Source organism: Lycium ferocissimum, chromosome 4, assembly GCF_029784015.1.
Source record: "Lycium ferocissimum isolate CSIRO_LF1 chromosome 4, AGI_CSIRO_Lferr_CH_V1, whole genome shotgun sequence".
Lineage (NCBI taxonomy): Eukaryota > Viridiplantae > Streptophyta > Magnoliopsida > Solanales > Solanaceae > Lycium > Lycium ferocissimum.
The window spans coordinates 44,230,664-44,372,891 of NC_081345.1; the positions used below are offsets into that span (position 1 = coordinate 44,230,664).

The following is a 142,228-nucleotide window of genomic DNA, read 5'->3' on the forward strand; positions in this document are numbered from 1 at the left end:
TGACTAGCTAATCCTTATTTTTTGTTTGATCTCATTAATACTACTCTTTTTTTCCGCCACATTAATCTCTCTCGACATTTATTGTGTAAGGATAAAGGTGGAACTTAATAGTTAGTTATGTTTAAATTTTTTAAGATAACAGCTAGTTTGAATTATTTATTTTAACTAAAAACGATAAGTAAAATGGAACGGATGGAATATCACTTAAATAAGATGAAACCATAAATAGTGATGTGTAAATATTAAACTCAATTGCTAATTGTACAGAAGAAAGACGGGAAAAGGGAAATGGAGTGAACAAAAATATGTAAAAATTACTCCCTCTGTCCCATTTTAAGTGGTTATTTTAATTGAGCACAAATTTTAAGGAATAAAATAAGATTTTTAAATTTTGTGGTCATAAATTTAAGATGTATGTAATGTACTAAAATGTCCTTTGAATCTTGTGATTTTAAATTTGTCATGTAGAATATTTGAATTGTCAACTTACTCCCTCTGTCCCATATTAATTTTCCAGTTTCACTTTTCGAGAAAGTTGACTAATTTTCGGAGTTAAAATTGGATTAGATCAACTCAATCTTTTAAAATTGTAATTTAGATATTCAAAAATTACACGAAAAATACTACAAGTTGTAATTCATTCATATTAATATGGTGAAAACATATATCTCAAAATGTTGATCAAAGTTTATACTCCCTCCGTTCCATAATAAGCGAAAAAAATAAGTTGTCGTCACTTAAAAAAAAAAGGCTATTTCTTAAAAACAATTATCAAAAAATATAAGTTAAAGGTATAAGTTACTTTTTTTTTTAAGTTAATCTCAATTAACATAAATGTTGATAAGTTTTTTTTCAATTCTACCCTTAAACTTAAAAACTCGACATATAAAAGTATTTCTTTTTATCTAAAACGATAAGTTAAATTTAAATGATGATTGAAAAAGTACATAATAAACGATATTGTTGGATTTCCAATGTCAAAAGTTTTCTATTACTTGTGCGTACTTTCTCTCGCAGGAAAAAATAATTTATTTTTATTATATAGAAGTAATTTGGTAAACTTCATATTGCATTATTGGATTCTTAATATGCGTGTTTTTAGCTAAGGTAACACTTATTACGAGACATGTGGAGTATAATTTAACTTTTAAAAATGAAAAGTGGACAAGTAATACTAATGGACGGAGTATACTAGATATAAAACGAAACATTCTTTTTAAACTATTAGAAAGGAAAATAAGACACTTAATCGGGAAAGAATATGTACTATACACTTCTCATTTTTTATTTTTTTAAAATTTTACTAAAAAATACTTCTAGATAAATTGAACAGAGTAAAACATTGTTAGCTTTCAGACGCCTCCTCAAAGAAGAAACATTTAATTTTCCACGAAAGAAAATTTCTCTGGTCAACTCACGCGCCTTTCCTTTCCTCACCCTTTACACAATTAATTGTATTTACTATTTTAGCTTCTTTTAGCTTGATCTGATAAAAACCCAACTACAATAATATTTTCTTTGATGACCAATTCATTGGAATTTAGTATTCTTGTTTTTGTTTTTTAGAAGCTAAGCTGCTTTCTTGAATTGACTACTTCTTGATTCTGTAAGTTGGTTTTTGTGTTAAAGCTTAGTTCTTTAGTTGGTTTTTGTGTTAAAGCTGAGTTCTTTTTTCTATTTATGGGTTTGATGTCACTGTTTTGAGTTCTTGAATGAAAATCTGAGGTGGGTCAGTGAGATTTTTGTTGGGAAGTTTGTGATTTAGATATTTGCAAGGTGTTCTTCAAAAGAACTGAATTGGGTTGGTGGTAAATGCAGTAAAGACTTGACCTTTTGTGGATTTTTCAGCTCTTTTGGTCTATTGATTTTGTCAGGTGTTTGATGCTACTGTTTCTTGAGTTCTTTGCTTGAAAATCTGAGGTGGGTCAGTGAGATTTTTGTTGATAAGTTTATGATTTGGATATTATAGAGGTGTTCTTCAGAAAAAGTTGAATTGGGTTGGTGGTAAATGTAGTAAAGACTTGACCTTTTGTGGAATTTTCAGCTCTTTTGGTTTATTGGGTTCTACAGGTGCTTGATGCCACTGTTTCTTGAATTTTTTGCTTGAAAATTTGAAGTGAGTCAATTTAGATTCTGGTTAAAGATTTCGTGATTTAGATACCCGAAAGGTGTTCTTCGCAAAAGCTGAACTGAGTTGGTGTTAAATACAGCAAAGCTTTGATTCTTTGTGGGATTTTCAGGAGGGTTGAGTACTCTTTGCTCTAGCGAGTCAGTAAGATTTCTTGTTGAAGTTTAGTGATTTTAGTATCTGAAAGGTGTTCTTCGTAAAAACTGAATTGGGTTGGTGATAAATACACCAAAGACTTGATCTTTTGTGGAATTGTCTGAAGGGGGTGAACACACTTTTGGTTAACTGGTGTTCTTGGGAGGTTTGTGGTATGTTGAGTTATTCATGATAAGCATTGTCTGCTACGTTGATGCTGATTCAAGAAGAAATGGGCGTGAGAGGAGTAGCCCGATTATTTGTTTTCATCGTTGTGCTTTTTACTATAGTGGCAGCAAATCCTGAAAGCAAATACTCAGAGGAAAATTTACTGGCCAATCAAATCAGTTCTGTGGGAATCAACCAGGAATTGGTACTCCTAACTTTCTTCTTTAGCTAACTTACTTTTACACATTGCTTGAATATCATTTGTTTTTGAAGTTCCTAAATGTTCTTTTTACCGTTTACTTAATTTGTACGTAGAAAAATTAGCATCTTGATCCTGCCACTTTTAAGAAATATGTAGCAGTAGTTCGTCATAATGAGCATATGTTCCATTTCCATGTTCAATGAAGCATTTGACATGCCATTTGGTGAAACAGCGTGAACAATCTATGCATGATTTGCAAAAACACTTAGGTGATTTCTCCCCATCTATCTAAGCCTTGATGGACAGAGTTACCGGAACCTATACTCCGTGTGGGTGGAGGGGGGGGGATGGGTGTGTGTTTCAGGTATCCTGTGTCTTGGCCCAGACACCAAAATTATCAAAAAAGGAAACAATCTATGCATGACTTCATTTAAATGGGATCTTGATTGTTTGTTCTCTGGACCAGTCAGCTCTTCTTACTTGGTAAATGACAAGGTTCTGTCTTTTTTTGTTATCTGTCTTCCATCCTTGTTGCATTTTTCTACTTCTATAGAGAGTTAGAGACAAGAAAATTGGTAACAATCCATGCATGTGCATTCCTTGCTTTTCCTTTTTTCCCCTCTTGACATAAAGAGTAACTGAATTTTGCTTTATGTTGTTTTTGTAACCTTTGTACCTTCTTGCTACCCTATTAATAGAACATTTGCCTTATAAAAAAAGAGTTCATAAATTTTGCTTTATGTTGTTTTTATAACCTTTTAGTACCTTCTTGCAACCCTATTAATAGAACTTTTACCTTATACAAAAAAAGAGTTCATGAATTTTGCATTGACGGGGTGCATTCGGTGTGCTATTTACCGACTAAAAATCCAAAGAGGAGCACCTAGCAGAGAGTGACTCGAATTCAAATATTCGTCTCCGCCCTACCTTCCTTATGACCTATAATTGAAGAAGAGAATTCCCAAATAAGACTTTAAAGAGGAAAACCAAAATGAAATGTACTATACTATACCCTCATGGCTTGCTAAAGCTCTGACTTCACATTACATTATAGTTCTCATCACTATGGCATTGTCAATCCCGACAATTCTTCTCATCTTGCAACCTATGTAGTTAAATGCTTGCTTAAGCCCTAAAGCTAGGTGAAGCTTTGGTAGGGTACTTCGCCTCGTTTAGATGGAGGTTTAGTGTAGGTATTAAAGTAGTAAGGCATGTGTCTCATTGCCCATTGATTCTATCTTTGATAGGCGCACTAGACAACAATACGTTTTGACAAGGTGACATATTAATCATTAACAAAACACCATTAATGATTTTCTCTTTTCCAATTAGGTGTATAAGAAATTAGAAATTTGATCGCGCAAGTCGGCTCTGGTGCTACCAGTATTTTAAAAAATAGAAATGAGTGTAAGAAAAATAGTCTCTAAAATTTTAAACCCGCGTTTTTACATGTATATCAAAATTTTAAAATGGCATTTGAAGGTCTGCGTACACTCTGCCCTCCCCAGACCCCACTTTGTGGGATTTCACTGGGTATGTTGTTGTTGTTGTTGGCATTTGAAGTAGATTGATTCTAAAATGGTATTCACAATTATTAAAAAAACATTTTACAATTATTCTATCTTGCATGACATACATACATACATACATACATACAATATAAATAATATATTTGTGTGTGTGTCATGAGCACCTTTATTCGCCAAACTTCATGCTCAGCTCTGACTGTAATCTTTGTTGCAGGCCGAAGAGTTATGGTTGAACTGTAGGCTAGAGTTGATACATTCTAATGAAGCTGTTGAAGATCTTGAGTTTAGTGGGAGCCATGGAATCCTTTCTAACAGGAGATCGTTAACTAAAACTAAAGAGAAACAAGTCAATATGGAAGCCCTTATGGGTTGTTTAGTGAAGAAAAATCTCCTGTTTCTTATTTCTGGAGAGGAGAAGCATTCACCGACATGGTATACCAGGTGCACGGACTTCCTCTTTTCCTGGTACGGCACACCTAGACGGCGCGAATTACTTCAGGTTGGAGATGCTGCTGCTTCTGCCCCTGCTCCTGCTCCAGCAACTTCTATTTCTGAAACTCCTAATTCTGCGCCACCTGCTCGTCCTCCTACAAAACCATTTTTTCCTCGAGACTACAATGATTCAAGCAAAAGCTCTGCTCCTACTAGTGATCAGTCTTCTACTAGTCAAAAATCTACTTCGGATGGTGAATCAAATAAGAGAAAAAGCAACACTAAGACAGTTTTGGTTGCAGTTCTTGTGACTGCTGCAGTTACATTTATTGTTGTTGCACTCTTTTTTATATGTTATTGCAAGATTTGTGGGGTTGGATACAGAAAGGGGAAAAATGACGAGAGGCCTCTTCTTAGCCTAAGCATAAGCGACTATTCTGTTGGTACATTCTCTATTCCTTGTTACTCTTGTATATATATAATACTCCGTCCGTCCCAATTTATGTGAACGTGCTTGACTGGGCTTGGAGTTTAAGAAATAAAGGAAGACTTTTGAAACTTGTGGTCTAATATAAGCCATTGATATTTGTGTGGCTATAAATCATCTCATTGAGGGTAAAATCGGAAGTTTAAAGTTAAAATAGTAAATATAGAAAATGCCATTCTTTTTGGGACTAACTTAAAGGAAAGAATGTCGCATAAATTGGGACGGAGGAAGTCTATTGATTTTGGCTTTTGGTATACTGATGTTTCTGTGACTTCAATCTTTCAGCTTCATTACACGGTACTGCTGGCAATCATTCAGTCAGCGGTGATTCCCACGATAAAATGGGTAAAAATTACTACATGGAGCCGAACGTTCTTAATGGTTCTAAAAGTGAGATCCCTTTGGGAACTGTTACTGGCATTGCTGTGGCTGCAGCAGGGAATTCTGCACAAGTACCTCCTGGAAGGATGGGAATGCATGGCCAACCTCCGCTTAAGCCTCCCCCTGGTAGGGTGAATCCTTTTGAAGATCCTGCTAGTCCAGCCAAGGCAGCCAATCTTGGCCCGCCATCTGGCGGTCCACGTCCTCCTGCACCGGGTCCTCCACCTGGTAGGGTGAATCCTTTTGAAGATCCTGCTAGTCCAGCCCCTCCACCACCACCAGGGCCTCCTCCTGGTAGGGTGAATCCTTTTGAAGATCCTGTTAGTCCAGCCCCTCCACCACCACCTCCGCCTTCATCAGGCGGTCCACGTCCTCCTGCACCAGGGCCTCCGCCTCCACCGCCCATACCAATTCGTGCAAAGGCTGGTCCTCGTCCGCCACCGCCTCCGGGCCCCGGTGTTACTCCGCCTCGTCCTCCTCCTACAGGGTTGAAGCCGCCTCGACCTTCGCCTCTTGGATCAAATGCATCCGCTAGTGCGTCAACTGAGGGATCAGGCACTGATGGTTCTAAAACGAAGCTAAAGCCTTTCTTCTGGGATAAGGTTCTAGCAAACCCTGACCATTCAATGGTTTGGCATCAAATCAAATCAGGATCTTTCCAGTAAGTGTACTTTTTCTTGCTTGATGTTGCTCTACGGAGAAAATGACTATAATGGTCTCTTATGTTTGTGGGTAGGTTCATAACAGTCTCTTAAGTATGTACTTAACAGTTTTGGTCCTTTAAGTTTGTCAAAGCCTTATACTTTGTCTCAGTCAAATATTTCCGAACTCTGTCTAATAGATTTGACGGAGAATATTGAAAAAAAAAAGAAAAGAGGATATTAGCGGGAACTCACATACAGAGGTACAATTTTTATAGTTTTTGCTATTTTTGATTTATTTCTAGAGTCGGGCAACTTTTTGAGGTGTAATTTATGCTATTTTTGATATCTTTTTAGTGTCTAGTTTGGGTTCCAATGAGACTTTCTTGGTGTTTATGGTTAACTCCTTTTTTCCCCCAATTTTCGTCAAATCTAACAAACATAAATTGTTAAGTATTTGATGAAGACTAAAAGTGTTAACTTTTGGCAAACTTAAAGGACCAAAACGGTTATGTGCATACTTAATGGACTATCTTGAACCTACCCTCAAACATTAGGGACCATTTTTGTCATTTTCTCTTGCTCTATGATTTTTTTGATTGAGTAAGGTGTTTAATGGACGGGTGAATATTGTTCGACAGATTTGATGAAGATATGATAGAGAGTCTCTTTGGATATGCTCATGCTGATAAAGACAAGAATGGTCAAAAGAAGGATTCTGCGTTTCAAGATGCTTCCAAACAATATATTCAAATTATTGATCAAAAGAAGGCACAGAATTTATCTATTCTTCTTAAAGCCTTAAACGTGACAACTGAAGAAGTTTGTGATGCCCTTAAAGAAGGTGATTTCCCGTTCCTTTCCTTCTCTCCTTTAATATATCAAGATTAAGAAACACTAAAACTGATGCTCTTTGTAACCCTATCATGTGTAATCAAATGAACTGTAGAAATTTTCTAAGTTTAGTACTTAAATAAGCTGTTTAGTCGAAGGAAAGCATTTTAAGATGTTTTCTGCTAATTTTCTTTTGATTTTCACTGTTCACCTTGTTATTCTCTTACTTAAAGAATCGTGTTCAAGTACTCTTAATCGTCTATCCCCCTCTGAAAATAAAGAAAATTCTGTGGAAGTCCTATAAAAAATTTATATTATTATTATAATGATTCTCTAGTGATTCCGAGCAGAGACAAAAATACTAGGTGATTTCTTTCCATTTGTCTAAGCCTTAGTGGGCAGAATCACTCGGTAATAATGCTTGTTGGAGGTGGCAAGTCGTGGTAGAATAGTTGAGATGTGCACAAGGTGGACCACCGTTATAAAAAATAAAAATAAAATAAAAAAAAAAAAGAATAAAAGAAGATCCTTGATTTTACTTGCACTCTTCATTCTTCTCAAAAAGATTTTTTCTTTTTCGATTATATTGTTGGTTGTCAAAATGTTCGAGAAAAAAGTAATTGATGCTTACCCGTTACATGAGTTTGCTTTTATGTTTTACCCCGTTTGTCACAATAGAGATGATAGTTACCACCATAGAGATTAGGAGAAGAAAGTTTAAATGGATCATCATAGTAGAGATAGATGTAAAAGTATCCAAAATGTGAAAAGTGAGATGGTTACTTTATATTATGAGTTTATATGGTATTGAATTCTTGGAAACGGAAAAGTTTTTCGTTTTACAGGCAGGGGTGACGTCAATTCAATGTAGGTGATAAAAGAAAGAATTTAGGTAATATGGAAAGAGAGGAGTATGTAGTATCCATTGATATTGGTCACTTAAGATCTTGCCTTACCAAAAAAAGATTGATATTTTGCTTGGGTGCCATTTCTTGGAAATAGAAATATTGGTTGTTGCACATTTGCGTCTACGAAAGCAAAGACTAATGTTTTATACTGACCCAGGAAATGAGCTTCCTCCTGAACTTCTTCAAACTTTGCTTAAGATGGCACCAACTACCGACGAAGAATTGAAGTTGAGGCTCTACAATGGGGATCTCTCTAGGCTTGGGCCCGCGGACCGGTTCCTGAAATTCTTGGTTGATATTCCATTCGCCTTCAAGAGGCTAGAATCCTTGCTTTTTATGTGCAGTCTTCAGGAGGAGACATCAACGGTTAAAGAATCATTTGTTACCTTGGAGGTGAGATAGAATATTCCTAACTTAATACTCCCTATGTCCCAATTTATGTGTCATACTTTCCTTTTTAATTTGTTCCAAGAAGGATGGTATACTTCCTTAATTAAAAATAATTTGACTTAAATTTTTCATTTTACCATTAATGAGATAATTTATAGCCACACAAATGTCTATGGTTTATTTCAGACAACAAGTTTCAAAAGTCTTCCTTTATTTCTTAAACTCCGCGCCCAATCAAACACTCATATACTTGGAATTTGGTTGAGTGGCGCTTGAAATTTTAATCTAGGTCAACTTGTCAAATGAACCAATGAGTTGTATGGATGTCATTTATTCCAATATGTTGCTACGTGCAGTTCTTCAGCTATGATTAACAATGTGTCATCTACTTTGTGACATATATTGCAATTTCCTCCTATAACAAAGATCCTGACCAACAACCTAGTGAGTTCTAACGGGTAGATTTTGGAAGCAGATAGATAGCACAAGACTTACTTCCCTACAACTGGTCTATAATATGGTTTCATAGAGGGCATTGAAGAAAGTCATTGCATGCAAATACCACCATGTGTGTACATGTTATTCGCAATATGAGATGCTAAAATTAATGCTCCCTCCATCCCAGTTTATGTATGGTGTTTGAGTGTGCATGGAGTTTAAGAATGTACGGAGTTTGCGAGCTATTGCACAGGAGCTGGGTTTACCCTGTGTGCACCCGAAGGGTAGCGGCTGCGGGTTCCCATGTCATAAAAAAAAAAATGTAATTTAAGAATGTAAGGAAGACTTTTGAAACTTATGGTTTAAAACAACCCCTTGGATATTTGTATGGCTATGAATCACCTAAGGCTAAAATAGGAAGTTTAAAGTTAATTTGTTACTAAATATAGAAAGGTATCACTTTTCTTGGGCCTGACCAAAAAGGAAAGAGTGTCATAAATTGGGACAGAGGGAGTATATCTTTGCGACATCTCTCTTGCACCTTACATTTATAACCTCAAAATTCCTATATTTTCTATGGTTATACTCACATTGACGTTTGGTGCATCTTCTTTTATGCTTCAGGCTGCTTGCACGGAACTTCGGAAAAGCAGGCTGTTTCACAAGCTCCTTGAAGCTGTTTTGAAAACCGGAAACCGTATGAATGATGGGACATTTCGTGGCGGTGCTCAAGCGTTTAAACTCGACACGCTTCTGAAACTATCTGATGTAAAAGGTATAGATGGGAAAACTACGTTGTTGCATTTTGTTGTTCAGGAGATAATCCGTTCAGAAGGTATACGAGCTGCCCGTACGAGGGATCGAGGGAGCGTGTCTAGCGTCAAGTCTGATGATCTACCCGAGGATCAGTCTCAGGACGCGGAGGAGTATTATCGAAGTACCGGTCTACAGGTTGTTTCGGGTTTGAGTAGTGAACTCGAAAATGTGAAAAAAGCTGCAAATTTGGATGCGGACGGCTTAACGAGCACGGTTTCCAAGCTTGTTCGTGCACTAAAAAAATCACAGGATTTCTTAAATTCGGAAATGAAGAACGTAAATGATGAAAACAGGTTTCACCAGACCCTAAAGAGTTTTGTGCAGAATGCTGAGGTTGACATCATGTGGTTATTCGAGGAAGAAAAAAGAATTATGGCTTTAGTTAAAAGCACGGGTGATTATTTCCACGGAAATGCAGGGAAAGATGAAGGTTTACGATTGTTTGTCATCGTTCGAGATTTTCTGATAATTTTGGATAAGGTATGCATAGAGGTAAAAAATGCTCAGAAAAAGCTAAACAGCACGCCAAAGAAGGAGAATTTGGCAAGTAAAACTTCAGAGTCCACCAATACACCGTCTGCCGATCTCCGGCAAAAGCTTTTTCCAGCTATCATGGATAGGAGAATTGATGATTCTAGTTCAGATGATGATGCTCCTTAAGGTAAAGCTTCACTTGAGGGACCTGGCTTTGTGTTTTTCCCTAATTGCTTCTTCAATTTTGCCAGATTGTAGTCGTTATTTTATCACTTTTTAGTTCATGATACATCATTAATCTACAAATTACTATTGAGTAGATATAAAGTGAGAGTTTAAAGGTGATGTATTTACTACGCTACTCATAAAATAGGGTAGTTTCTTCCTAAGTTGCAACTTCTTAAAAACTTGGAATCTTAAAAGCAACATAAGTAATCAAACTATAATATGATAATTGGGAAATTGAATTGGTGAAAATGTCATAATCATAGCATGCAAAGTCTAAATGCATCCAAGGTGTGGCCGAGTGATCAATGAAATGTGTGTTAAACTTCGGAGACCGGAGTTGTCTTGGTGGGAGATAGCAGGTACATTGAGTAGTTGAGGTGTGCACAAGCTTATCCGAACACCATTGTTTTTAAAAAGAAATAAGCATGCAAGGTCAGAATGATGCATTTTTAATATCACTCTAGGAGTCAAAATCAATGGATTTGCCTATGACTTTCAATTTTAGCATACGAGTGATTAGGTATTCTTCAGAACATGAAATAAAACAAAGTGCATATGTTGTATGTGAAACTTATATGTTAAGTCAATGTTATATGCCTGTTAAATTTGATCTCTTTATAGTTGGCGCAGGGATCCGATGGAACCAAGGAAGCTGGTCTATATTGGCTCTATTTCAGCACATTTTCCTTTCCAGAATCTCCACTTGTACTTAAAAAGTAGTTAGGAAAATAAAAAGTAGTTAGGAAAATTCTCATTCATTTTTTTATCCAGTTTAGCTGATGATTCTTTCTTTATGTAATTGAACAGAGTAGCTTTGTTGATTAATATCTATGGTGTTCCCAAAAAGAAATGGTACTAGCTTTGTTACTCATCATAATTAGTGTCTAATGTTCTTCACTTTATTTTATTTTTTGGTAAGCAAACATTTTATTGATACCAAAGTGAATAGTTTCAAATCTAAACAGGTGCTGACCACCTATTTCTCTACAGAAAAACCTATCACTAGTCGACTATACAAGATTTTCTTGAAAAACCGAAGCACAATAATCAACTGGTTTCTGTAAAGCACGCCAGTATCCTATGCATCAAGGATAATGATTCAGGTTGTCTAGTGTTACTTTCCAATGCTTCAAGTCCCTGCCTCTGATGTGTATGTGCATAGCAATCTCTCTGCAGACTGATGCAATTCCTTTCCCTCCAAATAGTGGACACTGTCATGGCAAAAATGCAACTGATGATAGCACCTCTGCCTGATATCCTCTTAGCCCAACTACAAACCATTGAAGTTCAGCAAGCCAGCACCCAATAGATCTTTGAATTCCCATCCAACATAGAAGCCTATTCCATAGTCCCCTTGTAACAGGACACTCAAACAGAAGGTGGTCTAGAGTTTCAACTGCCAAATCACAGAACACATAGTCCATGGGAACTCTAATGCCAAATTTAAGTAATCTATCAACTTTAGCCCATCTCCTCCAAGCTGCTAACCATAGGATGAAAGTGTGTCTTGGATGAACATTTAGCTGCAGGGCAATACTTCCCCAGGAAACTTTCTGATATTGTGGCATAAGGTAAGTGTACATGTTCCTGACAAAGAACTTCCCACACTTAACCACTGATTGTAGCCTAGGGGTGGTTTGATACATGGGATAAGGATAATAATCTCAAGATAAAATTTGAAATTAACTTTATTCCATACTTGGTTTAGGGTATTAGCTATCCCATATAGAAACGAGATAACTAATCCCATGAGATATCCCGCCTCATGTACCAAATGACCCCTTAATCCCACCATTTTAGTAATAGTACTTAAGCCAGACATTAAAGAAATAAATCAGCAACGATTAAACAGAGTATAGCATGCTTGAAAACCAAAAAGATAAATCAATATGAAATAAGGTATTTCCCATGAACATAAATGCCAATCACTATCAAGGAGAAACTGAATCCAACACGAGTGGAAAATTAAAAAATAATAGACATTGGTCTTTCATTCATTGCTTCAGCATTTGTATACACAAATCAAACATAACCCCTAATTACTAAACTACTTTGAAAACACTAGGAAAACCTTAACTCTATTAAAGAACAATACAGTTACTACACTACGAAACCATTTCTAAGGCTTTTTTAATCTTCATCAGCAGAGGGCTTTGAGGAACCACCAGCTTTCTTTGGAAGCAAAAGGTTGTGAATGTTGGGCATCACACCTCCATTAGCAATTGTAACATCTCCGAGCAGTTTGCTCAGTTCTTCATCGTTCCTCACTGCCAATTGAATATGCCTCGGCACAATCCTAGTCTTCTTGTTGTCCCTTGCTGCATTTCCAGCCAATTCAAGAACCTGCAACAAACACCCAAAATTAGAAACACAGAAAAGATCATTGTGTTATCAAATTATACATCGAAAACATGAACATCATTGGGTTTGTTTTGTCAATAGGCTCACGCCTCAACTTTAATTCATTTATGGACTAGAACCAGTGGCGGAGCCACGTAAAGCCGAGAGTGTTCATCCAAACCCCATTGTGTTATCAAATTAAAAAAACATGAACATCATTGTTTTTACAAAGTTAAAATTATTTTTATGTATATACCAAGATAAAAGTAGACAAGCAGATATTCAAACATTTCTAAAAAATGCTTCTACTTATATTTAACTATTTTTATATTTAAAAATAATTAATATTGTAATTAAAAATCCTAACTCCGCCACTGATTAAAACCAAGATAAAAGCCTAGACAAGCAGATCTTATTCAAACATTTCTAAAAAAATGCTTCTACTTAGTTATTATAGACTATATTTTAAAAAAAAAAAAAATAATATTGTAATTAATCTAATATTAGATAATCTGAACTCAAAAACATAAAATTAGACAATTAGAACACGAAGCACTTCAATTTTTTGTAATGTTATTAATCCTAACAAAATTGTATCTTATAATACATTTTATCTTCATAGTACCTATATATATATATATAAATTTTATTTAAAATTAATAAGATTTTAATACCGATAATAACAAAACAAAATTAGATCTCAAATTCCAAAATGTTAGCTAAAATCTAACTAATAAAAAGCAACTCCAAACCCTAATTTACAAAAAAATTAAACAACAAATGACAAAATTAACCTCAACTGCAAGGTACTCCATAACAGCATCAAGGTACTCCAAAATGTTAGGTAAGATGTAAAATGAAAGAATTAAATAGCAGAAATGACGAAATTAACCTCAGCAGCAAGGTACTCCAGAACAGCAGCAAGGTACACCGGAGCACCAGCACCAACACGTTCAGCATATTTACCGGCTTTAAGGAAACGAGCAATACGACCAACTGGAAATTGAAGACCCGCTTTACTACTACGAGATGTAGCCTTTTTTGCAGCACCTGACCCTAGGGTTTTTCCTCTACCAGCCATTAGAATTGGACAATTAGTGTAAAAGAAAGGGGGCAAATTTTTGGTTAAATTTGAAATTCTATATTGAAAGCAAAAATTGAGTTAAAGGTTGATGGGTTTTTGAAGTTTATATAAGGATGAGGGGTTTTGAATTGGACCAATTGGAGTAGATCACGCGGATCGTGATTGTGAACCGTTGGATGAGATGATGATCCTACGAGTTAGATGTCACGGCATTTTTAGATGAATTGACTGATATATCCTTAGTGATTTACTCTATTTGCGACATTGCCATTGCTGTATATATTATTAAGTAGGTGTTGGCGATAGAAACCAAAAACTTTTTCATTTTTTTGGGAATTTTGGAGTTGGAGTTGTGTTTGGCCATAGTGTAAATAGTATTTATTTTGTTGAAATGTATTTATTTTGGTTGTCAAAAATAAGTTTTTCTTGTATTTGAAATTTTCATGGCCAAACACTAAATTTTAAAAAAAAGTAAAAAAAAAAAAAAAATCCGAAAAAAAGTGAATAATTGTTATGGCCAAACGGGTCCTAACTTCCCTAGAAGGTTGTGCGGATCAAAAAGAGTGTCCACTTAACTTTTATTTTTTTGATCAAAAAGAGCGTTCTCTTAGCAAATCAAAAAAGAAGTAATTTTATTTTTTCAGATTTGCCCTGATTAAGTGTTAAGTGATCAAGTCAAATTATCTATTTTTGCCTAAGAGTTAATATTTTCTTAAGCGTTGTGAAAATGGCTAAGTGGATATTTTTTTTTTATCCGGAGGGAGTATTAGAGAAAATAATGCATGTATTAGTTTTGATATTACTCTTCCTTCGTATCAAAAGGATCAACACATTTCTATATATATTTTTTTTTTTAACTTTATGAAATAATTTACAGCTACATAAATATTTAAAATTTATTTTGGACCACTCAATCCAAAAGTATTCCTTCATTTTTTAAATTCATATTAAATCAAACTAAGACAAAGAGGGAGTACTAATTTCGTGTTTGGTACAAGTGATTTTAAGCCGTTGGATGAGATAGGAGCTAACGGTGAGATGATAAGGATTAAGGATTTATGAGTTGTAGAAATGTGCTATGGAGTTTGGTGGGGATGTTGAAGTGACAGATTGTCCCTAATGGTTTACTGTATTTGTGATATGTTGCCATTGCTAACAGGAAATGATAATAATATTAACCGCCTTGGTGGGTTGAAACTCTTCCTTAAGGCATAAGGCAAACGGCAAACTTTTACTCGAATAGGCTTAATTTTAGGTAAAAGTTAGGTTTTAAGGCAGAGATTTGCCTTAAAGCCTAATTTTGGGAAAAAGTTTGCCTTAAGGCTTAACTTTTAGAATAGATCTAAACTTCTTACAAACTTCTGCGCTTGCGAAATTTTTTTTTTTTTTTTTGAGTTGGGATTCGAGCCTAGGCGCAAGGGTATCGGATGAAAACAAAAATTAAAGACCACCAATTTAAGGGAAAAAAATTAAAGACCAGTGCCTTTGAAGGGTAATCCGCACAAAAAAAAATTGAGGCAAAAGCTTACTCTTATTAGATATTTATGTCGAATAATTACTTTTTACATCTTACTCTTTAAATTGTTTGTACAAAATTTAATTTTTTTTGTTAACACTTGTATTCGTGAAAATATACTAAGAGCAAAGACTATTTGATCAGACACGTGGCCATCATAGAGAGGATTACAATAAACTACTGAGTTAGTTAATGCCAGTCAGACCAAATTTTTTATTAAACCGTCTGAGAATGAGCTTTGGGACTTGCTTCATTCATACCGGACAACATAGGCCCAAACTAATCCGCATGAAAGGACTCAGAGTGCCCGAACAGATGATGATGCAAACAACGGCCATATTTTGAGGTATCTTGGATTTCATTTAAGTTCCTTAAATGGCCACGATTTTAGCAAAGTAACAACTGAAACGGGGAGAATTGCAAAATCAGTTATAACTAGCTTATCCTATAAGGGAAAATGACCTAATAATATCTATTCAAGACTACTATATTATAAAACATAAAGATACTTTTCCTTATTTACAAAACATACCAACAAAATTCTGATGTATATGATTTGGGGCAATAGGATCTACGATTTTAGGCTTTTTAAGAAGAAAAGCGATTTAAATGTGTGACTTACTTACAGGATAGTTACTGATTGACTTTTTTTCTTTTTAAAAATGTTTCTCTCTCTCTCTCTCTCTCTCTCTCTCTCTCTCTCTCTCTATGATATACCATTTTTATACCTAAAGTCCATCTTCTCCTAGAATAAATTTTCAAACCAATATTACAAAGTATCTTTGATTACTAACTTGTGTATTAATTGTATATAAAAATTGATTTGTATCTTTTTGAGATATATATGATCATTGTGTGTTTTGAAAATATGTATAAATTATATAAACTGTAGTTTTAAAAATGTTGAAAACTAATATATGTATGAAATGTGTATGGAGTCTGCAATGTGTATGAGACACAATGTGTATGAAATGCGAACAAATTCGATATCAATTAGTCTTAAAAATGTTGAAAACTGATATGTGTATGAAATGTGGATGGAATTTGGTTTGTATCAATCAGAAAACTTATTATACATATATACTTTCTCATAATCTATACATACTTTGATCAGATTTTATATAATTTATATGTACTTTATCATAATCATAATATACATACAACTTTTATACATATTTCATACGTAGAAATTATAATGAATTTATACATTTATACATATTGCATACAAAAATTAATATATATTTATTTTACGGTGTATGAACTTTGTATGGAATACGGTTTGTATCAATTATAAGTTTATTATACATATTTTTCTCAAAATTTATACATACTTTGATTAGATTTTATACAATTTATATGTACTTTATAATAATCAAAATACACATAATTTTTATACATTTTTCATATATAAAAATTATAAGAATCTATCGAGTTATTGCATACGAAAATTATACATATATGTTTTTTGGTGTATGAACTTTGTACATAAAAATTACCGATTATAATGGACTTTTTGAGTAAAAGTTGGAGAAAATTAGGTAACAATATCTCTTAATTTTGAATGGGGAGAGAAAAGTAGATGAAATAAGGAAGCAAAAGTTGGAGAAAATCAGGGAACTATATCTCTAAATTTTGAATGGAGAGAGAAAAGTGGATAAAATAAGTAAAACGATTTCCTTACCTTATTTAATGTGTTTTATTTGCTTCTTTTTAATTTACCTAATTCGTATAGATTTTGTAACAAGTCTATTGATATATTTTATAAACTGAAAAATATCGTCATGTTCTGTAAATATACCCCCTACCATGTACATATATGTTTTTTGCCCATCTTATAAAGTCCCCCGACTCTCCTTCATCGTAGACAACTAATTGCACTTGATTACACATGATTTATGTATCCTCTCTATCAATTTTATTGTTTATCGTTGTTGTAAGAAATATTTTCCTTGTCTCTTTTCATTACTTGAATTGGTTTATATACAAACTAGGAGAATAATATTCTAACCTAAAATAGGAGATTACACAATATACAAAATATGTTAACCTAAAATAGTAGACTACAAAATCTTCTAATGAATATTTACATATTCTATATACCGATCGAAACGGGAGGGCGTTGGTGAAAATCTTCAAATAAGACTGTGGTAGTAAGTGAAAATATCGAATCCGATAGCGGGAAGGAACATGAAGGATACGAACTGCCGCGCGCAACCTTCTCACGAACAAAGTGAATGTCCATTTCAATGTGTTTGGTGCGGCGATGTTGCCCGGATTTCCCGAAAGATAAATGGCACTCACATTGTCACAATATACCATAGTGGCCTTATGAATAGGACAATGTAATTTCAAGAGAAGATTGCGAAGCCGACGGGACTCGGAGACAACATTAGCAACCCCCCCTGTCTCGTACCTCGGCACTCGAGCGAGAGAGGGTAGGTTGGCGTTTCGAAGACCACGATATTAAGTTATCCCCGAGAAAAAAACACGGTAACCGGACGTTGGCCGACGTGTGTCGGGGACCCCGTCCGCGTCGGTGTAAGAAAGAAGATAGAGGACGGATAAAGATGCGAAACCATAGCTGTGTGCCACGAATGTATCGGATGATACGCTTAAGTGCATGCGTATGAACTGTCGCGAGCGCATGCGTGTCGTGTAAGCATACGTTGAATAATAAGAGATATCCGGCCTCGTGAAAGTAAGATGCGAAGGGTCTGCGAGGCTTGCGATAGTGAGTCGAGGGTCATCATAAGCACCGATGTGTGCTCACAAAGTTTAGTATGCGGAGTAAGTAGCCTTACACGAAGACATCCCGGCTTATCAATGAAGCATACTTGCGTTGCGACGAAACGACCGTCATCCTTATGTCGAGTGACATGAATGCCCAAGGAAATAATTCAAAGGACCCGGATCCTTCGCCATAGCAAAGCAAGAAGAGCCATAATGGAGCATCGGAGAGAAAAAAGCCGATAAGAATAATATCATCAACATAAAGTAGCAAGTATGCCATCTCGGACCCCTTTTGTAGATGAACAAAAATTGTCGAATCTGCTTTGTTTGAAAAACCAAGAGAAGAGACATAGTACGAAACGCCGTACTCTCGGGGCTGGCCAGTATAAGGACTTACGGAGTAAACATACATAATCCGGATGAGTGGAAGAAACCCGAGAGGTTAATGCGTATACTTCTGTTTTCTGGAGCTCCCGTGTAAGAAAGCATTCTTGACATCGAGGCGATGAATGGGCTTTGATAGGGAAAAGAACTATACGGATCGTAGCCAAACGACCCCTTTGGATTGAAGGTCTCACCACAATCAATGCCAAGAGTCTTACCATCCCTACTGAAGACGGGCTTTATGCCTCTCAAAGTCACCATTAGATTTTTCTTTATGAGTGAAAATTCACATAGAACAAATAACATTCACGTTAGGTGGAAGGGGCACAACTCCCACGTCTTATTTTTAATAAGAAATTCATCATTCATAGCCATTTTTCCAATTCGGGTCGCGAGGGCGGTCGAGAGGTTACGAGGAAGAGGGATTTCGTAACCATAGTATTTAAGTTAAAGGCGTTTGGCTTAAAAATACCATCTTGACTCCGGGGTCACCATTCGGGACAGATTGGGGAGAGGAAGGGGCGGGGTGACGGTGGGAGGGGCCCGACGGAGGGATAGACGTGCTTTGTTTTGGGTGGGAGTCGGGCTCAGTGCGGCGGGAGGGGCGGGGCGGCGGGGCGGGTCACGGTGGGAGGGAGGTAGGGAACTCTGATGGGGAAATGCCATCGTCCAAAAACTTTAAGTAATAAGTGGGAGAATGTAATTTAAAGGGAAGACATTCTCATCAAAAATCACGTGACGAGAAATAATGATTTTATGGGACGATAAATCATAACACTTATACCCTCCATGATTCGTAGGATACCCCAAAAGACACACGGTGTAGGCCTGGCTTGCAATTTGTGGATAGTTGGAGAAGGAAAGAGGGGATAGCATAAACACCCCAAAACTTAGAAGATGAGAGTAAGATGGTGTTTGTTGGTAGAGCACTTGAAGAGGAGAAACGTGACCCAATAATTTACTTGGTAAAATATTAAGAAGATATGTTGCCATTGTAAGGCGTGATGCCGAACGAAGGAGGGGAGAAGCATGCGAAAGAGTCAAGTGATATTATTGATAGAACGGATTTTTCTTTCGGCTTTCCCGTTTTGTGAAACGTATGTGGACAAAGAGACGAAATGACATCCCATTAGACTCCAAAATTTCCCGAATTGATCATTATCATATTCTCTCCCATTATCACATTGGACATTTTTAATATGACGTTCAAATTGAGTGTGAATGTGGGTTTTCAAAGCTAAAATTTCGGATAAACATCGGATTTCTTAGCTATAAAAGTCCATAAAAATTTGAAAAATCATCCCGGAACATAATATCGATGACCCAATGATCTTAACACGGGAGAGGTCCACAAATCACTATGAATAATATCAAATGGCGAAAGTTTCGGAAATAGATGAATCAAAAAGCCTAATGTGTTTCGACAAATACTAGAAAGACTAGATTTATTACATTCGATGCTTTTACGAACCTAAGACAATCTAAGATAGAATTTTACCGGATGACCCAATGGCGTGCCAAAAAGGAAGACAAATTGAAGTTGGATGGAGTGGTGGTTGGAAATTTGATGGAGGTAATCGGATAAAGATCTCACCGTATTACATTTTGTGGCATTCCCGATCGAAAATCCTTCGCGAGAAAACCCGTATGGATCAAAATCAACGAATAACGAGAATTATCGGTAGTAAACTTCGATTTGAGATTAAATTTTTAATGAGTTTAGGAGCATGTAAGACATTTCGTAAGGATAAAGGGGGTTCGGGGGAGGCAAACTAGTGTGACCTGACCACGAATTGGAATCGAATGACCGTTTCCGACAATACCATTATTTTGATTGCTCGAAATTAAAAATAAAGGAAAAGAATGAGAAGCTCGGTGTCCGTCTGCAATTTTGGTCGGGCGGGTTCAAGGTCATGGTGTGCGGTGCGGACTCGATCGGATTGGAACGTATGATGCCCCGGGTGTGAGCTATTTCGGCGAAGGAGGGCAAGCCTGGCTGGTGGCGGGGGTGGCGGCGGACGAGGGCGGGGGGATCGGGGTGCGGGTAGGGAGGAGGAGGGCGCCGGGCGGGCGGGGGACCCGACGCAATGGCCCAAGTGCTGGCCGACCGCCCGCGTCGGTCCGTGCATGGCCGGGCTCCGGCCGCCGGTGATTTTGCCCTACTGGCCGCGGCCGAAACCCACTTAATATAAGTTTCCCTCGGCGTGAGCTTGAGTTATCGAGAGGGGAGGGCGCGTTGTCTCTCTAGAACCGGAAGACACCATAGCGCGAGTTTTAAATATATAGCCTCGGTGAATGGTGGGAGCGGCTGCGTAGCGTGTGGTGGAGCATCGGTGAGACCGGACCGGTTAAGGACAAGGCGGCTATTCGTCGCGGGAACGCGTTTTTCGGTTGATCGACGAAGAACGTTGACAATAAGCGGAGGCATTGAGAAAATCCTCCCGTACGAGTCGTCGTGAATTCTTGTTCAAAGTCTTGCATAGCGAGAAGTTTGATAATCTTGGAAGATATCACGTAAGCGGTCCCAGCCTCCGTAGCGGTAGCATGGTTCGAGGATAGTGTTTAGCGAGATCATTCGAAATCGTCGAATAAATCCATTGAAGCACGGTGGCGTGATGGTGGTCCATAATTCAATGGAGTTTTGGGGAAAATGTGGAGGAATGATGTGATGAAGACATAGAACGAGCGTGAATTTTGAAAGCTTGGCCCGTATAAATTGTGAGTTTTCCATCTCGAAATACAGATGTGATTCTTGATATTACTAGTTATCGGGGTGGTTGGTGCATCGGCCATGGGAAAAAAGAAATTAGGGAGGAAAACAAAAAAATAGGGATTTAGGGCGTAGCGGAAGGAGGAAGAAGAAAGAAATGTAATTGTAGAGAAATATTTTCGCTTGTCTCGCTTCATTATTGAATTGGTTTATATACAAACTAAGGAGAATAATATTCTAAAATAGGAGATTACACAATACAAAATATCTTTAATATAAAATAGTTTTCAAAATCTTAATGAATATTTACATATTCTATCAGTTGTTCATATATGCTCTTCATCGTCCGAACTGAGAAACTCACTAAGAATTTTCCTATTTCTTCTTTTCTCAAAAAATTTCAACTGATTATCTACTTTGCTATTTTCGGTACATTCACACTATCGAAAGATTAACAAGATTTGGATTAAATATGTTGCTTATCACCTCAAGCCTATCAATATAACTTATTGACTTAATAAATGAGTTTAGGCTAAATAACATTGTCATTGATTTCGTCAGTTAACATGATTATTTTCAGCAAATAGCATACAATAGAGGGGCTTATCTTGTGTTTTATTGGTTAACTCATCTACAATTAGGATTAACAAGTACAAATTTAATTCGGATCCCCGATGTAGATCTATTATTATGGAAACTCATTTGTATCTCCTATTATTATTCTCACGCTAGTGACGACTCCTTTATACTTGTCATTTATGGCATTTATATATTTAATATGAATTCATTTCTTCTATATCACCCCCCAAACGAGTACTCTATCATATATTTTCTCTAGATCGATGAACAATATGAGCAGATCTTTATTCTTTGTGATAAAATTTCATCAATCTTCTTAATAAGAATATAATCTTTGTCGTAGATCTATGAGGCATAAGTTCAAACTAGTACTATGTCCCTTTTGTTGTCTTCCTATGTCTATACTTTATTACTCTTTCACAGAGTTTCATTAGATTGACTCATGAGTTTAATGTCATGATAGTTCGTATAACTTTGAATATTTCTTTCATGTTATAAATTGGAATCAAAGTACTCTTTCTATTGATCGGACATTCTACGCTTCTTAATATAGCATTGAATAGCTTGATGAGTCGTTCTATTTCTTCTTGTAGTGGGTCCCACGTTCTATTCCACTTTTGCAAAATTATATATTGCCCTTGTTTTCCATCTTATTACTTCAATTACTTTGTATATTGACAAATTAGAGATGACATGCAATCAAAATCACACCATGACATATGGGGATTTCTCACAACGTTATCTTTTAAGGCCTTCTCTTAAATTGTTTGACTGTAGAGGTAATAGCAAGCTTAAATTTCTATTTCTAAAGTATTCAACATAAATATAGCATAATTTTTATAATCAACAATTTTAGAATTACAATTAAAAGTTTAAAAACAATTCTAATCCTTCACAAATTTGTTGCAGTCTTATTTTTCATCTACTCAGGTATAAGTTTACTTAGAGTATGTGGTGTTTTTTTCCTTCAAATTTACCTTATTTAGATAAGCGATTTTTTACGTAATCAATAACCTATATTGAATTGGTACTATTTAATTCAGAATAATTTAATGAATACACTTCTTACTTTTTAATGGTGCGTGATTTCTCAAGGGATGTGTCCAAGCTAAAAACACTTATAACATGATATGGGAGGAGTATATACCTTTTGATATTATTTGTCCTCATACATTAATTTAGGTAACTTTGGAGCAAACATTACTTTTTTAACTAAAGCATTGATTAGGTTTTACTTTACATTTAAACAGTCCACGGCATATGCTCCTCTCCATATTCTATTCTCTATTTATTTTAAACATCCAAAATTTTGTTTCTTTAGTAAGCTCATATGTGCTTACAAATATAGAGAACAAGAATTATTACATGCTGTAGTGTTCAAAAAAAAAAAAAGTATTGTGATCATTCAGGATAGAATGTCTTTAAAACCTCTTGTTTTTTGGTTAACTAAGCATTAGTCTTTTTGAGCATAAAATATATATGAGAACTAAATTGATTTTTGAAATTTATTTTAATGAATTTAGGTTATTTCTTGAATTTCATCTAAAGCTAAGGTTAAAAAGCACATGTAACTACCATAAAGCTTAACCCATAAAATAATGAGTGAAAATTAATAAATATCAAAAGAAATCTATGTCCATCTATAAATAAAATCACATGCTCACAAATTCATAAAAATACAAAAAAACAAAAAAATATAAACAATTTATGATCTTCGGCGAGTTGTAATTATTATACTTTATCATATTAGTTCATAGAATATCAAATCACTTGCGTCCCTTTGGTATTTACTAATTTTACTACTACTAAACTTGCTTCCTCATAAATAAATTTTCCTTAAAAATTATCCAATTATATAACAAAGAAACTCTAATAATTATGAAAACTTATCAACGTGATATGATTAACCCGCAGTTACATTAAATAATTATGGAGTAGAAAAATGTGACACAAATTATACTTAATTAATAAGAATTATGCACTATTTTAAAATTTTGAGTTTGGTTTTTTTTCCAAGACGCCCTTTCTTTGCAACTAGTAATCCATGTATATCTCAACTTAGTGAAACCAATATAGTGAACTAAGGACATAGTTCTTCAAATAATATCATCCCAGCTACTGCTTAATAGTGCTGAAGAATTATATCTAAATCTGCAACATTCATCTTGGTCTTGCATTAATTTGGAGCCAAATGCACCAGTTTTAGTATGGAGCTTGTATAATAGATACAAATACAAAATTGTTAAATGTGCCTTTGCCGTTCTGTCTTGAACAACTCTTTTTGTAGGAAGGGTTAAGGGGGTAGCTACAAATACAGACAGATATCAAACTAATGGAGAGTGTAGACACGCCGAAATTTTGTGGGGCTACAAGACGAGTCCAATCTCTGCGTTAGGGTTAACTTGGGATACTAAACCGCTTTGTGTGCACGCCTATACAAAGTGGACACATTGTAACTCGAAAAGGCATCTCGAAAATCCCATAAACTTCCTAGGATATTCACAAAGAGATCAATGTGTGGACGGATATTTCTTGACAACCAAATACTTCAAGAAGATCCACAATATTCTTTCATAGAGATCAAATACATCCCAAGAAAGTCTACATATCCAAATCCAAATCATCCTACGTTCGAGAAACAAGGTACTAATGACCCTCGAATTACGGAGAAATATTAGGAGAAAAGAATCAAGGAGTAAACGGATCTTGTACCCGCAATATAAATAAAATCTCTGTCTCTTCATATTTTGTTTGTGGTTATAATTTATTTCCGTATATTAAAATTTGTTGCAATTTAGACGCCTGAATGAGACGGCCTTCGGCCTCTTCATCTTTCTCTCATAAATTAGATCACAAATCTTCAACAATGGGGGCAATCTCGAGGGCAACATCTCTTGTTCTCTATTCAAGATGCACCAAGTGTCTCTCTCACGAGTCGGGATGAATATCAAAACTGTAATTTAGGCTTCTTTTTGTAGGTTGTGAGACCTTATGGGTATCAAAGACTTGCTTATAGAGAAGTTGCTGGCGGTGCTTATTGCCATAAAAACTGAAGAAATTTCCCTTAAATCAAATAAGGGAAGAAAAAGATTTCTTCTTCTCTGATGAACAAATAAAATTGCACGGCTACAAGTCAATATTCTCAAAATATGAAGGTAACTACAACTTAGTTCCACGTGGAAGAGCATGAATTACATTAAATGTTATTATTCAGTGTACAATTTGGTAGCCCAATATTCGGCAAAGGAAACTCGCGGAAGATCCTTTTACAAAGTAAAGAAGGAAAAATAGTTCAATGGAGCACTCATTAGCTATTTGATTTAATGGTTCAAATCAGATTCCTCCATGTCATTTTTTAAAGAGAAAAAACATCATTTAACCCGAACTTGATTTAAAACTTAGCCAGTTAACTAAACTTAACTTCAGATTTATATACCCCCTTAACAACTTTCATCCCAATTATTTATCACCCTAAGAAAATATAATTTGTGCATTTGTCGCGATTCACGTCAACTACATCCGTTGCCACGTCGTTGCTAAAGTGTCAAAAATGACTAACCCTTCATTTTTTGTTTTTCTTTATTATTTTTCTCTTTCTTTCTTCTTCCTTTCTCTCTTTCTTCTTCTTCTCCTCAACACCCCCCCCCCCCCCCCATTAGCCACACACCTCGTCGCCTTGCCGTGCCACCGCCGCGCGGCCCGCAAAGTTAAAATAATCAATACTAAAAATTACCAACTCTTCATTTTTTATTTTTCTCTTCCTTCTTCTTTCTCCTCATCCTACCATAAACACCCATAAGAACAACACCCACCATCACCCCACCAAATTTCATCCCATTTCTTTTCAAATTCGTCCAAATTGATTATTGTGGTTGTTATTGTTGGCTATTATTATTATTACTATTTTTTGGTTTCTTGATTTTGATTTTTTTTTCCATTTCTTCCATAATCATTATTCCATAATCACCACCATCTTCTTCTTCACAACCCCACCTTTGACCCCGCTTCCCCACGCCCCTCCCCCACGATTTTTCTTCTTCACAACCGCCCACCCCGTAGCCAAAATTTTGTTTGCCCCTCCCCCCACCATTTCATCATCTTCACAACTCCCACAAACCACTTTTCCGCCCCCACCACCCTCTTTCTCTATATTCTCATCATTCTTTTCTTGCCATTTTTTGGTTTCTTGATTTTGATTTTTGTTTTCTTTCAAAAATAAAATTATGAAATAATGATTATGGATGATTTTGAGAAGGAATAGGATGAAATTTTCATGAGGCATGGTTGGAGTGTGGGTTAAAGATGGGTGTTGTTATTATGGGTAATGTATGGTAGGATGAGGAGAAAGAAAAGAAAGAGAAAAATAAAAAATGAAGGGTGAAGAAGATGGTAGGGGGTTGTGGGGTGAAGAAGTTAAGATCATGGGGTGGGGTGGAGAGAAAAAATAATTAATTATTTTTTTAATTATATATTATTTTTATTTTATTTTTAATATATAATAATATATATCTTGGATACCTTTTCACTCTCTTAATTTTTTTTTTTTTTTTTTGCCACGTCGGCTCTCGTGGTGGTAAATAATTGGGATGAAAGTTGTTAAGGGGGGAATACAAGTTAAGTTTAGTTGCTAAACTGAGTTTTCGTGCCAAGTTCAAGGGTTAAATGATGTCTTTTCTCTTTTTTAAACTACAGATTCAAAAAGACGTGGACATTATGACGGCGTCTCAAAAGTGACATGAAAAAAAGTTCTTGTCACAAATACTTCAAGCCTCGTCTTTGAGTTTCGACAAGCCTACACCCCAACAAACCTTGAAGTAGGGGGCATTTGTAGACATCGAAATTTTGTGGGACTCTACAAATTGAGCCCAATATCTGTTAAGGTTTCTTGGAGGCTACTCTACCCTAAACCCTAGATTAAGCCTATATAAAGGGACACACATTCCCTTGAAAAGACATCTCAGATATCCCATAAACTCATGGGTATTCAAAAAGAGGTCAATATGTGGCCGGATATTTCTTGACAACCAAATACTTCAAGAAGATCCACAATATCCCTTCATGGAGATCAAATACATCCCAAGAAAGTCCACATATCCATATCGAAATCCAAATCATCCTACGTTCGAGAAATAAGCTACTAACGGCTCTCGAATTATGGAGAAATATTAGGAGAGTTTGTACCCGCAATATTTATCAATAAAATATATGTTTCTTCATATTTTGTTTGTGGTTATAATTTATTTCCGCATATTAAAATTTGTTGCAAACAGAGAGTTCAAGAAAATACAACAACTAGAATTCACAAGCTCGCCTTCTAAGCAGCAGCAACTGCTTCTGTTGTTTTCTCCTTCTCTTTGACAGCTCTCTTCTAGTTCTCCGCACTATCAATAATTTCCCCGGTTTTTATGAGGTACCTGACCCTTTTACCGTTGTCGAGTGTTTTATGACCCACCCGACTGGCTACCTTCTGGTCTTTCGAGTACAACATCACGTTCGAGCTGTGAATAGGAGCTTCAATCTGAAAGCACAACACTCGAACAGTTACTTTCACACGAGGACTTACTAATTTAATTTTATATTGCTCGGACTCTGCAAAAATGCACTACTTTTGCAGGATCTCACACGCACCTGTCGGCAGGGGCGGAGCCACACCTATTCAAGGGTGGTCATATGAACACCCTTCGTCGGAAAAAATTGTCGGATGCCTATGTTAAATATAGAACTTTGTGGATATATACTATTAATGAACAACCTTGACATAGAAATGAAGGATAGCCCAGCGGCTAAGGGTGTGCAAACTCTTGCTGTGGACGCGAGTTCAAATCCAAAGAAGGTACAGTTTTTCATTTTTTGCATTACAGGAACTAGTAGTCTCTTTTCACGGAATGAGACAACATTTAAAAAGTGTTGACTTTTTCTTTTAAAAGAAAAAAAAAGCTACTCATCAAACTTTTGTCTTCCAACAGAAGCCATCTTATTTTGTATTAACATAGTCAAAATTCTATCTTCTACCCAAAACACCTTTTTTCCTCATAAACTAAAAAACCCCTTTTGCTTCTCTTTCCCGCCTGCTTTATCTTTCCGCCTTCTCTTACTCCATCAAAAAACAACCTGCACCACCGACCACCGCTAGTCCGCTATCAACTATCACCGCAAGGTCCGCAACCACTAACGCCAGTTAATAGATGTAAGTAAATAACATCATTGAGAGCATGGAAATTTTGTTGTACTTTTGTCTCTTCAATTGTCTAATATCAACTTCAAGTAACAGAGATGGTGAGGATGAGAGTAAGTGCAAACACATGAAAAAGATATCTTTCATAGCAAATTAGGACCTATTTTTTTTTTTTTTTTTAATTTCTAGGTGACGGGAAGAAAAATTAGGGATTTTCATATATTGCTATTTTTTCAAGAGAGATATCTTTTTTTATTTCTTGATGTCGATAGAAAAAAATTATGTGCTACTTTATTCCTCCATATTTTGCTACTCACGTCCCGTAAAAGCAAGAGAAGTGTTAGATGTACCTTCCATTTTTGTTTTTTTAATTTCTTTACATATTCGAGTAATTTGTATGATCGATTTCTAATAAATTTATTGCATTTGACGTTATTGCTTGAATGGAGAAATATTTTCAAAGTACCAAAAAAAGTTTGGTGTCTCACTCTTCTCGAATCAAAATCAACTAGGCCGAGATGAAAATGCCAACCAAGGTAAATACCATCGCCTCACTCTTCTCGCAGACAAGAATTTGATGTAAATGATCTAAAGGAGACCCCATTAAAAGAACTCCAATTTTGGATTATCATCCAAACATTCGTGATGAGATAAGGAGGGCATACATTCAAAAAAGTCCTTGCCAACCTAAGGACCATAAGTTTCCTAAAACTGATATTTCTGGAATACCACGTCGTTTTGTTTCTAAATGGTTTGATTAATTTCTACGATTGGTTGAAATATCGTACAATGTATTCTTATTGTTTCTTGTTATTTGTTTCAAGGTGAAAGCATTCATCAAGGCGGTGGTAATGTATTTTCGACTAAAGGGTTTAAAAAATTGGTATAGAAAGGATAGCTTGCTATCGCATCTGGTCCACCAAATAGTGTTCATAATCAATCAAAAAGAATGCGAAGATCTAATCGCGAGAAAAACAATCCATTCAAAGCCGCATTTTACAAGTTGGATGATAAAGGTAAGCATGAATATCGGGGTTCGCTTAAATGCTTCAATTGATGTGCATACGACTTCTCTTGAATCAAGGTTTGGCACTTCGCGGTCATGATGAGAGTGAATCGTCATTGAACAAAGGTAATTTTCTTGAAGTTCTTTCATGGTACGCGGATAAATGTGCAAATTCAACCTTATGTGTTAGAAAAGCTCAAAAAAAATAATAAAATGACTTCTCATGATATCCAGAAAGATATTGTGAGTGCTTGTAAAATGACTTCTCTAGGTCGTCTCTTTTACAGTCTTTCATTCTTTCCTCAAGATAGAAAGAGAAAGCCATTCAAGGCCGAAAACAAACCCTCCATCTATATCACTGCTTCTCTTTGCCATCCGAACTCAACATAACCTTGTATTCTTGATTTATCTAAAACATGAAGAACATGAGATAAAAGTGCTATACTATTGAAGGTATATCATTTTCCTTATCTTAAATCGTTTTATTTTTACGTTTGAGAAATCAAAATCTCAAATCTTTTCCAAATTTGTCGACGGACCAAAGTATCCGTATGTAATTGACCGTATCCCGACGTTCCGTCCCCCGCACCCGCACCCGACCGTATCCCGACGGGAACGACACCCAAATGGCGAGTCCGTGTAACTTAGAAAGGGTGTTTACGAATTGCAAATTCCAATAATTTTGGTCCAAATCCCGTATCTCTCTCTAAAAAAAAATCCATTGAATTATCCAAATTATTAATTTACAACCTAATGACTTAGAAGAACTAGAATCTCAAACCTATAATAACTTCAACAATTGAATCCCATTTCCTGAACTTAGCTCTGTTGCTAACAATTACGCTTCAGATATATAGTAGGTTGGTCTCCTTGAGGGGGGTCTATCGGAAAGCCTCCCAGTCAGTCGAAAGGGGGGTAGTATGCGCATACGACTTTATCCTCCCAAGACCCTCGAATTGCGGGATTATACTAGGTATGTTGTTGTTTGTATATATAGTGGGTTGGTGTCTATGGACAACAATAAGTGAAAGAGCAAAAAATAACAACAACAACTACAACATACCCAGTGTAGTCCCAGAGGCCACAAAGCGGGGTCAGGGAGGGTAAAGTGGATACGTACGTTCCTTATTTGAGAGATAGAAGGTTATTTTGTTTATACCAATAAACACACACAATAAAGCGTGAAATAAGAAAAATGGACAATAACTGCAACAAAGCAATATACTAAGCAAAGAACAAGAAGAAATCGAAGCACAAGGAACTACAGGATAAATACTATGACTACTAATAAGGAAAAGAAAAAAGAAAAAAAAAAGGAATTTGAAAAGAGTAGTAAATTAAAGTAAAGCATATGTAGTACCAGAGGTGGGCAGAGAGGAAGTGGAGAAAAAGGTTTGCCCAAGAATGATGAAGGGAATTTGGATAGAGTTGGAAGTAGCAGTTTTATGGACCTTGGACGGGTCGACCCGGCCCAGTTTTTGTTGCTCCTTGTCTTCTTCTTTGTGGAACATGAGTGATATAGTTTTCTTATTCTTATTAGTAGTGTTCTTCTTTTTTGCAATTTATTTGTGTTACTTTCCGTTTTAGACCATTTAAAAAAGAATGTTTTTATTCTTTTTTTGGGTGCATTTTATATATTTTAAATTTAAGATTATAAGATTTAAAAAATTTCTTTATTTTCCTAAACTCTATGCCAAAAGGGAGTATTTTTCATACTGCTCGTTAAAATTCAGCCACTAATTCAAAATTGTTCAAAATTTAATCGCTTTCGCTATGAAAATAAAATTTTGACAAAATAATTCTAACTAAACTGCGGAAATATTTCAGAACAGTTTATTTTTGCATGGGCCATTTTTGTCTAAATTTTATTTTTCATTTTAAAAAGAATTATTTTTCAACTACATTTCAGACACGGCTAAATATAAGCAATTGAAAAAATGGTCATCCCACACCATTTTTAAGTTGTTTTTAGATAGCGGTAGTGATCAGGCCACAAAAAAACATTTTTAGGATTTGAACTTTATGAGTTTGAGTTTGAGATTCTATGACAACTCAAAAACACACAACAAGTATTACTTTTTGTGAGTTTCCTTCCTACCTGAACTATCACTAACTACTTATCAAAATACGCCAGAATTATTATGTGTTTGCGTTTCCTACTTGAACTATCACTAATTATTTATCAAAACACACCTTTTTATCAACAAAAAAAAAAAAAAATTGTGTTCGGATGAACTTATAAACTCATATATTTAGGCTACTTAGTTTTTGAAAAAACCTACCTTTTTTTTATTATAGATGAAAATTGTTATTTCTTATATCTAAACAAAAATCTTCAAGAACATCATTTTGTAAATTCACTGATAATGTCTTGCATTTCACTAATTTACTTATTAAACAAATGTTCTCAACAAGGTTTATATATGTACACAGACTTATAACTTAATATAGCTTTTTAGTATCTTTTTTTTTTTTTTTTTTTTTTTTTTTTTTTGCAAATATCACAGTCATTGTATTAATACAGATAGAGAGAGAAGATAATGGAAATTGAAATGAAAAGAAAAAAGGAAAGAAAAAAAAAAAAGGTTTACACGATATATACAAAGTTTTAATTATTTTACACAATAGAGAGCCGGAGGGTAATTGGAAACTGGAAAGAGGTTCGATTAATCCAATATCAAATCAAGAAAGGTGCTGGAACCATTTGAGCAAGGCAAGCTATCCTGGAGAACCAAACCAAAAAAAATCATGAAAATTAGAAACAAGGCAATATAGCAACCGTAAAAATGTCTGAAATTTACTGGTACAATTAATTTCTATTCATCCTAAATAGATTCAAGAAATCAACGGTTCCTAATGGAATAAACAATAAACCCACCCTTGCCACCCACTACTACAAAATCACTATCCCCTAGTTAAACTGGTGGTTCAAGTACCACCAGGTGCTAAAGCATGGGTATTCTGTATCCATGAAGAAAAATGAGTTGTAATTGTACAGCGGTATCTGAAAGCAAATATTGAGGATGCCCTAAAGCACTTATGACATCATTATGAATGCACAAATCATAATTACGAAAGCTTAGAAATATACATGCCCAATTGAAATGAGATATAATTGAATTACGAGTGTCTAAGTACACAAATAAGATATAATGTACAATTTAGATAGTATGAATTTACTTTTTTAAAAATTAAGATAATAAAAGCTACCTTAGAGCTTAATCCAATTGACAAAGGTAGGGACTTGTGATTAGGTCACAGATACGAGTTTTAGGGTTTTTGTCCTGATTTTCTTACTATATATTTGAGTTTTACCTTTTTGTTGAATGAAAGTCAAAGTATTACCATAATTACTTTTACTTTTTCCAAAAAGAAAATGTAATTCCCTTTCATATTTGGTTATTTTTTGTTTTGAAGGAAAAGTTCTGGACATCTATAAATTGAAGACATCATTCGCACAACTAGAACACAATGTAGTCTTTTAGGGTTAAGAGTTTTGTTTAGGGGAAGATTATTCTTTCAATAGGTTTATGCCTTTTTATATTAGTTTGTCAATATATAGGTCAATTGACCAAATCATATTATAATATTATACATTTTTAGTGTATTTTGTTGTCTGATTTATCGTTGAGTTCAGCACAGAATCGTTATTGCGATAACGCTACGTTATTTCGATCCCAACAACGAGCCATGCACCAAGATAATTAAGCTGCCCCCGGGTTTAGTTTAAGTGGGGTACTTGTGACTTAGGTCACAAATACGAGCGCTGCAACAAGCCGACTAAGCTGCCCTCGGGGCGTAATTCAAGTAAAAAAGGTTGAGCCACTTGAAACTTAGGTCACAAAAACTAGCTCAGCACCAATGAACTAAGCATTGTATTTATGTTTGAGAAAGGTATATGAACGAGTCTACTATCACCGACATTTAAAAGCTACTATTCCCTCCGTATCAATTTATGGCACGGAATTTAAGAAGGAAGAGAACACTTTTAAATTTGTGATGTTAAATCTAATCACATATATTTTGTGTAGTTAAATTATTTACAAATATAGAAAGATGATCATTATTTTTAGTAATTCTAATAAGAAAATAGGTTTACATAAATTGAAACAGGGAGAGTTTAGTTTTAATTGGCCGTAGATAGATTTCTTATCATACTAAAATTACTCCCTCCGTCCCAATTTAAGTGTCTTAATTTTTTTTTGACTGTTCCAAAAAGAATGTCTCTTTCGATATTTAGTAAGTTAGATAATTCAAATACCCTACATAATAAGTTTATAGCCATAAGATTCAAAAGACAGTTTAGTACATTATACACATTTTTAATTTAGCACCAAGAGATTCAAAAATCTCATTTTGTTTTCTTAAACTCTATGCCTGACACTTAAAAAATTGGGACGGAGGAAGTAGAAGTTTGTTGACTATTACTCCTTCCGTCATAATTTATGTGATATAATTTGACTGGACATAGAATTTAAGAAATAAAATAAGACCTTTGAATCTTATGATCTAAAATAAGTCAAAAATATTTGTATAGTTATAGATCATCTCATTAAGTGTAAAAGGTAAAGTTTAGAGTTAAATTATTATCAAATAAAAAAATATATTATATTAAAAAAAATGTGACCGCATAAATTGGACAGAGGAAGTATATAGCGCTCACATCCATATTTCACATCAGCGTTACCTGGGTTTCTGGGGACGACGATGATGATGGAGTTGATTGACAGAGACCTTCTTCTTCTTCAAATTCCTGCTGGAATTAGCTGCAATTCCATCTTCAGATATGGATGAAAGTGACGGTTTCCATTCAGGCAATGAACCAGCAGATCTCGCTAACGTTCGTCTCCTTCGCCGTCTCTTTTTATATGTAATGATGTTGTTATTATGATCAAATGACGCTTCAGCATCTGCAGTAACAAGGATTTCCTCATCCTCTGCAGGACGATGCGCGCGATTTGATGAACAGCCACAACATGCTACTAATTCAATGAAAAACTTCATATTTACCAGGTATGCACGAAATATGTTTGATGAAATGTGTGTGATAGATTGCCTGAAAGGTGTTTGATAAAATGTGTACGATAGATTGCTTGAAAGGTGTTTGATAAAATGTGTAAGATGGATTGCTGGAAAGGTGTTTGATAAAATGCGTATGATAGATTGCCGGAAAGATGTATGATAGATAACCGGAAAGGTGTTTGATAAAATGTGTATGATAGATAGTTAGAAAGGTGTTTGATAAAATGCGTAAGTAAGATTACGCTTGTGAAGTGTTTGATAAAATGTGTGTGATATATTGCACTTTGCAAGAAAGGTATTTGATTAAATGCGTATGGTAGATCGTGTAAAAGGTGTTATGATAGATTGTGCGAAAAGGTGTTTGATAAAATGTGTATGATAGATTGCACGAAAGGTGTTTGATAAATTGTCTAGGATAGATTATGCTATAGGTATTTGATAAAATGTCTATGATAGATAGCACAAAAGGTGTTTGATAAAATGGATAATAGTAGTAATTTTTTTTGTTTTTTTCTTCTATAATTCTCTATCTATATACATATCTGTTTTTTCTCCGACTCTCTGTACATCTCTTTCTCTCTGTGTTTCTCTTTGGATTAGGAAAGTTTTTTAATGTAGTTTGGCTTAAATGGTTTTGCGAGCAATGCGGAGACATTATAAAAACAAGAATGGTTGGTGAGTTTCCTACTATTAGAGCCAAATAATATTAATGTCCTATGTTTTTTCAGAGTTGGGTGGTTTATCCATTCCCCAAAAAAAAAAAAAAAAAAAAAAAAATTATCCACTTATGGTTGTAATTTTAGTTTACCTATTACTTGCATAAAGTAATAAACTTTTTGGAAGAGATGTCCACTTTATCAGGAGCGGAGGTAGAAACTTAGCTACGAGTTGATTTAACTTAATAGCTTTTGCTCAGACAGTTTATAAGAGCCAAATGTTACTATTTCCTCTGTGTTTTAGAGTTTGGTGTTTCATCCATTGCCCAAAAAAATAAAAAAAAAATAAAAAAATCCACTTCTGGTGTATATTTATTTAAAGATCACTTGCATAGGCCATAGGGTAATAAACTTTAAGAGAAGCGGTCGATTTCATGGTCCATTACAAATATTGTTTAGCTATACAGTTTCTTCCTTAGGAGATCAAAAATCATATAAGATATCGCTAAATAAAACACATAAACTTTTTGTAGGATTGTTTTCTTCGATTTAAAAAATAACTGATCGTAGGATATCATTACCTTAAAAAAAGGGGAGAGGATGAGACTTATTACGGGTCGTTTGGTTAGTGGGACGGATAGACAAGGATATGCCATGTGCGTAGCTATCCCACCATCATTTTAGTACAAATATCGGGATAAAATAATTTTGAGATTAATTAATACTTATAACCAGATGCATGATAAAATAATTATACATATTATCCCGGAATTATTATTCTTATCCTACCAACCAAATGACCCATTAGAGTTTGACATACTATTATATGTTTGTTTTGTGTTATTTATATTCATTGATAATGCAAAGAACTCTGTACAATTAGTTACTGAAGAATCAGTTAGTATTTTCTCTAACCCAATTTTAGTGATGCACTTTGACTAGGTATGATTGAAAAATTAATGAAAGACATTTGAAATGAAATTTGCGGTTTAAAAAAGAGTGTGCACTTATTAAATCAAAAAAAAATTAATCTTATTTTTTCAGATTTGCCCTTATTAAATGTTAAGTGGTCAAACCCCAATACCTATTTAATTAGGGTATTTTAGTCAAATTACTTATTTTTGCGTAGGAATTAGTATTTTTTTTAAGGGATGTCTGATATTTAAGCCGATCTCTTTTTGAGCGGAGAGAGTAGCATGTAAGTTTTCTTTAAATATTAAAGAATTAAACAAATTTCAACGAAGAAACAGGTAAAGTTTACAACTTTTGCCAAAATTGACATAAGGAATTATAAAGATCCAATTATGTTTTCTAATTTCTCAATCTAACAATTCCCAACCTTTCCTGATAAATTTTCAATGCTTCATATTAACTTCGAATTTGATTATTTATATACCCTTCTCATGCGAATTAACACAACATGATCACGGCGCGACCTCCTTCTGAAGTTTAGTTTTCAGATCATAATTCGGACCAAAAAAGTTGTAATGCTTTTTTTTAAACGAATTTTGATGAGCTAAATGAACTTTAGTATTCTCTGGAGATGAACTTTAACACAAGAATTTTTATAAGAATATACTTTAATGTTAAGCATATCGTTATTGGGTCCATGCACATCACGAGTATCCTTTTAGTTCTTCCATAAGTTCTTATAGTATAATTTACCATAATTTCGTTGTATACAATGTTGAGGGCTAAAATTCTGTTTCTTCGAAAGTTTTGATAAACCCGCAATAAATCACTGCACAATTTTCTAATATAATAGTCTATTTATTTGATCATTATCATAAAATTCAACTGTTTTAGGCCTATAGTTATTCGTTCCCTCGTGAAGAGAAGGATATTTGAAAGTTATTCTAAAATTATAATCTTAGTTTTATAATATGTGTACTTACTTATTCTACATAAAACAACACCTAATCTTAAAATTATAATTCTTCGACGTATTTATCTGCATCTGAATTCACCTCTTAGATGGGGATAAAACAGCATCTAATTTAAAAAGATACAAGGTGCGATTTTCAAAATTAAGTGAGATTAAATTTATACTTTATTTAGTTAAAATATAAATTTAGCCTAAAATTAGTAATACATTCATTTAAACAAAATATAAATTATTCCCAAATTAAGTCCGAAATATCCCAAACCAAACAACCTCTTAAAAGTTTGGAACAAGCTAAGTCAAATAGTGGTACTTCGTGTTAAATTATGCGATTTTTAAGATTAATGAGATTGAATTTATACTTTATTTAGTTAAAATATAAATTTAGCCTAAAATTAATGATACCTTCATTTAAACAAAATATAAATTTAATCCTAAATTAATTCTGAAATATCCCAGACCAAACAACCTCTTAAAAATTTGGAACAAGCTAAGTCAAATAGTGGTACTTCGCGTTAAATTAAGGAATTAATTGCTCTGATCCAAAGTCATCATGGAAGTTCCATAATTCGACTCCGACCTAAAATGTATAATTGTTAAATGATCTTAAATAACTTTCTAAAAAAAAGCTTAAGAACAATATTGTTAGTAGTTAGGAGACACAAGCATGGAATTATAGTATTAAACACATACGCTGTCTCGCGGTAATTCGAAGTTGTTGGACCATTTCATTGAACAGGTTCAAATACACCTCAAACATCATTCACATTATTGAAATTTTATTCGAAGGTGTTTGGACACTAAATTTTTTTTAAAAAAACTTTTGAATGTTATGATCTAAAATAAATTAAACGAAATTTTTATTGCTAGAAATTATTTCATTTAGGACAAAATAAGCATTTTAGAGTTACATTATTACTAAATATAAAAAGATGTCATTTTTTTGGGATAGACTGAAATGAAAAGAGTTGTCACTTAAATTAACTTTTTTTAAAAATATTGTTAGTAGTTGGGAGACACAAGGATGGAACTCAAATCTAAGGTTGATAGAGTAGTATTAAACACATACACTATCTCACGATATTTTGAAGTTGTTAAACCATTTCGTAAACAGGTTCACATACACCTCAAAAACACCGTTCACATTATTGAAATTAAAGAAAAACAGATTGTGCTTAGTTTACAGTAATAAAATGAGAAATTTTAACTATATGAACCGCCAGTGCCATAGCCCGTGCTAGCCCCACCACCAACATGTGTATTATGTGCAGCAGAAGCTCTCTGAGTTCCAGTAGCAGTTCCAATAGGATGAGATTGTGCCACACCTTCTACCACCTGTCCTGCTGGTTGGCCACTACCATGACCTGGTAACAAAGGCGAATTTACATATAAAATTTGAGTCACGTGAATACAGGGTCACTCGACTAAACTCGATATATTGTGTTTATAATTTTAAAAATATATCTAATATTAACTGAAAGAATACATAGTCAAACCAGGTCAAGTGGAGCACTGGTTAGGGGTTGTATTTATTTCCTTTAGGTCTTGGGATAGAACCCAAGTTCCTGCACGTTTTTACTTTCTAAAGCTGCCATTCAACTTCCTTTTTGTATTATTCTAAATCCTTTTATTTTCTAAAGCTGCCATTCAACTTCCTTTTTGTATTATTCTAAATCCTTTTCTTCTATAATTCTAATTATCCAAACGCTTTTATTTTCTAAAGCTGCCATTCAACTTCCTTTTTATATTATTCTAAATCTTTTTTCTTCTATAATTCTAATTCTAATTATCCAAAAGTAAAAAATGTGTTTCTTTTTTATGTTACATCTAATGATCCCCTATTTCTAATTACTCAAGTCTCAAAAGACAAAAGAAATCAAAAAAATCCCATAGCTAATGATGAACCCATCTTCTTAAAATTCTGGATTCGCCATTACCTGGTAACGCTGACATTTGATGTGCACCAGTTGGATGCCCAGTGGCTCCAGTAGTTGAGTAGGAATATGTCTTGCCAGTGGTAGAGTAGCCTTGCCGAGCTGTTGCATTCTCCTCTCGAGCTTCTTGCTTCTTCATCTCTGCTTCGTTCATTCTTTCTTCTTTCTTTTCAGTTGCCATCTCTTTCTCAGTTGGGTTGTTTGCTGTCATCCTCTCCATCTGTTTGGACATTAGAATATTTCAAAATAAGAAGGCTAAACTTGACTTAGACTGCTCTCTCCGTTTCTATATGGTGCCATTGTTATGTTGGCATAATCTGACCACAACAATTTCTAAACTTATGATCTTAAGTAACAGTAGTTTTTTTTTTTTTTTTTTTTTTTTTTGTTGTTAATAATTTGGACCTTGTGACCGTAAACATATTGTGTGGCTACAAAAGCCACTCGCTAAAATGAAAATTTAAAGTGAAATTATTTTTAAATTTAAAATATGTCAATTCTTTTTTTTTTTTGATAGAAAATTAGAAAAATATATAAGGAAATACTTCCTTTTGAAAGAAACTACAGTAGATGAATAACAAGTATATTTGAAAGAGAAAACCTGAAGTGCAATGCTAGATTTTACTTTATTCCGCTTCCAAATGAAAATTACTAAAGATATAGGAGGTACAAATCAAACCGCTAGAACAAAAACTATGAAGACAAATGATTATCATTATTCATCTATACACTATATGGCAGGTGAAATATCTTATGATAAACGAATCATACACTTCTCAATTAAAAAGAAAAAAAGATGGAAAACCTTTTCTTGGGCAACAACTTTGGTTTTTTCCATGCCAGACTTTGCCGACGCAGCAATATTTGATGCGGTTTCCTTCATGGCCTGCATTTTCACTCTCTTTCACTGCTACCTTCTTTCTTGAACCCCTTTGTTTAATCTTCGTTTCGTTTCTATCATCAAATGCAAAAGTGCTATAAATAGATTTGCCCACAGGGACTAATGAGATGAGACGTGTCACTTTATTGCCAAGTTTTTTCACATTCCCAACACCTGTCCAAACACATGTCAGCTTCCTAGCTCGTAATACAAACAGACTGTCTTAGGTTCTTCTTTTAGGTTTTGGATAAGATCTTTGTTTCTTCTTTTCTTTCAACATTTTGGAATTACTTGCTTTTTATTTTTCTGTGAGATTTTCGTTCTAAGGGACATTTTATATATTTGGTATATAATGAAACGTGTCCCATCCTAGAAACTCAACACACATGCACTCCCTCTGAAACGTGTCCCATCCTAGAAAATTTGTTTCTTGACTGCTGCAACCTCTTATGTCTTCTTTATACAGATTTTTTTTTTTTTGTTTTTGTTTTTGTTTTTGTGTTTCAAGGTAAGGCTTTTGCTTCAATTGTTAATGGGGTGGATCATCAGCCAAATAAAAAATGGTGTGCCACGGTCAACGATACCCAATGATCAGAATATTCAAATGATTGCTGTTAATCCTCAGAAAACCAGTGTCCAGCATAATCCTCAAATGGGTGTTTTTCAACAGCAAAATCCAAGCATCAACGGCAACGGAGTGATGGGTCAGCATAATTTTAAGGAAATGAAGGGTGTGGATTTGAGAAGAAATGGAGGTGAGGGATTTGGAGGACATGTTCACCAAATTGAACCCTTCACTTTCCAGCAACCATGGAGTAGTGACATCAGGCGGAGGCACATGCGGTTGACACCCTTCGCTGAAAAATCTATATATCTATATTATATAAATGACGCGACTCTCCGTAGGGATTTAAATTTATCTTTTTCCTCATTTATTTTATATATTAATTTAGTAAAAAAAAAATGCCAAAAGACACCCATTTAAAAAATGGACCGTTTCGCCTCATTAAGGAAGCAATGCATCCGGTCCGTTTGCTATTTTCAGATTTCCCTCTTCCTAATTCCCGTGTAACTGCCAACTTACTGCTCCATTTAACATTCATTTCCAAGTGAAAGCAACTTTTGTCCATCTCTCCTCAAAATTCAGGAGACACATGTTCCTTCATGTCACTCTCTTCTTAACATCTTCGCATATACACCTGTATGGTTATTTTTTATACATATATCATTGTATTCACGAATTGAAATTGCTGCCAATTAATTTAGGTTTGAAATGGAGATTAGCTTTGTAATATTTGCCTCTCTAAGTCACACTTCAATCTTCAAGGTTGTTGATTACCATTACATGCGTGATACCAACAACAACAACTATAGTTGGAAAACACTGCATAGTTGTTCGCACACCTTACCCCCAATATAGGAGGCAAATGTTTTAACACTCGCTTAAAAGAAAATAAGGAAAACAAGGGAAACAAGGGAAAAGAGTCAGATACGGACAAGCAAATCAAAACCATGTGAAAATGAGAAATAGCAAGAGTCAGATACGGACAAGCAAATAAAAAACATGCGTGATACCATTTTAATTTTCATGTACTCTTTATTTCTTACTCCTAAATCTTAAATTGAAATTTGTTACTCTTTATTTCTCTCTTTAAAATAAGAAGAAAAAGGATTAAATGAAATCTAAAGACATGACTTTTATAATTTGTTAGGGCCTTCAAAAGGACAGTGTGTAGCGAACTCTTGCAAATTGATGGAACCACCGCGGTTAGCGTCAACCTCTAGCATCATCGTCGTTTTGGTGAAGGAGTCTCTCTATATATGCGCGAGAATGAAGAAAAAATAAGATTCGTTTAAGCGTTTGATAGAATTTTGGAACGACACATTTCTCCCATTTTCCTTATTTATTGAGTGGGAGTTAAAACCTTATCAATCTTTATGTTTTTCCTTTTTTCTTCAAAAATTGTGGTTTTAGGCGTCAGACGGTGGCTATGTATATCTGTTACCAAAAGAATTGTAGGTGGTTGAATGACGGAACTGGGGTATTTGGACGGTGATCAAAGATGAAGAGTGGTACTCAATTTCTTGCAGAAACTTAATACATGCCTAATTTATGAACTTCAACATTTAAAAACGGAAATACATAAATTTTCTCTATAAAATAAGTGTAACTTCTATTCCCCCATTGAGAGAAATATTATCCGAGAACTTTATAAAATTATAAAATGCTAAGCCATGCATTGTATATATGGATTTTTTTCTTCTGTTTTACTTCTTCTCTATGTATGTTTTCAAATACATTTGATTATAATTTTTTTCATATATATATATATATATATATATATATATATATATATATATATATATATATATATATATATATTTAACCTTTTTCCCCATCTTTATCAACTAAATTTACACCAACAAATGTCTGACCGCGCGAAGCGCGGATTGATTAACTAGTTACACTATGTAAATGCGTAAACATAACTTTTTTCATGTATATATATTATGTGTTACCCATTAATTTCGTCGTATATTTACTTTTTTATATTTTGATACCCCTCAATAAAAATTCTAATTCCGCCACTATAACATTCTCTCCAGGTGGAGAACAATTTGGGTTTGATGCTTTCAATTTTCTTGGCGATGGAAATTTCAATAGGAGGGTATCTCTCTAATCGCTTTTCTCTTTCCTAATTTGTCATGTTTTTCATTTAGTAGCTACTGGAAAACACTGCATATGCAAATGTTAGGCAAATATTTTAAAAAAAATTCGCAAAGCAGAATTTATAAGCGATTTTTTTTTTTATTGAATTGGGGTTCGAACCCACAAGGTATTAGGCGGATGTTAGACCACCAATTTGAAGGACAAAAATTAAAGACCACACCAAATGAAGGACAATGCGCGCAAAAAAAAATGATTCTAAGCCCATATGGAATATACGGACCCAATATTGATCTATTTTCTTTATGTCTTTTTTTTTTCTTCCATTTTTTTGCACGGATTATCCTTAATTAGGCTCATTTGCACGATTTCCATTCAAAGGTTTGCACGATTTCCCTTCAAAGGCACTAGTCTTTAATTTTTATCCCTCAAATTGGTGGTCTTTAAATTTTATCCTTCGCTAAAAAAATTTTGATTTCGGGTTCAAACCTCCGCTCAGACAAAAATTTTAAAAAAAAAGTTTGGATTGAAATTTTAAACTCTACCTTAAAGTAGAAAATATCCTAATAGGCCTAATTTTGGCCAAAAGTTAGGCCTTAAGAAAGAGATTTGCCTTAAGGCCTAATTTTGGGTAAAAGTTTGCAAAAAAAATAACAAACTACTGCAATTTTTTTTATTTTTTTTTATTGAGGTAAGGGTTCGAACGCGAATCTCGGGATGTTAGGTGAAGGGCAAAAATTAAAGACCACCAATTTGAGGGGACAAAAATTAATGACTAGTGCCTTTGAAGGGTAATACGCACAAAAAAATGATTATCCTTCAAAGGCGCCGATCCTTAATTTTTGCCCTTCGCTTAAAAAAGTGACCGAAAATATCCCGAGGTTCTGGGTTCAAACTCCCGCTCAGTAAAAAAAAATAAAAATACAATTTTGTAAGGTAAGGCTTCGCGAAAATTTTGCCTTTTAAGGAAAAATTTACCTTAAAAGGCAGCATACGCCTTATAAGACATAATTTTAAGGAAAGTTCTGCCTTAAGGAAAAAGTTGGCTTGCGAAATTTTGTCTTTTTTTACTCTACTCGAATTCTACAAAAATTAGGCCCCCGAATAGGCCTAATATGAAACTCTGCCTTGCGATTTTTTTTTCGAGCTGGAGTTCGAACGAAGCCTCTGAATATTTTAGGCGAAGGTCAAAAATTAAGGGGGGAAAAATTAAAGACCACCCCAAATAAGGGCAATCGTGCAAATTGCCCCTTTCTTTTTCTCTTCCCTTTTCAAGAAAGGTTTAAAAAACAAATAATTTTGTGCACGAAGTATCTCATGTCTATGCCGCTGGCGCACCTCTCTAACTATTGCCCATTTATTCTGTAATAATCTTTTTAGGAGGGGCAATTTTACATATTTCTATCAAATCCTTCTATTATTAAGTACGACGGGTACCATTTTGATGTGTTGAACGTTCGATGGTACCTTGGACCTGAGCTATGACGAGATCTCCCTTGATCCTTGTATTATGAATATCTATCCTAATGTGAAGGTTAGTGACTCATTCTACACCTTAAATTCATGACCTCATGCGAAGACAATTTTCTCGTTGTGTAAGATTTTTATTTTTTCAAGAAGATTCTCAATCATAAAATTGGAGTGCCCCTAGTTCAGAGATAAGACTAAAAATTGTACACGGTGAGAGGGTCCACGACACAATGAGTTTGCCCAATAAGAGATGGATGTAATCAACTACTTCCGTAAAGAGCAGCCATATATATGAATGTAGGTCCATATCACCATATATCACGATCCCATACAAGCATCCAATGAAATATGTTGAACAAATTACACTCAAAGTTGTACTAGTACAACTTCTACTTGCACTTTTGATAATTGTGTTTCACGCAAAACAATTACTAATAGCTTAGATTTTTATTTAACCATCAGTCGATCAAAATTTACTCACTTGACTAATCGAAGTCGTATTGAATAGACCCACTCAAGAGCGAAAGTGTTCCTTATTTAAATATTTTTAGGGTCCGTATCCAAAACTTTAGATGAAAAATGAAGGAATAACAATAAGTTCAAATCCATGAATAGTTGTGCCTTAGGTTTAATATGATCTCTAAGGAACAATCTAGTGGTTACCTCCAAATTAAAGGATGATGGTAGGAATCTCTCCATCCTCAATCATAAATGGGGAGTTTGATTTTGGGAATGGAGAACTTTATGGTAGCAGGGCTTTACTCCCTTAGTTTACGAAACATGAATCTGAATTAGTTACGTTGGGCTAGTAAACTTCGAATATTGACGCTTTACTCCCTTAGTTAATTTGTGAAACGTGAATCCGAATTAATGGGGCGAGTAAACTTAGAATACTGGACGGTTAAAAGACAATCTAATTGGTCAAGGGAATAATAATCTGTTGACCAATGACATCTTTCTTATTCTTGTTCATTATGTGAAACATAGAGATTTTGGACTGTAGAAAGAGAAGATTGTTGAGGGAGTTAGCATTTTATGAGATTCTTTGTTTACCATAAACAAAAGATATACAAAAGTTAGAAGATTAGCATATCTCTATCTAATCAGCAAGAGATCTTATTCCCAAAATCTCTAAACAAACAATAAACAAAAGTTATAATTAGAAGAATTAGCATATCTTTATCTAATCAGCAAGAGATCTTATTCCCAAAATCTCTAAGCCCTCCACCTAAATAAAGACATTTTACTTTATTTGACTTCTCATCTAGTATCTGATACTCGTTTTAAGGCTAGACTAATTTAAATTCACGCCGAAAATTTTCATATTAGAAGTTAAAACAATTCTTATCAAAATCGATTTCATTCACAGAGCTCAAACCCGAGACTTCTAATTAAAGAGATAAATACTTGTTATCCTATAATATGAAGCTTGCTACTATGTACTACACTATTATAGGTATATAAGTCACAAGATAATATTCAAAGGGCGTCTCTTCTATCTTTGTGCTTCAAATATCTGTCCCTTCCAGTGTTCTTTTTCAGAATCCCTGCACATTCAATAATGCAGTGTAATGTTCAGTCTGCCGCACCCAAAAGTCAGAAAATGAAGTAATACAAATTGACCAGCTAGACAATTGAACTAGAAACTGCTTTTAAAATAAAAAATAAAATAAAAAATCGAAACAAGTGACATAGTATTATTTTCACGTGAATGAACAGTAGTTCACATGAGATAAAATCAGTACGTACTTGTCAAATACAGAACAAATGTTGAAAGACTCGAAAAACGGAACTCCAAGAATCAAAAGAAATTAAAAAACAATATAAGAACAAAAATGGAATTAGTTAAATTTAAGAATATTTTTTACACTATAGGAGATCAGGATTTAAACTCGGTGTGTTCAAAACTAAAATTTTAACACTAAATTCATTGGTTCAATAACTCCTTCCAAGACTTAAACGACGCAAAATATCCAGATCTGTAAAGAAGAAGGGTTGGTGGGGGAATCTTGGAAAGTCAGTCAGGTGTCCTCATTCAAACAATTTTCAAATTTTAGTGAATCTTTACATATTGTGTATATTAATATTTCGTATCAAAAATACTATATTTGGAACTCATAGAGCATATGTTTGCACCAGCTTAAACTATCATTGTAATTTGACTTTGTTGTAGCCATGGCGGAGCCCAGTTTGGCAGTTTTCCACTAAAGAGATTAAAAAAAATAAAAGAGTAAACAATTTAAAAGGATTCAAAATCTATTATATATATAAATAATTTTGTATATGTAGTGTAATTTTTACTGATGAAGGGTTTCGAAACCCCTTACATGTCCAAACTCTGCCACTGGTTATTAAAAATCTACCTTATTTTTAAGGTAAAATAATAAACAACAACAATAACTATTTCTTAGTCCCAAACAAGTCGAAAACAACTATTTTCAGGTATAGATAATAGCCAAAAATAGAGCAAAAGAGAGTAGCCAAGAATTTTACCATCTGGATTACAATGTGGTGGATCTTCAAAAAGGGAAAGAGAAAGTTGTTTATGAGCCAATCCAATATCAAAAAGTATAATCCCAGAATTTATATCATCAACAACAATTCCTTTAACTGGTAGCCACACAAAAAGTTCTTCTTGTGAAAGTCCATGAACACCATTAAGACAACCATAAGTAAGATTAGCCTTAAAATAACTCTCATAAAAGGCCATTGTATCAAGTTTTGTCAAACAAGGCCCATCTAAATAAACTTCAAGAAGGCCATTACTTGATGAGTAGTTGTAAGATTTTACTTCTTTTGGGAGGAGACCAGATGGTAAGCCTTTGGATTTAAGGAGATCATGAATGGACATTGGTGAAGAAAGTGCTAAAGAGAGGAACAAGAAGAAGAAGAGTAAAAGAAGTGGAAATTGATGATGATATTGTAGGAAAGCCATGAATGAAGGAAATTTTGACAGACAGAAAGAGAGAGGATGTTTTTTTTTTTTTGGTTTTGATATCCTTTATGGAGTTGGAGTTAGGTGTGTAGCAGTGTAGGAGGGGTTTAAGGGGGCAAAAATTTATCTAAAATTTATCGGTATTGGTTGTTTATATTAGATCGAATGAATATAAGACATATGTCTTGTATTAGGGTGAGCTGTCTACGTCATGCTCTTTACATGCAGTTTTTTTTTGGATCTTATTAATGTGGGATGCTTTGTGCATCGAACCACCCTTAATATTAGATATGATTAAGCAGGGGTGGAGTCTCAGTGATTGTTACATATTCGACAGAATCCATTAACTTTGGTTGCATTCTGTATTTGTATTGGTAAGTTAATTCAATAGGTAAAATAATATATCCAAAAATTAATAAGCAAACGAATTATGATCCAAAACTCATAAACTAAAAATTATAATTACACCTATTAACTAAATGATATGTATTTTAACTTTTAACTTTTTTCAAAATTAATTATCTAATTAGATATAAACACTCGATACTAATAAATATTTAAAGTATGATTTGAGGGAATGAAGGAGGGAGTTTTGGGGATATACAGAAAGACTGTTTTAAACAAGAGAGATGAAGAGTGAATTAATATTTAATAGGTTGGCTTTAGTGGTAGGGACAAAGGACATATGATTGATTGACTTCATTTCTCATTCTTTCATGTTTCCATTACTAATATTTCTTCTTTCACGAGATACTTGTTTCTTTTTCTACCTTTCAAAATGTTGATCTTTCTTTTTAAACAAAATACCAACATAACCCCTTTAAGCTGGCACAATATGTCAGTTGGATGCTTTAATTAACCTAATTAATAGGCGTTTAAATGTGAGTTGGTCGATATTAAAAAAAAAAAAAAGTATTTGAAATTTAGTTGAAATAAAGTAATTGAAAATTGAAATTGTGCTTGGATACGAAAAAAAAAATTAAAGTTTTTTGAGTGAAAACTTGAAAAACTCTTAAAATGTGTTTTTCAAATTTCAAATTCCATATTTCAAGTTTGAAATTGAAATAATGAGTCAATTTAATAAACATTCACTTATTTAAAATAATCTTTAAATATTATTTTAGATTTTAAAATAAATCTATCGACAAAGGGGTCTTAGTGACCACTTGAACATCTCTAGCTACTCGACAGTAATATGTTGCGTATACATTAAACCAAGCATGTGAAGCACACTCATCTGTGACATGTCAAACCAACAAATCAATGAATGATACATTAGTGGTAATATCAAATTTGTGTCACAATATAATACTTTATGACAATTATTATTTTTTAATTAGAGAAGCTGAAAAATGATTTAGTCGTAAGTTTTGCATAGGCGGGGCGTCGTTAGAATTTCTTGTGTTATCATTATTGGTATTATTATGTCATTATTTTGTTGTCAATAGCAATTTTATTAACTGTTTGTCTACACTTTACATAACGTCAAATAGAGGAAAGAGCAAGAAAAACAATAGATTTTGTAAATCCAAAAGCGTCTCAGCAGTTTCTTCTGTCTTATTCTTGTGGATTCATTCAATCTGATATGATGCTCCATACTTGATTAATTATTATTTTCTAAATTACCAATTAATATTTTATTAAGATATTTATTTGTAATTATCTATTAAGTGATTTGATGATGTAAAGATTTTCTTATATCATACGGGAGGGCATATACTTTAAACTCATCCTCATCAGGTTTTAAATAACTACAAATATCTTCCGTATTTACCAAAATAAAACTATATAGTTGGTCATTTTATACACTATTACATTGTATTGTTTGAGGGCTTGATCAACAACAACAACATACTCAATATAATCTCATCAAGTTGGTAGGAGAGGGTAGAGTGTACGCAAACCTTATTCCTACCTTGTCAAGATAAGGATGCTGTTTCCGATAGACCCTCGGCTCAAGAATATTCTTTAATATTTGCCCTTCAAATAGGCTAGTCTTTAGTTTTTGCCATGGAAAATCGAATTTATGATTATTGGGGCATGAGTTCTTTAGAAAATGAAGTCATGTCAAGGCATAACATATGAGATATTATGATAGAAAATATAAACTTATGTCCTACAACTTTTTTTGGTTACAAGGGACATAAATTAAAGACCAACACAAAATAAGGCCAAAAGTGCAAATGCTCCCATTTTGTGTTGGTCTTTAATTTTGCCCTTCAAATGGGGTGGTTTTTAATTTTTATCCTTTAAAATCGAACTTACGCATCATAATATGCACAAGTTAAGTCAACTCCTTTAAAGAAGTTATACCCCACGAGACATAAGTTCGATTTTGAAGGATTAAAATTTTTAAACATTTTGTTTTTTGTGCGGATTGTCCTTCAAAGGCACTCGTCCTTAAGACAGTTTTGCAAATTCTGTCAGTAGAATTTGCAAAGGCCTAGAGAAAAAATTAAAGACCACCGATTTGAGAGACAAAAATTAAAGACCACCCCTAGCGAAGGCCAATCCTGCAAATTGCCCCATTTGAAGGGCAAAAACATGTGGGCTCCCATTGGATTTAAATAGTGGGCCCAAGTTAGGTTGGATGGGTCCACCAAATAAGTAGCCCAAAATACAAAAATTGATTCCAAATTTATTTTTCTTCTTCTCCCTCGATCCAATCACCGAACCAACCATTCTCCGGTAAAATCCAGTTTGTAAGTTTTTCTCTTTAATTTTCTCTGAAATTCTATTCGTTTTTTCCAATGATTTTTACTGTTAAAATACGAATTACTCCCTTCCTGTCAATTTAAATGTCTTAGTTTGACTAGGCACGAAACTTAAGGAATAAAGAGATACTTTTAAATTTTATGATCCTAAATTAAAAATATATTGTCCCTCTGTTCACTCTGTCCTAGTTTATGTGTTACTCTTTTCTTTTAGGTCTGTCCCAAAAAAGAATGTCACATTTTTTTATAATTAGAAATAGTTTAACTTTAAAAATTTTCTTTTACCTTAAAAAAAAAAAAAAGTTAATAGCCATTCAAATATTCAAGATTTATCTTAGACCCACAAATATCAAAAATCTTCCTGGGGTCACATAAATTGGGACCGAGGGAGTATAATGTACTAAAATATACTCCTCCGTTTCAATTATAAGTTAACCATTTGACTGCGCACGACATTTAAAAAAGAGGAAGACTTTTGAAACTTGTGGTTCAAAATAAGCCTTGAAAATTTGTGGTTGTAAATCATTCATAAAGTGAATTTGTTTCCAAATTAGAAAAGAGGTCATTCATTTTGGCACGGATTAAAAAGGAAATAGGTTCAAACAAATTGAAACAGAGGGAGTACTTTGAATCTTGTGGTAATAAACTTGCATGTTTGAATTGTTAACTTATGAAAAGTATAAAGAGATGCTCTTTTTGAGATAGATCATAAAGGAACACTTAAATTGAGACGGAGGGAGTATGAATTTTTGATTCAGTGTTTTTGTTTTTTGTTTACTTTCCAGCATAATGAAACTATTAAGTAGTATATGTGGCATTGACTTGGCACTGACGTGACCCTCCAAAATTTATGTGACATGTCAGTGTCACGTCAGCATTTGTGTTTACATATTCAACTTTATACAAGTTAAGGAGGATTGACCCCCCCCCCCCCCCCCCCCCCCCCAAAGTTGGAGGGTATACTTGTCAGCTGAGGCTAAATTTAAGGGCTTGATAGAAACTTTGAACTGAGCCAAGTCGAAAATCAAAATTTGGGTACTGTATATATGATTTTTACTAAGATAAACATTTGTTGCGTATATTTTGCACCCAAAGGTTTGGCTTAGTGATCGATGAAGTGGATTTTTAACTATGAGGTCTCAGGTTCAAATCCTGAAATCCCAACTCTTTAACCTATAATCTGGCTTAAAGATTAACAATTAAATTTATAGTGTTAGTCCACATTCAAGCGAATTAACTTAGTCCTGTTAAGCCTTTCGTTAATACAAACAATATTAGAATAATGCTAGATAAACAATAAATTGTGTTAAAGCAGTAGGATAACAGTAAACAAAGTAAGAGATGGAATTCTTATTGAATAATCCTCAATGGAGCCGATGAATAGCGTTGCTAACTGAAGGAAAGTAGATGTGGCAATTTCAGTATAAGAGTAGTTTTAGGATAAACACTAGAGGAGGCAAAAACACTAGATGATTGACTTGAATCTGTCAGAGCCTTAGTGGACAGAGTTATCCGATATGTCAGAGCACAAGTTCTGGACAGCACGGTTATTAAAAAAAGAAATATTTGTTGCCTTCATTTTCTTGTTCCAACCTCCAACCTCCATCAAGAAGGTGTTTGTAGCTAAGATAAACATTTGTAGCATATATAGGGGGAGTACAATGCATTAAATAATCCTTATATGAGAAGGGTTTTAATCTCTTTTCAGAGTTAGTTTCTACTATCTTAACCTATCTTAACCTGTTGGCTTGAAAACATGCTACTCTGATTCTCCTTTTGTTTCCTAAATAGATCAGATTCAAAATGTTCTTGAGAACTGTGATTTTGACTTGCTGATCAATATTATCATTAACATTAAGTATTAGTACATCACTTTTGTGGCAATTTTGAGAAAGGTAGAGCTTAACAGGATCTTTATTCTTGATGTAAAGCTGATATTTCCTGTGTTTTAGGATCAGAGAGATGCGCAGAAACTTGTAATATCTGAAGTGGTTAATCATCTAATGCTTTCGGCATCAAGCACTTACAATTGTATAGTAAGTTTTCCGAAAATGGCATCTAACTATAAAGGTTGTATTCATTTTCCATCTTGTTCTTCTTTCCTTTTCATATGTTATGTATGGTGTGATAAATATTCTTCTTCTTGCGTGTAATGTCTTGCTTCGCAGGAAAAGCTATTGTAATTATGGGTGTTAGCGGAGCTGGAAAATCGTAAGGTTTTCAAGTTACTTATTGAATCAGTTTATTGCGTCTTCCTGTCATTGCATATCCGTTAACCAAAAAATGTGGAGGTCATTGATCAGTTTCTATCTGCTTGAGGATTCAAGTAGTCCTTAATAAAACTTCAGATTGTAGAAGTAGAATACTCCCTCCGTTTCAATTTGTTTTACTTTCCTTTTTAGTCTGTCTAAAAAAAAATGCCACTTTCTATATTTAGTAACTCTTTACACCCAACATCCTATATGGCATATTTGAGACCACAGGATTCAAAGAGCAGTTTGGTAAATTACACACATCTTTAGTTTAAGACAACAAGATTCAAAAATCTTCTTTATTTTCTTAAACTCCGTGTCGAGTCAAACTAAGACATACAAATTAAAACAGAGGGAGTATCTCTTAACTCGGCATATATTTGGTTTGTCAGTCTCTCTGAGATCAATTGATAGAAAAAATAACTTGGATTCAGTTTAATGTAATTCATGATATCTAGTGGTTTACTCTTCCTAGGAGACCTTTCCTCAAAGAACTTGAAGCTTATCTAAACATATTATTCCAATTTGATAGATATGTCTGTGGTTTAAATTTCATGTTTCAATTATTCGGTTTTCAGTTTTGCTTTTACCTAATTCTTGTGCTTGCCGGCTCAGAACAATTGGTCAGATGCTTGGAAGAGCTGTTCATGGCCGCTTTCTTGATGCTGATGATTATCACTCAGAGTCTAATAAAGGTAAGGATTATGATTATTTGTTCACAAATACTCCCTCTGTCCTAATTTATGTGAAGGTGTTTGATTGACCACAGAGTTTTAAGAAAGAAAAAAAGACTTTTAAAACTTGTTGTCCAAAATAAATCATAGATTTATGTGTGGCCATAAATCATCTCATTAAGGGAAAAATGGACATTTTAAATTTAAATTGTTAGTACTAAATATAGAAAGGTGTCATTCTATTTTGGTACTGACCAAAAAGAAAATAGTATCAAATAAATTGGGACAGAAGGAGTATAATCATACGCTGATTAATATGAGAGCATATTCCCCAAGGGGTGCATTTATTGATTAGTTGAATGACCAAAAACAGAGAAGATGAAGAATGGGATCCCTCTTTCCGACGAAGATCGTGTTCCATGGCTTGAAACACTACGAAATGTGCTGAGAAGAGGTTTAGTTGACAATGAAACACTGATTCTTGCTTGCTCAGCTCTGCAAAAGCGGTACAGGGAAATCCTTAGATCTGCAGACCCGAATTATGAACTAGGTTCTTATGCAAGTGTTGTTAAGTTCGTGTTGCTGGATGTTGGGGCTGAAGTACTTGCTACTCGGCTAGTCAAGAGAGCAGCTGAGGGAAAGCATTTCATGCCTGCAAAGCTCTTGCAGACCCAACTGGATTTGCTTCAGATTGATGAAGCAGAAGGGATATTTAAGGTTGATGCTACAATGGATCCTGACAACATAGTGAAAACCATACAAACTTTTGTCATCTGATAGACCATTAAAGATGAATTATATAAAGAAAATTTGTGATAAAACAAAATTCTTATAGTTGTAATGTGTATTTTTTATATGCATTTGGATAGGAACCAACTAATACTCCCTCCGTCCCCATTTATGTGATACTCTTTCCTTTTTAGTTAGTCCAAAAAAGAATGACACATTTATATATTTAGCAACACTTTAATTCTAAGCTTCCCATTTTATTGTTAATGAGATGATTTATAGTTACATAAATATCTATGATTTATTTTAGAACACAAGTTTCAAAAGTCTTCTTTTCATTCTTCAACTCCGTGCCAAGTCAAACACCTTCACAAAAATTGGGACAGACGGAGTACTTCTGAATGACGCTAAGTAAAAGTAGACGAAACGAAGTAATGATCTTCCCCTTCTAAGAGAGTTGTGTCTACAGCCAAAACAAAGAGACAATGACACTTTGAGTTCTGTTAATATTTATTTCATGGGACAAGGACAAAGGTAAGAAAGGTTTTTCGACTTGTCTCTTTTCTTTGGTTTCATTCTTCTTTTGCAAATTAAAGGAGCTCAATAAGAATTCAGGCACTTGTATCATCCTACAGTTGAAGAACCAAAAGTGGCTATGCATAGAGAATGAAGCTACCATTCAATTCATGTTGCTCCATTGCTTGTGGCTGGGAACCCAATTTGGACACGTGGAACTAAAGCAGAGGCGGATCCAGGATTTAAAGCTTGTGGGTTCCCAGCTAACAGTGTCTGTTGTTATTGGGTTCTCATCTCAAATTTCTTATATATTTGAAGGGTTTCACATTATAAATACAAGATTCGGATAAAAGTTGTGGGTTCCTGCGAACCTACACCCAATGGTGTGGATCCGCCCCTGAACTGAAGTGGCTGGACAGAACCCTCGAATTCAATAGCTCAACAAGGGGTGCAAATTTCACGCACCGGGGTGGCTTGTATTATTCTATGGAAGCACCTAAGCTAACACAGTAGTCCATGAGCTTGTCAAAAGTCCCAATTTCCACTATCCTGATTTCCAGAGGACCAATGGATTTGTCAGAGGCACGGCCCTGACGGTAGACGCTATTTAGAGATTCTTCAATGGTGAGGCAACAATCTTCAAAGACTGAAGGAGGAATTTGGTTAGAACCGTTTCTGCTCAGCTCCCAGAATAGGACATAATGGCCTGGAATGATGGCAGTATCAGCATAGCTGGTGTACTCGGTTACATTTGCATCAAAAGGTATCAGATTCTGCACTGCATTGTTCACTGCATTTTGTAGCTCAACTTCATCAGTCTTGTCAGAATCAATGCTCAAGATTACATTTTCCCGACATACGAAGTTGAATTGAGGTGTGTTGTTCTTGTATCCAGCAACTCGAAGCACATCACCCACGCTGTATCTATAGAGTCCTGAAGTCCAAGCAAAGTTAAGCATTAGCAGACTTGTTGGACAGACAAATATCAAAAAAAATGAGTTGAGCATTTTGTTTGTCATTTGAAAGTACCTGAATATGTTGTAACAACAAGCTCGTACTCCTGCCCAATCTTGACATCAACCAGTTCTAACAATTGATTTTGTTCTTTCTCATTAAAGTTTATGACTCCATTGTCTTGGTGAATTGGTAAGAGCTCAAAATAGCCCATGGTGGGAATAAGGGTGTAAGAGACTTCACTCGGCTTACAAAAGGGGTTCAGGTTGATTCCAAAGGGGCATTCCGAGGAACCATACATGGTAGAGACAAGGGAGAGGCCGTTGCTGTAATAATCAAAGGTTGGTATATACTGTGACATGCTTCCGGTTACAATAACATCCACATACTTGGTATTAGGCCACAACCTAGCAATGATCCCTTGCCATGAATCTTTACTGCATTCAGCTTCGATGAAATCAGCTAACTCTGGGTCAGGTTTGAGGATTTTCATCACTGATTCTCTCACTGACAGATCTGTGATTTGGGTGTTAACGGTTCCCATTCGAATATCGTTACAAAGTAGAGACCAGTGATTTCCTAGGAACCGGATGGCACGGATGAAGCTGGACGCAAAGTACGAACCAACCCTGAGTACTTCTTTGTTTTGGCAGAGGCCACAAAGCATTTGGGAGTACATGCTTTGGTAAGAGTCTGGGCAGAGAATGGTTTCAGCTGGACTGGTGTAGTTTGCATAGGGGCTAAGACGTCTATTTTTGAAATAAGGACTCTTGTAAATACTCGTTAAAACAGGGCGAGCTGGTAATCCTCCTGGTGTCTTGGCTTCAGACTTTATGGACAAGAAATACATTCCTTTGCCCTTTTCCAAATCTGGAACAAATTGGCTTATCACAGACATCACAAGGCCGTGAAGCTGAAATCTCTTCCCAAGCGCTTCTTGAGTTGTTGGCATCAATTTTCTCTCCCCTCCAGACGTCCCAGAACTGCACATGAAAACTGCCCCTTAAAAGAACGGAAAAGGGCCAAAATTCAAAAATACTTTACAAAGTATTACGACTAATTATACTTTTTGCAAGAGTACTTCTTCAAAATTATTTTACCCTCAAATCTCAAAATTTTTTTTTTTTTTCAGCAAAAATAATATGGATAATTTTTCCAACAAAAAAAAAATAATAAGCATCATCTCCAAAATTATTTTAATTTTTTTACCCACTAAAATAACTCAATCCAAGCCAAAATTTTTTTTTTCAGCAAAAATAATATGGATAATTTTTCCAACAAAAAAATAAACTCACATGAAAACTGCCCCTTAAAAGAAACTACAGACAAAGGATTCACATGCAAGAACGAGAAAATCTCAAAGGAGATACAAAGGACGTGAATTGTGTACTTTATAATAGTACACTTTTGAGTTGGAGATGAGACATTTCGAAAAGTCAAACCTTGTCAAGAATTCAGTGATGGTTTGGGAGCAGAAGATTGGAGATTTATCACCATTGGCTATACGGTTGAGGTCAGGCTGAATATCTTCGTAGGTAATGACCGGCACGACTTTCTTGAATGTCTCTCTATCAGTGTGACCATTGAGATCATGGCGCTGCAAGTACTCAACGTTGGCATTTCGAGTGAGGATTTCAGCAAGAACTCTCCTTTGGATCTCATCAACGTTGGCCGTGACATCTTCAATGAACTGAAGACACTTCTTGTTTTCCTCTGCGATACTACAATCAGTGGCCTTCTTCGGGCTCTTTGGTGCCTCAGGTAAGTTTCTTTCCATATTAATAAAGACCTGTAACTGTATCACCTTAGACAATTGTGTCTATAAGAGGAGTCTACACAGAGTTTGTTGGGAAGGCTGAGTTGAGATTTATTACAAGGTGAACAAAATGTATACTAGAAGTGGCTTTATATAAAGGAAGATTTCGGGCGACGCTACAAAGCAGAGATGGATGGAGATTTTATGACATGTTTGGGATAAAAGTTTTCAAAATATTCATTTCTTTATTAAAATCATGTACTGTCAAACTATGTCACATAAATTGAACGAAGGAACAACTAAAATTGAATGTGATACATACATGGAAAATATAAATTGTAGATTTAGTTCTGATTTATCTAGAAGTTAATTCAAAAAATATCTCAAAAAATCTACTTCAAGAAGAAACTCAGATAAGTATATGCTAGCACTATTTCTCTTGAGTCGTCGCTTCCTATAGATAACAATTATGTTTATAATTATACATATAAATAGATAGATAAATATTTAATCATATAAATAAATATGTACTTCCTAGTTTCAATTTATGTAATTATAGTTTCAATTTATGTAATATAATTACTACTTGGAGAGTCACGAGATGCTTCCTTGATCATTATTTTTTCAAATATTTTTTAAATACTTTGAATTGAGTAGCTAGTACTTTTTAAATATAAAAATTTTATAAATACAAAATAGCCAAAGATTTTATGTTTAAGTCACGTCGGAAAAATAAAATAATTAGTTTGAGATCTCGTCCGACGAATCAGGACACATAAATTGAAGGCCAAAGGTGCAAATATACCCCTCAACTTTGCGAATTAGAGCAGGTATGCCCATCATTAAAAAATAGTGCATATGTACCCCTACTGTTAACAAATGTTGCAAATATACCCTTTTCGCTGCAATGTTTTTTTTTTAAAAATTATTTAACTTATCTTTTAATTAAAAATACTTCACGTGGCATTAAAAAAATTAGTCTACCCATATTTTTCAGTATACTTTTTTTTTTAAGCCATGAGACAATTTTTTTCTAGTGGGTTATCTCATTCGTTTGGAAAAAAAAAAAAATCTCCCTGGCTTTAAAAAGAAATAAGTCTACTCATTTTCTAAACGAACTAGATCCAACCCACAAAAAGAATTACTAGGTGGCTATAAGAAAATAAGTCTACTAAAAAATTAAGCAGACTTATTTTTTTTAAAGCCATGTGACATATTCTTTATTAAAGAACAATTTAAATGATATTTAAAAAAATTATGTCAGCGAAAATGATATATTTATACCATTTGTGTATACGAAAATAAGTCTACTAAAAACTTAAGCACTTTTTTAACGACTTAGGACGCCATTTGACATATTCTTTATTAAAGAACAATTTAAATGATATTTGAACAATTTAAATGATATTTAAAAAAATTATGCGAAAAATATATATCGATCCAAACCAAAGATAAATTACTTTTTAATAAAAAGCTTTGATCCAAACCTTATATTTTAAAAATTCATTGAACATATTAATTGAATATATACAAATTATTAATTTAGAACTCAGTAATATAAAAAACTAAAATTTCGAACCCATAAACGTCAAACCCTGACTCCGCCTCTAACAAAATATATATCTATTCTAAATTAACTAGATCACAAAGTTGAGATTTATATTTGCTCCTTTTTCCCCTAAATTGAAACAAAAGGGGTATATAAATACATTCACGATATGTGGATGATTGACTCGCGTTCCACTTTGCATTAAAATATAGTAATGTACAAGACAGAGATAAAACCGAAGCCTCTTTACCCACAGTTTATAGCACTCCACAGCAAAGGAAAATTAGGAAAAAAAAAAAAAGTTGTTAAATGCAAACATTTAGAGAGTTTCCTGGTAAATCTTTACTTATTTCCTAGTTAAATTTTAGTAATTCTTTTCTGCTTTAATAGCTTGTTTTAAAGAAGAAGAAGAAAAAATATTTTCAATTTAATTTTGTTGTACTGCAGAAGCATTTGAAGGCCAGCAGTGAATTCTGTGCTTAGGTACTTTATTTTCTTTTGAAATTTATTTAATCTGCATGATGAAATCTAAGCATGTTTTTGAACTTAGTTATTTTTTTTAATCTTTTATAAGTTAATCGTGGAGTTCGGGTCAGCTTGAACCTGCTGGCTCCCACCAGCACAGGTACGAGTAAATCTGTCTACCAAGATTTGGACAGATGGGAAAAATCTTGAACTTAGCTTTTATTTGTCTTTTCTTACTTTCTTGTTAATGGTATATAGTGTGACTTATGGGTTTATCTGAACTCAGTAGCTTTAGCTCGGACCTTGTATATTTGTTAAAAGTTTCACTAAGTAATTGATTTCAAACAGAATAAATCAAATGAGTTGTGATGCAATCCTGAACTCGAATCCTTAAAGTTCAAATTTTAGATCCCCTTCTGCTGTTAACTGTTATTGTTATTGAATCTATCTTAGTCAAGTCGCTAAATACCGGACCATATGGATATTAAATTTCGAACCTAATTACTAGCACCTGAGGTCGCTGTCCTTTGACTTGATAAATGTCCAGATGCAAAAAATGTGTACATCAAATGCACTTGTATTTTGATGGTTAATTAAGTTCATGCAAAGATCAAGTCTAGGGCTTACTTTGATTACTATTATCACAATTAGCTGAATCTCTTTCTTTGCACGAACTCATAGGGGTCGTTTGGTTGCTGGTTAGGAAGTGAGTTATTCATTTATTAAAACCAGCATAACTAGTACTACCCATTTTGGTAGCATTTTAGTTGTTGTATATAAAATTCAGTACACCAAGTACAGTGTTCGGTCACCAGGTTATAATCCTGCATAAGTAATATTATTTATGCAGGGTAGAAGATGGTGACTAATAGATGAATAACTAAATCCTGCATAACTCTACCAGCAACCAAACGACCCCTTATTTTTTTGGTTTTCCATCCGGTGTCTGGTACCAGAATTGGGCTCCGACTAAATCCGGATTTACGCCGGGAAGTCCTACATTAGGGGTAGAGCGCTAATGTGATACAATTACAGGTCCTTATTAAATATGGAAAGAAACATGGCTGAGCAAAACAAGAAGAATCTTCAGTACATTGAAGAGGTCACTACCAATGCTGATGATGTCCAAAAGAGAGTTCTTGCTGAAATCCTCGCTCGAAATGCCAACGTTGAGTACTTGCAGCGCCATAATCTCAATGGTCACACTGATAGAGAGACATTCAAGAAAGTGATCCCTGTGATCACCTACGAAGATATTCAGCCCGATATCAACCGTATAGCCAATGGCGATAAATCTCCAATCCTCTGCTCCCAGCCCGTAACTGAATTCATGACAAGGTCCTTCCTTTTTTCTTTCTTTCAGATGAAAAATGAGCATACTTATTTTTAATGGATTACAACTCTCTCGTTTCAGTTTCAATTTATACAACGGTGTTTGATTGTGCATGATACGAAGATTCTTGAAACTTGTGGTTTTATGGCTGTAAAAGCATGTCATTAAGTTTAAGATGGAAAGTTTAAAGTTAAACAGTTTCCAAATATAGAAAGTTATCATTCAGTTTGTGATTGACTAATAAGAAAAATGTTTGAGTATAACATAAAATGGAACAGTAAGAGTATCTCATTATCTTTTTTTTTTTTTTTTTTTTTTTTTTTGTAGTTCTTGCATGTGAGTCCTAATTCCTTAATTTTTGTTAAAGGGTGATTTTAATGTGCAGTTCTGGGACGTCACGAGGGGAGAGAAAATTGATACCAACAATAGAGGAAGAGCAAGGGAGGAGACCGCTGCTTCACGGCCTTATGATGTCTGTGGTGAGCCAATTTGTTCCAGATTTTGAAAAGAGCAAAGGAATGTATTTCATGTTCGTAAGGTCTGAAGCGAAGACCCCGGGAGGATTATTAGCTCGCCCCCTTTTAACTAGTATTTACAAGAGTCCTCATTTCATCAACACCAACTACACGAGCCCGACTGAAGCCATTCTCTGCCTAGACGCTTACCAAAGCATGTACGCACAAATGCTTTGTGGCCTCTGCCAAAACAGAGAAGTCGTCCGTGTTGGCGCTGTTTTTGCATCTGCCTTCATCCGTGCCATGCGATTCTTGGAGAATCATTGGTCTCTAATATGTAACGATATCCGAACTGGAACCATTTATGCCCAAATTACTGATCCTTCAGTGAGAGAGGCTGTGATGAAAATCCTCAAACCCGACCCGGAGTTGGCTGATTTCATCGAGGCCGAATGCAGCAAGGATTCATGGCAAGGGATCATCACTAGGCTGTGGCCTAATACCAAGTACGTGGATGTCGTAGTGACTGGAACAATGTCACAATATATACCAACGCTCGATTATTATAGCAATAGTCTCCTCCCTCTCGTCAGCACCACGTATGGTTCCTCGGAATGTTTGTTTGGGATCAACTTGAACCCCTTTTGTAAGCCCAGTGAAGTCTCTTACACTCTCTTTCCCACCATGGGCTATTTCGAGTTCTTAGCAATTCACAGGAACAATGAAGTCGTCGATTCTATCTCCATACCCGAGTCACATAATGAGAGGAAAGAACAACAATTGGTCGATTTGGTTGATGTCAAGATTGGCCAAGAATACGAGCTCGTTATTACCACATATTCTGGTACTCCCTCCATCCAATTTATGTGGTCGCTTTTAGAGATTTAAACTATGTAAACTTTGACCAATATTTTTAAAAGTATCTTTTTCATCATATTGACACGAGAAGAATTGCAACTTATAATACTTTTCGTATAGTTTTTGAATATCTAAATTTTAATCTTAAAAATATTGAGTCGATCTAATTCTATTTAGCTTTGTAGATTAGTCAAACAGGCTCTCGACAAACGAAAACTGTCACATAAATTAGGACAGAGGGAGTAATTTTCAAGTGGCAAATGAAGATGCTCTTTGACACATTATTTTTTTCCAATTATCTGTCAAACATGTCTGCTAATGCTTAATTTTCTTGGATGTATTATTTCAGGACTCTATAGATACAGGGTGGGTGATGTGCTTCGGGTTGCTGGATACAAGAACAGCGCGCCTCAATTCAACTTTGTATGCCGGGAAAATGTAATCTTGAGCATCGATTCTGACAAGACTGATGAATTTGAGCTACAAAATGCAGTGAAAAATGCAGCGAGCAATCTGATGACATTCGATGCACGTGTAACCGAGTACACCAGCTATGCCGATACTGCCACCATTCCAGGCCACTATGTCATATTCTGGGAGCTGAGCGAGAATGGCTCTACCACGATTCCTCCTTCGGTTTTTGAAGAATGTTGCCTCACCATTGAAGAATCTTTAAACTGCGTCTACCACCAGATGCGTGCGTGTGACAAATCCATCGGACCTCTGGAAATCAGGATAGTGGAAACAGGTACTTTTGACAAGCTCATGGACTATTGTTGCACTAACTTAGGTGCTTCCATAAACCAATACAAGACGCCGCGGTGCTTGAAACTTGGGCCGCTCATGGAGCTATTGGACTCGAGGGTTGTGTCTAGCTACTTCAGTCCCGTGTGTCCGAAATGTTATATATAATATATATGAGTATTATTTAATAATAATGTTTAAATAAATAAAAGAGAAAGGGTTATTGGTTAGTTTTAATTTTCAAACGTTGTTTTATGTTGTTAGTGTTTACTAACAGGTGTGTTGTTTCAGTCACATGGTTTAGCCGTGGGGTTAATGCACCCATTGGGTGACTTATGTTTGCATATATAAAGACTTAAAGCCCGTTTGGATTGGCTTATAAGTTGCTTATAAAAAATTTGTTTTAGCTTTTTTTGAGTATTTGGGTAGAATTTAAAGTCATTTTGTCTTAAAATAAGCTCAAAAAAAATAATTGGGCCCGTTTGACTAAGCTTATCTAAAGCAGCTAGCAAATAGCTTATAAGCTGCTTAAAATAAGCCCATCCAAACAGGCTCTTATTATTGTTAGAAGCCTTAAAATGAACGAACAACTCTTGTTGACTTATGCCTTCTGTCATTTAAACACTTTCCTTCATTTCTTGTTGTCTTCTTCCAAAATTTTCTTTTCTATTGGGTTGAGCTTCTGCGGTAGAAGAAATCAAAGAGTGTAACTTTGATTTCCAGAGTAGGCATTGTACCTTGAGGATGGACTTTCTCGTTAACCATTTGCACGGTGTGGGGAAAATTACTATCCTAAAGATATTTTCCTGAAAACGCCTTGCCTATTCGTTCCGTGTTTCTATTGAATTCTCTTTCGAGATTTCTCTCTTTAATTTGTTTATTAAATTTGTCTTGCACAAAGTTACTCCATTGTTATTATTTTTTAATATTCTACAGCACGAAATGGGTTCCTGGAAGCAAGCAATTGAACAATACGAATTGAACTATCGGTCGATACTTACAACAGGCAGTGGCGAAGGCAGGATTTTCACCAAGAAAGTTCATCATCTACTAATTACCGGATGTACCTAAAAAAAGTTTTTGACTGTCATGTCCAGCTACTTCAGTCCCGTGTGTTCAAAATGGGTTTATAGAAGCAAGCAATGGAACAACACGAATGATGCAAATATACCCTTTTCGCTGCGAGATTTTAAAAATAAAATAAAATCATATAGCTTATCTTTTAATTTAAAAAATGTCACGTGGCTTTACAAAAATTAGTCTACCCATATTTCTTGGATATAATTTTTTTTTTAAGCCACGAGGAAATTTCTTTTTCTAGTGGGTTGTCTCGTTCGTTTGAAAAAAAAAAAAATCTCCTTTGCTTTAAAAAGAAATAAGTCTACCCATTTTTTCTAAACATACTAGACCGGATCTACCAGAAAAAAAATACTACCTGGCTTTAAGAAAATAAGTCTACTAAAAATTTTTATGCAGATTTTTGTTTTAAAGCCACGTGACATATTCTTAATTAAAAAACAAGCTAAATGATATTTTAAAAAAATCTGTTGGCGAAAAGGATATATTTGCACAATTTGTATAACATCAGGATATCTATGCACTATTATTTTAACGAAAAATATATTTGCTCTAAATCATAAAATTGAGAGGTATATTCACACGTTTTCCCTAAGTTGAAACAGAAGGGGTATATAAATAGATTGATAGAGATTTGATTATTTATATTGGAACAAAAGATAGATACATTCACGATATGTGGATATTTCATTTGCATTCCACGTTGCATTAAAGTTTGCAAGATTACAAAGATAAAGCAAAGCCTCTTCCCCCCACAGTTTAAAGCACTACACTTCAAAGGAAAATTAGGAAAAAGTGTTGTTAAAGGCAAAGTCATTAAGAGAGTTTCCTGGTAAATCTTTACTTATTTCTTGGTTAAATTTTAGTAATTCTTTTCTGATTTAATAGTTTGTTTTAAGGAAGAAGAAAAAATATTTTCAATTTAATTTTGTTGTTAACTTGAAATCAGCAGCATTTGAAGGCCAGTGGTGAACTCTGTGCTTAGGTACATTATTTTCTTTTCAAATTTTTTTAATCTGCGTGATGAAATCTAATCCTGTTTTTGAACTTAATTTTTTTAATTTTTTTTTATAAGTTAATCGTGGTGTCCGAGTGATGAAATCTAAGCCTGTTTTTGAACTTAATTTTTTTTAATTTTTTTTTGTAAGTTAATCGTGGTGTCCGAGCCAATTTTAACCTGCTACATCCCACCAGCATAGGTAACGAGTAAATCTGTCCACCAAGATTTGGACACATGGGAAGAATCTTGAACTTAGCTTTTGTTTTTCTTTTCTTACTTTCTTGTTAATGGTATATAGTGTGACTTATGGGTTTATCTGAACTCAGTAGCTTTAGCTCAGACCTTGTATATGTGTTAAAAGTTTCGCTAAGTAAGCATAAATAATTGATTTCGAACAAATTAAATCAAATGAGTTGTGATACAATCTTGAACTCGAATCCTTAAAATTCAAATCTTAGATCCGCCTCTGCTGTTATCGTTATTGAATCTAGCTTTGTCAATTGCTAATTAGTGGACCATATGGATAGTAAATTTCGAACCTAATTACTAGCACCTGAGGTCGCAGTCCCTATCCTTGACTTGATAAATGTCCTGATGCAAAAAATGTGTACATCAAATGCACTTGAGTTTTGATGGATAATTAAGCTTTTATCAGAAATGTAATTGTATTAAATTTTTTGTCACAATATGTACAAATTATTAATTAGGAAGTGAGTTATTAATTTATTAAAGGGTAGAACCCAAAATGATTTCGAATCCTGGCTCCTAATTTTCATTCGATCAAATGCACTTGAGTTTTGATGGATAATTAAGTTCATGCAGAAATAAAGTCTATGATTACTTTGATAAATGTCCTGAGTCTATTGCTGTGCACAAACTCTTAGGGGTCGTTTGGTTGTTGGTTAGGAAGTGAGTTATTCATATAATAATATACATTTAAAAATCAAACTCCCCCTCAACTTTGAACAATAGACATTCCCCTCCCCCCCTCCCCCCAAAAATCCTATGCAATGACTATTTCACCCTTGTTTTTTTCAATCCTCCATTTATGAAATACATTTACATTATATATAATAATAATTTTTTTAATCTAGGTATTTATAGATTCTTATTTAAGTTCATTATTATTAACATTATAAGTAGATTATATGAATTTGTAACAAAATCTAATGCTATTTTATGATTGTTATTTCAATATCACATGCACTAAGTATGTATATATGTATCTACATGCACGTGTGTATATTTAAGTTTTACTTCTCTCTTATTTTCTATTGTTTATATAAATAAACAAGTTTTGGTTATCACTAATGGAATATTTCTTAACTTATACTCCCTCCGTCTCATAATAAGTGTCACCTTAGCAAAAAACACACATATTAAGAAACCAATAATGCAATGTGTAGTTTATTAAATTATCCCTATATAATAAAAATAAATCACTTTTACCTTTTGATGAAAGCATGCACAAGAAGTAAACCTTTTGACATTGGGAATCCAACAATACCAAGTTACTATGTGGCTTTTCCAATCATCACTTAGATGTTACTTTATTATCTAAGGGTAGAATTGGAAAAAACTAGTCAATTTATGTCTTGGTTTCCTAAGGTGACACTTATTATGGGACAAAAAAATTTGGCTAAGATGACACTTATTATGGGACGGAGGGAGTAATAAGATTCATTTACAATGTAAATAAATCATTTTTAAAATTTGTCTATACTTTTTAATTGTTTTTGCATTACCTGCATAGAAATATATTTATAAAGTTATTATGACCTGTTATTTTTCTCTTGTATAAATAAATATTAAAGTATTGATTATTTTTAATAAAATTAATTTTTTGTTTATTCTGCTAATTTATTTTATTATAGAATATCATTAACTTATATACTCAATTAGTATTTCTCACTTTTTTCTTCACCTAGGAGATTATATATATTTTTTATAAGAAATTTGATACATAAATTAAAAATGAAAATATCATTATTTTAAAGAAGTAAAAAAGAAGACAAAAGTTGATAATGTAATGATAAAATAGGCATTTAAAAAAAAATCAATTAGGATAAAGGGGAGAGAATGTCTATTGTTCAAAGTCGAGGGGGAGTTTGATTTTTAAAGCATAGTTGAGGGATGTAAATGATTTTCACCCTATATTAAAACCAGCATAACTAGTACCATATTTGGTAGCAGTTAAGTTGTCATGTATAAAATTCAGTATACCAAATACAGTGTTTATTTGGTTACCAAGTTACAATCCTGCATAACTAATCCATGCATAACTCTAGCTAGCAACCAAACGAGCCCTTACTTTTTCATTTCTCCTCCGGTGTCCGGTACGCACTGGGCGCCAACTAAATCCGGATTCAAGGCTGGAAGTCCAACATTAGGGGGTAAAGTGCTAATGTGATACACAATTACAGGTCCTTATTAAATATGGAAAGAGACATGGCTGAGCAAAACAAGAAGAATCTTCAGTACATTGAAGAGGTCACTACCAATGCTGATGATGTCTTAAAGAGTGTTCTTGCTGAAATACTCACTCGAAATGCCAAACGTTGAGTACTTGCAGCGCCATAATCTCAATGGTCACACTGATAGAGAGACATTCAAGAAACTGATCCCTGTAATCAGCCTGATAACAACCGTATAGCCAATGGTGATAAATCTCCAATTCTCTGCTCCCAGCCTGTATCTGAATTCTTGACAAGGTAATTCCTTTTTTCTTTCTTTCAGATGAAAAATGAGCATACTTATCTTAATGGATTACAACTCTCTCGTTTTCAGTTTCAATTTATACAATGGTGTTTGATTGCGCATGATACGAAGATTCTTGAAACTTGTGGTTTTGTGGCTATAAAAGCATGTCATTAAGGGTAAAATGGAAAGTTTAAAGTTAAATCGTTTCCAAATATTGAACGTTGTCACTCAGTTTGTAACGGACTAATAAGAAAAATGTGTCACATGACTGATAAGGAGGAGTGTAACAGAAAATGGAACAGTAGGAGTATCTCATTATTGTTTTTTTTTTTTTTTTGTAGTTCTTGCGTGTGAGTCCTAATTCCTTAATTTTGGTTAAAGGGTGATTTTAATGTGCAGTTCTGGGATGTCACGAGGCGAGAGAAAATTGATACCAACAATAGAGGAAGAGCACGGGAGGAGATCGCTGCTTCGTAGCCTTATGATGTCTGTGGTGAGCAAAGGAGTGTATGTTCGTAAAGTCTGAAGTGAAGACCCCAGGAATATTATTAGCTTGCCCCGTTTTAACTAGTATTTACAAGAGCCCTCATTTCATCAACACGAACAACACAAGCCCAACTGAAGCCATTCTCTGCCTAGACGCTTACCAAAGCATGTACTCACAAATGCTTTGTGGCCTCTGCCAAAACAGAGAAGTCGTCCGTGTTGGCGCCATTTTTGCATCCGCCTTCATCCGTGCCATGCGATTCTTGGAGAATCATTGGTCTCTACTATGTAACGATATCCGAACTGGAACCATTGATGCACAAATTAATGATACTTCAGTGAGAGAGGCTGTCATGAAAATCCTCAAACCCGACCTGGAGTTGGCTGATTTCATCGAGGCTGAATGCAGCAAGGATTCATGGCAAGGGATCATCACTAGGCTGTGGCCTAATACCAAGTACGTGGACGTCATAGTGACTGGAACCACGTCACCAGGGGCGTATGTAGCCTTATAGGTGGGGGTTCAATTGAACCCCTAACTTTCGACGCGGAGCACAAATGTATGTGTAAAAATTTATTAAAACTGTATTAAATAGTAGATACAATATATACCTAAAAGTTTAAAATCCGCTCGCATGTCACAATATATACCAACGCTCGATTATTACAGCAATAGTGACCTCCCTCTCGTCAGTACCACGTATGCTTCCTCAGAATGTTTGTTTGGGATCAACCTGAACCCTTTTGTAAGCCCAGTGAAGTCTCTTACACACTGTTTCCCACCATGGGCTATTTCGAGTTCTTACCAATTCACAGGAACAATAGAATGTTTCTTTGGGATCAACCTGAACCCTTTTGTAAGCCCAGTGAAGTCTCTTACACACTCTTTCCCACCATGGGCTATTTCGAGTTCTTACCAATTCACAGGAACAATGAAGTCGTCGATTCTCTCTCCATATCCGAGTCACATAATGAGAGAAAAGAACAACAAATGGTCGATTTGGTTGATGTCAAGATTGGCCAAGAATACGAGCTCGTTATTACCACATATTCTAGTACTCCCTCCATTCAATTTATGTGTTCGCTTTTCGAGATTTAAACTATGTAAACTTTGACCCATATTTTTAAAAGTGTTTCATCATATTGACACGAGAAGAATTGCAACTTATAGTACTTTTCGTATAATTTTTGAATATCTAAATTTTAGTCTGAAAAATATTGAGCTGATCTAATTCTATTTAGCTTTGTAAATTAGTCAAACTGACTCTCGATAAGTGAAAAGTGTCACATAATTGGGATAGGAGGAGTAATTTTCAAGTGCCAAATGAAGATGCTCTTTGACACATGCTTTTTCTTCCATTTATCTGTCAAACATGTCTGCTAATGCTCAGATTTTCTTGGATGTATTATTTCAGGACTCTATAGCTACAGGGTGGGTGATGTGCTTTGGGTTACTGGATACAAGAACAACACGCCTCAATTCAACTTTGTACGCCGGGAAAATGTAATCTTGAGCATCGATTCTGACAAGACTGATGAATTTGAGCTGCAAAATGCAGTGAAAAATGCAGCGAGCAATCTGATGACATTCGATGCACGTGTAACCGAGCACACACCAGCTATGCGGATACTGCCACCATTCCAGGCCACTATGTCATATTCTGGGAGCTGAGCGAGAATGGCTCCACCCGGATTCCTCCTTCGGTTTTTGAAGAATGTTGCCTCACCATTGAAGAATCTTTAAACAGCGTCTACCGCCAGGGCCGGGTGTGTGACAAATCCATCGGACCTCTGGAAATCAGGATAGTGGAAATAGGTACTTTTGACAAGCTCATGGACTATTGTTGCACCAACTTAGGTGCTTCCATAAACCAATACAAGACGCTGCGTTGCGTGAAACTTGCGCGCTCATGAAGCTATTGCGCCGCTCATGAAGCGTGAACAACAGAGATTGAACTATCGGTCGATACTTACAACAGACAGTGACGGAGGCAGGATTTTCACCAAGAAGGTTCATCATCTACTAATTACTAGATGTACCTAAAAAAAGGTTTCGACTGTCGTGTCGAGCTACTTCAGTCCCGTGTGTCCAAAATAGGTTTCTAGAAGCAAGAAATGGAACAACATGAATTGAATTATCTGTGTAGATACTTATAAACAGTACTGACGGAGGCAGGATGTTCACAGAGAGGGTTACGTTCATCATCTACTATATATACCTAAAAAAAGTTTGACCTTGTATCTGCTGATTTCTGGTGATCCGCCCCTCTAGCTCCACCCTGCTTACGTAGTTGTGCTTGTTAAGAATGTTTATCTTGAAATCAGAAAATTCCACAACCATATTTCATCCATAATTAATCCTATCTAATTCTTTTGATTACTCATTTTATGATCAAACCAATAATAAGGATAACAGAACCAAATGAACATTCTGTTTTTATTCCAAATTTGTCTTTTTGACCAACTTTTTTCTTCAATAATTCTGTAACAACAAATTAAAAGAGTTTTTCCAATACAAAATTGTTGCAGTAAGAATCCTTACTTCATTTGTATATAAGTACTTTTATTTTCCTCTCTCGTAGATACACAGATACTTCCATTAGTTTTTTTGAGGGGATAAGGCACTATTACCCCCCCAAACTATACCCTAAGTTCCTACGACACACCTTTCCTTTCCCCGGTCCTATTACCCCCTAAACTATTTTTTTCCTTAATTCTTTGCACCTTTAACGCTGACGTGGACCAGTGCGTGCGAACACATATGTTAAGCGCGTAAGGAGTAAAAAAGAGAGGTTATAACGAATGGGAACTGACCACATGTCACTCCCAAAGTCCATTTGAAGACTACTTCGTCCAAAACACACTTAATTTCATCAACTCCATTACAAATTTTCACCCATTTGCAAGAGCTAATTTTGGTGGCAAATTTTTCCATTTTCGATCGTAAGTTAATTATCGTGTAAATTCTTAATCTTTTCTCCTCTCATGTCGAATTTCAAGTTTAGGGTTTGAAATTTCTTCCCCAATTTCGTGTATGAAATGTTAGGGTTAGGAATGGCGAATAGCTTGTTGAATAAGTTGTGTATGGATGAAGAAGATGCGATGCTCAATGTCGAAGTTGCGATGCAAACATGGAATTTTGCCGAAAATGCGTACTTTCGTCCGATCGCAATCCCGGAAGGAGATTTTGGTCTTGTCCTCGCCTACATGGGTTTGTGTTCATGTTCTAATTTGGTTGATTAATTTTAGTGTTAGTGTTAATTTGAAGTGATTGTATTCTTTAAATTTCGTGCCACCAATTGCAAGTTTTTCAAATGGAGAGATAAGCAAAGTGTTGATGAAAGATCAAAGTTTATTATTCCAAGATTGGTGAACAAAATCAAAGAGTTAGAAGAAAAATTACGAGCGTGTTAGGTTGCATTTGGCCGAACTTGAAAGTTTTAAGATGCGGTTTGATAATCTCAACATGAATTCACTTGAACTTGAAGATTCAAAAGAGGATGAAATTCGCTTGGATGAGCTTGAAAGTCTTATTCTTCAATATGATAATCTCAACATCAATTTGGTTGAGCTTGAAGATTCAAAAGAGATAGGTGATTTGAATGAGGTGAAGTTTCAAAAGAGGAGACGAATGATTTGGATGAGCTTGGAGATTCAAAAGAGAAGAGTAATTTGAAAGAGAATGATATGAATGAAAAAAAGAATAGCAACTCGTGTAGGTTTAATAGAGCAGGTCCTTGGTGTTTGATGGTTTGTGTATTTGTTGTGTATCTTAGTGGTTTAATCCAAATGGGCAACTTGAAGAAAAATCAAATGAAGTTGCCATAAGTACTAATAGAACCTCATTTTGGTTGTCGTAATGGAACTTTAATGATCTCGGATAGGCTAAAGTTAGATTTGTTTTGTTGTAAAGTACATTTTGGTATTATAATGAAGCATGACTTGTTTGGTTTATCCTACTTTTCTTGTTGGTATTATTTGAGTAAATTTTGGCAATTTTCAATTTTGGCAATTTTCTTTTGTTATTGATTGAGTCAATTATGGCAGAATAAGATCACATATAGCAACATTTTGTTTCAAAATGTTGAGGATCGGGGAGTGTATGGGATCCGGCATACAATCTTTAAGGAAAGCTAAAGTTATGCCGGATCTGATAACTAAAACTCGCCCCATAAGGCAGAATTTTTCCTAAGACATAGTTTAGTTATGCCTTATGGGGCAGAATTTTAGTTAAGGCATAACAAAATTATGCCCCATAAGACAAGAACTTTTCCTTAAGGCATAGATTTTGCCTTATAAGGCAAAGTTTAAGTTATGCCTTAAGGAAAAGTTCCGCCTTATGGGTATACTTTTAGTTATGTCTGTGGGGCATACTTTTTAATTAAAGCATAACTAAAAGTTTACCTTGAAAAGTAAAAAATAATAATATATATATATATATAAGCAGTAAGTCCCCCCGCCGGCGGATTTTTTAGTTAAACATAACTAAAAGTCCGTCTCTCCATAGAACACTTATTGTTAAACATAACTAAAAGTCTCGCACCTCTCGGCGGCACTTTTAGTTAAACATAACTAAAAGTACGCCCTCCGGCGTACTTATTGTTAAACATAACTAAAAGTCTGCCCCCTCCGGCAGACTTTTAGTTAAACATAACTAAAAGTCTGCACCAGTTTTTGTTTCAAAATGGACCAAATTTTGTTTCAAAATGGACCAGATTTTTAGTCATAATGCACCAGATTTCGAGCCAAATCGCACCAGCTTTTGTTTCAAATGGACCAGATTTTGAGTCATAATGCACAGCATTTTGAGTCAAAACTGCACCATTTTTTAGCCAAAACTGCACCGGTTTTGAGCCAAAACTGCACCAGGTTTTGAGCCAAAACTGCACTAGATTTTGACCCCCAAAACTGCACCATTTTTTGACCCAAAACTGCACCATTTTTTGACACAAAACTGCACCAGTTTTGAGCCCAACTGCACCGCTTTGAGCCCAAATCGCGCCAAGTTTTGAACCAAAAGCGCACCAGTTTTTTAGCCAAAATCGGCACCAGTTTAACATCAACTTTTGAGTCAAAATCTGGTCCGTCAAAATCTGAACAAAAGCGACTTAAACATCAACTTCAATCATCAAACATCCAATACATAGAACTCACATTCAAGACCACATAAACCGCTCGAAAACAGAAATTCAACATTGCATATAAATATAGAATTCAGGTACCATTTCTTACAAGAAAATATAGTTTCAAAAATATAAAAAATGGTACATCCTAATACCTTTTACCAACATGAACAAAACAATTTGACATTAACAAAATACAAGACTTCTAAATTAACAAAATCAACATTTGATATCAACATTATAGCTTCCACGGGTCTCTTGTGCAATGAAGGAGTGGTACTTTGACTTGCATTGTTTGAACCATTAGCCCCTCGCTTGATCTCTAATCTCTTGAAGCCTTCTAGTTGTGATTGATTTAGTTCCTTTCCATTTCAAATCCACTTGTTGGTTTGAAACCAATATCACCAATTATCACGGATCTTATTATCTTTCTTGGTCCAAGAGATACAATTCTCGACTTCGTAGTCCAGCAAAAGAAGATTTAATAAGTTGAATTTATTATAAGAGAACAAAAGATATATAATGTAATGTATCGGTACTTAAACACACACTATGTTGTTTGTTTCCATCCATCTTTCTTAAACACACACTATGTTGTTTGTTTCCATCATCACTTCATAACTTTCGTTAGCCCATTAAATTCAATGGAGCACCCATTGAGTTGTCAATGTTATCCTCCAATATCTTCATTCCCATTGGAGAGACGTTGCCTATCCAATATCAACATTAACATATTCACTCATTACCCCCACCAACATATTTTGGTTCATCATCATCTCCAAACACTAAGTCCCCACCATGATACAATCTAAGAGTTATGAATGTAAACCCACTCATAACTAACTGCAAACAAAGATAAATAACAACAAACTAAGTAATCAAAAATTTTGAAAATTCTATTTTCGATTCATCAAACTCGCAAACCTTAAAAACCCTAAATTAACAAAACCCCAATTAAATGTAGTAAAGAACTAACCTTTGGACTAAATGCAAACTTAGCCTTCCAACTGACCTTGAATTTACAAATTGTAACACCGAAGAAATCACAACACTATTCTTGTTTTGAATCGGAGCGAAATTGACCCTTTTGGAACAAAGAACTTAAGATCTTGGATGCTTTTTTCCACTCTATAAAATGCCAGAATTTTAAGATTTTGGGATATAATCTTCAATGATCAAAGAAGGTTTTTTATCAATTGATTTTTTGGTTCGGGTGAAATTTTTGATCGGGTAATATTTTGGGAAAAGTAAATAACATTTAACCAAGGTCAATAAATTAAAAAGGGGAAAGAAAGCCGACTTGGGGGCCCAAGGCGCGTGATCACACATCCACAAATATAATTGGGATAGTGTACAATAAGCCTCCACGTCGATCGTTAAGGTGCAAAGAATTAAGGAAAAAAATAGTTTAGGGGGGTAATAGGACCTAGGGAAAGAAAAGGTGTGTCATAGGAACTTAGGGTATAGTTTGGGGGGGTAATAGTGCCTTATCCCTTTTTTTGAGCTTAAAAATATTAGCGGAGTCAGAATTTTTGCGGAGGGATTCAAAATATAAAGAATAAATACACAAAGAAATTAAGAGAATTCTACAATGTATACATCCGGGAAAGGAGGTACGATTACAAGGGCAGATATAGCCTTTATATGGGTTCACGGGAAAGCAATCACTTTTGTTCTTACTGTGTATTTCTATTGGAAATCCATAAAATATTTATAACTCGCTGATTGTGAACCTAGTTATTATTTTGTGTTAACTTGAAATCTTTATAGGAACCCATATACTTGAAAACTTAGATCCACCTTTGAGTACGAAATAATCCCCTTGCAACCTCTAGCTCCGCCCCGGCTTACTCATGCATGGGCGAGTCACATATTCAAAAACTCACGACTGACTTAGAATATGTTTTTCTGTTGTATGAAATGAAAAACAAAATATAAAAGAGTTTAAAAAATATAAATAGAGTTAAATGTACTCAAAACTCATAATACCTAGAGGGATCGGTTTCTAATCCTGTGAGTGGAAAAATTCTTGGTAAATAAGCTTTCTCCTTTAATAATCCTATGCATATGCAAATCTGAATTAGTCGGGCCAATAAGTATCAGGTACCAGATGGTTAAAAAGAAAAAAAAAATAGTAGGAAGTGGACAAGAATCTTTGTGACTGATTAAATATTATTTTGTGTATTTGAAAACAAATTCTCCAGCTTTTCCTGTTATGAAATCAAATCAAACAAAAAGCCAGGAATTCGTGGTATTTCATTGAGAACAAATTAATTAGTTGACTTTTCCAAGAAGACACTGATGATGATGATTGCATTGATGCTATGGATTATACTACTATATGTCTTTTTGGATTCATTTATGCTTCTAAGCAAAGCTAATGCCTTGCTTTTTGGAAATTCAAAATATAAATATTCTCAAGTACTTGATGGCAGTGCTAAAAGCTGCCTAAGATCGAAAGGTATACATATAACGTATACCTTTGTGAAATTCACCTGTAAAACCGTAGATAGTTTTAGCATTTCTTGAATGCTCACTACAGGAAATCGGACTTTTTTAGCGGCAATTAAAGTTGCTACAAATGCTGAGATGATCTCTACTAAATGTTTTTACTGGCGACCTTAGAATTGTTACAAGTACTTCTGATGATTTCATCTGAATTACAACTCTTGGGGTCACCACAAAGAGTGTTCATTTTGTAACGACTAAACTCGCCACTAGTTACAAATAAACAAATATGCTACAAAAAAAAAGGTTCCATAAAATAGATTTTTTTTGGAAGAAATACTACAAGAACTTAGACTTTTGTTGGGTGGCGATTAAAGTCGACAAAAGCCGAGATGGTCGCACTAAATGTTTTTAGTGGCAACCTTAAGATAATTAATAAGTACTTCCCATGCTAAGCAAAATTTTGTGACAACTCTTGGGGGTCGCCACAACTGTGTGCATTTAGTGACGACTAAAGTTGCCACAAAAGTAAGCAAATACGGTCTAACAAAGGTTCCAAAATATAGATTTTTGGTAGAAACCCTAGACAATTTTAGCATTTCTATGATAGCTCCAATTTCTGCTCTTTCTTTCTGTTGTTTTGTTTTCTGTCTCCCTATCATTTCATAGTTATGAATCTATCTCTACTTTATTTGGTGGAGCATTATAAAAGTTTACACATATAAGTACGCAATATGTACGCAGTGTATATTCACAAATATTAGTAGTAGTAGTTAGAAAGTCATGAATAAACCTATTCACTTTCGGTCTGATTTATGTAAAGGTATTTTGAATAGACACAGAACTTAATGATTTTTTAAATTTGTGGTCTAAAATATGTTATAGACATCTCTGTGGCTATAAGAGTAAAATGAACTTCTTTCTTGAACTTCGTGCTCAGTTAATTACATTGTATAGATTAAAACGGGGGAGTAGAGATGAAATTATCTCATATGCCCATCACTTGTATATAATTTGAATATCAAAGAAATGTACATCTCTACAAAAATCTCTCGTACTTTATTTACAAATTTATTATATTAACTTATACTACTAATTTTCAGTAAAACTGGATTATATAGCTAAAATAATATTTTCAATGGTCCGGAATGAGAATTTTGGGGGCGGGGGGGGGGGGGTGACATGGGCCATAATCTTCTGACTTCCACTAACATATTCCAACATATAAACAAATGAAAAGTTAGATTTCCTGTCAATTGATCTCTAGTCCACACTCAGCTTTATTCTGTGAAAAATTCGATTATTCCTTTATTTCTTTTCTTCAAAAATGAAAAAAAAATTAAAGGTACTGCCAGCTCCCTATGCACAATAATAAATACAAAAAATTAGCTAAAAGCTCCTTTATCCCAATCATTTCAAACTATATTAGCTAGAAACTACAAATTCTTTTGGAGTATAAACTACTTAAATAAATTACACTTATTTGCTCTTTTTTCTCCCTAAAAAGTAATAGACCAGCTTAAATTAATCAAAACTCTTTAATTATTACAACAATATAGTGGTACGAAATTTGCTCAAATTATTGGTCCTAAGCTCGAATAAAAGAAAATGATTCTACCTTTACCGTAAACAAACAACCAACTTAAACTGATCAATTCATGACAAATTTTCTAATGCTCCCCGACTTGTTTGAGACTAATGAGTTATTTCTTATATTACAAGAATATGATATACAACTTTGTCTGTGTGAGTTTACTCAAATTGTCGATTTAAAATTCTGACAAAATTAAAGAGAAGTTGCATGGTTGCGGAACATATAATTAGCATAAAATTAGTCAATTCATGATAGAACTTCTAATATTTTCGACTTGTTCGAGACTGACGTGTGTGTACAGTGTGTATATATATCTATGGTCCTTAAGATTGGCGAAAAGCTGCAGCATTTTGCCTTAAGCTGGCCCAATCCCTTTAAAGTGTCATTCCTTTTCTTTAATTCTCTTTCACCATTTCCTTTAATCCCTTTTTCATCATCATATCATCAGCCTTTTTCTTATTTATTTGATCCCCACTTGTCCACTATGAGTTCAATCGAACACATCATTTTTGAAATGAAGTATTAATATATACATTAAAAAAAAAAAATTAAGTTATATACATCGTTAGTGTAAATAAAACTTTACATTATTTAGAATTGTAATCTTGAAAATGAACCGGCCGCTATAACATGTAAATTTTACCTAATAATGTAAAATTTCTTACTCTAATGATGTATATAGCTTAAACGAGAAAAAAATCACTAAATTTAACAAATATTAACTTTTGAACCCGTGATGCCAGAAGTATTGCAATAGGTTCAGTGACAAGAACTTTCAAGATCGAACTCATCACATTTAAATCTTGAATCCACCTCTGTTTTATCTGAAAGTTGCTCCAAAAGTAGGTGTCCAGAAATCTACATTGGTCTCATGAGTTACTGGGAAAGTGCTCGAAATAGGTACCAAACATAATCCTCTACTTCTCAGATCTTTATTTCTTCCTTCTGAGGCATCCTCGGATAATTTATTACCACTCTGCACAATGTCAGTGTTGTAAGGTTCATTATAAAGAAAAGCATCTTTTACTAGGATTTTTTCAACCATCAGGACACGATTCAAAATATTTGTTTAAGGGTGAAAGAGAATAATCATATCCATCCCGTCATAATCCTTGGTAGAAAAAATTTAAGCTATAACCGCAGGGGTTAGGCATAGAAACTTATTTGTAATTATATCTTATAAATGATATGATTAATGTTTTGTATATATCTTTACACTGTACTTGCATAGAACTTATAACTCTCTCATAAAATTGGAACATGAATTGTTTTCCAAGATGTATGGAGTAGGGTTTTTAAGTACCTGCTGATGCTGCATGGGTGCTCCATTTTTCATGTATGGGGCGCTTAATGCCTGTAATTAATTTACATAGAAAAACAAATGAATATTTGTATATTGACGGCGTAAAAAATATTATATAATCGGATAATCTAAAAGAATTTTTATTATATCGTCAGTATGTATAACTTAAATTCAAAAATAAATGAAGAAACGAATCTTCATAAACTTACACCAATTTGATCATGGAGGAACTTTATGTACTCAATTGCTTCTGATAGTACAGAAGCTGTATCAGTCTGGAGAGAAAAAAGTATTCATTAAAATGAATGAAAATATCTTCTTTTTTTATTGTAAATTCAGACAACTAGTGCTACTCTTAAGTAAAAAAAATGAAGAAAATTTTAAATCTCAGTGCTTATAACCTTTCCAAAAGGTGAGACTAGCTGTTGAAGTGCAGTGATTCTGTCTCCCATTTTCTCCTTCCTCACCTGAGAATGAGTTAATTCTTTTTACATATATTCTAGTAATAACATATGGCTACTATAATAAAATAAATAAGATTTTAAGTTCTACGCATTAACAATGTAAAATATATATGCGCGATCAGGTAAGATTTCTGATAAACATGATATAATATGATAAAAATAATAATAAACCTGTTATTACCACTACAAGAAAACATGAAATTAGCGACGGACAAAATTTCGTAGCTAAATAGCAAAATCCTATGCTAATCTCATTTAGCTACGGATTATAAAAAAAATCTAATTAGCGAGGAGCTATTTAGCGACAGATTAACTAGGAATTACCGACAAATGCCGTAGCTAATTCCATGTTCTCTTGTAGTGTACATTATAATAAGTTATTGATAAAAAATTAAAATGTTGTTGTATATAATTTATACTTGTACACATACCTTAAAAGCTGGCGAAGGAGATGGAGTTTGATCATTCCTTGGCCTTTTATTTGATGTTTCAGTACTGCTAGTTTTCTTTGATATTTTAATTTCCCTAACCTCTCCCATATTCTGCTGCAATGGGTGAAAAAAGTAAAATCATTTCATGTACTAAATTGAATCAATCAATCGGAAAAGCAAACCCTAGATATATATAACATGCAAATTTAGTATATAATAGGTCATACTTATATATATTTTGAACTCGTTGGACTCTAAATTCTGAAATTTACGTGTGTGTAATGAATTACTCACTGTTGAAACATAGTATATTTAAGTGATAATTATAAATGTGCCTTCTCTTTAATAGTTCAAATTTTTAGATGAGATGATTACACAATTCAATATGGTATCAGTGCGGACAAGTAGACATGGCCAGTTCAAATCTCACCGCCACCCAAAAACTTAAAAAATATTTCCACTTGTATGGCCATGAAGAAGAATCAACCACACATGTGAGGGGGCGTGTTTGAGATATGGTATAGTTGAGTAATAATAGTTATCACCATGGATAGTGGTGAGATAAATAAGATCTCTTTACTCTTAACCAAATATGTCAGGTTAGAACCTTGGGAATGAAAAAAAAAAAAAAAATCTTTGGTAGGAACACCTCCCCATTTAATAGTCCTTATATATGCGACCTGAATTCGAATTTATCGTTATCCCAAAACAGAAACCGAATACCAAACGAGAAAAAAAAAATGTAATTACAATTACCTTTGCTTTCTCATCCACTATTGGGTTATTGGGAAGTTGTGGATTATGCAAATTAGAAGGAAATAGACTTGAGGGTAGATCATTCATGGCAGCTGCACTTGCATTCCAAAAAGGTGTATTATTTGAGAAATGCAGCTGGCTATGAGGCGGTGGCAACGGCGATGGCGGTAGCAACGGCTGTTCCGGCGGTGATGTTCGGAGAAATTGAGGAAATTTAGACCAAGAATTTGTTGTAGATGAATGCATCACTTGATGATTATCAGCTACTTCATAATTTGATGGATTAATATTATAGAGTCCTCCTTGTTGTGACATAGTACTTGTTGATGAATGACTAAATATTGGATTATTTTGATCTAATGAAAATCCCCTAATATTATTCATTTGTGATGAAGAATCCTCAGAATTACCAGAATATAACATTTTTTGTCTAGTACTCCAATGATGATCTTGATCATGAGAATTAGCTTCTTGTTGATACTTATTTGTATTTGAACTTATGTCTTCTTGTTGAAGTAATGAAGAAAACCCACTCTCAGCTTTTTCACCCCTCCTACAACAAAAAATAAAAGATAAAAAAAGAAAAGACGGTTGAAACATACATAATTAAGTAAATAAAAGTATACTTTATGTAACGATTTTAAGGTACTTACAAATGAAACGGTCACACAATTTAACAGTACTTACAATAAAGATTGGTGGTTCCATTCATGTGCTTGAGAAGTAAGGCCTAAGCCCATAATTTGGAAATTGGAATCATGAGAAGATAAAACGCCATCGCCACCTCCTCCTCCTCCACCACCAATTCCGCCGCCACCAGAAGATTCCAACACCGACCCGGAGTCCAAGAAAGTCCTAGGTTTGATGTCCACATGAGTTTCTGTCGGCCAATTACTATAGTTACTAGTGGATGAGGAAGTTGTAGGAGTATTGGATGAGCCACTATCGAACCTATTCCTCGATGTGGATGCACTATTTTCCCACCAATTTCCACTTCCTAGTTGAAATTCTTCTGCCATGGCAACCTTTCAAGAAAAAAAATGAGAAAAAGGACGTTTTCAATACCGATAACAGTTTTCCTCTTCGTGATTTTCAAGAGGTGACAAAAGAACAATAAGAGATGTTAGAAAGAAGAGAAAATTCTTTCTTTGGTCTTGCAAATTGAGTTTATAAAATGAGATGACTTCTTGTGTTTGCTTTTCTTTTTCTTTGTGGTATTGAATCAAGATTCTTATTCTGGAACTCTCTTTTTGCTTTACACTTGGGGATTGGTTTATGGTTTTGGGGTTTTTGGCTATGTTTATAAAAATTGAAATGAATTTTGTTTCTCTTTTCAATTCATCTGGCTATTTATAGTATTTGGAATTTTTTGAGACTTTGAGAAATGACCAAAATTTTGATTGGCTTTTTATGAGTGATTAGACAAATGGAAGGGTCAATAATTATATTGTATTCCATCCTTAGCCAAACATCAATTAATTACTGGTATTATCTTTTGTGAAGTTATATTCACTGTCTCGGTGGCATGTTTAGATTTTTTTATTAAGGGTATTCAAAATATATATATATATATATATATATAAAGCATATGAAGAAAGTAAGGAGAATATTCAACTAGAATATACACATTAAAATAAATTTAATTTTGTAATTACATTGTAATTTTCCGGCAAAGGGGATTAAGATGAACCCACTTGCATCTCCTATCTTTGCCGTAACTGGCAGTGTAATTTTTTTTTACACTATCAGATCACTCAAAAGATATCTACATGTAAGCTTCCTCAAAATGTAGGTTTTTGTGATCTTGAAAATAAGACGGATTACATACTACAACAGATAAAAATGACCTGATGACGTAAACATTCCTTAAAATGAAGATATATATAACCGAGGAGAGAGGCAGAAGCCTAGAAATGTACTCGGTCGAACCCGTAACTTATGCTGAATCATTTATTTGTGTTAATCATTGATATGATCCTAAAGGGCATGATCGATGCTAATGGCTCAAGGGCATGGAAGAGGACGTTGGAGACACTTGTGGACCCACGTAAGAGAGCAAATGATGTTTGGAAGATAGCTTGGCATTGGAAGCGTCGTAAAGTGGCTATGCGTCGCAAAGTGGCTAAAAGTGCAATTATGGGGTTAAGATTGCAATTGAAGGTCATACTTGCAAGTTATGAGGTTAGAATGACAATTGGAGGTCATAATTGCAAGTTATAACACTTTGGATGCAATTGAAGACCATAATGGGTATTTTGCAAAAGAGCCACTTTAGGGCCTTTTGATGTAATAGGTTTTTAGTATAAATAGTTGTTTCATCCATTTGGAAGACTTAGCTGCGCATATTGATGATAAATTCAAATTGAGAGAATTTTAGTATAGTTTGTTTGGTTATTGTTCAAGTGTGATTTCCAAGTTGTGAATTGAATTAACTTTATCCATTGAATTCATCTAGATTCTGCTCATATTGTGGATTCAAATTGAGTCTCTTCTTTGAATTCAAATTACTTAGGTTCTTTGGTTGAAATCAATTAGAAGGTTTAGGTTTCATATCCTAAGTTTTGTTATAGATTTCATTACCAATTGGGTCTAAACATCTATCCTTCTATCTTCTCATCCCCAAATTTCCCATATCCCTTTTATTTCCTTTTGTTTTTGTTTAATTCTTAGAGTTTCCCTAGGTTGATTGTTATCAATCATTAAGTTAAATATGTACACATCTTAAATTTAAAACTTAATTATTGTTAGTACTTAAATGGGATAAGGCATCATTAACTCAGTAAATTAAAATCTGACTCTATGTTTGGTCCTATATATAATTTAAAACTCTTATATTTTATACTCGATAGAAGTCTTAGCTTTGCCCCCTTAACTTTGACTCTTTCGTTATTTTGTCCAACAGCAGGAATATATTTCAGTGTTGTTATTTGTGGCATATACCTTTAAAAGCCAACAAGTCCAAATAGACTTTCCTACGGACCGTTGAGTCAATATACCATTGATATTTCAAGACAATAACTTACACGTCATACGCATAATAACATTTGTCTGATGTTACATTAATTTATTAAAGGTGGGTTTGGTAAGAAGGAAAATGTTGTCCGCGAATGTTTTTCTGAATGATAAGTGGGTCTTTTATTTATTTTCTGGTTTATTTCATAAATAATTTAGTCAAACACGACGGGATAGGGTGGGGTGGTGGGGATGGAAGGCTATAGGGTCAGGTGGTGGGGGTATGATGTGGAGGGTGGGGCTATGTGGGGGTGATTTTTTTTTTTTTCTACTTTTATTAGAGAAGACATTTTTATTATTTTTAAAGAATTTATTTTTCTAGATAAAATATTTTTTAAAAAAATTTGATAAATCTGGGATGGGATAAAAAATAGGATAAATTGCAAATTGGGCCCGAAAATATTAAAAAATTATACCAAACACGCCCTAAGAGTTTAACTAATATCCTTTTACACTGACTCTTTCATTATTTTGTCCTAGCAGAATAATTTCTATATATTTATCAGATTAGCTTTATACTATATTTATACGCAGATATAACATTTGTCTGATGTTACATTATTTATTAAAGGTGGGTTTGGTAAGAAGGAAAATGTTGTGAATGTTTTTCTAGTCTTTTATTTATTTTTGTTTAAACATAAATAATTTAGTCAAACAAGTATGAATGGAGGCTATAGGTCAGGTGGTGGGGGTATGATTTTTAAAATATATTTTTTATTATTTTTAAAGAAAGTTCATAGATAAAATATTTTTATTTTTTCAAGAGTTTAACTAATATCCTTACACTCACAGTCTACAGAATTTCTACTTTATCAGATTAGCTTTATAATTTTGTTTTAAAATGAATTAAATTTGAAACAAATTCACTTTATTGAATGATTTGACCACACAAATTTTCAAAGCTTATTTTGAGCCTTGAAGTTTCAAAATCTTCCTCTTTCATATAAATTGAAACGGAGGAAGTAGCAGATATCTCATCTTACTTTGGTTGTTTGGCTAAAAGCGATATTTGAAAAGGACCAATGAGAGTAAATAAAAGCAAGAAGTTTATAATTTGTCAAAGGATTAATTTAAAACTCACCACTATCGTCAAAACTTTTGGTACTTTCTTAACAAGATTTAATTAACGAGTATATAATTTTTCCTTTTTGAGGATAGTGGTAGAAGTCAATGTAAAATATCTTTTGCCACTAAATTTGAGTTCACAAAAGACATCATCTAATTCTTGTACTAGCTAGCAGTAGCTCCATTAGTAGTCCTCAAGGTGGTTGACATTGAATCTGGCATCAACTGTATCACGAGTGACGGAGGCAAAAATTTTATTCATAAAATGTGAAAAAATAAACATTCCAACAACTCAATTATTCAATATATAGCATATGCTGTATAAAACAAAACTTTAACCTATCCATGAGTGTAAATTTCCGACAAAGGATGTCAATTGACTCCCTTGAACAAATTAAAGATAGCTCTGCTACTGAATGGTACCCCAAAGAGTGTCCATTTTATCATTTCCCAAGGGATGTCAATTGACTCCCTTGAACAAATTAAAGATAGCTCCGCTACTGAATGGTACCCCAAAGAGTGTCCATTTTATCATTTCTCAAGCAAACTTGAAGGTTAATTAATTTCACGTATAATTATTAAATTTTATTCACTACAAGTCTACAATATAGCTTTTTCTTTGCTATTTTGGTCGATAGTTCAATACTCACCAAGTATATTCTCTCTTTCAAGGGCACATCCCTCTTTCCAAAAAGATTTTTAAAAACAAAAGAAACCAAAACTAAATATGAAATTATTGGTGCTTAAACAAAAGAAACCTGAATAAGATGTGTTACTAGTAGATGATTGTCACATTAGTAAGATGTGGTGTGTACAACAGTTTTAGATCATTACGCCTACTCAAGTACTACTAGTAATTTCTTTGTAGTTTATTATACTCTCTCCGCTTTAATTCACGTGGCACTGTTTGACTTTACACGTAATTTTAGAAAAAAGGACTATTAAAACTCGTAATTAAATAAGTCATAAATATTTGTGTGGCTATAAATTAATTATTGCATTAAATATAAAATGAAAAGCTTAAAATTAAATTACTTTTAAATTGCGACAAATTAAGAAGTATGACGCATAAAATTGAGAGAAAAGTAGCATGCATTAACAAAAAACGATGGTGTATATAGTATTCACTCGTTTCAATCTAAGTTTTTTTAGTTTCTTCTTTCTGTTTAAAAAAGAATGCCTATATATAACATTTGGTAACTCCCTAATTCCAACGTCGTGACCACAAGCTTACGATATAACAATTAGTGATTCACAATACATATTTTAGTTTAGAATCACTAGATTCAAAAATCTCTTTTATTTCTTAATCTGCTCGTCTAGTCAAACTAAAACATTTAAATTGATATGAATGGAGTATTGTTCTATATCATCGGTGAATTTTTACTTATACAGTCAGACCTCTCTATAACAACATCCACATATAACAACACCTCTCTATAATAGTTAAGTTTTTCGGAACCGATTTTTTATGTTATATTTTGCTTCTCTATAACAATATTTTACTTATAACAACAACTAACTTTATAACAGTACCATCTTTGAAAAATTATGCCTCATATAACAACTATCTTGTATTTTTGGTAACATAATAATTAACCATCTTTATAAAAATAGAATATCTATGATTACTAATAATAAGTGTAGATATTTTGACTAAATATTTTAAAATTTCAATACACTATTTATGACAGAATATTATATGAATATATATTTTCATCATTAAAAGATTTTTCGTTGTTATACAAAGTGTAATTAAGCTTAAGATTTGACAATTTAAAATGAAAAATTAGATTTTATGCATCTTTTTTACCTACAACAACGAAATGTTATTTAAATATCAATGCTATTATAGGTGTACAACATCAATTCGGACCCAATAATGTTGTTATAGAGAGATTTGGCTATACCTCAGATCCTTAGCCCAAACAAATGTTACTACTACTATCGTCATTAATACCTCAGATCTAAGGTCTTTTTTTTTTTTTTTTTTTTTTTTTTTGATTACTAAAATTACGCATTTTGACTTTAGGCTTTGAAATTTTATAAAGTCAAAGGATGGACCCCACACGGTAGCACGCTTAAGCTATACTGGGGCCCTGGTTACGACCTAGAAGTCAGAGCCTGACAGTGACTCCACTTAGGTGTTTGATTGGTATTTGATCAATCAAATTTTTTTATTTTTTTTATAAAAAAATAAAATAAAAGAAGAATTTTGTGGTTAGGTTTTTTCTAAATAAAAATATTTAAAGTAGAGTTGTATTTACACGCGAGTCCCATCTAGAAAACTCGAACATTATAATTAAAAATGGGTATTTTACCAAAAATATTCTTCATTTAAATAAATTTTTCACTAATAAGTTCGGCAGGACTCACCACCAAAATTTTCAAGATCCATTGTTGTCATCATATGACCGACTATTTATGGTCAGCGAAGCTTAGAGCTAACATTTTCTTGTGTGCGTGCATCTCCAATGTATCTTTGGCATGATAAAGGTGTAGTAAACTGACCATGCCGCAATTCTGTCATATATGTATAATCGTCTCGTCATACTATTATATATGCTATCAATTGTTGGGCTAAGTCAGCTTAAATATACTTGTAATATCTTTGTGAAATTATCTGCTTTAGATTAAATCCATACATTTTCATCAAAGCGTCACTTACCATTAAGTGTATCATACACTTTGTATGTAGCTTCTCAATTTATTCACATGTACCTTCTCAATTTTTTCAACTATGAATGCAGAACTTTGATTCTACACCTAACACTTAGTAATACTTTTTGGCACACTGTTTTTTTTTTTTTTTTGTTATATAATATTATCTTCATCTTTTAGTAATTCTTATTTTATTTAAGATGATACATTGCATTTTACCTTTAAGACCCAAAACAAAAAAATACCCTATCACAATTAGCACTCAACATATTTTAAAGCTTGATTTTTATATGCGATATAATGCTCTTATGTATAGGATATTAATCTGCGTCGGTTCTCTTGGACAATGACTAAATTGACTACTCATAAAAATATAAAAAAAAAAAAAAAGAAAAAAAAAAGATGGAAATAGTGATAACACAGATTTTAAATTTTTTATTCTGCCAGAAAATTTTGTGTGTGATGGTCATTGTCCCTCAGACAAAGATTTGGTTCTGCTGTTATTTATTGAGATGTTTTATTAATTTTTAATTGGTGTCTGATATTTGCGTTGGAGTTCAACTAAATTTGAATTTGCTCCGGAAAATCCTACATTGAGAAATAAACCACTCGCGAACAAAGATGATTCCATATATAGGGATCAAATCGGATACCTCTAATTATAAAGAATCCTACTCTATGATTGAGTGATCTTTTCTTACATTATTGAATAATAGTAATATAGTTTTCTAGTAATTACACGTATGAGTGTATCTAATTATATATGCCATGTTCCACTAAGAAAATATAATACGTAATAATTATAGTACTCCAATGAGCCTGAATTATCTAATCACTTTTAAGCACACGAGGTTCTCTATTATTGGAAGATTGTTATTGATTCTGAACGTGAAATTAATAATGGAGAGAGTCACCACATATATATCTAATCATAGACATAAAGACATGATCTATATAGCAAACAATAATTTGATGATTCTTGTCTTAATTGCATTTATTTATGTTATTAAAGAGGCAAACATTAGCTTCTATAGATGGAAACCAAGAATAGGTCATCATGAAAGATGATTGTGCTTGTCGACACAAGAGGATTTAGAATTTACATTACAATTTGATCAACTTTAAGGTTCGTAACCTTAAATTTATAATATTTTAGAAATTATAGGTTAAGATTTGATATTTCACAAATACATCTATGTTCCGCGACGAACATACTGAATTCAAATGGAACAGTTATGGAACGTGAAACTTTTATATAATAAGTGTAGATTTGATTATATATCTTATTTTCCCATTTTTGCTTTACCTTCTCCCGTTGTAATAACAAATTACGGAACTTAAATGTATATGTCATCAGTGCAAGAAATGTTTTACACTATATCAGGTCACCCAAAGAATATCTATAGCCTACAGATAAGTCTTGTTAAAATGTGAGATTGTAATTTTGAAAAGCATCTATAATAATAAAATATGATTGATTTTTCATTTTTTTCCCCACAATTCTCTGTCTTCATTCCTGATCATGCCGGCTGAAAGGTAATTGTAGAGAAGCAATTGTGAAATGCTAATTCCCCCTTTTTCAGAAGTAGAGAGGGCTTCTTTCCCCACCATTCCAGCCTATTATTGATATAAATTTAACAGATGCAGAAGATAGCTTGCTCTATTTCTTTTAAATACCCCATTATTAACATATCACACTTTCATTTTATGATAACTCTGGATGGCTAATGAAAATATTTTAATAAAATTTATTTTTCTCAACTTCCGAGCGATTGCACCAAACATCCGAGTTCTTTTTGAATTTCTTGAAAGTCCCTTCGCCTATACACCAGCGAATCGGCTTCACTCTCATTCCTGGTAATAAAAATGACGATATATATAACTTAAACTAAAAAAGGATTAAGAAAAAATTAAAGATAACATATATAGTTTTAAGTCGTGTGAAATAAGTAGGCTGAGTAAGGTGTGAAATGTGAATCACACCGTGTGATGGTGACACGCATGTTCGAAATATCATGAGTAGAATATCTTATTTTGGCTATCGAAAATGATGTGGAATCTGCACCGCTCATCATATTTCCAACTTTTTACATGTGTATGTTTATTTAAACTTTAAAGCAAGGGGAGAGTACTAATTTACTATGCTCAATTGACTTGAATTTAGGAAATATAAATAAATGTATTAAGTTTTTTCATTTTACTCGATGTTCGGTATTCGTTTTAGAATTCGACTAATTTTGATTCACGTCCGAAAGTCTTAGTTGAAGAGGTAAAACTCTCACTATCCAAGGTAACTCTATTTTCAAGAATCGAATCTAGTACTGCTTTTGGGTCCATGATTACTCTGGATTCGCATCCAAAAGTTTAAGCTGAAGGGCAAAGCACTCACAACCAAAGACAACTTTGGGGTCCGACTAATCTAGATTCACATTTGAAAATCTCAATTGAGGGGTAAAGCGCTCAGTATCAAAGGTAATGAAGTAACTCAATTCTCAGGAACCGACTCCGATATCCGCTTTGAGATTCAAATAATCCGAATTTGTATCCGAAAGTCTCAATTGAAGGGGTAAAACGCTATTAACAAAGGCAACTACATTCTCTAAGCTCGAACATGAGGTCATTGGTTCAGCTAATGATCAAGGGCCCGAGACTTAAGTTATATATAATGGACAACGGAATTATTCTATTTAAAATAATATAGTACTTACCATAATATATTAATAATAATTTAATGTAAATATTGAGTGCAAAGGAATATTTGCCGAATTCCATTCCAATTGAAACAAAATGAGAGTGATGATGTAGTATTGACACAAGTTTGAGGTGTGAATGCAGCCAAAATAGAGAGACAGACCAATGAGACATAGTACTAATAAGTCATCAACATCATGTCTCTTATCTCTCTTTGCATTTCCTTAGCAAAAAAGAAAATCTCTCTTTGCATAATTCTTTTTTTGCTAATTTCGAAATGCATAATTCATCAACATCGACCATTAGCTTTATTGTACGAAAAATATTAAATTACTTTATAATATCATTTGCAGTCACTAGATTTGTTGATGAATACATATAAATTTTGTGTGTGTAAACTAAAATTTATTCAACTACTTAAATATTGTAGATTACATATAGTGAATGCAGAACACGTATTTTTATCGATAAATTATAATTGTTCTTGATTATTTGTGCTTGGATTAATTAAATTATATTCTTAGGAACTTAGTTTTGCATATCATATTTATTGGCGCTGACGTGTACACTAAATCAATAGATGCATGATATGTGTTTGTTAATGGATTATTATCACTTAATTATGGTTAATTACTTTATATTATCACCCTATTAAATTACTTAATTATAACAAGTCGATATTATGTGGTGTAAACATTGAGTGTAAGTAGGTTTGGACGACGAGCCAAACGAGCTTTCCAAGAGTTCGTGACCTCAAAAATAAGCATTTCCCCTCCCTGCTGTAAAGCACTAACTTCCGGCACAACCAACTCTCGTAGTATAACATATGGTGTATATAAGGCTCGAGAACTAATTTAAGACTATCCGACTAGCGATTTGAAATGTTTTCAATGGACTTCTTTGTTGTTATTATCAAATTCACGCAACTCATGATTTCAACGTACGTCTTATAAGACCATTATCTCCGTTGAATTTCTTTCTTTCTTTATCTTTATTATTATTATTATTATTGTTATTATTTTAAAGTCATAGCATCTCACTCTGTTGATCTTAGTTGACTTTGCTAAGTAAAAAAGGAAGGCCAAAATGTTTCCAACCATTAAGAACGTCAAAATTGATTTGACAGTACGTGTTTCAACTTAATTCTATTCTAGTGGAGAGCTGTATTTTTTTTTTCTTTCTTTTTGGAGTGGCTCACAAGTCATAATGGGTGTTTAGCACAAAATTTTTTCTAAATGACTTCAAGAATAGTAATTTTAGCCTCACAAATGATAAGATAAGTATATTACGAAATGGTTGGATTGTCTAAAATTTGCGAGGATAGTTGGTGTGAATTCGAACATAAATGTTTTAAATTTTATAAACTAAATTTTATATATTTAAACACTATATCAAAGTATTATAAGATAAATAATAGTTAATAATTCAAAATATTTAGATAATACTTGAAAAACTCTTAGTCAAGAAAATAACTTTTCTGACTTTCCAAACATTAATAGTGTCGTATAAAATGAATCAGAACGAATGATATATTTTTATTGTCATGAGGATCACCTCATTATGACATCATCATAACACATGTTTTTTTTTTCTCATTACATAAATCATAGGACGTATTTTTTTTTTCTCATTATATAAATGTATATGAAATTTGCAATTGTAGGTCTTCTCCTTAATGATTAATTTAGGGTTTTACTTTGACATTAGTAAAGAGGCATTGTCATGATGAGAGTTGATTATATATATATATATATATATATATATATATATATATATATATATACGTAGAGAAGAGAAAAAGCTAGGTTGGACCTACTGTTTACCACGAAATCCTCCTTTCTATTATCTTCATGATTGATTTTGAAGGATTTTCCACACAAATGTTCTCAGCTCACGATAAAGGCGGATTCAGTATTTGAAATTTATGAATTCGATCTACAACGATCTTAAGTTAATAATATCTAATACTAATTGGGTTTACCGTCAAATATTTATAGATATTTAATAGTTTCTTAATGTATATATTGGAGGGAAAATAACCTCAGTGCCTAAAAAGGAAAAAATAATGAGTAAAAAGGAGAGGTAAATAGAAAAGAAAAAAGGGCCACGAATACTGTTGGACTCTGAATGAGTAAAATAAGGAAATAATACTTTAGATCGAATGTAAACTTTAAGCAATGGTAGGGAATACATTTAACCAAAAGAAAAAAAAAAAAAGGGTAAAAAAGGTTAGAAGGGAGAATAAACTTGTTAGAAGGGAGAATAAACTTGCTTCCTCTCTCTATTTTGTGATTTAATTTCTTACATTTTAAACAATGAAATTGAAAAGTTCGATTAAAGTCTCTAATGGTTAAATAATATTTCAAATAATGTTAATTCTAAAAGAATATTAACACTCATTTTTTTTCCGTATTTAGACATTCAAAATTAATTTCTTAAAAGATTGGTCAAATACAGGCTTTACAAATTTTAATTTCAAAGTACTCTTTCTAGAAACACTTTATATAAGGAAAATTGCTTTTAAAAATAAGTCGACTTTACAAGTACGCCCAAGTAGGATATAGATCGGCAAAAATTTAGTGATGTAGAATTTTCACGAACCATCAAAGGATGTGGTGAAGTGGATGAGGCTGGTCATCCCTTAATCAGAGGTCTCAGGTTCTAGTCCTGTGTATGGAAAGTCCTTGGTAGGGAGCGGTACGTACAGAAATGGCTCTACCCAATGCGAATCCGGATATAATCGGCCTCCAATGCTAGCACTGGATATTGGGTGGGAAACCAAAAAAAAAAAAAAAGATGTAAAATTTCACGAGGTATCCTATTTGGACATCGCCATTTAATATCTACCAATTTTTTTTTATTATTTTTTTTTACGTATTTCGGAATAACTTCAATCATGCGGTGTCTGAAATTTCATATATGTGACATTCAAGTATTTCCACTTGAGCTTCAGGCATATGCAGATGAACTTTAGTCGTATGAAACTTTAAATAGCGTATGTCTAAAAATTGTATCAAAGTGAATAGGCTGGAAACATTTTATGCGCCACAAGTACGACTTAAATAAATGGTAGCCCCAAAATCAAGTATATGTGCATTTCGAGCTAGTTAGGCCCAATTAATGGAGGACCAACATGCACAGAATTTCATTGAATGTTAATTTCATTGAATGTCCTTTCTTTTGTTTTTAAATTTTTGCAGATATATAAACTCAACAGCAAATGGTCACTCCTATCTACATGCTCTTCATCTTCCTCCTTGTCCTCATTTAAAAGATTACCACTAATATTTATTGTGTCTATACTAATAGCCTGTTTGGCCAAGCTTATTACCTCAAACCCCCCCAAAAAAAAATCTTATTTTTTCAATAATTGCTTATTTGAAAAAAAAGTGAGGTGTTTGGCAAAACTTTTGGGAAAAAAAAAGTCTTCACGGGAGTATGAAGTAATTTTTTTACTAAAAAAAACATTTTCTTGCCCAAAAGCATTTTTTGAAAAAAAATACAATAGAAGCACTTTTTTAAAAGCTTGGCTTAAAGATTAATTGCTTCTTAAAAGTCTTTTTTTTAATTAATTAAACACAAACTACTTTTTTAAAAAGTGCTTTTTGAAAAGTACTTTTAAAAAAAATACTTTTTAAAATAGTTCGATTTTAAGTTTTGTAAAAACAACGGCTTATAACTAATATTATATAATTATCACTAAGATTAATAATTCAATATCAAGATACATTGCTCATAAGAAACTCTGCCCTGCGGATGCACTAGTTGCAAAAAGCAAACTAAACAGAATTAAGGTTTAATACAAACTATAGAGACATGACTAGAGCCTGTAAATTGTAACTTTTTGATCAAACATCGCTATTGACTTGAGGGAGAAGAAAATTTTCACTGTTTGGCCGAATTATCTAACATAACACATAGTTGTTAATATTTATTCAAGACACAAGCAGTTTTTTAATCTCACAAATATAGCGAACAAATTTAACAAAATAGGTAGTAAAGATAGTACACCAAGTCTTCCCCACCCGACAAAACTTGTGAACAATTGAACAACATATGCAAGTTTTGCCCATCTAGCATAACTAATCAACAATTTAACAAAATTGGTAGAATGGAGATATTGCCGAGTCTTGCACAAAACTTGTGAACAATTGAACAACATATGCAAGTTTTGCCCATCTAGCATAACTAATCAACAATTTAACAAAATTGGTAGAATGGAGATATTGCCGAGTCTTGCACAAAACTTGTGAACAATTGAACAACACAAGCAAGTATATCTATCTGGCAAAACTTGTGAATCATTTAACAAGATTGGTAGAATGAAAGCAGTATCAAGTCTTGCCAGTCCCGCGGAACTTGTTAATACTTGAATAACACATAAGTTTTTCATTTTGCAAGACTTGTAAGCAATTTAACAAGATCGATGGAATGATTATTGTACCAAATTGTGCTCACCCCCTCATAACTTGTGAACAAGGTAGCATTAGTCAATCCAAGACTTGTGAACAATTTAATAAGATAGGTAGAATGATTATTGTACCAAATGTAATTTTCCATTCTTTTGTTTCTCCATAGATCTTTTTTCAAAATCTAAAAATAATATTTGGAGATTATTTCAGATAAGTTGTTTACCAAACTGAGTCATTATTTCAACTTAGAACTTGAATTACAACACTTCAACTCTTAATCTTCCGAATACCCTTTTTCAACTTTAACTTCAAATACAACTTTTCTTCAAATCTCAACCAAATCATATCCAAACGCCTACTAGGTTCACTGGTGTCCCTACGAGAGATAAGACCTTACATTCAATCAAGCAATCACTATAAACTATACCAAGTTGTGTTGTATTTGCAACCATTAAACATAATTTGGTACTTTTGACACACACAATTACAGTGAATCAGATACATACAGATTCCATACCCAATTAAAAAAGCAGACTTCAACAATTACAGATATAAATTATGTAATTCGTTTTTGAGATTCAAGAAGAATTGTGTGAATGAGAGGATTATCTTTGCAGGAAATATTAGGCTGCACCCTTGAGTTTCTTGGCGATGACGGCCATGTATTTACCCTGGTGAAATGCCTGCTGCAATTCAAGCTCAGATGGCTGTCTGGAGCCGTCACCGGCGAATGTTCCAGCGCCATACGGACTTCCTCCTTTCACTTGCTCCATTTCAAACATGCCAGCACCAAATGTGTATCCGATAGGTACAAAGATCATCCCATGGTGGACAAGCTGAGTTATAGCAGTCAACCTACCATATACCTTGGGTTAAAAAGGAAGAAAATGACAGTTCTCTAGTAACTCCATGGATATCAAGACTCTAAAACATGTTTATAGCCTGTTTGGCCAGCTTCTAGGAAGCCAAAAGTGCTTTTTTCCCAAAAAAGTGCTTATTTTAGAAAGTTGAGGTGTTTGGCCAAGCTTTTAGGGAAAAAATAAGTGCTTTTGAGTAGTAGCAGAAGCTGCTTTTTAGAAGCTAAAAAGAGTAGTTTTTCCCCATAAACACTTTGGGAACATTGGCCAAGCACAAAGTACTACTTTAATATTGGCAAAAGTGCTTTTCAAATTGATTAGCCAAACACAAACTGCTACTATCCAAAAGTACTTTTTCGGAAAACATTTTTGACAAAAAAACACTTTTCAAAATAAGCAAATTTTGGAAGCTTGGCCAAACAGGGTGTCATATGACTTTATGTGAAATAAGATCGTACGGTGTTGTTTCTTGCCCACCGCCTTGGGATCCAGTGCTATAGAATATGCCAGCTGGCTTGCCAGCTAGTTGTTGTGTTCTCCATAGACCTCCAGTTGCATCAAGGAATGCTTTAAACTGAGCAGCCATCATTCCGAACCTTGTAGGGAATCCAAAAACGAAACCATCAGCTTCAGCAAGTTCTTGAGGTGTTATATTAGGCACATCAGTCTTTGGAGGTGCACTCATTTTCGCTAGCACCTCTTCCGACAGAGTTTCAGGTACCTGTACCACAAAATGGTATGCTTCATCAACGGAAGCATATGATTAAGAAATGTGAAACTAGGGACTGCAGCATGTCCGAAATAGGACACTGAGAATGGTCCAACTACATTCTTCACAAGAAAGGAAGTAATCTCAAAAAATCAAGAAGCAAGCAGTTTCGAAGCTTGACAATTGACTTCATATAAACCTCAAACAGTGGGTAAGTATTTGCATAGGACACTTAATTGGAGCTCTGCTTTGCCTTAATGCTGGCACTGGCCTTTTCTGAGTTTTTCTCTAATTTCCATATTATTATTTTTCAGCCCTGTACTGAGAGTCTGAGATACAAGAAAAACGGGAGAAAACCACCAAACAAAGACAACAACGAACAAAAGAGGAGCGAGCCAGAGTCAGAAAAATGGTTTTCAAAATTAAAATAGACCAATTTGTTCTTTCATCAACCTAAAGCAATTTGATCTGCTTAAATATGGTATTTCCTTTAAGTACATCAATTTGTTTCATGAAGCGGAGAAAACTTTTCTTTACCAGACCCACATGCATAAGGATCCAGGTTGTTAGGACGAATAACTGAAAGAGAGAGAACAATCACACAAAGAAGATGAGATTTACGTGGTTCAACAAGTTCTATACTTTGTTCAGTTCTATTACCACAACTCTCACACAAAATGTATTATGCCATTATAGGTATATATAGATGAAAACTAGAGCTACAACTCTGCCCATATTGTAGCTTCCTGTAGGAAAGCTTTTAAGCTAAAGAAGGATAGTATAAAGCTAGACAAATCCAACAAGCTAGATCCGTGTCAAAGTGACAAAACAGCTCTCTTAACATAGAACCAACTTAGGCAGAAAACCTCAATAGAGTTGTCAGGCGATACCCAAAACTTCAAAGAAGTTGCAGTACCTGGCTCAGTCTTGGTAAATAACAAATACTTGCAGATACTTTCTATGGATTAGCATAGCGACATAGCGTATATATTCCATTCCAAAGGAAAAGAAATGAAAAGAGAAAGTAGCACCTACTTGCCACAATTTAGCTTCGACTCCTTCAACAGATGCTGCCCCTTTCTTTATCTCTTCTGCTAGTTTCTCCACATGCCCATACATTGAATAATATCTGTTGAAAAAATAAAAAAAACATCAGCTGTCACTACTCAATGGATGGAGTAATACGAGGCGTGTAGCTCATATTACTTTAAAATTTAATAAGATAGCTATCTTCCCACTTTCCAATAAGATTAAGCTTTCTGTAGTTCCCTATCCCTTTACTCTGAATGCTATTCATCTCTATTTCTTAGCCTACCCTCCCCAAAACACTAGCTTACGACTACAATGTTTTACATATTTACATTAGTTCTGTACCGCATGGCAGTCGCATTAGCCAGATCCCTCCTGATACAAGACATGTCACATGCAGTGTTTAGCTATCTGACAAATCTAAGTTCATTCTAGAGTACCAACAATGCCAAGCAAATTAAACCTAATATCCCTCACACATGACACTCTCTGTAACTTCAACAAATTCTAATGATATTTTCTTGGTCCGTATCTCTGGATAGTGGATAGTATACCAAACAGGTCGAATATAGATTACGTTCTTGTTTCCTATTATAGATCCACTCTATTCTGCTACCTAGAAGAAACGTTGATCCAGAACAAGAAAGCAGGAGTTTCTGGTGTAGCCCCTGCCCTCATCGATCTAAGCAATTCCATGCACCAAAAAGTACACCCAAACTTCCTAAGATTGATCTTCAAGATCACTAATGTCAATGCAGTAAACTATTTCTCAGCTCACTCTTTCCTTCAAATTGTTGCTCTACCGTTTCAACAAATTCCTGCAAACTATTTCTCAGCTCACTCACCCAAACTGTTTTTTTTTCCAATTTATCTGAAATTTCTTTAAGGAAAAAACTAGATCAATGCAATGAACAATTTATACTAAGAGCCTGTTTGGATGGGCTTAAAAAAAGCAGCTTATAAGCCAAAAAAAAAAAAAAAAAAAAGTTGGGGTAGGCCAACTTATTTTTTTTGGCTTATAAGCTGTTTTAAATTTTTATAGGTCGCTTTAGATAAGCTAATCCAAACGGGCTCAATTATTTTTTTGGGCTTATTTTAAGCACAAAATGGTTTATAAGCTGGCCAGCCAAACACTCAAAAAAGCTGAAAACAGCTTATAATAAGCTGTTTTCAGCAACTTATAAGCCAATCCAAACAGGCTCTAAATTACTCAAAAAGAGGCTAAAATGTGACCAATAGATCCTCCTAATCTATACTAAATTACTCCAAAAAGAGGCTAAAATGTGATCCAAGCTGCTTTAGATAAGCTAATCCAAACGGGCCCAATTATTTTTTTGGGCTTATTTTAAGCACAAAATTTTAACACTCAAAAAAAAGCCGAAAATGACTTTATAATAAAACATTTTCAGCAACTTATAAGCCAATCCAAACAGGCTCTAAATTACTCAAAAAGAGGCTAAAATGTGACCAAAATCCTCCTAATCTATACTAAATTACTCCAAAAAGAGGCTAAAATGTGATGTTTAATCCAAAGCAAGAATATTTTTAAGCAAAAATGCCAATCAAAAAAGCTGAAAACAGCTTATAATAAGCTGTTTTCTAAATTACTCTAAAACTCAAAAAGAGGCTAAAATGTGACCAATAGATCCTCCTAATCTATACTAAATTACTCAAAAAAGAGGCTAAAATATGATCCATCCTTTAATACTAGCAATAAATTAGAGCAAAAATATATTTTCACTAAAATCACATAATTAAGCTTAATCCTTCACAACTTTTATCACAAATTGACTAGACCAGCATAATTATAACACGAAATTCATCTGATTGAACGCCAAATCAGTAGAGCAGAACTGATTTTTTTTTTTTTTAATCCAATTTATCTGAAATTTCTAAAAACACAACTAGCAATAAATTAGAGCAAAACATAGTTAACGCTTAATTCGTCATTAATTAATTACAAATTGAGCAGATTAGTAGGATAATAACAAAAAAAATCATCTAATTGAATGCCAAATCAGTAAAGCACGAACTCAGTTATACTTTTTTTTTTTTTTCAAAATAATAGCTGAATAGCAAAGGGAAAAAGAAAAAAAAAATACTCACACGATGTAAACTTTTGTAGCCATTTTTTGCAATTTGTGTACAAAATGGGTTAAACTTGTAATGGATGGAGGGAACCACACACTATCTTTCTCTTTATATTTATAGTAGTTGAGAACTATGAGAGGATTGGACTACAGCTAATTGTAAACTAATTATTTCAGATTGGTTTTTTGCAATAGTAATATTTTTTAATAGTACTCACTCCGAAAAATATTTTCTTCGTTTGATTTGGTACGGAGTTTAAGAAATAAAGGAAAACTTTTGAAATGTGTGGTTCAAAACAAACCTTAGATACTTGTGTGGCTGTAAATCATATCATAAAATTAAATTATTTCTAAATATAAAAATGTGTTAATCTTTTTGGGATAGATCAAAAAGGAAAAGAAGACAATCTTTTTGGGACGGAGGGAGTAATATTTTTTAATAGTACTCCCTCCGAAAAATATTGTCTTAATTTGGCTTGGCATAAAGTTTAAAAAATAAAGGATTTTTGAAATGTGTAGTCTAAAATAAATCTTAGATATTTGTGTGGTTGTAAATCTATCTCCTAAAGTTAAATTGTTTTCAATAGAAATGTGAAAATTGTTTTCAATAGAAATGTGTCAATCTTTTTGGGACAAAATGATAAGGAATGTAAAACAATCTTTTTGGGACGGTGGGAGTAATATTTTTGTAAGAAAAACATTTTGAAATGTTATTTGCTTATAAAAATGTGACTTAGTAACCTGAAAATAAAGTAATGAGTAATTTGCACAAACAATTGTCCAAAAAAAATAATAATAATAATTTGCAGAAAAGATTGAATTGCACTGACAGTGGAAAAGAATTTTGAGGGTGTTTGAATTGACTTTTTAAAAATAGCTTATATAAGTTAAAAGTCATAAGTTGGAAATATCCAACTTTTAGCATTTGGCTTATTTTTCTATTTTTGGCCTAAAAATAAGTGTTTAAAAACATTTTTATCCTTTCCAAACACCACAAAAATATAATAGAGCTTAAAAACCAATGAGCATTTAAAATAAGCCCATCCAAACACCCTTTTTGTATCGTCAATATATATTATTGTTTTTATACACCCGGAAGTGTTACAGGATAATTGAAATTTTTGGTTTTATCAAAGGTCTTGAGTTTGAACCCTATGAATGATTAATTTCTTATTTAAGAGTGTTTACCTTCGTTAGTAGGCATATTCTGGCATACATCTATATTAGTTGGATTAATGAATTTTGAATACCATATTATCAAAAATTAAATGATATGTTCTTCATATTTTAAAAATTGTCATTTTTTTTTAAGGATGGAGAATCCCCATTTTTTGTGCCATATGATGGGAATATCAAGTAGTATTCATAATTTAAATTTAAGCAATGCATGGCCCTTAAAAATTAGGGGCAGGTCAAAGATCACATCCATCTTAATTCTTCATGATTATTCATGTCTCAAATTTTCCTTTTTTCCCTATTTTTCTTAATCACTTACTCCTTAAGCTCAAACTTTATTCTAATGTGTTTGGAGTCATAGTTTAGATGATTTTTTTTTTTTTTCACCTTTTGTCTAATTAATAATATATGATTACAGGAGTATATAATTAGATGGACTGTGGAAAATAAAAAGAAAAACCACTAAAATAGACTTGTCTTTAATGTATATGGAAGAAAGCAAGAACTACAGAAAATAGTGTCTCACTTTTAGTGCTTCTTTCCAAACACGTGTATGTTTGTTTATAAAATTAATTTTACACATAAATATGTTTATCCATTACTTTTAATCATTGAGCAAAACGAGCTTCTTATTGTCCGTCCCCTTTTAACCATTAATGGGTGTGGTGTAAAAATCTGTTCAATGGATGTATTGGAATGGATGAAATACACTTAATTAAATGCCAGAGTTTAGCCAATGTGACGAAAGAAATCTTGAAAGGAAACGTTTTTTTCTTAAATGGACTTCATGTGACACAAATAAAAATTAATTGGATCCGCGAGTTCCGAATACCAAATCATTTTTTAAAAAGAAAACTAAATCTAAAGAAAATGTGGACAAATGAAATTTGCAAGCTCAGAGGGAAAGCATGAGTGGATAAGTTTGACTAGCTCCTACCAATCAAAAAAGATCAAAGAAGAATGCAGGCAATAATTGACCTTTTTTCCCATTCTTTAGGTATGGATATATGACAATGCCCCATTTTTTCTTGCCTTGCACTTGCAGCATTACCAAACTTCTCAATTATCACTCATTAAAGTTTATGTCCCTTTCTTTTTTCTTGATTGGACCTCTTTAAGTGTAAAATACTTCTTATATTATAAAATAAAGTAATTCTTCTGTCCCATTTTATGTGATGATATAACTTATTTTTCTTCTCTAGGATTGTAGTGCAGGTTACGGCAGTTGCGGGCAGGGGCGGTCCTATGTGATTTCAAATGGGTTCATATGAACCCACTTCAAAAAAATAACACATATATATATATATATATATATATATATATATATATATATATATATATATATATATATATTTTAAAAAAATATATATATATATATATATTTATATATTTCTTATATATTGAATTGGTAAAAATTTTATTTTTATCGGGTGAAAAGGGGAATAAAGGTATTAAGAAAAGGGATTTCTCAAGGATCTAAAACCACAATCCTTTTTAGAGGCTAAATATTTCTAATCTCTATTGTAGTGTAGGTGTCAAAGAAGAATGAGAAGAAGCCCAAAAAGGAGCAAACAAATCTCTCAGGTGATAGACAAATGAAGCCAATTAGGGGTCCTATTTGTACAACTTTGGTATGATGTATCTCAAAAGTGGATTCACGTAGAACACGGTGTTACCGTACGAACATGGTATATAGGATAAATATAATGCCAAATTGATTGTGCACGACGAAGATAGACTTTTGAAACTTGTGGTTAAAATCAAATCACAAACATTTGCGTGGCGAAAAATCGTCTCATTAAAAGTAAGAACAGAGGTTTAAAGCTAATTTTTTCAATATATAAAAGTATCCAATGGAACAGAGTGAGCAACACTATATGCTTTAACTTGTGAATTGATAAGGGGTTCCAAAGATGTATTGTGCCTCCCTTAAACATTATCAAATTTCATAATGATACCTTCAATATAAAGATTAGATCATCTAGTACAGATTTGATATCTGAAAATGGAATTTCTTATAACATCAACATCATCCCTTTCTTGAAGCTATAACAGCAATGACCTACTTACCAAGAAATGGCTAGAAAGTATTAGCAGCAGAGATTCAAACTCTGATTCGGATGATTCATGTCAAATGTTCCTCCTGCTAACCATTTCTTTCTTTTTGGTTCAGTGATCTCTATATAACTTGGATAAATGCACAATGAAAACCAGGAACAAACAAGCACCTAGTACTAGTAAATTCAGTTGGTAGGGACCGGTTGTATGAATCATCACTGCCCAAGTCACTTCATTAAGCCACAAATAATGTTAAATGATTGGACGATGTATAGAGAATCGGGACACATTTGGAATTTTTCCCAGATAGAAGTGGTCGGCTTAACGAGCCTCAAAAGACGAAAATGTGATTTCATTTGCAGTGTAAGAACCAGGCCTGCTACTAGTAAATTCAGTTGGTAACAAATCTATCAGAAATCCAGGCTGTTTCGGCTGTGGTAGCGTACTCTCTCCATTCAACATCAAAACCACAGCTGACATATTCGGTCTGTCTTCCGGACTCTGTTGAACGCATAACATACTGACGTGAATGCACCTCAATATCTCCGACATAGAACTCAAATCGTCCTCAAATGAGGAATCAGCTAATTCGAGGGGTCTCCCTTCGATCCACGTTCTCCATGCCTGAAAAGGGAATAAAGAAAAAGTTGTATGCACTTGAAGTACTCCTCATGAATTACTCAAACAAGAATAAACGGGAACTTCAAATCTTACATATCCTATAAGATTGTGATGTTGCTGTGCATGATGGAAGCATCCATTCTTCTGTCCGCTTATTATCTCCAATAATAACACACCAAAACTGAAGACATCAGATTTTACTGAAAATAGACCATAGAGCGCATATTCAGGAGCCATATAGCCACTGCAAATGATCAGCAAGAAAAATTACATGACAAATATAGATGTTAGCCTGTTTGGCCAAGCTTCTAAAATCAACTTACTTTGAAAAGTATTTTCGATGAGCAGTAATTTGTGTTTTGCAAATCAATTTCAAAAGCACTTTTGAGTAGCAATTAGTGTTTGGCCAAGCTTTTAAAAAGTGTTTCTAAGTGTATTTTCTCAAAAGTGCTTTTCAGAAAAGTAATTTTGGGGAGAAGCTACTTTTTTCAACTTCTCAAAATCAGCTGCTGCTTCTACTTAAAATCATTTTTTTTTATTCTCCTAAAAGCTTGGCCAAGCACCTCAGCTTTGAGAAAGGAACACTTTGCACTTTTCGCCTTGGAGAAGCTTGGCCAAACAGGCTACTTGTATTGTAATTTATGGCCTGTTTAAACTTACTAAGTTCCAACAACTCTTCTCGTGTTGTCTCCACACTGATCTCCTTGAAAAGTTCTTGCCAAACCAAAGTCTGAAATCTTCGGATTCAGCTCAGTATCAAGCAACACATTACTTGCTTTTAAAGGAGCAAGATGGAAGGCAGAAAACTTAGTCCTGTTATTGCTTCATGACTGCCAATAAATACAAAGCTGAATGTAACAACTTATGTAGCCTAACTCCACGGATGGAGGAGTATATAAACTAGTGCTAATCTAGTTCCACATATTGAGGGATTATTCAAACTAAAGAGTAGTAAAAAGCAGCAGTAACTATTAGAAAAATACAGTAAAAACCAGCAGTAACTGTTGGTAAAAGACAGCAGCAACTAAATGCACTGATACGCCCCCCCCCTCAAGGTAGGCAGTGTGCAACAACGCCTAGCTTGAACATGTGGCTGGCAAAGGCTGGTTTGGTAAGGGCCTTGGTAAGAGTATCTGCTAGTTGGTCCGCAGCATGTATATGGACAACTTGAACTTGCTTGTGCTGAACTTGGTTGCGAACAAAATGGAAATCCACTGCAATGTGTTTCATGCGACTGTGGAAAACAGGATTGGCACATAAATACGTCGCACCAACATTGTCACAATAGATAGTTGGGACTTTTTGAAGTTTAAGTTGCAGCTCTGCTAGAAGATTTGTTACCAGTTTGTTTCAAGGGCACTTGCAACTGCCCGATATTCAGCTTCAGTGGAAGAACGGGCTATCGTTCTTTGCTTTTTGGAGGACCAACTCACAGGATTTTGGCCAAGAAACAAAAGGTAACCAGTAGTAGATGCTCGATCAGTGACATCTCCAGCCCAATCCGCATCAGAGTACATATGTAAAGAGAGATCATTATGGCGCATCAAACGTAAACCAAAATGAGCAGTTCCTTGAAGATACCTTAGTACCCGCTTGACAGCTTTCCAGTGAGTCTCCAAGGGAGTTTGCATAAATTGTGACAGTTTGTTTACCGAGAAACAAATGTCTGGACGAGTGAAGGACAAATACTGGAGCTTCCCGATTACCCTCCTGTATCTGGTCGCATCAGTTGGTAATCCACCACCATTGACCTTGGGTACGTCAGTAGCACTCATTGGAGTTTGAGCAGGTTTGCAATCAGCCATATTCTCCTCTCAATATATCTTTGATATAGTTACTTTGTGACAGAATAATACTATCTGCACTTCTAATGACTTCAACACCTAGAAAGTAGGTGAGATTCCCAAGATCTTTTACAGAAAATCGAGCAGCAAGGGAAAAAATAACCTGATTAACAACTGAAGTGTCGCTGCCAGTAACAATAATGTCATCCACATATACCAGTAGATACACGGTGGCACGATACTGATGTCGGATAAAGAGCGAACTGTCAGACTCAGATTTTATGAATCCCAACAGGAGCAAATGATGCTTGAGCTCATTATACCACGCCCTGGGAGCCTGCTTAAGACCGTAGATAGCTTTACGAAGACGACAAATATGGGTTGGACAATTTTCGTCTTTAAATCCCTGAGGTTGTTCCATATAGACCTCTTCATCAAGACTTCCTTGAAGAAATGCATTATTGACATCGAGTTGACGTAGAGGCCAATCAAATTTGATTGCAATGGAGAGTATCACACGAACAGTAGTCGGTTTGACGACTGGGCTGAATGTGTCATGAAAATCAACACCCGGACGTTGGGTAAATCCCTTTGCAACCAATCTGGCTTTATAGCGATCGATCGAACCATCAGCTTTTCTCTTGATTCTGTACAACCATTTACAAGCAACAACATTTTTAGACGGATCACGCGGTACCAATTCCCACGTTTGGTTTTTACGCAGCGCATCAAACTCAGCTTTCATCGCTTTCTGCCAGTCTATATGTTTGTTAGCTTGTTTGAAGGTGGTAGGAGTGAAAGTAGGGGTGAGGTGGGCCATGTAATCAAAAATTTGTTTTGGTTTATGGATATTGTGTTGTGAGCGGGTGACAACTCGATTTTGAGGCAAAGAGGAAGGTTGTGGGTTGGGCAAGGTTGGAGCTGATGTGTGCTTTGAAGCCGTTTCAGTGGACCGACGAGAGTAAACAAATCGAATCGGAGGTTTTGCTGGTTGTGGATTGGATGTGGATGGTAGTTGAGGTGAGGAAGAGGGTACTGGAAGTAATGAATGTGCCGGGCGGGACTCATTTGAGTTTCTTGGGGTAACGGATGAGGATGGTAGAGAGGAACAAGATTGAGAATCAAGATGATAAGGAAGAGAAGAAATTGGAGGAGAAGAAGTAGGCACAGAAAGAGAAGTACCTGGAATCGCAGATTTTGTTGGACCGCGGCTGGAGGAGACAATATCATGCGTATGCCTGGTGGTATCTGCATTGGGTAGAATTATAGGGGTGGTAAATCTGTACAAGGTGTAGGAGAAAAAATAGGAGACTTTTTGTGGTTAGGTTCAACTAGGTCTTCCCATGCCAGTGTTTTAAAATTTGAGGAAAGCTTTGAAAACATATCCTGGAAAGGAAAAACACTTTCAAAAAATTGTACATCACGTGATAAGTATATTTTTGAAGATTTCGGATCAAAACATTGATGACAATGATAAGTTGACGAAAAACCCAAATAAACACAGGGTGTTGATCTCGGCTCTAATTTGTTTTTTTTGAATATGGTTTGAGCCATGGGTAACACAAACACCCAAAAATTCTTAATTGGGGATAATTCGGATTTTTACCAAATAACATTTGAAAAGGTGATTTATTTTTAAAATGGAGGTTGGCAAGCGATTTATAAGATAAACCGCATGTTGACAAGCAAAAGTCCAAAGAGTCGGTGGAAGCGAAGCTTCATGTAGTAAAGTTCTTGCCGTTTCAATAATATGTCGGTGACGTCTCTCGGCAAGAGCGACTCTTTGTGGGGTGTATGGAGGAGATAAAAGATGTTCAATACCCTGGGAACTTAGGTATGGATCAAGACTTCTATATTCGCCACCACCATCCGTATAGATAGAAAGAACTTTCGTAGTAAAACGGCGTTCCACTAATGCTTGAAATTTTTGGAAAAGGTCTTTAACCTCACTTTTATTTTTTAATGTATAAAGCCAAGTATATTTGGTGTATTGATCAACAAAAATGCAGTAATATAATTTTTTGTCAATCGATAGAACCGGAGAAGGACCCCATAAATCACTAAATATTATTTGAAATGGTTTGGTACTTGATAAAGTAAGATGCTGAAAAGGATGGCGATGTGCCTTATTTGATGAACATGAATTACAAACTAAGAATTTTTCTCGCGAGCAAGGTAGCGAGAATTTATTCAAAACAAAATTTAAAACTCTTGCATGTGGATGACCCAATCGACGATGCCATGTGAAAATGGATGTGTTGGTGGAAGCCAAATGCACTTTAGGAGAAGTTATGGAAGGTGAAGTTGGCCACTCATAAAGACCGTCTCTACTCCGACCGTGCACCAACGGAGTCCGCGTTTCCAGGTCCTTCACAGAAAAATGAAAAGGAAAGAATTCAATAGAGGTTAAGTTATCTTGACAAAATTTAGAGACGGAGAGTAAGTTGCGTTTAATGCTAGGAGCACAGAGAGTGTTAGAGAGTTTGAAAGCATTATTTGATGCATGTAGTTGCGTTAAACCAGTGTGAGTTATTGGTATTTTGTTACCATCACCCATGGAGACCTGCTCCACGCCATTGTATTCCTGCAAGTTGTGAGGTGCGGCAGTTATGTGATGAGATGCTCCAGAGTCGAGAATCCAAGGATTTGCTGATGCTTGCATTCCTGACACATAGTTCGCTGTGGCCTCAAGATGATTGTGGGATTTGGATCGACATACACTTGCAACATGACCTGGTTTGTTGCACAATTGGCAGCGAACACCATCATAAGATTTGTTGGTGTTCGAAGATCGCCATTGATTGGGTGGATTAAAGCGATTGTTGGATCGCCATTGTTGATTGCTGCCATAGTTATTGTTGGGGCGACGATTGTTTCGATTGTTCGAGTTACCAGACTTGTTGAATGTAGCAGCAGCAGCACTAATCGGGCTAGGAGCTTTCTTTGACTCTTCATGTCTAAGGAAAAGCTCATGATCAAGAAGCTTTTCATAGAGTTCTTCGAACGTAATAGTGGAGTCACGAGCACGGATCGCAGCAGAAATCTCACGAAACTCTGGACCCAGACCACTCAGGATCTTAACAATGAGTTCAGAGTTTGTGACCGGAGCACCAGCAGTAGAGAGTTCATCAGAAATAGACCGAATATTCTGCAGATATTCAGTGACTGGTTGGGAGTCTTTTGTGAGTCTCGCAAGTCGATCGCGAAGACTGAAAATTCTGGTTTGGGACTTGTTTGCATATGCAGTGTGCAATGCATCCCAGGCTTTCTGTGCTGAATCAGCAGCAGCAACAGAGAGGCAATCGTTGGATCAACAGACGCCATGAGTGCATTTTGAATGAGTTGGTCTTGACGAAACCAAAGAGGGAATGCAGCATTGGCACTGGTGACTGTGCCAGTTGTGATAGTGCGAGATGGGGCAGGAGTAGACCCATCTAGATGACCAAAGAGATCATGACCATGCATAAGCATAGAAAATTGCGCCTTCCAAGTTGCAAAGTTTTGGCTGCCTAGTAATTTTATTGGCAATTGGGACGCAGGATTAAATTGGATGACTGTCGCAGCGATGTTGTTATCGGCATTAACGACTCTAGAAGTGTTGGCCATTTGTGGAGGGTGGGTGGGAGAGAAGAAAAAAAAATTGGATCTTACTCGTTAGAGTTTGATGAGGCTCTTGATACCATAAAGGAGCAAGATGGAAGGCAGAAAACTTAGTCCTGTTATTGCTTCATGACTGCCAATAAATACAAAGCTGAATGTAACAACTTATCTAGCCTAACTCCACGGATGGAGGAGTATATAAACTAGTGCTAATCTAGTTCCACATATTGAGGGATTATTCAAACTAAAGAGTAGTAAAAAGCAGCAGTAACTATTAGAAAAATACAGTAAAAACCAGCAGTAACTGTTGGTAAAAGACAGCAGCAACTAAATGCACTGATAGCTTTGAGATCTCTGTGAATAATTCTCAATCTTGAATCCTGGTGAAGGTAGAGAAGACCCCGTGCAATTCCACCGATGATCTGGAAGAACTTTGACCAGCCCAATTGCTTCCGTCTCGTTTGATCTGGCAGTTCAAAGTTACGTTAGGACGGATCCTTAACTGATAAGTCTCATTCAGTGCTAAATGTATAGACAATGGAACATGAATAGCTTAAATACAAACCAAAAACAAAAGAGTCCAAGCTTCCATTAGCCATGTATTCATAGATCAAAATCTTCTCTTCATCATCAATACAACTTCCTACAAGCTTTACAAGATTTCTGTGCTGAAGTTTTGCTATCAGCTTTACTTCATTTTTGAATTCATTCAATCCTTGTCCAGAACTCTTGGAAAGCCTCTTCACAGCAATTTCTTGTCCATCTTCTAGTGTCCCCTGAAAGTTACAAAAGTGACGACTAGCATAACGAAATGATGACTATGAAAACATTTGTGAGAACCAACATCATGTTATATTTACATCTCCCGTTCTTCTACCTTTTCTTTCTTTCCATATTTCTGCTCCCTCTCACCCATCCCCTTCCACCAGGAAAACAAGATTCTCTACTGCTTCATAAGGGAAGAACTCTCAAGTCTCAAATTTAAATTTTACCTTGTAAACAGGTCCAAATCCTCCTTCACCGAGCTTGTTGTTTACTGAGAAATTATCAGTAGCATGAGCTACAGTTGCTATGTCAAAGAAGGGTAGATCTAGGTCCCCTTTTGGGCCTTCACTGGTGCAATCTTGTCCACCTATTCCTGTCATTAAATAATTGAGCATAGTAAGAAAAAAAATTGATTAGAATAATTTGTGTGTATCAGTAATTTTGAGTATCAAGTTGCTGCAGACATGGACTGTGTTTCATTGACATACCATCAACTGAAGAGATTTATTGAAGATGCAGACGTTCCAGAAAGGAAAGAAAATAAGTGCAACATGAATGTGAAAATAAAGACCTAAAACAGTGAAAGACCCAACAAGACTGCATAAACAAAGTTTGTCATACGACAACTGCCTTAACGGGTCAGTGGAATATAACTAATTATATTCGAAGAGGTCAGGCATCACCATCACTTGTATTCCAGGCTAAAATAAGATAAGAGACTGCATATTGTTAAATTTACACCTTTATCCTTCTTCTTCCTCCAAGAAAGATAGCAGCAGAAGAAAACCAACCCAGAAAGCACGGCCACTGTGATTAGACTAATTAAAACTGCTTTAACCACATGCCTTTTAGCTGTTAAAGAAAAAGCAATTGCTATCAGCAATAAGACAGAGTAGTAACGGATTGAAACAATAGAAAAGCATGCTTCCTAAAAGACAAGAAGCACCTTGTTTTGAAGCCTCAATTCGTATATAGAGGTCCTGGCTACCACTTGGAATCTGCTTAATATCAATCAGATCACCGAACCAAAGGATACATCCAATTCCTTGTCTTCTAAAATTTGAGTTTGAGTAAGCCATACACGAACAATTTTTCAAGCATGCTTCCCTGCAATCTTTAATGTCCATTGTACCATTTACCCAAGAGTTGGCACTCTCCGGTAGTTTCAGTTGAGAAAATTTGACGAACACATCCTTACTCTGGCAGCTCAATGGCTTGCTGAGAGTGCATCCTCCCGACCAGTCCATCGAATTCCATTTTCTGGCGATTTTGGTTTAAAACCTTCCAAGCATTGACAAACAGGTGAGTCACTGATTGCACAAACTCCATTCGCACCACAAAGGCGATAAGTATCACAATAATCACGTGGCACTGATGCATAAAGCCTCCAGGCTTGATCGGCTTTTACCCACACATACCGCTGTCGAGAAGAGCTTGTATCATTCAGGACCAAAAATGACAGACTTGTTTTTCAGTTGGTAGGTGTAGTACACTTCATCTTTGTTAGCTATAAATCTGTAACGTTGCACCATTCCCTCTCAGTCCACGGACCACCTATTTTGGAGCCCTTCCATATAACTGTCTGGGGATATTCATGGGCTCTATGCAACTTAATTCTCCAGGGGAGGGGTCATCTGAGTTCCTCCAAAGCCGCCTATCAAGACCCGTTCAGGGATCCCACTTCATTCCAGGTAATAGTGTATCAGATGGGTAATCAAAGCTCTGCCACAAATAGACATCCGAGTTACTGCCCTTCTCGTATCACAAGATTCCCAGAATCTAAAAGCCGCAAAGCAGGTGCTTTAACAACCTTGAATGAATTTGTTGACCAAATAACAACAGTCCTACTGGAAACACGATACTGCCTGTGCATCGTTAATTCTCCAGTCAAGATCTTTAGTGGGGTTTTCCTGTTTGCCACCCAAACGACTGTCCTGTATATATTCTTATACCAAATGCCCAAGTACCGGTGCGTTGAACTACCTGGACTAAAGAAACCCAGTTCAAATATTCCCCCTTTAGAAACTAAGCTCTCACCATCACTTAGAGATTGAGATTGACCTATGCTATGGGACACTGCACATGTTCTTCCCATCAAACATAGTAAACAAGCATAATAGGGAATAAGCCAAAGAACATCCATAGGTTTAAAACATTAGCTTACAAGAATATTCATTAGGAATCTATAGGAAGTCTTCATATGATGGCAATTAGCCATTCTATACACAATCAAAATACACATATTCGTTACTGTACAACAACTGCCAAGAGAAAAAGATAGTGACAAGCTCCACCTGTCCCAAGGTGATATAGACTTGCCAAGAGTTAGGTGTAGGGGTCAAAATAGTAGTACAAAAATGAGAAGAAGAAATCTAACTGCTCGTGATTATTAAGGAATGTAAATGATTTGTTCTTCTAGCTAAGACTACTCGACGGCTGAGCAAACATTACAGAATTTTCGATGTAAACTTACGAGATGACTGGAGATTTTTATAACAAAAACTGTGGTTCTGCTCTAGCAAATAAATTTTCCAGCCACTCAAAATGCGGATTAGAGTCCTGAACTGACAGCTTATCATTTTATTCAATTAGCAAATTTTTACTTGTCAAAGTAGGCAAATATCATTGTCAAAGTAACAATACTGTAGAGTCTAGTTATCCTAGGTTTGGTGGCATCCAGCTCAAAAAAGAAAGATACAGAAGGTGTAACAATGACATAGCAGCCAGAAACAACAAGAAAAGGAGAAGAACACAAAAGTTGCAGTAAACATCATTTGATTAATACTGAAGAAGCAAAAACACTAACTAGTGTCCATCATAGTTTCCTCAATGGATGTACCTTTCTGTATATATTTTCAATGTGTTTTACATGGAGAAAATAACAAAAATGGTCCCTTATGTTTGAGGGTATGTACAACATGAAAAGCTGCACCAGACACAAAAAAAGAAACCAAAAATAACAAAAAGTCAAAATTTCCTCAATGGATTCACCTTTCAGTATATATTCTCAATGTGTAAGTATAATAAAAGATAAAAAAAAATTACACTCTTTAAGAGCCTTTTACATCAGAGAAAGTAAAAAAGATAAAAAGGGAAAGTTACAATTAAAAGTCAGAATCTTTGAACTCTTGGTCATGGGTAAGTAAAATTAGCAACTAAAAAGAAGACTTACGTTACTCATGGGGTCTATTCAATAGTGAATTTTGAAAGAAGACAATAATGCAAAAAGACAAAAATAATATCTTATTAAATTTATGATTAATCTTTTTCTAACATCTGAATATTAGAAGTATTGAAAATTCTGGTTTTAAAAAACTTAAGTTTATCTTCTTATTTTTCATTCAAAAGGTTATCTAAACATAAAAGATGTAATTTTAACCAATGCATACTTTGTAAAACTTAAATTTTCAAGAATTAAACCTAAAATCAAATTAAACCAAAATAGGAGTTCGTATGATATTTGTTCTACCAAATGTTGAGCCGTAGGCATATTGCTAGGAAGAGAAACAACCATTGGATCCTTATCTCCTGCATATACATCTCATTGATATAAATTAGTCCTTTTCAAGACATTAGAAAATTAAACATATAGTAGTCATGTTAAAAAAGAAATTGACTATGTTGCCATAACCACTCATTAGGCTACAGCCAACCACCTAATGTCTGTCGAACCTTTCACATATTAAATAAAATCTTCACTACTCAAAACTTTATTGTGCTAGTTTTTTTTTAAGTGTTGTGACAACTCATTTTGTGGGAAAAAAAAAAAAAAACTCTACTCAACTTTGTTCTTTCCTCCTCCTCCATTAAACTCTGTATTTAAAGCCTACAATTTGTCATCAATATAGGATGAACCTGAAGAAGATCAACACATGCATGATGAATCAGTAGAAAATCAAAACTCAGGACAATAACATAATGCTTAATTGAGAGTGTGTATACTTTGTATAAAGAGGCCAAGAGAGTAACTGCAATCAAATCCTTTAAAAACAATAGAAAAATAGAATAAGCAAAACTTTTTCATTTCTGAGGTAAGTAATTTATCTTATTATGTTATTATTAATCAAAGATTTCTTACATAGTTAGAACGATCCCTACAAATTCCCAAAGATACCAAACTACTTGAAAGAAATGCCTCTTGAAAGTTTTCGCTCGATATTTATATTAATTGTTTAACTTTCTTATATTTTGGGACAACTATCTAAACAAAAAGATACATATACATTTTAACATAGATATTCAAGATATTTAAAATAATCAATAAGATACACCAAGTGAAGAGAGATGACACTATAGCAGCTTTGTTTACAACAAAACCACGACAAATGAAGGGAATAGTTTGCACAAGCCAAATTAACAATGTTACTATTCTAATAGGTGAAATTTTACACTTTAAAATCAAAATACTCCAAGAGTATATACCTCAAAATGTTTATTTAACATAAAAGGAGCAAATTTGCATGACACAATTTATACAAATCATCAAAATGTTTAATTTAAGACATAAAAGGCTAAAGCAACGTTTTATTTTTGGGCGTGATATGACACAATTTTACATGGCTAAGACTTTTATTCAAATCATCATCAACTGCTATTTATATAGGGATAATTTAAGACATGACACTTAGATATGGAAGGATTGAGCTAAATGCAACACGTTTTATTTTGGGGAAATGGCGAAATTTTATTCCTTGGGCCAAAATTATCGGCGTTAATTTCATTTTGTCCGATTTTAATTAGGATTAGGACCCTTTTATTTGGTTGTAAACTATAAATAGATGTTTTGTTCGGTATTATAGACGCTTGGGATTATTCCAAACTGACCTTCTAGATTTTATTTTATTTTCATTTTTTTTTTTTTACCCAGATTACTCATGAATTCTTGTTGTTCATTGAGAATCATGAGTTTTAATGGCGAAAGACATGATAGTTAGTTTGACGACAATTATTATCTATTGATTTTTCATATTTTGCGTTCTTTATTTATTCTTGATCTTAATTGTTTGATTACGGCCAATAGTTAGACACTATACCAATTGGATGAGAAAAAACTTAACAGAAAATCTTACTTGAGAAAGTTTTGAAACAGAAAACTTGTTACTGACCACATAGATATAGGCGTTATAGAAAAGTTCGACAGAATATTAAAGTTGTAATTAACCGTCATAAAAAAAAAAAAACAGAAAAGAAAGATCCACAGCCTTTGTCAAAATAGTTAAAAACACCCATCATAAATTGTTTAACAGTTTTAGTTTAGTTACAACAAACATCTCTGATTTTCACTTTCCATTAACCTCAGCAGTCGGCACTTCAGCGTGTGCGTTTGATCATGGTGATTTTAGTCCTTGAATTATTCCTAATTTCATTTTTGTCCACAAGCCCGACCTTCAATTAAATCAACTGTGTTGTTTTAATCCCTAAATAACCAAACTAAGACCAAATAAAACTTACTTGAAAAGTTCACAAAATTAAAAATCCATTAAAAAAAAAAACATAAAGAGGAGGAGGAGTAATATGTTACTGAAATTAAATCCTGCCATCGATCGAGATTATATTTATGGAGTAATATCTTACTGATATTCTCTATATATATATAGATTTCTTGATATTCCCACAAGAAAAAGCCATTTAAAAAAAAAACAAAAAAGTTTAGAAGGAGGAGTCAATATCAATATGAGATCCTAAGCAAGTTCACTCATAAGTTTGGGGAATCAATTATGTAAGTTATCCCGGCAGTCTTTTGAAACAACACCATTGAACCTTTCTGTGTGTGTCTCTCTCTCTCTCTCTCGTTGTGTTTGTAGTTTTTACTGCCATAGAAGTTCAACTAGGGGCGAATCTACAGCCCATTAAGGGTGTTCACCTCAACATCCTCGGCAAAGAATTACATTGTATATATAAGGTATTTTTATATGTTTTATATGTATATATAGATTTTGAACACCTTAAACACAAGAGTAGGGGTTGATTTATTGGTTTAATAGTTTATCCGGTTCCAAGTTCGGCACTATATTTTTATTTTTCGAACCCCTTAGAGAATATCCTACATTCGCCACTGAGTTGAACTTCAACAGTTGACTATACTCTTCTAAAGCATGTAAGTATGGATCCTTCAACAAATTAAAAGAGCTAGGGAGCATCATGACAAGAGAGAATCGATCCAATAAGAAATATGCAATCATAATCTCTCGTAATTATGATCTAGAGCGGTGGAGGATCTGTCCCCATCCTCCCTCTCCGCCGTCGGAGAATCGCAGGTGAAGTTGAACTAATAGTTGCCAGGTCCCGGGGTTGAAGGTTTTCTAGTATCTTTTTTTTTTTTTTTTTTGAAATAAAGATTCTGTTAAGTTTCTTTTCCTCTGTTAGCTTCCGTAACCTTAAGGGACTAAAAATGCATAATTTTTTTAATTGAAGGTTAAATAAGCTAAGCTACATAACACAAGGATCAAAATCGTAATTGAGCAATAACTCAATGACTAATATTGCATGTTCCCCTTTTATTTTAGTGGGGAGACCAATAGGTAAAGTTTTTTTGGTAACTGATGTGGTAACATCATTGAGACATAATGATAAGTGTTACATAGATAGACAATGAGATATAAACAAATGGAATGAAAAAATCAAAGGAAAAGTGTTTTTAAAAAAAAGGGAGTAAAAGACAAATAATGAGAATAGAAGTGAAATGAGCCAAAAGGAATGCGACAGCAAGTAACTGAAAAGAATTAATTTTCTTATATGTCTTTCCCTTTTAATTGAGCAATGAATGTGAAGAATTACAAATTTATTGATAGAGTGATGTTAATTTTTATCAAATATTTTGTGGGAGATATAAGAGAGAAAGGTAAAAAATTTAACAAAAAAGATAAATAGTAGTGAAGACCATAAAGAGTTATCACATCAATTTATCTATATTTATCTTTATAATATATATTGATTGATTGATTAATAACTGAAACCCTTTACATGACTCACCTATTAAACCATCCCCACCTAGTTTTTAGCCACAGGAGGCAAGAAATCATTGAAATTGGAGAAAACGACAAATATGATCCCTTATCTTCGGCAGTAGGTCAAAATAGTACCTTAAGTAATACCTAAACAGTTGTGGTCTTTTAAGTTTGTCAAAGGTCGACATTTTCGGTTCCAGTCACATATTTATCAAATTTTGATTTTAAATTTATTCAAGCTATCAAAAAAAGTCAATCATAAACACCAAAAATTTCAGCCAAACACAGGAACATGAAAAACTGCACTAGACACAAAAAAAAAAAAAAAAAAAAAAAAGAAGACCAAAATTAACAAAAAGTCACAATTTCTTCAATGGATTCACCTTTCTGTATATATTTTCAATGTGCAAGTATACAAAAGATAAAAAGTTACAATCTTTAAGAGCCTTTTACAATAGAGTAAGTACAGTATAAAAAGGAATGTTACAATTTGAACTCTTGATGAAGAGCTTCATCTAACAAAAACTGAGATTGCTCCATTAACTCAGGACTCAATCTAAACATCAACACACAAAATTCCATCTGATTAAGAGCTCCATCACCATCAAAATCACCTTCTTTAAGCATACTCTTAAGATCATCATCATTCAAATCTTGAAGTCCTAACAAAGCTGAATTCTTCTTGAGAGACTCAAATGTAATGACCCTTTTATCTTTGTCCATTAATAACTGAAACCCTTTACATAACTCACCTATTAAACCATCCCCACCTAGTTTTTCAGCCATTATAGGCAAGAAATCATTGAAGTTTGATTTTCTTGAAGTAGAAGTATCCATTTAGGAAAGTTGAAAATTGTTTGAGGAAAAAGGGTTGTGGAGGATAAATATATAGAAGAATTTGGAAGGTAAAGAGGGGTTTCCAAGAAGGGGACCATGGCAATACAACTAAGATACAGTCTATAATGCGAAATTGCCTTTGCTTGGCTTGACAGTTGATGAAGAAATTGCCTCGCAATTTCTAATGCTGGCTTGGTCATAACCAGGGGTATATTTGTCTTTGTAAGCCTCTCTTTTTCTTTTTTCCATACTTTTAAAAGCTTTTTCATAATTTAGGAAAAAGGTTGGAAAAAATAATAGTATAAGAAAAGAGAGAAAAATAAGATTCTATTGATTGGAGATTGGCCAAGATTTGATTTTTATAGTCCATTGTAAATGTGATTTTAGTTAGATGACTTTTTTTCGTTAATAGGAATCATAAAAAAAATAGGCATAATACATAAACAGACTCTCTGATAACTCAATCGATAAGATATGTCTTCAACTTTGGATGCGTACGATGTAAGACACCTCATTACGAGTTGAACACTGCAACTTATAAAATGATCATAGAAAGTCTAAATACGTCCAATTTTATGTGTCACGTCATTGCCATAAGAATTTGAAAGGTAAAGAGGGGTTTCCAACAAGAAAGGGACAATAGAGAATACAACTAAGATACAGTCTTTAACGCGAAATTGCCTTTGCTTGGCTTGAAGGTTGATGAAGAAATTGCCTCCCAATTTCTATTGTTGGCCTGGTCATAGCCAGGGGTATATTTGTCCTTTTAAAGCTTTCTTTTTCTTTTTTCCATACTTTTAAAAGCTTTTCTCATCATGAGTTGAATAAAGAAAAAGAAGAAGAGAGAAATGTAATGTCCTTCAGTAGGATGTGGATGATTGGAGATTAGTGAAGATTTGATTTTGTAGTCTATTATAAATGTTATTTTAATTATATGACTCTTTTTTATATAGGAGATCGGAAACAAATAACACAGAAAATCTATAAATACAATGTAAAAGATCTTTGTAGTGTCATTTTTCCCCATTCAAATTGTATGTGAGCATAGGAGATCATTTCTCGATTATAGAAATTGATGGAAAGTGGGATAAATCAATTGTGTTTATCGGTCCAATATAAACATTATTTTAATTATATAATCTTTTTAATAGGATCACAGTGAAAAATAACACAAGAAAACTATAAACAAAACAAATAAGATCTCGATATGGTTTTTTCCTATTATTCAAATTATAATTATAAGTTCTTACATAAAACCATTTTTTCAGCGAAATATGAGGGACTTGATTTTGTAATTCATTACAAATGTTAATTGAGTTATATGACATTTTTATAGGAGATTAGTGAAAAATAACACATTATATCTGTTATACCCTATTTTAACCGCAGTCAAATAGTTTATAACATCCGGATAATTCCGGGGTTAATTAAAGTTTAGGAGTCGCCACCTAATTATTTATGGTGAATTAGGGCACATAAGGTTATTAAAGTAATTACCTAAAGTTGATTTTATTTTAAAGTCTACGAAACCAAAATTCTAGGTAAGGGTTCAACTAACTTAAAGGGAAGGTATTAGACATCCTTTAAGATCCGTTTAAAAGACGGTTAACCGACCGAACTTACAATTAATTAAGCTAAGTGTAAATGTAATATTCTAAATGTTCGGGAAATAATTTTTAAATATTGCTAAAGTTTTAAAGGAAAACGTAATAATGTTATTAAAATAAGACTTGTAAAAGTAATAATTTGTATAGAAGGGTTTAGTTATAAATTGAAGAAGCGCGGGATATGTAACATAATTGAAAATAACTCAAAGGAGGAGGCCTCAACTAATTTTGTTATTAAGAGTACGGACGAGATGGAATTTTCATTCTCCTTTTTATCATTAACTATGCCTATCTAAAATGTACGTGTTTGATTTAAACTCAAAGAGTTGTTTGTAAAATGTATTTGAGTTCATGTTTGTATATCAGTAATACCTTAAGATTTCCAATATAGTAGGAATGAAAATATAATTAAAGAATATGTGTTCATGGCTTCACGCCCTTGAAAATCAATTGTTTTAATATAGATAAATATTATAAGTACTATAGATAATTTGATATAAAAGAAGAAAACGGAACTATGGAATTAAATATTAGTTCTTCCTACCCATTTACTAAAGCCAACCCGACTAATTTCGCTAAGGTTCACCTAATCTAAACAAAACAAGTAAAATGTTAGTCATGTAATTACAAATTAAATGCACAAACAAAATAAAATAAAGAAATGAAATGATTTAAATGGGCTCAGCCCATTTTAGGACTACCGTTGTCACACCATCGCTGTTGGGCTTCGGCCCAACAACCTTAATATATTCTTTGCGGATGGTCGATGGGGCCGACTCGAGAGAAAATTTCATCGGGTCTTTGGCCCAACACCGAATGTGGAAGGTGATGAGTCCTCGAACTCGTATGCGACGGTCATGCCTAAAATGAAAGAAAAAGTATTAGTATGCAATCCATAAATAAGACTAAGCATATACAACGTAAATTCAAAAGAGGGAACAGATTTGTATTGTTACGACCAATTCCCCTAATGAAAGAGATCAAGTGAAGACACACCACAATTTAGGAAGCCAAAACATACATGCGGACAGAATAGACATTATGGCAAAGTCAAGATAAGATGGTACTTTGGTACTTTGGTAATTATCACGACGTTGATCATACAATTTTCAGATAAAAAAAAGACACTGATGCCTGCTTCTGCCAAACAACAACTGTCACCACATTTTCACTAAGAGAAGTTTCCAAAATGCCACAACGACAGGGGGCAGGACAGAGAGGGAATACTTACGACTTTTAGACTTAGAAAAGAAAAAAAAAAAACTTTGAAAGAGAGAATGCTACTGATTTCCGTTAACTTTCAACACTTTTGATCAAAGAAAATTAGTAAAAACTTTCAGCACTTCTAAAACCTAAAAGAAAACTAGTCCAAAGTTAATATCTCAAGTAAAAATCAGAATTCCAACCTTAAAGTAAACAATCCCAATATAGGAGTTAAACAAAGATTTACAGTTTACGAAGAAGAAAGCTATTAAGTGGTTAAAATAGATATAGAACACAAAGCTCACTCTATAACTGAACAAAGAATAAAACCAGTAGCAAACCAAACTAAAAAAAGTAACACAAAGCTAAGTTCATGTAGTTAAAATAGATATAGACCGAACTCTGGAAAACATGCAACAAGCAAACAAACCAAACTCGATCAAAGTGCGTGAGGGGAGACTACTGTCCATTCTAAGTTCGAAATCGCACTCGTGATCTCAATTATGCTAATCTTAACTGAAACAGATCCGAATGACTTTAATGAACAACAACACAATGGTATGTTGACTCCTCAACGAATTAGAGCGAGATTTTTAGAGCCACTTGCTAAAGATTTGCAGTATTTTATCTTCGTTCGGAGACATTTAACGAACTGCTTGTGCACATTTTTTTTTTTTTTTTTTTTTAAAAAAAGATGGACAATGCTACATACATGAGTTCATGAAATCAACTTGTGTCTCTTTTCACCTCTATTCATAAACCAGACTTCAAGATTTAAATTAGGGCATTCATCAATTATAGCAGCTATGCGAAATAAGAGATGCAAACATGCCTTTTGAATCACAACAGGTCGCAACAAACGTTAGAACATGATTTTCTATACTAACAAAATTCTAACGAAACAATAATCACAGTTACCAGACAACTACATCAACTATGTAAACAGCAAACTGACACGATTCACACTTCATCCTATTTAACCAAACAACTCGCGATAACTATCTAAATAAGCAGAACATTAGCAAAATTAATATTAAATCAACTAAACAACTTACCACGACTATCTACGAGAGCAGTAATCGAACCAAGTTGACATTAATCACGCTCTAACCAAATGGATTACCACAGCTATTTAAACAACACAGATACGTACGAATCCTATCAAACTACTAATTAGAATTAGATTGACTAATAACGAGAATATACGTGAACGACCTAAACCGGTTTGAAACGACGGACATACGTGTAAACACATAAATACCTATTAAATTATTAAAAGCCGAAATGGAACTAGTTAAAGAAGGATTGTTTACCTTCGTTGGTGCATGAATTGGGGCGCGAGCCGCGATCTATCCTCGACTCCAAAGTAAAAGTCGAATTGATAAGCGTAAATAATTTAACACTCCAAAAATGAGTGTTTCAAGATGTAGTGAGAATAGATGTATTTCAAAATGGGGTTTAAGGCCACTGATCGAACTGCCTTTGTGGGATCCAAACGTGAGTATTTATAGCCCAACCGACTAGGGTTTTCTCGGATTCGAAATTCCCTTTGTTTGGGTGGGATTCAATTTGAATCCTCTTCGAATCCGACCGTTCGTGAATCGATCGAAACAAAAGAAGAAGGAGACAAAGCCCATTGAAAGCTTGTACTCGAAAAAGCCACGCATGGCCTATAAGAACAAAAGGGTTTTCTGTGATTTCCTTTTCCGTTAAAGGAGAGAGAGGGAGGAGAGAAGATGACAAGGGGGCAGAGGGTATTGCACAACCTCCTCGAAATAACGTATCAAACACGTGATACGTAGGTTGATTTCTCTTTCATATCCATCGCTAAAACTCTACTCAAGCAGCTCCTTTCACAATCTTGTGTCCTTTCCTATATCCCAGTCTCACCATAATTCAACACTGGGGCAAAAAGCGTAGCGTAGGTATCGACCCGCTTCTTTCGAACTACATACAGTTTGATTCTCACAAAAAACCCGTGATTCATAGGCTATCCGGAATTTGAGGTTTGGTCATAATTCCTTCCGTCCCATAATATTTCCACCAGCTCTCCTGCCCATATTTTTCAAATTCTTCCTAGTTCACATTTATTGGTCGGAACAAAATCGGCTACTTCGTCAACTTCTTCGCCCGAAAACTCTTACATCGTCTCCGGTCGAAGAGGGGCATCTGTTGACACCCAATTTTGTCCCTCCTTTATTCTAATTTATTTCTTCAGGGCTTCTAAATTTATTGACGAGTTAAGTATTTTATTTTCACTACTATTTCTACTACTATTAATATCATTATTAATCATAATTTATCATAATATATATATTATACCAGTTACTAAATTAGAAGCCTAAGAAAGAATTAAGACTGAAGGAGAAAAGGCCACAATTTTCGGACCAATAAAAACAGGCCCAATACAAACACATTATTCATCAATTCAACCCCTACATTTTCAGACCAGCCCAAACGAAATTAACAGCCCACACTCCAACACCCGACCCGGTCCAGCCCATTTCTTTAACAAAACCCTTCAGCCTCATCTCCTTCTCTCTCTTCACGCAGCCTTCCTCTCTTCTTTCCCTCTCTCAACCGCACTCTCTCCTCTCCCTCGTCTCTTTCTCTCATCCCTTCCATTTTTGAACCAAGATCCAAACCTCCTTTAGCAATGGCAGACGTTGCCACCCCGTTTTCATGCAATACCCGTCCCTTCTTCAATCTCTCTCTCACCTCTTTCCTCTTCCAAACAAGACACAAATTACCTTTCAACAATGGCAGATTTATGTCTACCTATTTTCATATACAAGTTGTCCATACGCTTGCTTTACCTGAGCTCTGTCGTTTGACAGAGAATCAAATCATTTTCGGATGTACTGAAGTCGAATCACGTGACTATCTGCTCTAAATGCTTTAAACGTTCAGATTTGAACGAGATTTTTGACTCAATTTGAATCCTATACCAACATCCCGCCCAATTTTAAACCAAAGAGAAACCCTAGAAGTCGAGTATAAATACTCGTTTTCATGACCCATTTGACAGAGGTCCTTCAGCCGCTTTTACTACACCCAACATTTTTATTTTCCACCTTTCAAATTCTGTTTCGGGTTTAGTCATATTTGCGTTCTAAAGCTATTCAAAAAAAAAAGAGTCAAACCAATTCTTCGAAAAAAAAAAAGGTATTCTGTTCTATCTGTATTTTAATTCGGAAAGATTTTTGAGTTTGGGATTCGTCGTGTTCGGGTGTAGATTCGAGGTCTCGACACCCCACTTCACTGCACCCGACAAAGGTGATTTTCTCTCCTTTAGTTGTTTTAATCAGTTTCTGTTGATTACTTGCTGTTTTGATTCACATTTTGATTAAATTGTAGTATTAGGATGTTTTTTGGTGACATCGTTAGTAGATCAGCATATCTGTTGTGATTTATTTGGCGATTAGCAAAGAATGTGATAAGATGTTGGGTTGCATAATATGTTGGTTAAATAATCATGTTTAGCTTAAGTGTTTAGTTTCTAGTTTGGCACGTTCGCATTGATGAGGCCTGTCCAGTCAGTTTAGTCATCAGCTGGTTCTATGTCGAGACGACTTCGTGTTTAAAATCAATATGTTCCCTGAATCAGTCTTATGTTAATTCAACTCATTAGACTCGATGTTTATGCGTGTTAGCTGCTTTGCGGGTCGCGACTGTTCTCCTCCCTTTCTCTCCCCGCTGAAAAGGAAACTGCTATACCTTCTGCCTGTTTGTATGCCACTAGAATCCGTTCTAAGTGTGTGTTGACTTGGCCCCGACTGCTATCCTGTTTTGGAGGAAATAAATGATGAAGTTTGTTAGGCATTCATGATGCTGAAATGAGTCTCAAAATCAGTTAAATGAGGTCCTTGTAAACAAAATGAACCTGAGATGCCATTTTAAGATTTCAACCCGCTATTTCAACTTGTCTCCATTTAGCTGAAGCACAAAAACTGTTAGGAATGATTATGATCTACGACGTACCAGAGGTGACTGAAAGTGTTTAATTTATCTGTATGTGCTGATTAGGGATTTTATACCTGTTAGAACGAGACATAGCTCATTAAGGATAAGTCATGTCTCCATGTGTGAAAGATGATCAATTACGCCTTTGTATGCCCTGGCTTGTGGGTTGTTGCTGAATTAAAATGAACAGATACCACTACTTGAATTGCTGTCTTAAAACAGTTGCTGCGTTTTGACTAACGGTTGCTGGTTTCTTGGCTAAAAAATGCTGCTACCTTTTGTCTTCATATTGTATTAAGAATGCTGATTTTGGGAAGTATTTTCGCAAATTGATTACTAAATTGAATAAAAAATGAATGATACAGTGACTTAAGAACTGTACGTGTTCTTATAAGAAATTGACTTATGAAATTCTATACTTGTATTATGCATAGGCATTGAAAGTTTCCCTTCTCCATGACAGTAGGAAGTATGGGATGTTTGTTTTGTTTCACTTCTATTATGGCCATTAGAGAGCATGTTCTTTGGTTTCAAAGTTATGTAAAATGAGGACACTTTAATCTAATTAAGTGCACTGCCTAGACAACGTATTTTTGGGGTAATTACTAGCATGTTTGTCTTGTTTTCTTTCATTATGTGAAAATATGCCAGTTTACAGAGTATGCACGGTTTGAATGATGGAACGATTTTATTTTTACTTATATGTTCTTTACATTTGATATAAGAATTAGAATTCCTCTCTCCACTCTCACTAATCCTTTCCTTGTATTTTGTGCATGACCATCTCGCATACGAGTCTGAAGGACTTGTCTCTTCCCGCCTTCGATGTTGGGCCGAAGCCCAACGAAATATTTCCCTCGAGTCAGCCTCTGTCCGATCAGCCCGCAGCAACTAAAAAGGATTTTCTGGGCCAAAGCCTAATAACAAAATAGGCTGCAGCAGCAGTCCTAAGAATGGACTGACCCATTTGCTCCTCTTCCCTTCTATTTCATTTTGTTGTGTATTCTTATTTGGTTTGGCGTGACTAACATTTTTATTTCTTAATTTAGATTGAACCTTAGCGAAAATTAGTGGAGTTTAGTTTTGATATAGATAGCTAATTTAAGGAAATAGATAATTAATCCATTAGTTTCATTTCCTCTCGTCGTATTAAATTATTCATAGTACTTCTAATATCTATCTATATTAAAGCAATCGATTTTCAAAGGCGTAAGACCCGAATCATACTTTGAATTATATTTTCCTTACCATTATATCGAAAATCTCAAAATATTATTGATACACAAATGTAAATTCAAGTATATTTTATAGATAACTCTCCAACTTGAAATCAGTCACGTACCTTTTCAGTTATGTATAGTTAACAAGCATAATAAAGAAGGAAAGGAAAAACCCATCTTATCCACACTCTCAAGCAAAATTAGTTAAAATCTTCCCCGCTTTTGAGTTATTTTCAAATATATACTTGCTCCTTCAATTTATAACCAAACTCTTTTATACAAATTATTATTTTTACAAGTCTTATTTCTAATAACATTATTACCTTCTCCTTTAAAACTTTAGCAATATTTATAAATTATTTTCAAACACTTTAAATGTTACACTTATACTTAGCCTAATTAAATTTAAGTCCGGTCGGATTAACCATTGTTAATGGAACTTAGAGGATGCCTAATACCTTCCTCTGGTTAGTTGAACCCTTCTAAAAATTTTGGTTTCGTAGACTTTAAAAAACATTAACTTTAGATAATAACTTTAATTACCTTAGGTGCCCTAATTCACCGTAAATAATTAGGTGGCGACTCCTAACTTTAAATAACCAGAATTTTAGGGATGTTTAACTATTTTGACCCGGTTAAAATAGTATGGCATTAGACCCATAGAAAGTAAAATTGGAGTGAAATAAATAGAAATGGTCTGCAGTTTGAAGTGGGAGGGGGTTGTTATTTTTTAAAGTAAAATTGGAGGATGAAAATGATTTTGACTAGAAAAAAATTATTCAAACGTGATGCATCAATCACATCATGTTGAATGAGTAATAAATTGGTTATCCTTTTCTAGTATTAAGTCCATCCTAACTTCAAAAGTTGTAATTCAAAGGGGAAAATGACTACTTGGTCTTAGCAGTAGAGATTCAAACACTGATTCAGAGGATTCATGTCAACTATTCCTTCTGCTTAACATTTACTTTCTTTTTCGTTTCACTGATTCTTATAACATAATTGGACAATGCACAATGAAAACCAAGAACAATAGTTGTAGATAAGTGAAAGATGTATTTAGAATTGGAATACACTTGGGATTTTTTTCCCAGCTACCAGTAGTCAGCTAAACGAGCCCCAACAACAATAACTACTACGCCTCAGTGTTAAACAAGTTGGGATCGGCTATATGAATTCTTACTGCTTCATTTAAGCTCAACCATGTCATCATCATTACCAAATAAAGTAAAAGCGAAAAAATCAAGTTTTAATAGCGTTAGAAGTTCTTTAACGAGCCCCGAACGAGGAAAATGTAATTTCATTTGCAGTGCAAGAGTCATAATCAGACCTGATAAAAGTAATTTCACTTGGTATCACATCTCTCAGAAAATCGGGTTCTTTCGGCTGTGCTAGTGTACTCTCTCCATTCAACATCAGAACCACAGATAACATATTTGGTCTGTCATCTGGATTCTGCTGGACACATAATAGACTTACATGAATGCACCTCAATATCTCCGACATATCCTCAAATGAGAAATCAACTAATTTGAGGGGTGTCCCTTCCGTCCACATTCTCCATGCCTGAAAAGGGAACAAAAAAAAACCCATATGTAAGTATGCAACTAAGTTCCCCACTCATGAACTTTTTTTTTAATAACCGTGGTGTCCAGACCAGCTTGCGCGCAACTCGACTAATTTCACGCGATACCTGGCACCTCCCACCAGTAACAGGTACCGGGTGACTCTGTCCACCAACGCTAGGACAAAGGAAGAAATCACCTAGTGTATTTTGTCTCTGCTAGGATTTGAATCTGAGACCTAATGATTCTCAACCCAGTTCATTGACCACTAGGCCACACCCTTGGATGCCACTCATGAATTATTCAAACAAAGAAGAAACTGGAATCTCAAATCTTACGTATCCTATAAGACCGTGATGATCATGTGAATTACGGAAGCATCGATTCCTCTTTCCGCTTACTACCTCCAACAATAGCAAACCAAAACTGAAGACATCAGATTTTACTGAAAATAGACCATAGAGCGCATATTCTGGAGCCATATAGCCACTGCAAATAATCAGCTAATAAAATTATATGACGGAGATGGATATGTAGTGATATAATTTATGGCATGTTTAAACTTACAAAGTTCCAACAACCCTCTCTGTGTTGTCTCCGCACTGATCTCCTTGAATGGTCCTTGCCAAACCAAAGTCTGAAATCTTCGGATTCAGCTCACCATCAAGCAACACATTACTTGCTTTGAGATCTCTGTGAATAATTCTCAATCTTGAATCCTGGTGAAGGTAGAGAAGACCACGTGCAATTCCACTGATAATCTGAAAGAATTTTGACCAGCCCAATTGTTCCCGCCTTGTTTGATCTGGAAATTCAGAGTTAAGTTAGTCCAATTCTCTTACATGACAAGCATATGTAGATTTTCAGCAACTCTTCTCTAAAGATACAAACCAAAAACAAAAGAGTCCAAGCTTCCGTTAGCCATGTATTCATAGATCAACGTCTTCTCTTCACCATCAATACAACTTCCAACGAGCTTTACAAGATTTCGGTGCTGGAGTTTTGCTATCAGCTTTACTTCATTTTTGAATTCATTTAATCCTTGTCCAGAACTCTTGGAAAGCCTCTTCACAGCGATTTCCCGTCCATCTACTAGTGTTCCCTGAAAGTTACAGACCAAATAAAGCTCATACGCAGAATAATAGCCTGTGTTTGGCCAAGCTTTTGGAAAGCTAAAGTGCTAATTATGGAAAATTAAGTTGTTTAGACAAGTTTTAAAATAAAATAAGTGCTTTTGAGTAGTAATAGAAATTGTTTTGCAGAAGCTAAAAAGAGTAGCTTTTTCCAAAAGCACTTTTGAAACATTCACCAAGCATAAAGTACTGCTAATAATAGCAAAAGTGTTTTTAAAATTGCTTAGCCAAACACAAACTGCTACTCTCCAAAAATACTTTTCCGAAAACACTGATGATAAAAAACACTTTTCAAGATAAGCAAATTTTGAAAGCTTGGCCAAACAGGCTATAAATGCCATTTAAGGTAGGAAGAAAGTCAAATGCAACAAATTTTTGGAAAGGAAAGAAAGAAGAACTATCCACAGACACCAGAGCTCCAAAACTTAAAAGCGAGCACTAACTAGCCTAATTTATGTTTCGACTAGGAGAACACCACTAATTTCTCAATCCGATGTCTCACACATACCGACTCCCAACTCCCAAGCTCTTCAGAGAGAGAACAAGAAACTTATGTTGCTCAGACTCTCGAAAAATGTTAGCGCAACCGTGTAGGATCCTCAAAAAATTCACTTTTTTTTTAGGATTTGACACGCACCCCTCGCTATTTTTGAAGAGTCTAAGCAACATAGCTGCCATATTTCTCTTGATACCATGCTTTTCACTTTGCTATTTGCTGTCACATCCCTGTCTTTTCTTTCGAGCCTAGGGTCTATCGGAACAACCTCTCTGCCCCATAAGGGTAAAGGTAAGGTCGGCGTACATCCTACTATTCCCAGACCGGGGTTGTGGGGCCACACTGGGTATGTTGTTGTTGTAGTCGGAGCAACATAGCAAGAAGTTCAGGCCCTAATGCTACCAACCAGAACATTCAAATTTAGAAGTTTACACATTCAAATTTAGAAGTTTACCTTGTAAACAGGTCCAAACCCTCCTTCACCAAGCTTGTTGTTAAATGAAAAGTTATCAGTAGCATTAACAATTGTTTCCAAGTCAAAAAACGGTAGCTCCATGTCTTCTTTTGGGCCTTCACTGGTCGAGTTATCTTGTCCGAGTACTATTCCTGATACCAAGAAGGTGGATGTTGTTAAATATCATTCAAATTATTTGGAAAAAGATCATGGCTTAGAAATATTAAAAAATAAGCATGTAAATTCCATCACTAAAGTTCTAGTATAAACCAGTTCGTTTAAAAACACACAGTGCTGAATTAGCTCAACTGAACACACCTTTAACCTTTGACTTCCTCCGAGAAAGATAGTAGCAGAAGAGAACCAACCCAAAAACCACAGCCCCGGTGATTAGACTAATCAAGACTGCATTAACCACATGCCTTCCAGCTGTTAAAGAGAAACATAAGTTAGTATAATAATAGATTGACACAACAACCAAAAGTGTGACCTAGTGGTCAATGAAAGTGGGTTGAGAACCAATGGTCTCAAGTTCAAATGTCCGACACAAAATCACTAGGTGATTTCTTTCCTCTGTCTGGCTTAAAGTGAGGATTCACGTACCTGTTCTTTGGTGGCAGGTATGCCATGGATTTAGTTGAGGTGCAGGCAAGTTGGCCCGGACACCACGGTTATCCAAGAAACAAAAAACAGATTGACACGAGACCTACAAAAGAAAAGAAAAAAGACATTTTTAACAACAAGCACCTTGTTTTGAAGCCTCAATTCGTATATAAAGTTCTTGGCCACCATTTGGAACCTGCTTAATATCAATCAGATCGTGGAACCAAAGGGCACATCCACTTCCTTGTCCTCTAATATCTAAATTCGAGTAAGCCATGCATGAACAATTTTTCAAGCATGCTTCCCTGCACTCTTGAAGATTCATAGTACCACTTACCCAAGATTTGGTAGTATCTGGTAGTTTCAGCTCAGAAAATTTGACAAAAACTTCCTTACTCTCACAGCTAAATTTCTTGCTAAGAATGCATCCCTCCGACCAGTCCATTGAGTTCCAGTTATCTGGTGATTTTGGTTTAAAACCTTCCAAGCACTGACACATAGGCGAGTTGGTGGTTATGCAAATTGCGTTTGCACCACAAAGACCATAAGCATCACAATGATCATATGGCACTGACGAATAAAGCTTCCAGGCTCGACTAGCTTCCGCCCACACATACCGTTGCCGAGAAGAGGTCGTATCGTTCAAGATCAACCTTGAAAAGAAAAAAAAAGTTAAAAAGTTAATGTTGAAAAAACTTAATTTAAAAAATGAAAAACCTGCTCAAAAAAAGATCAACCTTGAAAAGACGGACTTGTTCTTGAGCTGATAGGTGTAGTACACTTCATCTTTGTTAGAGATGAAGCTGTAATCATATACCGGATTCACCCTTAAATCAGGAGCGCCACTAAACCGCTCTCCATTCCATGGACCACCGCGGAAGTATTTCTTGGAGCCCTTCCACACAACTGCCTCGGGAAATTCATGAAGCTCTATCCCGTTACTTAGTTCTCCAGGGGAAGGGTCATCTGAGTTCCTCCAGGAGGAGAGCTGCCTATTAAGACGCGTTCGTAAATCCCATCCGAGCTTCATTCCAGGTAATAGTGTATCCGAAGGGTAATCAAAGCTTTGCCACATATAGATTCCCTTCTCGTCCCTTAAGATAAGATTCCCTGAATCTAAAAGCTGTAAAGCAGATGCTTTAGTGGTCTTATATGAATTTGTTGACCAAATAACACCACTAGTCCTACTCGTGACCACAATATTGCCTGTGCTGTTTATGGTGAATGCTCCAGTACGATCTTTAATTGGAGTTTTCCTGTTTGCAACCCAAACGACTGTTCTGACAGGGACATTCTTATACCAAATTCCCAAGTACCGGTGTGTTGAACTGCCTGGACTAAAGAAACCAAGTTCAAAAGTTCCCCCTTCAGAAACTAAGCTCTCACCATCACTTATAGATTGAGATGGACTGATGCTATGGGATACTGCACATGTTCTCCCCATTAAACAGAGTAAAAAAGCACAATAGGAAATAAACCAAAGAACTTCCATAATAGAGCCTCTTTCCAATCAAAATATAGACTCGAATAAGTCTAATAGTAGCTGCATTGTTAATGATTGCTCAATGACCATAAATAGCAAACTTTTAGGACCTTTCAGTGTATAACTTATTAAGAATTTTATCATAAAATGTGTGGTCCTGCTCTCATCTTGGTGAGAGAATAGCCACAAGATTTTTTTTGTCAATTTAAGTGTGAACTGTAGTAAATTAAAGTGTGAACTGATGACAGCTATCAATTTATTCAACTAGCAGTTTTATTCTGGACCGGCATGTCTAGTAGTTCGTCGACGCGATGACTCTCAAATAGAATCTCACATTTTCACAACTTTAAGCTTCGTCTTTACTTCCATGGTAGTGATATATTGACTCTAAACTTGCTCCAATTCTACATGATTCCACAAGTTGACAAATAATGACATTGACTCACGATATTTGTAATTACTCAGAAGAAGCAGCAGCAGCAGAATTGAAAGAAAGATTTTTTGGGTTGTGCATTGCCAGAAACAACGACCACGCCTTAATCCCAAACAAGTTGGGATCGGCTATATGAATCCCAGTTCATTTAAGCTAATTTCATATCCACATTGTGTGCAATACCGAAAAATTCTAAGAATAGTTTCAGCTTACAATTTATCTAAAAAGTGAGCTTCAGCTATTAAATGGTTAAATTGTTACCTCCCCTTTGTTTCAATTTATTTGTCTTACTTTCTTTTTTAGTCCGTTTAAAAAAGAATGCCTCTTTCCTTGTTTCGCAACTCTTTAATTTCAACTTTTCACATGGTATGTTTTATTACAGACTAAAGGATATTTTGGTACATTAAACACATCTTTAGTTTAACACCACAAGATTAAAAAATCTTGTTTGCTTTCTTAAACTCGTGTCAAGTCAAATTAAAACTAACTAATTGAAATGGAGGAAGTAGAAAAAAAGGACTCATTGGTAGAGACAATAAAGAGTACTGATTAAACAAGCTGGTTTTCCATTGATACAACTTTCTGTATATGTGTTTTGCAGTTTATTACATGTATACATTAGAGGTAAGTATAAAAGACAAAAGTTACAATGAAGAAAAGTCATAATCTTGAAACCTAAAAAAGACCAAAATGTTTAGAATGAAAAGTCAGAATCAAGAGCTTCTTCTAACAAAAAGTGAGATTGTTCCATTAACTCAGGACTCAATCTAAACATCAACACACAAAATTCCATCTGATTAAGAGCTCCATCACCATCAAAATCACCTTCTTTAAGCATACTCTTAACATCATCATCATTCAAATCTTGAAGTCCTAACAAAGCAGAATTCTTCTTGAGAGACTCAAATGTAATGACCCTTTTATCCTTATCCATTAATAACTGAAACCCTTTACATAACTCACCAATCAAACCATCCCCACCAAGCTTTTCAGCCATTAGAGGCAAGAAATCATTGAAATTGGATTTTCTTGAAGTTGTAGAATCCATTGGAGATAAGGAAAAAGAACTGATTTTTGAGAGATGAATGAAGAATATGACTGTGTTTGACAAAAAGGGTGTGTTGAGAATTAATATATAGATAGATTTGGAAGGTGTAGAGGTGTTTCTAGGAAGGGGATATAGGGAAAAGCCATAGGAATACAACTAAGACACAGTGGGACTAACGCGAAGTTGCCTTTGCTTAGTCTTGATGTTTTGATGAAGAAATTGCCTCACACTTCCTATTTTTGGTCCTTTCTTATTAGGGGTACTTTTGTCATTTTAAAAGCTCGTTCGAAATAGAAAAAGGAAAAAAGATACTCCATCCCTTTCAATCCATTTGGCTCGGCGTCTAAGAAAATAAAAAAGACTTTTAAATTTTATGGTCTTAAATTAAAAATATGTGTAATATATTAAAATATTTTTTAAATCTTATTACTCAAATATATCAGGTAGAATCTTGATAGTAAGGTGTTACTAAATATAAAAAGTGGCGTTGTCTTTTAAATAGACTAGGCTGAAAGTCAGACAAACAAATTGAAACAGAAAAAAATATTTTTTAGAATAATTATCTAGTGTTCAAAACCTTCTTAGCCGACTAATCTCGAAAAAGAAGATTCTCTACACTGGGATTAATGGAAAAGGTTGAAAGTGCGAACTGAACTAAGGTGGCGTTTGTTTAAAATCTGTCTAAGAAATTAAAAAAAAAAAAACTTATGAACAAAAGCAGATACACGATTTAAATTTGATTTGGGTCTTTTAATTGAATATTCGAGTGCTAAAGAAATACATTGTCTTATTACTAGTTGCATAATGATTTTAACTTGTGTCATTAGTATTCTGAGTCACTCCACTAGATGGGGATCTAGAATTTTCACTCGTGATTTTAAGAAACAACAAAAATTAAATATAAATAATAAGGTTATTTCTAGGAATCGAAGCTAGGACGCTAGAGACAATTTTGAACACTCTAGACCACTTGAGCTAACCTGTTGCATTTTTTTAGGATATTCAAAAGTTAATATATGTACATAAACACAAAAAATCTACACAATATATACAATGTAATTTTTTTCGAACACCCTCGGCACCCTCTAAATCCGCTCCTGACTCCACTTATTACCTTGAGGTTTTGAGTTAAATACTCAAATTCTTTATGTTTACGGCCAAATTCTTGTTTGCCTTTACACAATTTGGCCTCAGCTGGCATGTATACCTTCCAACTTTGAGAGTGCACAAATAAGCATCTCACTTGTCTTCACTTTGTCAGTTGAACACTCCAACTTACAAAACGGAAAAGGGCCAAATATACCCCTGTACTATGAGAAAAGGGTCAAATATACCCCTCATTATACTTTGAGGCCAAATATATCCCTGTCGTTATACTTTGGGGCCAAATATACCCCTCATCCGTTAAAGTTGTCCAATGTGGACATCCGATCCTACGTGGCTACCACACATTTGATGAGGTGGATGCCACGTGGCGTGCCACCTCAACGCCCCTAACTCATTTTACCCCTTTCCTCTATTTGTTCTTCCACCGCTAAAATTTTCTTCCCCTCCACCACCATTGCCACCTTTACTCACCACAAAATCTAATGTTGCTCTGGCAATCCAATTGCCGTTGTTCCTATATGCATTGGATGAAAAACTCCCTCAGTTAGTGCAAGTGATGATATTGCCTCTTACCGTGAAGAACCTGATGCCTATCTTTGCTGCTATACTGGAATTTAATTCCCCGTTCGTTCCTCTTTACATTCCGCAAGATGAGGATTAATGCCCTCTTTTCTCTGAAGATTTTTATGTTGTCCATGGTCATACAGCTTTGTGGAGATCGTTCACGATGATTGATACAACTTAAGTTTTACAATTTTCTTGGCCAATTATATGTTTTAATTTTATCTGTCATTGCATTTCAGTTTTCATTTATACTCACCGCCATCGTAAAGATTCTTTGCAAGTGAAAATTTGTTAATTCATTTTCTGTTGATTGTAAATATGATGTTGTTCAGGTTGAATTTTCGAATTAGAGATGGTCATTGTGGCGGTAATGGTGGCAATGGTGGGGGAGGGGAAGGAAATTTTAGCGGTGGAAGAACAAATAGAGGGGAGGGGTAAAATGGGTTAGGTGGTTGAGGTGGCATGTCACAGCATCCACCTCAACAAATGTGCAAAATGACCATGTATGATCGGATGTCCACCTTGGACAACTTTAACGGATGAGGTGATATTTAGCCCCAAAGTATAACTATAGTATATTTGGCCCCAAAGATAACGAGGGTATATTTGACCCTTTTCTCATAGTACGGGGGTATATTTGGCCCTTTTCCGCTTATAAAATGATCATCTAGACAATTTCAAACTTTATGTGCCACGTCAGTGCAACATCAACATTTGTGTTTACGCATTCAGCTTTATACAAGTTGAGGTGTCTAATTATGCACACCCAAAGTTGAAGGGCATACTTGCCAGCTGGGGGTCAAATTTGAGGGTCTGTTTATGTATTATGTATTAGAAAAATATGTAAAAACTCCGGTCCACACGTAAACTTCAGAATCAGATTACACATGGTTAAGAATTATAATGCTTATCAGTTGTATAAGAGTTTTTAAAGAAGTTTATAATATCATAGCCAATTCACCATTTGACTTAGTATTTTGGATTAAATGCTTAGATTCTTTATAATATCGTGGGGAAGCTTTTACTTTCTGTTGAATTAAACGTCTTCCACAAATATTGAAATATAATATACAAATGAAAAAGCATATCATTCCAAGTGTACTGACCAAATCAAAGTCAAGAAAATCTGATGGACAATTTTCAACAAAATCTACAGGCACCTATTAATTTAATTCCCCCGTAATCACGTTCGTCATGCTTTTCAATGAAAATGCTCATCTTTATTTGTTTTTATATATTTGTCATTCATGTGAAATGGTTAAAAAGGTAATGGTATCTTCTTATTGGTCATGCAGGTTGCTATCAGTGGAATATGAAATTAATTTGATAGGGACAAAATAATCCTTTGTGCAATAACTGCTAACCCAACGAATATAATTGAGCAGGGCATAGACTAATTCAACACATAGTTGGCCCATTAAAAACATTTCCATATTGAGTATTGGGTCAGTTGTTGATCATATACTTCCTCCCTTCTTTTTACCAGTCTTTTATACTCAAAATATAAATTTTCATTTTCTTTGTTAATTTTAGCAAATCAAGAAAAATTTATTATTTTGTTTCAATATTATCATGATCATGAAATGATTACAAAAAGTATTAGTGGTCAAATTTAGATTTTTAAAGCATGATTAATATAGGTAATTTAGTAAAACAAACCCTTAACCTTAAATGATTTCTTTAGGGGAGCATCAAGTCAATAGAGAATAAGCAAAAAGGAACGGAGGGAGTACTTGGGACCCAGAGCCTTTTTTCTTTGTAAACGTTTCACACGTATTCTACTTAGACACTGACATTCAACTTGTATTCAGTTTTTTAAGATTATTTAATAGATACCCCGTTTTGACAAACATCAGACAACAAATGTGTCGTCTCTTCTCCTGTGAAAAGTGAGTTTTGAACTCAGTTGGAGTAGACTTGAGTGTTGATTCGTATGTTGGATTGTTGATATCTGAATAATAGTTATTGTTTCTAGACAAAATTTTGTTCACCTGAATTTCAGGCATATATGCATAAACTTCAGTAAAGTTCAGGCAGAAATGGATGAGCTTCAGGCTGCTTCACCAAGTTCAACTTCAGACATTTTGTATGAAGGTTCCCTGAAGTGGTAGACTTGCAAAATATTATCAATTCGGGGTATGTCTTAAATAGCAATCCCAAAATTGGTTATTTGTGCACTTAATCCTTTTTTCTTTGAAGGTTGATTCATAATTTGAAGTTTATGAGTTTTTATGACGAATTCAAGTTGATATAACAATAATTGGGTTCACAATTAAATTTCTATACTTATTTAGTGGAATTTTCAATACATATACACACTCTGACAAAAAATTATTGGGGGCTCGTAAAGAGAGAATCACCGGCCCATGTGCTACATGCGGAGCTACAATTCTTCTTAGGACTTCAACAGAATTCAGTAACTTTCTTTTTAGGACTTCAGCAGAATTAGCTTTGGCCCATATCAGGTATTTATGTTAAAAATCTATTTATTAAATATAAATAATTTATTCTGAACTCAATAAACTAATTTTCTTTTTAAAAAAAAAAAAAAAATCAGGAGCTCATAATTGAAGATTATAACTCCACCTTTTATTTAGTGTATGGACCACTATGTGTGAACTGCCTAAATAGTCCTAATCAGTTGTACTTGTCAATTGGTCCCACAACCACCCCAAAAATATTGCAATTTAACATTTGTCACTCATCACCTTTTCAACTCCCCAAAAATACATATACACACTCTGGCAAAAAAATTATTGGGGGCGCGTAAAGAGAGAATCACCGGTCCATGTGCTATATGCGGAGCTACAATTCTTCTTAGACTTCAAAGAGAATTCAAGAACTTTCTTTTTGACTTCACTAATTAGCTTTGCTCATATCAGTATTTATGTTAAAAATCTATTTATTAAATATAAATAATTTATTCTGAACTCAATAAACTAATTTTTTTTTTTTTTTTAAATCAGGAGCTCATAATTGAAGATTATAACTCCACCTTTTATTTAGTGTATGGACCACTATGTGTGAACTGCCTAAATAGTCCTAATCAGTTGTACTTGTCAATTGGTCCCACAACAACCCCAAAAATATTGCAATTTAACATTTGTCACTCACCACCTTTTCAACTCCTCAAAATGTATCCATCTTTTCAATCTTGGCTTTCAAGTTTCACCAACTCAAATCTGCTATGAAACAGAAACATGAAATAGAGAAATATATTTCATCTTTTTAATCTTGCATTTCACCAAATATATGAAGTAAAGAAAAACACCATGAACACACTTTTCTTCTTCTTTCTTTTCACAATTTTCTCCTTCCTCCAAAATACTTACTCTCAAGGTGACACAATAACAACTTCACAATTTCTTAAAGATGGTCAAACTATAGTTTCATCAGATGGAACATTTGAATTGGGATTTTTTAGTCCACACAATACTTCTACAAATCGTTATGTTTGTATTTGGTACAAACAAATATCAGCTTTTACACCAGTTTGGGTTGCTAACAGACAAGTTCCTGTAAAGGATACTTCTGGAATCTTGAAAATCATTGAACCAGGTTTTCTTGTTCTGATTAATGTTACTAATGACACTATATGGTCTACTAATACTTCAAGAACTGTGAAAAATCCAGTTGCACAGTTGCTGGATACAGGGAATTTGGTGGTTAGAGATGTAAATGATCATGACCCTGATAATTTCTTGTGGCAAAGCTTTGATTATCCTGGTGATACTTTGTTAGCAAGTATGAAGCTTGGATGGAATTTGGTGACTGGCTTGGAAAGGTAAGTTTTGAATTGTGTGATCTGAAAGATTAAGTTGTTAGAGCGAGCACATTTTTATTTACTTTGGGGTTGTTTAGTTGCTGGTTAGAGTTATGCAGAGTTTAAATATTCATGTATTTAGTTATTTCATTTTGTACTCCGCATAAAATAATATATAATTGACTCATAACTTATAGTACATGTTTTTGTTATGTGGGACTGTAAACCGATAAGCAAACACCCTACTTGGTGTGTTGTATTTTATGCATAGCAAGTAAATGCTACCAAACATGGTACCAGTTATACTGATTTTGATACATGAACAATACACTACCTAACCAGCAACCAAACGACCCCTTAGGGTGTCTTTGGTATAAAAGAAATTGTTTTTATTTATTTAGGATGTGTTTGGTATGAAAGAAAACGGTTTTATTCATTTAGGCTGTGTTTGGTGCGAAAGAAAATGTTTTTTTATTTATTTAGGTTGTGTTTGATATGAAAGAAAATGTTTTTTTCTAGAATAAGTGATTTTCTTATTTATTTTTCTAGTGTTCGATAAGTAAGCAGAAAATATTGTCTCAAGAACATCTATATATAATATATGGGTGAAAATCATTTTCATCCCCCAACTTTGCTTTAAAAATCAACCCCCCACAATGAACAATAGGCATTCTTTCCCCTTTATCTTATGCAATGTCTATTTTACCCTTGACATTTTCAATCCTCCATCTATATAATACCTTTTTATATTATATAAAATTTATTTTTTTAACCTAGGTATTTATAGATTTTTATTTAAATTCATATTATAAGTAGAATAATCTTTTTATGAATTTATCACAAAATATAATGTTACTTCTTATGATTGATAGTTTAATACACACACACACACACACACACATATATTACCTGTTATTTGTTTCAATTCTCTCTTATTCTCGATTGTCAATATATAAACGAGTTTTGGTTGTCATTAATGGAATATTTTAAATTATAATTTAAAATTCATTTATAATATAAATAGATAATCTTTTAGGAATTTGTTATAGAATATACCTTTATTTTTATTAATTATTTTGTATTACCTGCATTGAAAGATGTTTATAAAGTTATTATTACCTGTTATTTTTACTTGTAGAAATAGATATCAGAGTTTTAATTATTATTAATAAAAAGAAATACTCTTTCTTCTCATTTATTTCATCATAGAACAGCATTAAGTTATATAGTCAATTAGTATTTCTCACTTTTCTTTTTTCGTCTCGAAAGTAATATTTTTTTTATATAGGAAATTTGTTACATAGATTAAAGAGATTAAAAAAAAATCATGATTTTAAAGAAGTAAAAGTTAAAAAGACAAGTTGATAATGTAAGGGTAAAATAAGAATTTTAAAAAGTCAATTAGGATAAAGGGGGGAGAATGACTATTGTTCAAAGTTGAGGGGGGAGTTTGATTTTTAAAGCAAAGTTGGAGGGTGAAAATCATTTTCACCCTATAATATATAAGCAAACACTATGGAATAGGAGTTCGGGATGAGTTTTTTTTGGGGGTAGGGGTGGGGCGAGTGGGGTTGGGGGATGGGGGCGGGGTGTGTGGGGGATGGGGATGGGTGCTAGTGAGATGTAACGATCAACCCCAAATGTCAAGGTATTGTACAATTTGGCCCGACCACTATGGGACTCTTCAAGACTTTTCGACCTCGCGTGTTTTGTTCCCTTGGTCTTTAACCGAAAATGTGTCTTATATGAGATTTGCCTGATACGAATTTGTTACATGACACTTAAAACCCAAGACCTCTGCCTGTTGCTGTACAAAGTTGAATTGTGTGACTATCCCATCTAAAAGCTCAAGCTATTAAAGAAAACACACTTTTGTTTACTTAATTTAAATATGTCTTCAACAGATATCTGAGTTCATGGAAAAGCGAGGACAATCCTGCTCCTGGGGATTATACATATCACTGTGATCCTACAGGTTATCCGCAGGACCTAATGAGAAAAGGGCCTAATGTAGTTTATAGAGCGGGGCCATGGAACGGTCTTAGATGGAGTGGCGCACCAAACATGGAGAACAACTCGATCACCTCTTTCGGACTAGTCATGAACAATCAGGAAATTTACTACAAATACGAACTAGTAAATAAATCTGTCGTTTCAACTTTTAGGCTAAGGCCTAATGGCAACGCGATGCGTATGATTTGGGTGGAAAACAAAGAGGGTTGGGTTAACTACCATTCAGCGGATGCAGATCATTGTGAAACTTACAAATTATGTGGTGCATATGGCACTTGCATGATCTTTACCGATCCTGTGTGTCGTTGTTTGGATAAATTCATTCCGAAGCATCCGGATGATTGGAACAGGGCTGATTGGTCGAGCGGCTGTGTCCGAAATCATCCACTGAATTGTTCGGAAGATGGATTTATAAAGTATTCCGGTGTTAAATTGCCAGATACTCGGAATTCTTGGTTTAATGAGACTATGACACTTGATGAATGCAAGGTAGTTTGCTCGAGAAATTGTTCATGTATGGGATATACTAATCTTGACATCAGGTACGGGGGAAGTGGGTGCTTGATATGGATCGGGGAGCTCGTTGACATCAGACAGCTATCAGAATCAGGACAGGATATTTATATTAGGATGGCTGCTTCTGAGATAAGTAAGAAGTTGATACCATCAATTGATTGATCAATGTTTGTGTTTAAAGCTATTGTGATGGGAGCTAAATAACTACTCCCTCTATCCTAATTCATGTGACATTCTTTCCTTTTTAGTCGGTCCTAAAAAGAATGACACATTTCTATATTTAGTAACAATTAATTTTAAATTCCCATTTTACCCTTAATGAGATAATTTATAGCCACACAAATATCTACGGTTTATTTTATACCACAAGTTTCAAAAGTCTTTCTTTCTTTTTTAAAATCCATGCCGAATCAAACACCTTCACATAAATTGAGACTGAGAGAGTATCTAATCTTTTCGGATGTGAACTTTTGCAGGTACTAATGATGGCTCGAATAGAAAGAAAAGTGTTATACTTGCAATAGCTTTGCCATTATTGGTCGCAACGGCCCTTCTAGTCGTGGGAGTATGCCTAATTCTTCGTAGACAGAGAAAGAAAGCGGAAACAGCGCTTATAGAAAAGGGTAAGCAAAAACATATTAAATCGAAGTAGATAATATTATTCTCGCGCTGATTAGTTCTTCTTTTCAGCTTTGTAGTCTGAACTGTATACCTGTATGAACATATTGCAGGGAGAATGGATGACAACAATAGCAAAGATAATCACAGTCGAATTCTCGGTAAAGCTTTTGAGCTACCACTCTTTGACTTATCCGCAATAATGAAGGCTACCGATAACTTTTCACCTCAGAATAAGATTGGAGCGGGCGGCTTTGGGAAAGTTTACAAGGTAAAGATTGCCAGAAAAGTAACTGTTTGATGCTGCATTGATAATGCATAGAGGATATTAAAAGTTTGAAAATCCATGTTACTTTCAATAGACTGATCCAAAACAGAAAAAACTTCTTTGATCAGTACAAATAGCAATATGTGCTTCAATAGAACGATTAAGAAGTAATGAGCCTTATTGCACTGATATTGATTGGAGAATGAAAATGTTGTAAAAACATAGGTTGAGAAGTAGCGAATGGAACACGCGTGCTAAAGAAAACTACCTTCCCCCCCCCCCCCTCTTTTTGGTAAATTAATCATATATTACCAAATGAAGAATTACAAATCAAAAGCTGATACGGAGAATTACCTTCCCTTTTTACTCTTTGATATGATTAAAGTATTCCATTGTGCTTGGAACTTCTAATGATAAGTGCATTATTGCAGGGCGTGCTAGAAGGTGGACAGGAAGTAGCTGTGAAGCGGCTCTCAGTAACTTCCAGACAAGGAAATGACGAGTTCAAGAACGAAGTCATCTTCATTGCAGAACTTCAGCATCGGAATCTCGTGAAGCTTCTCGGATGCTGCATTCAAGAAGAAGAGAAGATATTGGTGTATGAATACGTGCCTAACAAAAGCGTGGATTTATTTATATTTGGTTAGTTTTACACTTGCAGTGCCACTTAGTTTCAATATTAGAGACCTTTTTTTTTATTTTTTTAACTGTGGTGTCTGGGCCAGCTTGCGCGCACCTCGACTATTTCACGGGATACCTGCTACCTCCCACCAGCAACAGGTACCAGGTAACTCTGTCCAACAAGGCTTAGACAGATGGGAAGAAATCACCTAGTGTTTTTGTCTCCGCTAAGATCTGAACCCGACCTCATGGCTCTCCTCGCACTTCATTAACCACTAGGCCGCACTCTTGGGTGCAACAATATAAGAGACCTCTTATTTAAACAAATTTAACTTAATATGCACTGACAGTGTAAATCTTCTGGCAGATCAAAGCAGAAGCGCATTACTTGATTGGCCTAAGCGTTTCAACATTATCAACGGGATTGCTCGGGGACTTATGTACCTTCATGAAGATTCTAGGCTAAGAATCATCCACAGAGACCTGAAAGCTAGCAATGTCTTACTTGATATTGAAATGAACCCAAAGATATCGGATTTCGGGTTGGCTAGAAGTTTTGGAGGGGATGAAACGGGAGCCAATACCAGTCGAGTGGTTGGAACATAGTAAGAATTTAAAATCAGTGTTTGGTTACAAAATTTCCAAATCCAGCTCAGGAGCCGTTTGGCCATGAGACAAATTTCACTATTTTTGGGTATAATTTTTCACTCTATTTCAAAATCAGTGTTTGGTTATAAAATTTCCAAATTCAACTTGAAGTTGGATTCCAAATATGAAAAAGTGCTCTAAACTTGTTTTCCAACTCCACTTTCATAAATTCTAAATAAAGCACTCTCTTCTCTCCTTTGCAAAAAGTGTAACCAAACACAACTTCATCTTCAACTGCAACTTCATAAATTCCAAATAAAGTGAAAAATATTTGGAATCTATGGCCAATGCCTACTGAATTTTTTGGTCATTTCATATCGTTCTTTGACACCTATTATTTGTTCTCCGGATTATGTAATACTATGAATGATTTTTATGCAGTGGTTACATGTCCCCGGAGTACGCAGTCGATGGGATTTTCTCAGTAAAATCAGATGTTTTTAGCTTTGGCGTATTGGTACTAGAAATTGTGAGCGGAAAGAAGAACAGAAGATTCATTCATCCGGACCACAATCTCAACCTCATTGGACATGTAAGTACTATACTTCTTAAAGTCCTTCAAAAACATTGTAAATTTTATTCTCGACATTACAAACTAAATACATTATTTGACTCGTAACCAAGAAAGTATGCTCGAATCCATGATATTTTCTTGACTAAGGTTGAACGGAATTATTTTTTCTTTGAATAACTCGTAGAAACAACTTTCTCTACACAATGGAGTAAACATGAATATATCAGTTCAGAGAGGACCACAATTTTCTTGATGGTCTCTTTTTTGCCACTGTCCATCAAAGTGGAAAGTTAATTAACCGTTTCATCATAAAATAACCCCACAAGTTTTGATCAATGGACTAGCCCTTGTACTTATTAAACACATTTAATGTAACAAACCAAATTATGATACATATAAAATATAGTCCTACAATTACAATTCACTCCCGCCACATTCCTTAAAGAAAATTCGGCTGATTTATGCAAATGTCCCTTTCTTAGGCCCTTCTTAGGCCCCTACTTAGATTTTGACTGTGCAAATATAACCCTTGGGCAATTAACCTTCGGGGCAACACTAGACAAGGTCCAATGTTAGCTCATATATTTCTCAACTTTCTGAGACAAAACATTAGACTGCCATTTAAAATAACTTGAAATTTTAAGACTGTGGTCTATATTTTCTGAAAAGATATTCAGTTTGCTCAAAAGAGATTTTAGACCGTGGTCTAGAAGGTTCATAAGTTACAAGAGAAATAAAAAAGAGGGTCATTTACTAAACAACTATCCCCTAAAAGGGACAACTAGTGAAAAATTTTGAGAAAATTCTACTTTAGGCTTGTGGACAAGTAAATTACTATCTGATTTATTTGCCAAAAATGGAAAAAAGACTCGATTTGGACAAGATTTTTTTTAACTAGTGGATGTAAAATCTTCAGGCATGGATGCTTCATAGAGAAGGAAGATCATCGGAAATAGTAGATCCCGACCTGGTTGGATCATGTCATATATCTGAATCGCAACGATCAATACATGTGGGATTGTTATGTGTTCAACAAAGTCCAGAGGACAGGCCAAAAATGTCTACTGTGGTTCTGATGCTGACAAATGAAGGCATTTTGCCAGAACCAAAACCACCAGGTTTTTTCACAGAAAGAAACATAGATGACGCCACTGGATATTCTTCAAGTAACCAAACACCCTATTCTGTCAATGATGTAACCATCTCTTTGTTGGACGCTCGGTAGAAATAGTAGTGTACACAGAATTTTGCACAAGCAATATCAGCCTGTAGCCACAATTCGGCTTTTATTTCCTTTTGAGTCAATATAAACAGTGGTGTACACAGAATTGTGCGCGAGCAGTATCGACCTATTGTCACAGTTCCGCTTTTGCTTCCTTATGAACTGCTCCTAATGTTTACTTAGACAGTAGTACAGACAGAGCCTTGCGCAAGCAGTATCGGCCTATTGTCACAATTTGACTTTTACTTCCTTCCGAATTAATATGTACTTTGTATTATAGTGTATATTCATTTTTTTAAATGTTCCATT

General features: G+C 34.4%; 14 protein-coding genes, 1 long non-coding RNA gene and 3 pseudogenes across 23 annotated transcripts; 7 read left to right on the top strand and 11 right to left on the bottom strand.

The window, feature by feature from the left end:
• The first annotated feature begins 1,382 nt into the window (after positions 1-1,382).
• On the top strand, positions 1,383-10,859 carry LOC132053203 (formin-like protein 5). 3 transcript variants are annotated; one of them, XM_059445121.1, is made up of 8 exons: positions 1,384-2,636; positions 4,377-5,037; positions 5,367-5,678; positions 5,745-6,123; positions 6,745-6,947; positions 8,003-8,238; positions 9,298-10,150; positions 10,813-10,859. In XM_059445121.1, the coding sequence occupies exons 1-7, from the start codon at positions 2,478-2,480 to the stop codon at positions 10,147-10,149; spliced, it is 2,802 nt and encodes a 933-aa protein (XP_059301104.1). In that variant the 5' UTR covers positions 1,384-2,477; the 3' UTR covers position 10,150; positions 10,813-10,859. The 3 variants fall into 3 exon arrangements, with proteins under 3 accessions (XP_059301102.1, XP_059301103.1, XP_059301104.1); XM_059445119.1 differs by having other exon boundaries at positions 1,383-2,636; positions 5,367-6,123; XM_059445120.1 differs by having other exon boundaries at positions 1,383-2,636; positions 5,367-6,123; positions 10,822-10,854.
• A 1,290-nt stretch (positions 10,860-12,149) lies between these two features.
• LOC132053205 (histone H2A.6) lies at positions 12,150-13,697 on the bottom strand. Its single transcript, XM_059445122.1, has 2 exons — positions 13,424-13,697; positions 12,150-12,534 (listed from the first exon to the last, which is right to left on the bottom strand). Exons 1-2 carry the CDS (start codon positions 13,610-13,612, stop codon positions 12,322-12,324), a joined length of 402 nt encoding a protein of 133 aa, XP_059301105.1. The 5' UTR covers positions 13,613-13,697; the 3' UTR covers positions 12,150-12,321.
• Positions 13,698-31,150: 17,453 nt separating this feature from the next.
• On the bottom strand, positions 31,151-33,719 carry LOC132053207 (uncharacterized). The gene is made up of 2 exons (XM_059445125.1): positions 33,403-33,719; positions 31,151-31,438 (listed from the first exon to the last, which is right to left on the bottom strand). The coding sequence occupies exons 1-2, from the start codon at positions 33,717-33,719 to the stop codon at positions 31,393-31,395; spliced, it is 363 nt and encodes a 120-aa protein (XP_059301108.1). The 3' UTR covers positions 31,151-31,392.
• Positions 33,720-33,812: 93 nt separating this feature from the next.
• LOC132053208 (uncharacterized) lies at positions 33,813-34,774 on the top strand. Its single transcript, XR_009414087.1, has 2 exons — positions 33,813-33,912; positions 33,950-34,774. It is a non-coding gene; the product is annotated as an uncharacterized LOC132053208 (long non-coding RNA).
• Positions 34,775-37,396: 2,622 nt separating this feature from the next.
• Positions 37,397-39,216, bottom strand: LOC132053206 (late embryogenesis abundant protein 46-like). Its single transcript, XM_059445123.1, has 3 exons — positions 39,015-39,216; positions 38,213-38,429; positions 37,397-37,639 (listed from the first exon to the last, which is right to left on the bottom strand). The coding sequence occupies exons 1-3, from the start codon at positions 39,099-39,101 to the stop codon at positions 37,479-37,481; spliced, it is 465 nt and encodes a 154-aa protein (XP_059301106.1). The 5' UTR covers positions 39,102-39,216; the 3' UTR covers positions 37,397-37,478.
• Positions 39,217-44,568: 5,352 nt separating this feature from the next.
• On the bottom strand, positions 44,569-46,224 carry LOC132053209 (uncharacterized). Its single transcript, XM_059445126.1, has 2 exons — positions 45,721-46,224; positions 44,569-44,774 (listed from the first exon to the last, which is right to left on the bottom strand). The coding sequence occupies exons 1-2, from the start codon at positions 46,160-46,162 to the stop codon at positions 44,707-44,709; spliced, it is 510 nt and encodes a 169-aa protein (XP_059301109.1). The 5' UTR covers positions 46,163-46,224; the 3' UTR covers positions 44,569-44,706.
• A 2,569-nt stretch (positions 46,225-48,793) lies between these two features.
• Positions 48,794-52,687, top strand: LOC132053210 (gluconokinase). Of its 3 annotated transcripts, none has more exons than XM_059445128.1 (5): positions 48,794-48,864; positions 50,829-50,946; positions 51,045-51,087; positions 51,744-51,823; positions 52,176-52,687. In XM_059445128.1, the coding sequence occupies exons 2-5, from the start codon at positions 50,880-50,882 to the stop codon at positions 52,577-52,579; spliced, it is 594 nt and encodes a 197-aa protein (XP_059301111.1). In that variant the 5' UTR covers positions 48,794-48,864; positions 50,829-50,879; the 3' UTR covers positions 52,580-52,687. The 3 variants fall into 3 exon arrangements, with proteins under 3 accessions (XP_059301111.1, XP_059301110.1, XP_059301112.1); XM_059445127.1 differs by lacking the exon at positions 48,794-48,864 and adding an exon at positions 50,136-50,489; XM_059445129.1 differs by lacking the exon at positions 48,794-48,864 and adding an exon at positions 50,567-50,585.
• Positions 52,688-53,418: 731 nt separating this feature from the next.
• On the bottom strand, positions 53,419-55,778 carry LOC132054083 (indole-3-acetic acid-amido synthetase GH3.6-like; annotated as a pseudogene).
• Positions 55,779-57,506: 1,728 nt separating this feature from the next.
• Positions 57,507-61,329, top strand: LOC132054085 (indole-3-acetic acid-amido synthetase GH3.6-like). The gene is made up of 4 exons (XM_059446152.1): positions 57,507-57,640; positions 58,807-59,109; positions 59,490-60,403; positions 60,767-61,329. The coding sequence occupies exons 2-4, from the start codon at positions 58,820-58,822 to the stop codon at positions 61,327-61,329; spliced, it is 1,767 nt and encodes a 588-aa protein (XP_059302135.1). The 5' UTR covers positions 57,507-57,640; positions 58,807-58,819.
• A 2,919-nt stretch (positions 61,330-64,248) lies between these two features.
• On the top strand, positions 64,249-66,939 carry LOC132054086 (indole-3-acetic acid-amido synthetase GH3.6-like; annotated as a pseudogene).
• A 269-nt stretch (positions 66,940-67,208) lies between these two features.
• Positions 67,209-68,168, top strand: LOC132054087 (indole-3-acetic acid-amido synthetase GH3.6-like). The gene is made up of 2 exons (XM_059446153.1): positions 67,209-67,479; positions 67,840-68,168. Exons 1-2 carry the CDS (start codon positions 67,209-67,211, stop codon positions 68,094-68,096), a joined length of 528 nt encoding a protein of 175 aa, XP_059302136.1. The 3' UTR covers positions 68,097-68,168.
• Positions 68,169-76,160: 7,992 nt separating this feature from the next.
• LOC132053211 (transcription factor bHLH123-like) lies at positions 76,161-79,866 on the bottom strand. 3 transcript variants are annotated; one of them, XM_059445132.1, is made up of 7 exons: positions 79,231-79,866; positions 78,544-79,096; positions 77,788-77,901; positions 77,294-77,359; positions 77,102-77,167; positions 76,893-76,943; positions 76,161-76,534 (listed from the first exon to the last, which is right to left on the bottom strand). In XM_059445132.1, exons 1-7 carry the CDS (start codon positions 79,560-79,562, stop codon positions 76,514-76,516), a joined length of 1,203 nt encoding a protein of 400 aa, XP_059301115.1. In that variant the 5' UTR covers positions 79,563-79,866; the 3' UTR covers positions 76,161-76,513. The 3 variants fall into 3 exon arrangements, with proteins under 3 accessions (XP_059301115.1, XP_059301114.1, XP_059301113.1); XM_059445131.1 differs by having other exon boundaries at positions 76,161-76,565; positions 77,788-77,898; positions 79,231-79,865; XM_059445130.1 differs by having other exon boundaries at positions 76,161-76,565; positions 79,231-79,865.
• Positions 79,867-92,803: 12,937 nt separating this feature from the next.
• LOC132053213 (probable NAD(P)H dehydrogenase (quinone) FQR1-like 1) lies at positions 92,804-97,237 on the bottom strand. The gene is made up of 4 exons (XM_059445133.1): positions 97,086-97,237; positions 94,986-95,079; positions 93,700-93,962; positions 92,804-93,239 (listed from the first exon to the last, which is right to left on the bottom strand). The coding sequence occupies exons 1-4, from the start codon at positions 97,106-97,108 to the stop codon at positions 93,008-93,010; spliced, it is 612 nt and encodes a 203-aa protein (XP_059301116.1). The 5' UTR covers positions 97,109-97,237; the 3' UTR covers positions 92,804-93,007.
• Positions 97,238-100,189: 2,952 nt separating this feature from the next.
• LOC132053215 (G-type lectin S-receptor-like serine/threonine-protein kinase At4g27290) lies at positions 100,190-109,890 on the bottom strand (annotated as a pseudogene).
• A 4,495-nt stretch (positions 109,891-114,385) lies between these two features.
• On the bottom strand, positions 114,386-114,894 carry LOC132053216 (calcium-binding protein KRP1-like). The gene is made up of 2 exons (XM_059445138.1): positions 114,503-114,894; positions 114,386-114,448 (listed from the first exon to the last, which is right to left on the bottom strand). Exon 1 carries the CDS (start codon positions 114,855-114,857, stop codon positions 114,504-114,506), a length of 354 nt encoding a protein of 117 aa, XP_059301121.1. The 5' UTR covers positions 114,858-114,894; the 3' UTR covers positions 114,386-114,448; position 114,503.
• Positions 114,895-124,078: 9,184 nt separating this feature from the next.
• On the bottom strand, positions 124,079-129,276 carry LOC132053214 (G-type lectin S-receptor-like serine/threonine-protein kinase At4g27290). 3 transcript variants are annotated; one of them, XM_059445135.1, is made up of 9 exons: positions 127,839-129,269; positions 127,439-127,754; positions 127,246-127,297; positions 126,817-126,927; positions 126,499-126,650; positions 125,307-125,517; positions 124,983-125,220; positions 124,754-124,904; positions 124,079-124,416 (listed from the first exon to the last, which is right to left on the bottom strand). In XM_059445135.1, exons 1-9 carry the CDS (start codon positions 128,591-128,593, stop codon positions 124,120-124,122), a joined length of 2,283 nt encoding a protein of 760 aa, XP_059301118.1. In that variant the 5' UTR covers positions 128,594-129,269; the 3' UTR covers positions 124,079-124,119. The 3 variants fall into 3 exon arrangements, with proteins under 3 accessions (XP_059301118.1, XP_059301117.1, XP_059301119.1); XM_059445134.1 differs by having other exon boundaries at positions 127,246-127,754; positions 127,839-129,267; XM_059445136.1 differs by lacking the exon at positions 124,754-124,904 and having other exon boundaries at positions 124,234-124,416; positions 127,246-127,754; positions 127,839-129,276.
• A 284-nt stretch (positions 129,277-129,560) lies between these two features.
• On the bottom strand, positions 129,561-131,869 carry LOC132054088 (calcium-binding protein PBP1-like). Its single transcript, XM_059446155.1, has 2 exons — positions 131,756-131,869; positions 129,561-130,221 (listed from the first exon to the last, which is right to left on the bottom strand). Exons 1-2 carry the CDS (start codon positions 131,867-131,869, stop codon positions 129,712-129,714), a joined length of 624 nt encoding a protein of 207 aa, XP_059302138.1. The 3' UTR covers positions 129,561-129,711.
• Positions 131,870-134,853: 2,984 nt separating this feature from the next.
• Positions 134,854-142,196, top strand: LOC132053217 (G-type lectin S-receptor-like serine/threonine-protein kinase At4g27290). Its single transcript, XM_059445139.1, has 8 exons — positions 134,854-135,520; positions 137,404-138,161; positions 138,505-138,651; positions 138,760-138,917; positions 139,346-139,556; positions 139,903-140,140; positions 140,565-140,715; positions 141,614-142,196. The coding sequence occupies exons 1-8, from the start codon at positions 135,009-135,011 to the stop codon at positions 141,920-141,922; spliced, it is 2,484 nt and encodes an 827-aa protein (XP_059301122.1). The 5' UTR covers positions 134,854-135,008; the 3' UTR covers positions 141,923-142,196.
• Positions 142,197-142,228: the final 32 nt, after the last annotated feature.

Coding starts and splice junctions, on each gene's coding strand:
- LOC132053203 (XM_059445119.1), top strand. CDS start 2,478: ATGCTGATTCAAGAAGAAATGGGCGTGAGAGGAGTAGCCCGATTATTT. Junction 6,948..8,002: donor TTGTGATGCCCTTAAAGAAG/GTGATTTCCCGT, acceptor ATACTGACCCAG/GAAATGAGCTTCCTCCTGAA. Junction 8,239..9,297: donor AATCATTTGTTACCTTGGAG/GTGAGATAGAAT, acceptor TTTATGCTTCAG/GCTGCTTGCACGGAACTTCG.
- LOC132053205 (XM_059445122.1), bottom strand. CDS start 13,612: ATGGCTGGTAGAGGAAAAACCCTAGGGTCAGGTGCTGCAAAAAAGGCT. Junction 12,535..13,423: donor TGGAGTACCTTGCTGCTGAG/GTTAATTTCGTC, acceptor TGTTTGTTGCAG/GTTCTTGAATTGGCTGGAAA.
- LOC132053207 (XM_059445125.1), bottom strand. CDS start 33,719: ATGAAGTTTTTCATTGAATTAGTAGCATGTTGTGGCTGTTCATCAAAT. Junction 31,439..33,402: donor CGTCGTCCCCAGAAACCCAG/GTAACGCTGATG, acceptor TTGGTTCTCCAG/GATAGCTTGCCTTGCTCAAA.
- LOC132053206 (XM_059445123.1), bottom strand. CDS start 39,101: ATGCAGGCCATGAAGGAAACCGCATCAAATATTGCTGCGTCGGCAAAG. Junction 38,430..39,014: donor AAGTTGTTGCCCAAGAAAAG/GTTTTCCATCTT, acceptor ATGTCCAAACAG/ATGGAGAGGATGACAGCAAA. Junction 37,640..38,212: donor TCAAATGTCAGCGTTACCAG/GTAATGGCGAAT, acceptor CTTTGTTACCAG/GTCATGGTAGTGGCCAACCA.
- LOC132053209 (XM_059445126.1), bottom strand. CDS start 46,162: ATGGCTTTCCTACAATATCATCATCAATTTCCACTTCTTTTACTCTTC. Junction 44,775..45,720: donor ACCACATTGTAATCCAGATG/GTAAAATTCTTG, acceptor TTGAATGTGCAG/GGATTCTGAAAAAGAACACT.
- LOC132053210 (XM_059445127.1), top strand. CDS start 50,394: ATGTCAGAGCACAAGTTCTGGACAGCACGGTTATTAAAAAAAGAAATA. Junction 50,490..50,828: donor CTCCAACCTCCATCAAGAAG/GTGTTTGTAGCT, acceptor CCTGTGTTTTAG/GATCAGAGAGATGCGCAGAA. Junction 51,824..52,175: donor TCACTCAGAGTCTAATAAAG/GTAAGGATTATG, acceptor GACCAAAAACAG/AGAAGATGAAGAATGGGATC.
- LOC132054085 (XM_059446152.1), top strand. CDS start 58,820: ATGGAAAGAAACATGGCTGAGCAAAACAAGAAGAATCTTCAGTACATT. Junction 59,110..59,489: donor GTAACTGAATTCATGACAAG/GTCCTTCCTTTT, acceptor TTTAATGTGCAG/TTCTGGGACGTCACGAGGGG. Junction 60,404..60,766: donor CGTTATTACCACATATTCTG/GTACTCCCTCCA, acceptor GTATTATTTCAG/GACTCTATAGATACAGGGTG.
- LOC132054087 (XM_059446153.1), top strand. CDS start 67,209: ATGGGCTATTTCGAGTTCTTACCAATTCACAGGAACAATAGAATGTTT. Junction 67,480..67,839: donor CGTTATTACCACATATTCTA/GTACTCCCTCCA, acceptor GTATTATTTCAG/GACTCTATAGCTACAGGGTG.
- LOC132053211 (XM_059445130.1), bottom strand. CDS start 79,562: ATGGCAGAAGAATTTCAACTAGGAAGTGGAAATTGGTGGGAAAATAGT. Junction 77,168..77,293: donor TAGTCTCACCTTTTGGAAAG/GTTATAAGCACT, acceptor TTTTCTCTCCAG/ACTGATACAGCTTCTGTACT. Junction 76,944..77,101: donor TCCTCCATGATCAAATTGGT/GTAAGTTTATGA, acceptor AATTAATTACAG/GCATTAAGCGCCCCATACAT.
- LOC132053213 (XM_059445133.1), bottom strand. CDS start 97,108: ATGGCTACAAAAGTTTACATCGT. Junction 95,080..97,085: donor GCTACAAAAGTTTACATCGT/GTGAGTATTTTT, acceptor TTTTTTCAACAG/ATATTATTCAATGTATGGGC. Junction 93,963..94,985: donor TCGAAGCTAAATTGTGGCAA/GTAGGTGCTACT, acceptor TTTGTGGTACAG/GTACCTGAAACTCTGTCGGA.
- LOC132053216 (XM_059445138.1), bottom strand. CDS start 114,857: ATGGATACTTCTACTTCAAGAAAATCAAACTTCAATGATTTCTTGCCT.
- LOC132053214 (XM_059445134.1), bottom strand. CDS start 128,593: ATGGAAGTTCTTTGGTTTATTTCCTATTGTGCTTTTTTACTCTGTTTA. Junction 125,518..126,498: donor GGTTTGGACCTGTTTACAAG/GTAAACTTCTAA, acceptor TGTAACTTTCAG/GGAACACTAGTAGATGGACG. Junction 124,905..124,982: donor GAGAGGGTTGTTGGAACTTT/GTAAGTTTAAAC, acceptor GATTATTTGCAG/TGGCTATATGGCTCCAGAAT.
- LOC132054088 (XM_059446155.1), bottom strand. CDS start 131,869: ATGGACAACATAAAAATCTTCAGAGAAAAGAGGGCATTAATCCTCATC. Junction 130,222..131,755: donor GCAGCAAAGATAGGCATCAG/GTTCTTCACGGT, acceptor ACTGTGTCTTAG/TTGTATTCCTATGGCTTTTC.
- LOC132053217 (XM_059445139.1), top strand. CDS start 135,009: ATGAACACACTTTTCTTCTTCTTTCTTTTCACAATTTTCTCCTTCCTC. Junction 138,162..138,504: donor GATGGCTGCTTCTGAGATAA/GTAAGAAGTTGA, acceptor GAACTTTTGCAG/GTACTAATGATGGCTCGAAT. Junction 138,918..139,345: donor GCTTTGGGAAAGTTTACAAG/GTAAAGATTGCC, acceptor GCATTATTGCAG/GGCGTGCTAGAAGGTGGACA.